Here is a 144,179-nt window from a genome sequence, read left to right on the forward strand (position 1 = left end):
TTATATATAGGAGCAATGTGGGGAGGTCTGTGGGAGGTCAAACACCCTCAATATTAAATTAAACCAGTAAGGAAGTCAACGCTGGAGAGACTTCTGGCATTTGTGCAGACTTTCATACCAGAATCAACCGTTGAGATTTTGGAAAAGAAAATTGGGATCTTGCGAAATATACATATAGGAGGGAGCATAACAAGATCCAGACTTCCCTGAGATCAGGAGCATCAGCAGATTATGTGTATGTACCCAGGCTGTGGTACTTCAATAAACTACATTTTCTTGATGTGTGATTTAAAAAGGTACCCCGCGCTGCCCAAACTGGTAGCAGCTAACACAACAAACAGATAATTTAGTTGAAATAACAGAAGTGTATTGCCCCGTACACACGGTCGGACATTGATCGGACATTCCGACAACAAAATCCATGGATTTTTTCCGACGGATGTTGGCCCAAACTTGTTTTGCGTACACACGGTCGCACAAAGTTGTCGGAATTTCCGATCGCCAAGAACGAGGTGACGTACACCACGTACGACGAGACTAGAAAAGGCCAGTTCAGAACCAAGCGCGGCACCCTTTGGGCTCTTTTTGCTAATCTCGTGTTAGTAAAAGTTTGGTGAGAGACGATTCACGCTTTTTCATACTCGTAGTTTTCAGATCGTTTTCTGCTGTTCAGTTTGTGCTTGTGGGTTAGTATCTGCTCTTCAGTGCGTGCAGTGAGTTACGCGTGACTCTTGTCATTGTGTTCTTGTTCGTTCGTTACTGTTTTTCAGGTCGCTCTTCACAGGCCTTGCTTTTCTTCAGTGCGTTCTGTTACTTCGCTCTGAGCAGCCGACCGTTTTCTAGCCATGTTGCATATACGTACTCTTCGTAGAGTTCATGCTGTGCGGGGGCTTGGTGTTGGGGTCCTTACCTTGACACAAGCCCAGTCCATGAACAGGGTGGGGAGGAGTTCATGGACCAAGAATTGGTTGCTCCAGCGTGACCAGTTCTGTCACATGCCTTTGCTCCGTGAGATCCGTGAGAATAATCCTGATGATTTCAGGAACTTTCTCCAGATGATGGACCCCGTATTTCACCGTTTGTTGGCTTTGCTGACCCCTTATATTAGCAGGCAGGATACCTGCATGAGGCAAGCCATCACTCCGGAGCAGAGGCTAGTCGCCACCCTGCGGTACTTGGCGACGGGGAGAAGCCTGCAGGACCTCAAGTTCTCGACAGGCATCTCCCCCCAGTCTCTGGGGATCATTATCCCAGAGACCTGTTCTGCCATCATTCAGGTCCTGCAGAAGGAGTATATTAAGGTAAGATTTGTATCCTTTAACATCACATTTTATTGTATTTAATGTTTGATAATATATTGTACTTCTTTCCTCATTCTCTAATTACCATGATTGTAATATGCTGTGAATGTCCCCTTTGTCCTCATGCATGCTGGATTTTTATGTAATTTTTTTTCTCCTTCATGCATATTTGCCTTCACTTACTTCACTGGGGAGCAGCATGGTCTCCTGGCCCTATAGTCACCTCATGTAGTCACTTAACAATGTATTTTATCAGCTCCATAGTGCTTTACCCCAAACACCCTCTAAAATAATCTTTTTTAAATGTAATTTGTGCTTTAAATTCAGGCAGAGTGCCAGATGCTTTTTTGGGGGTCCCCAAATCATTTGGAACCCTCCCTCCCACCAACTGCTAAGTCAGCTGATACCAATTCTCTATCTATCCTCAATCATCTATCTGCTGACTTTGCCAAACCCATACCCATTATACCCATCTCTTTAGTGGTCAGATGTATGGATGAATTCCCCAAAGCATGTAGTGCAAGGGCCTACCTGTATACATTCACATGGTACTGTTGCAAGTTTGTGTATACTGTTATTATCTTGATAAGTAATAGCAGAATTTCCAAATGTGCTCAAATGTGTACAGTGTGTAATTATACATTTGTATTATGACACTTCTTACCTGTCCAGTGGGCTGTCAATAGTGTAACTAAGGAGGGGCTGGCCAAAGTAATACTCATTATTTAGGCATTCATCTCTCAATGAAGTGGAGAGGGTTACCTGTCCAAGAGCCCGCCCCCAAAATCTTAGAAATGGCCCATGAGAGGGGGGGAGGGGGAATCTGATAGCTGTACCTTATACTTTGGTCTTTAAAAACTCCCTCAAATAAATGTTATCTTGATGTTGGCCAAGAATGTTTGTGTCTAATCTGCTTTCCCTGTTTATGTGCAAAATGACTAATTTTTGTTGTTGCTTGACTCCACAGTTTCCTTCCACGCCACAGGAATGGCAGACCGTGGCCTCCCACTTTGCCCAGCGGTGGGACTTTCCTAAATGCGGAGGGGTAATTGATGGGAAACACATCCACATCGTCCCACCACCCAACTCGGGGTCATACTATTTCAACTATAAGGGGTTCAATAGTATTGTGATGTTGGTGGTGGCTACTTACGAGTTCCTGTATGTGGACGTGGGGAAGAATGGCCGAATGTCCGATGGTGGAGTCATCGCCCAGATGGAGTTCTACAGGCGTCTCCAGAATGGCAGCTTGGACTTGCCACCTCCAGAAGACAATGTGGAAGGACTCCCATTCGTCTTCGTTGCAGATGAAGTGTTTGCGCTGGGGGACCATCTTATGCGGCCAATCCCGATGAGGACCCTCACCCCGGACCAGAGGGTTTTTAATTAGCGGCTGGCCAGAGCCAGAAGAGTGGTGGAGAACACGTTTGGAATCATGGCCAGCCGGTTCCGCCTATTTCTTACATCCATACACATGGCGGAGTATAAACTGAATCATATTATTCTGGCGTGCTGTGTTCTACACAACTTTTTACGGCAACATTCTGCCAACTATGCTGGCTCAGTTGGGTCTGAGGCGGGAATTTAAAATGAACCAACCCTGATGGTGCTTGAAAGTGGCCGTCCTGGCTTGCCCCCCCCAAGTGCCCATGATGTCCGTCTAAGATACCTTGAATACTTTGCGGGTAGGGGGGCTATCAATATGCCAGACAATGTCTGAAACCTTTTTTAAATAAAAAAAAATTAACTACTAAAATCTTTGGTGACATTTACTGCTTGTGTTTCTTTTAGCTGACCACAGAAATGTGGTGAGCCCTTAAAATGGCGTGATTGTATAACATTACAAAGCATTGTTGGGTGTTATTTACTAAAGGCTTGAAACTGCACTTGTAGTGCAAAGTGGATTTGCCCTTAGGAAATAACCCCCATTGTCACTGAAAACACCAATTAGAGCACAACAAAAGTTTTGGAGCGTTGAGACAATAATCCACACATTCTTGATTAACAATCTTTTTAATACCAGCACAATCACACGTGCATTTAGAAAAGGTTTTTAAAACAAACCAACATGTTTGTTTTATAACAATTTCTGGGATCACATTAGAAAAAGTAGAAATGTCCATTTAAGATAAAACAGGCATGTTTAAAACCAACAAGAAAGACACAAATCTTGAACTTACAAAGTTCACATTTGGTAGAACTTGAAGGCAATATCAGACATGAGTATTTACAAACTGTGTTTGATATTGCGTTCAGATGGGGTGAAGCCCTAGAAAAGCCACATTTTGAAGATGCACACCAATTGCCGAATGTCAACATGTGCTAGCTGCCATCACGGGGGATCAAGGAACGTGTTTTGTGGTAGCAACCCCTTTCTCACAGCTACTTTATTATTGAGGAAGGGGTTGCACCCCCAAAAGGCATACATTGATCTCCCGTGACGGCAAATAGCACATATTGACACACTGTGTGCCTCTTCAAAATTTGGCTTTTCGCAAATATGTTAAAAAATGGTAAAAATTTTTAGCTCACAAAAAGTGCAAAAAAAAAAAAAAAAAAAAAAAAAGTGGATTTTGAGGGGTTTTAAACTCTCCCTAAAACATTAATGATGTTCTTCATTTTTTTTGAACATCATTGATGCTTTTCTGGATGTTTTCCAAGTCCCTATTATACCCCATGATCTCCCCGATCAGGATCTGTGCACTTTCTGAGGTGAAATGCCCTGGTTCCACAACATCACGATCACCTAAAAAGATAGAAACAAAAACACACCATGTATTATAAATCTGCCGGCATCCATCTCTTACCTGAGCCTGTGGTCGCAGACACTCACCTGTTGTGGTGACTAGCTCCACCACATCTCCTTCCTCCTCCTCCTCCTGTTGGCTTTGGTGGGTCTCCACTTCTTCATGAGGTGGGGGGGTCTCTGGTCTCCTCGGATGAGGGATGTCCTCCGAGTCTTTTCTCCCCTATGTATAAAAAATAGGTATACTTAGCATACAGATATTTGATGGCAGAAATAGGAATATGAAACATTGCTTAGAAGTGAGTTCCAAGATGTAGAATTTTTAGTGTCCATTGTCAAGCTTCAAGACTTTACTTGTTTAGTACAAGCTTCACAAATGGAGACACCCCTATAGTATACACTGGAGCACCTGTGTGGGCCCCCTAATAAAAAGGGTGTTCTTGTGTCCCACACTAGTGCTCCTGCGTCCAGATGTTAAAACTGCTGAGTGTCCTCTCCTTACACAGAATCTAGTTTGCATTTCATTCTAGTTACAAACCCATCTACACAACCAAATTAGTTTCATACAAGTAGGCCATAAAAAATGTTGACAAATGCATATGGCCAAAACAATGGTGTTTTCTAGGCCGAACGAACAATGTTTTATACGAACGAATAATGTGCCCATGAACATGAAAGTTGCCATTTTAAACTGGATAACGGTTAAGAAAAGCACATGGAGCAGCACGAACGTAATACACATAAAGAATAGGAACACAGCACAACTACTTACTTTTTTGCAGCACTCTCCTGATCCTTCTGTACTGCTCATGCTCTCTTAATTTCAGGTCCGACCACCACTTCCTGAGCTGATCTTTCGATTGTCGTACCCTGAAATTCCGGTGCAGACTCTTGACTACTTTCGCCATGATCTTGGCCTTTCTGACATTGGGGTTGGGGTAAGGTCCATACTTCCCGTCATAGTCAGCCCTCTTCAGGATGTCGACCATCTCCAACATCTCCCCAAAGGACATATTTGATGCCTTAAATCGTCTCCTCCGGGATCGGGACGTTTCTGGCTCCGGGCTTTCCTCCTCCTCCTCGTTGCTGTAATTAGCGCGCACCTGCTGTGTCTCCGCCATGTGCTCTTCCCCCACTGCACCGAACGAGAAGGGGCGGGGAATAGAATAGAAAGAACGTCAGGGGCGGGCGGAGTTTCATGCATGCGCAGTGTCTATAAAGCGTAACACGCGTGCGTAGTACATATGATCTGTGAGCGGAGGAAGGAGTATCGGAGGCGCCGATCGTGATAACGAAGGTAAGATCTAAACTTGGGCCTATACTGCTTCTAGATTGAGGCCTATATTGTACCAAGATTAGGAGAGTTTTGCCTGACATTAGGGTTTGTGTCGTGTTGTGTCTTGCAGATAAAATGGATGGCTTCAATGACCACAACTTCCTCCCCCTGTTCATAAATAAGTACAGTGAGCTGCCCTGTCTGTGGCAGGTGAAACACCTGTATTATAATCATAAACAAAAGAGGCAGACAGCACTGGAGAAACTACTGGAGTTGGTGAAGCCGGTGGTCCCCACAGCAAACATCCCCTATTTAAAAGCCAAAATTGGTGGCCTGAGGAGCACTTATCTTAGGGAGCGCAAGAAGGTCACAGATTCCCAGAGATCCGGAGCTGCAGCAGATGACATTTATGTCCCCAGGCTGTGGTACTATGAGAGACTGCGATTTCTGTCAGACCAGGGGCGGATCCAGGGGGGGGCAACGGGGCAATTGCCACCCCCAAGAAATTTGTTGTGGGCCGGGCGGGTGAGAGAGCGGGCGGATGAGGGAGCGGGCAGATGAGGGGGCGGGCGGCTCCCCGAGCATATGACGGAGCGGGCGGATGAGGGAGGGGGCGGCTCCCCGAGCAGATGAGGGAGCGGGCGGATGAGGGAGCGGGCGGCTCCACGAGCAAATGAGGGAGCGGGCAGCTCCCCGAGCAGATGAGAGAGCGGGCGGCTCCGTGGCAGCACAGGGTGGTTTGGTTTGTGGGCAGGCGTTTGGCTCAGTGTGTGGGCCGGTGAGAGCAGGCTAGGTGTGAGTGGGGGTGGCTGGCCAATCAGCGAGCTGGCGTGCAGGGGAGCAGAGAGATGACATCATCTCTCACTGCCCCGCATCCCTGCAGTAACTTCTGCCCTCACTGTTCAGGCAGTGTGGGCAGCAGAGAGATTACATTATCTCTCTGCTGCCTGATCTGGGGCAAAGAAGCAAGAGGCAAGCAAAACACCACCTTAGCAGCTACGTGACAATCCGCAAGGTGTGTCAGGTGACATGGCAAGTGACAATCCTCAATGTGTGGCAAGTGACAATCCGCATCTGGTGGCAGGTGACGTGACAATCTGCAATGTGTGGCAGGTGACGTGGCAAGTGACAATGTGCAAGTTGTGGCAGGTGACGTGGCAAGTGACAATCCGCATCTGGTGGCAGGTGACGTGGCAAGTGACAATCCGCAACATGTGGCAGGTGACAATCTGCATCTGGTGGCAGGCAAGTGACAATCCGCAATGTGTGGCAGGTGACGTGGCAAGTGGCAATCCGCATCTGGTGGCAGGTGACGTGGCAAGTGACAATCCGCAATGTGTGGCCGGTGACGTGGCAAGTGACAATCTGCAATGTGTGGCCGGTAACGTGGCAAGTGACAATCTGCAACGTGTGGCAGGTGACGTGGCTAATGACAATCTGCAACGTGTGGCAGGTGACGTGGCAAGTGACAATCCGCAATGTGTGGCAGGCGACAGTGGCAAGTGACACGCTCAGGGCTCCCACTGATTCTGCATTATGGTGAGTTGAACCATTAAATTTTATATTACAATATATTAATAGAAATAACAACCATGGTGCTGGGATAATTGAAGTGCCAACACCAGACATTTCCTCGATAAATTGCCCACAAAAAAACGTATTTTCTGGCAGTGCCCCTCCCGAGACTAGACTCTGGATCCGCCCCTGTGTCAGACCAGACTGGAGTCAGGGAATCTCTCTCAACCCTTCCTTTCACCCCAGCTGAGGCTTCCGATGTCCAACCTGGGACTTCCAGCCAGGAAGAAGTGGAGGAGCCCAGCTTGAGCCAGGTATAGCATTCTTCTACGGATTTCTGGTCAATAAAGAAATGATGTTTACTAGATGTTATTATTGATCACTAATTGCTGATTTAATAAAGGCGTTTACATATCAATAGACAGTAGAGGGCAAAAATAATTGGGACAAGAATGAAAAATGCTGGGCTCAGAATGATAATCTTTTATATTTGTTAACATTCAATTTGCAACAGTCATGAGATGAAAATTGTGTGTAATTGATGAAGAAAAAACTAAAACTATGTCCCTTTTTCATACACAGGAAGACCTCAGCCAGGACGAGGCTGTGAAATGTGGCACACAGGAGGAGGCTGTGGAATGTGGCAGGCAGGAGGAGGCGGGGGTTAGTGGCAGCCAGGAGAAGACGGGGCTAAGTGGCAGCCAGGAGAAGCCTGGGCCCAGTAGGAGCCTGACAGAATCGCAGGTTCCTCCCCTCCGTCTTCCAACCAAAAGACCCAGGAAGGAGAGTCACGTGCAGGATTCAGTACTCAGGCTCATTCAGGAGGCTTCTGCGTTCCTCAGAGCCACCCCCACTCCTGAAGAGGCCTTTGCCTGCATGGCTACCACCAAACTGCAGGGCATGCAGGAGGGCCAACGCCTGCTGTGTGAGGACCTTCTTTATAAAGCCTTAACTAAGGGGGTGAGGGGCGAAATCACACCCAATACCCACGTGAGTGAGTTGGACCATCCTCCTCCTCCTCCTGCCACAACTACACCACCAGAGCCACAGCGTGGAAGGAAGCGTGGAAGGAAGACCAGGGAGTGAAGACCCTGGGTTCAGTCTGGTCTGGCAAAAGATGCAGTCTCTTGTATGATCACAGCCTAGGGACACAGATGTCATCTGCTGCTTTCATAATCTCTGGGACTTCTGGACCAGACTGCAATCCCTTAGATATGGACTCCTCAGGCATCCAATTTTGCTGTAAAATAATTGATGTGTTCCCTGGGGGTCAAAGGCTTCACCAATTTCTGCTGTTTCTCCAGCGTTGCCTCCCTCTTTGTTTGGTTCTGAGCCCTTAATAAAGGTTTTTTGGTTTAAATTATACTCGCCTATGTGTGTTTTCCATCAAAAAGGCAGTTTGTTTGTGAGGATTCAGGTACATTTCAAAAATACAATGTGAAATTAACAAGGGACACCAAGCAACCTCCTTGAGATTAAATAATACAAGATAATAATCATGTTGTGGTAACTTGACACACAAAACACACACAAAAATATTCTGGATATTAAATAACTAAAAAAGAAAAAAAAACAAGATCAGCCTTGAAAAAATACAAACCAAAAAATAAATAAATAAATAAAATCACAGGCTTGAAAACAAAAAAAAAAAAAAAAAATTATATAGATTTTTGGTCAGATGTGACAAATCATAATATATTGAGGGAATCACGATAAATAAGAAAGAAAGAAGTTTGTGAGAACTCTGTGTGAATATCAGCAGCAAAACGACTTTGTTCTTCCTGCATTATAAAGAAGAAGAGAGTGCGCTGTATAATTTTTTACATTGCAGCCTGACGAAAGTGCTCTATTTATTCCAAATGCTAATTTTACCAGACCGAGCTGTTCCGTCTCGGAATTTCTTCTGAGCATGCGTGGCACTTTGTGTGTCGGAATTGTCCACACACGGTCGGAATTGACGTGATCGGATTTTGTTGTCGGAAAATTTTGTAGCTTGCTCTCAAACTTTGTGTGTCGGAAAATCCGATGGAAAAAGTCCGATGGAGCCCACACACGGTCGGAATTTCCGACAACACGCTCCGATCGCACATTTTCCATCTGAAAATCCGACCGTGTGTACAGGGCATATAAGTGTAGCGCTTAGATATTTGGGTTGGTTAGCACCAACTATTAGCTATGGAAAGTATATTGCAAAATATCAGTGAGTCAAATAACGTATACAAACCATAATAACTATTAAAATAAACAGAAAATCACAAAAATGCCACATATAACACGTGCCTTGTGAATTGAAAAAATTTTAATGCAAAAAAAGTCATATATAAAAAAAGTCTGTGAAAAATTCTGTAAAGTCCACAGTGTGTAGTGAAGAAATTGAAGATCCTATTCACCACATTGACGTAAAATTAGAATGGATAAAAACTGAAAACACCAGTGCAATAAAGCTCCCACCAAGGCAGATGTAGGCTTACCAGATAGTTTGAACTCAAAAGAACATACGTTCTATGAGTCAAACAGGCTTATATCATAAACCGGAAACCAGGATGGGATCTTGGGGATCCTGTGCGGTTGAAACACAGAGCTTTACAGAAAGTTGATCTCCATACGGGGGTGGTTGCACATCAGGTATGTATGTTGGTTAAATAAAAAAGAAAGAAGGACGGCGCCCTCTAAGTGCAGCATGTATGTTTAAAAATATTTATTACAATAGATAAAAACACTCACATTTGAGTTGCTAAAAACCAGCAATTAAAGTAGTTTTTTCATCCGCGTGCTTTGGGGGGATGTGGGTGTCACAGGCCAGTGGGGGGGTTCCTGGGATGTGGGTCCTGTGACCTGGGTCCTGGTAGCAGATCCGGTGGTGCTGAGGATCCTCAGAGCCTCCGGGTGGCTAGGATGTAGGTCCTAGATCCTCGGTGGAGAGCCGTGCTGACGTGTGTCTTCACTTCCGGGAGCGGGGTGAGGCAGGCGGTGCTTCGCGTTCAGAGCATGCATGCTCCTTCATCAGGCTATGCTGGTGGTCATGTTCAGTGTGGGAACTTATACCATAGGCACGGGGATGGGTGGAGAGGTGATTGGGTGGAGGGCGGGACTGTGTATAATGACTGGGCGCATAGGTAACCATGGAGATGGGGTGTACACAATATGGAAGGAGAGTGAAGGGGGAGGATGGGGAAAGGGCGGGGCGGGGAGTGGGGGGGGGGGGGGGAGGAGATTTAGGTGGTAAAGAATGTGATGTAAATGGGTTTGTTATGGTAAAAAATATATATGTGTATGTGTATATAGATCGTGGGGTAAGGAGAGGGCGGTCTATATGAAGAGGAATGATGTATTGGTCATAGTGGACGGGAACAAAATTATATATATATATACACACACACATACACACACACACACACACACACACACACACACACACACACTTAAATATATATGAGAAAGGAATGCAAAAATGCACAAAGGGAGTATATAATTATAGGGAGAGATGGGTGGTATGTATGAGGAGAAATGACGCAATGATGCAAATGGAGGGAAACATGTAAAGATTTAATGTATATATGTGTAACTAAATGTGAACATAAAATCCTTTCACATATATACACATATAAAAAGACGCGTAAGATTGGGACAAAAAGGAGGGGGGAATGAGGGGATGTATGAGTCCAGATGGGTATTGGGAATAAGAGGAATGTTTTGGGGAATACTGGGAAAAAAGAGCAAAAATAAAAATAAAAACAATTATAAAAATAATTATAAAAATAAGCATAAATAATAAAAAAATAAAAGTAAAAATAAATAAAAATAAAAATAAAAATAATATGTATTATACACTAGGGCTATGTAGATTGGGGTAATGGGTGAGCGCAAGTATACACTCACACTAATATACAGGTATAGCTACGCACGTGTTCCACATAGACAGAGAAGTAGACCTTGTAGAGAAGGGCATTAATAAACATAGCGTACCGAGACATTTTAAAGAACATCATGGGCAAAAATCTTCAGGGCTACACGTGTGGGTTATTGAGTCTATTCCACCCACCCTCCCTACCGTTGAACGCTACAAAAGGTTGTGTGAAAGAGAAAACTACTGGATATACAAACTAGACACTTTATCGCCAGGAGGCCTCAATGAAGGCATCTAAATTAACATTCTGGTGTGACCCCAACCACATCCCTGCCCCATCACATCATGTCATCTCAATTCACCATGTACTGTTTCATCCACTGTCTTATCCGTTGTTTTATTCATTGTTCTATCCATCATTTAGTCACTGCCTCATTACTTACTGTCTATGTGGAACACGTACGTAGCTACACCTGTATATTAGTGTGAGTGTATACTTGCACTCACCCATTACCCCAATCTACATAGCCCTAGTGTATAACACATATTGTTTGTTAATTTATTTTTAGCCTTATTTTTTATTTTTATTTTATTATTTATGCTTATTTTTATAATTATTTTTATTTTTATTTTTACTCTTATTTCCCAGTATTCCCCAAAACATTCCTCTTATTCCCAATACCCTTCTGGACTCATACATCCCCTCATTCCCCCCTCCTTTTTGTCCCAATCTTACGCGTCTTTTTATATGTGTATATATGTGAAAGGATTTTATGTTCACATTTAGTTACACATATATACATTACATCTTTACATGTTTTCCTCCATTTCCATCATTGCGTCATTTCTCCTCATACATACCACCCATCTCTCCCTATAATTATATACTCCTTTTGTGCATTTTTGCATTCCTTTCTAATATATATTTATAATATATATATATATATATATATATATATATATATATATATATATATATATATATATATATATATATATATATATATATTTTTTTTTTTTTTTGTTCCCGTCCACGGTCCATGATCAATACATCATTCCTCTTCATATAGCCCGCCTTCTCCTTACCCCACGATCTATATACACATATACATATATATTTTTTACCATAACAAACCCATTTACATCACATTCTTTACCACCTAAATCTCCTTCCCCCCACCCCGCCCTTTCCCCGTCCTCCCCCTTCACTCTCCTTCCATATTGTGTACACCCCATCTCCATGGTTACCTATGCGCCCAGTCATTATACACAGTCCCGCCCTCCACTCAATCACCTCTCCACCCCTCCCCGTGCCTATGGTATAAGTTCCCACACTGAACATGACCACCAGCATAGCCTGATGAAGGAGCATGCATGCTCCGAACGCGAAGTACCGCCCGCCTCACCCTGATCCCGGAAGTGAAGACACACATCAGCACGGCGCTCCACGGCGGATCCAAGACCTACATCCTAGCTGCCTGGAGGCTCTGAGGACCCTCGGCACCACCGGAACAGCTACCAGGACCCAGGTCACAGGACCCACATCCCAGGAACCCCCCCCCAGGAGCACGCGGATGAAAAAACTACTTTATATGCTGGTTTTTAGCAACTCAAATGTGAGTATTTTTATCTATTGTAATAAATATTTTTAAACATACATGCTGCACTTAGAGGGCGCCGTCCTTTCTTTTTTATTGTTCCAGAGCTCTTCTAGCTTTTATAGACTGGCTGCCTTCCATGTACTCAGCATCATTTTATCCTTACATGGACTAATACCTGAACTTGTTGTGAAACCAAGTTCCCCCTCTCAGGAACCCCCCACCCACCCCTTCCCCCCCACCTTTTTGGTTATATGTACCTGGCTACATCCATTGTGCGCCATATTAACCCCTTGATCGCATATGTATGTTGGTTAATTGGATGAGGGGCATGAAAAAAAAGGGGAACATAGCATAAGTCCGTATAAATTTTGGGTGGTTAAATGTTGCTTAGGCCACTGCTGGTTCAGGATAGGCTATATGGGTAGAGATCAGTGTTTATAAACGTTTTTTTATATATGTACCATCATCCCTGAAGTAGTAAACCAAAAAATATGTAGAAAATGGGATTTTAAAGGTACCCCTGATATAGGAAAAGACATTATCTACTAAAAATATATTGAATATTTATTAAAGCAGTTTTACAAAAAAATATACGATAACATGTGAGAACAGTTTTACATTCACAGTCAAAGGTTTACATCCTCAACCTAATATTGACAATGAAAAAAACTGTGGTCACCAAGAGTTCAAAGCATAACCACGTCCACATAATTTCAACATGTTTCGCCCAGAAGGCTTCATCAGGAAAATGGACGAGGCTTTTCAATTATTCAACAACAATATTCACGATAAAAACAACCTTGGATGTTCAAAAGAGAAAGAGAAAAAAAAAAAAAAAGTTAAATACACAGAAAAAAAATACATAAAACATTCACATTTATGTAACTTGAAAGCTCTTTAGCTTGTGCAACCATAACTCCACCAAAACCACCCTCCAGAAACAAAAACAAAAACAGGAACAAAAACCATCCCACCCCCCCATCCCACTCCCCCCACTGCCCCCCCCCCCCCCAACAAACAAAAAAAAAAAAAAACCCAGCAACCCCCATCACACAGGCTCACACCCAACCCTCCCCTAATACTCCCACCCAACACAACCACCACGTCAACTCCATACCTCTGTAATAGGGTTCTGGGGAAGTCGCAGGAAACAAGGCATCAACTGAGAGAAGAGGGGAAGAGGGGTGCCCCCAGAAGTGACTCCCCCCTGTGTAGTCCAGATGGATGCCTGATCACCCGTAGGGAGGGATGTATATTCACATGGATGAAAATCATCAAAAGCAAAAAGGATGATTACGGTATCTGTAACAGATATCATAGATAATAAAATTTCACACATATTACGGGTGAAGAGAGAGGTAGACCACAAGACAAACTAGACAGTGGACACCACTCACCAACCCCCCGAAGAGTATTTGTATTGGGAGCTCATGAGGACTGAATGGCACAATATCAATTGTAAAAAAGCTCCTGTGTAGGTGAAGACAAAGCTGCTCCACGGGTTCTGAAAAAGTATATATAAAAAAAAAAAAAAAAAAATGCATGTAGCTATATTAAACTTCAATGCGACGAGGAACATATGTACGCTGCAGTTTTAAATCTTCAAGAGCACCTGCTCACCTTGAAAAGATATCACATCGTTATGTAAGAAGCTACGTCACATTTCTATTGGCACTGCTGAAGGGGCACCCTAAAGTAGTGGGCCACAAAAAATAGTCACTTCCTATGAAAAAAAAAAAAAAAAATAGATTTGTTTAAAAGGAAATAGAGCACCAAAAAGTGATGCTTTAGTTTACAATTAGACATATCACAGAGTGTTGAACCGATTAACGGTCAATGTTTAGTTTTACCTGGTGCCGGCGTCCATGTTTAGCATGAGCTCCCTGACTGCTAGCAAGCATCTAAATGTGTGGGGTTTAAATATCCCTCCCCATGGCCCCAGAATGCTGTGCGTGTCATCACACTGCACTGGAGCCAAGCGGACGCAAAGAAGAGGTTCCTGGTCCAAGGACTAATGACCCGGAACCGGAAACGACAGACAGGAAGTAAAACTACTTCCTGTGTGCCCAAAACAGCACTAAGACTCCCTTTGGAGACAGTGCTGAGCCAAGAAGAAAAACTTGGACAGTTGGAAAGATGGCTGTGGGATACGGTTATACCGGTATGCCAAGGACTATAAGGAGACCACAAGGCGGGCGCATACCGGGTTGGCAACCCCCAGGAAAGAAAAGCCCAAGGGGGATGTGTGTCCAACCTAGTATACACCCTTGGGCGTCCATACGGGGATCAAATGGCACTGAACTAGGGGGGGGTAAAAACAAGGGGAAATAGAGCCTGGGGAGGGGTAAAAAAAAAAAAGGGAAAGAGGGGTTCCCCAAGGTTTGGGTGTGGTCATGATTGCACATTACAATGATTTGTCTACAACATTGCACCACTAATTTACATCCACATATGAAAAGCTGTATCAATATGCATATCATTGCAGCTGACTCAATATATGTTAGTATCCCTTTTCCAAAAGATGTATTGTTTCTAATAGAGGCAATTCTGGCCTAGACAACTAATCCAGAATTAGTCGCGAAAGGAATAGTAAGCGTCTGGTGATCCCATGATATTCAAACGCAGTAAATGTTAACAAAACAAGGGAAGGGAAGACACTCAATGGAGCACATGCTCCCAAGGAGACAGAAGTGACCAGATCACAAAAGGGGGGATATTTATAGAAAAGGCTTATAGCTAATCCCCTCATTGAGGCCGGGGGACCGAGTAGCCTGTAAACAATAGATCCATCTCGTCTCCAATTGGAGAAGTTTATTATCTATATCACCTCCTCGTTCATGTTCTGGTATGTGTTCAAGGCTGAAAAAGCCGATAACTTTTAAATCGAAATTGTGGTATAGCCCCACATGGCGGCTAATAGGTGTTTCCATCCTATGTTTGGAGATAAGGGACGCATGGTCCCTGATTCTACAAAAAAGTGGGCGCTTAGTTTTTCCCACGTAAAATGCCCCACAATGACATTTCATTAGGTATACTGAACCAACCGATTGACAGTTTGTTCTATGTTTGGGGGTCCAGATGTTATTGTTGGGAAGGGTAACATTGTTCCCTTCTAAAATGAAGGGACAATAGTTGCATCTGCCACAAGGGTAGGTGCCTGGTGATTTAGACTTGAGTACAGTCTGATTGCGATAGTGGCTACTCACTAGACTATCCCTCAAGGAGCGAGAGCGTTTGAAGGTGATCTCTGGATAGGGTCTAACGAATTTGGAAATTTTTTGATCAGCTGCCAATAGGTACCAGAACTTTTTATAGATATGTCGCACCTTTGTGTGTTGTCTATTATATTTGGTAATCACTCTTGTTGATGTTGATACTTTATCTCGTCTGGGTTTGTATAGCAACAGTTGTCTATTCTCGTTTTTTACCCTGTTGAATGCTTTTTTCAGACATGTTTTACTATATCCTCTAGCTAGGAGGCGATCGGGTAGCAGGTTTGCCTCCTTTTGGAAGTCTGTATCCAATGTGCAATTGCGTTTCAGGCGCAAGAATTGACTGAAAGGGATGCTTTTGATTAGTTTTTCAGGGTGTGAACTGCTGGCATGCAGTAAGCTGTTGCCTGCTGACGGTTTGCGATATAGTGTGGAACAGAGCATTCCTGTTTCATTTATAAAGATCTCTACATCTAAGAAAGTAATTTTTGACTGGTCGAACGTGTAAGTAAACTTAAGATTGTATGTGTTCACCTGTAGACCCACCAGGAACTCTAGTAGTTGTTCTTTTGATCCTGCCCACACTATAAAAACATCATCTATGTATCGATGCCATGATACAATCTTACCTATAAACTCTGCTTTGGATTCATCAAAGAAAAGGTCTCGTTCCCAACCCCCCAGGTACAGGTTTGCGTAGGAGGGGGCACATTTTGCCCCCATTGCCACGCCCTGTACCTGGAGGTAGTGGGAACCCTTAAACACAAAAATATTGTGTGTAAGTATAAAATTAAGAATTTCAATCACAAATTCGTTATACTTCCACGAGTCAAGATCTCGTTCATTCAAGAATTCTCGCACAACCTCCACACCTCTGGTATGGGGTATGGAGTTGTACAAGGCCTCTATATCGATCGCAACTAGCCAACATCCCTGAGGTAGCTGTAATCCATCCAATGTTTTTAATAACTCAATGGTATCCTTAACAAAGGAAAAAAGTCCCTTTACGTGGGGGTATAAATACTCGTCCACTAGTTGGCTGGCCTTTTCTGTCAGGGATCCGCACCCCGAAATAATCGGTCGGCCTGGGGGATTCTGTAGGTTTTTGTGCACTTTAGGCAGTGCGTAGAATGTTGGAGTCACCGGATTGGTAGAGTCCAAGAATTTTAGTGTGTTAGAGTCAATGACCCCCCTGTAGTGCGCCTTAGCCAGAATGTCCTTATAAAGTTTCATGTAATAATTAACGTGAGATTTGGGTACTGGTCTGTACCAGTCAGTATTACGTATGATATCAAAACACATTTGCTCATATTGTTTTGTATCCATCAGAACGAGGTTGCCACCTTTGTCGGATGGTTTTATTACGATGTTTTTATTAGACCTCAAGTTCTGTAATGCCTTTTTTAAGTGTTTAGATAAATTGCCCAGAGGGCCAGTTAGCCAGTTGGTAGCTTCAATCTCTTTAGTGACCTGGATCACAAAGGCCCACAAGTTAGAATTTCCCTGTAGGACAGGGAAGGACTTGGATTTGGGTTTATATGTCTTTGGTGTCTCAAAGGTTATTCCAACAGAAGATATGGAAAAAGGATTATAGGGGTAAAGGGGGTTGTTGGATGGACCAGCCCCCTGATTTACAGGTTGTGAGGTCTCTGATCCAGGTGGGTTGAATATCCAACCCGCCTCCTCGGGATTGCTCTCCTCCCACAAATCCATCAAATCCTGAAGGGCTCATAGGTTTTCAAAAGTAACACCTTCTAAATTGGCATTATCTGAGTTCGTTATCTCAACGTCATTCGGATTTTTGTCATATAGGACTTTGTACATGAGGTGTCTGGCAAAGAGGTGCAGATCCTTGATCAGTTCAAATTTGTTTGCCTCCTCATCCGGACAGAAAGTGAGACCTAGCTCTAACAAAGTGGTCTCATCCTCTGTCAAGGGATGTGAGGACAAGTTGATAATGTCAAATTTGTCCCGGTTTCCATCCAAGATGGAACCGGGACCCTCTACTTTAACGGTTGACTCATTGTTCGTACGGGAGTAGGTGTGGGTAGGGAATTGCGCCTAAAGTCCAAGGTATTGGAACTAAAAATGGGTGCCATTCGAGAATCCGTAGGAAAGGCAGTTGTGGCTGGGTGTTGTTCCAACATTTGTTGGGACATGGGTCCCGCCGGGGTTGAGACCGGATTTAAATTTACTGTTGGAGTGGTTAACGTCACAAGTGAATGGTTTTGTTCAGGATGTTGACTGGAGCAGACTACAGCAAGGTGTCCCCTCCCACACTTCCGCTTCTTCACTACACACTGTGGACTTTACAGAATTTTTCACTGACTTTTTTTTATATATTACTTTTTTTTTGCATTTACATTTTTTCAATTCACAAGCCATGTGTTATATGTGGCATTTTTGTGATTTTCTGTTTATTTTAATAGTTATTATGGTTTGTATACTTTATTTGACTCACTGATATTATACTTACAATATACTTATACTTGCAATGCAATATACTTTCCATAGCTAATAGTTTTTGCTAACCAATCCAAATATCTAAGCGCTACACTTATACACTTACATTTTCTTGATGACCAGACTGAAGCCAGGGAATCACTTTCGACCCTTCCCTCCACCCTTCCCTCCACCCTTCCCTGCACCCTTCCCTCCACCCCAGCAAAGGCTGATGAGGACCAACCTGGGACTTCCATCCTGGAAGAACCGGATGCGACCATCTGGAGCCAATTATATTATTTTTAGACATATTTAGTGTCCTAATATTAATGATGTTAACTAGATGTTCTATTTGATTACCTATTAAGGATTTTATCCAAAAAATTATGTCTACATATCAATTGACAGTAGTGGCCAAAAATGTTTGTCACCGGCTTGAAAGAATGCTGGTGTCAGAATGATACTCTTTTATATGTATTAACACTGAATTTGAAAGTCATGAGCTGAAAATTGTGTGTGATTGATGAACCAAAGACTAAAACTATGTCCCTTTTTTATACACAGGATGAGCGCAGCCAGGAGGAAGGTTTGGAAAGTGGCAGGCAGGAGGAGGCTGGGCCCAGTGAGAGCCAGGAGGAGGCAGGGGTTAGTGTCAGCCAGGAGGTGGCTGGGCCCAGTAGGAGCCTCACACAATCTCAGGTGCCTCCCCTCCGCCTTCATACAAAAAGGCCCAGAAAGGTGACGGTGAGAGGAGGCATCACTGCGCCTCATGAGGGAAACAACTAATTTCCTCAAGAGCCCCCTGAAGCTGAAGAGGCCTATGGCTCCTATATAGCCAGTGGGTTGCTCGAAATGGAGAAGGGCAAACACCTCCTGTGTGAAAAATTTTTTTCTGATGTCCTTCACAAGGGGCTGAAGGATGAGTTAACTGTCAACACCCAAATAAATGAGCAAGCCGCTCCTCCTCCTTCTCCTGCGGGACCCAAAATGTTGTCATTCTTTAACACGGCCCAATGCTTTTTCAAGATTTTCTTTATCTCATAATGTTGTCGTGAGTAAGTGGTAAGTAGAGAAAACTCATGAGTGTTATTACCATTAGTAACTCTGTCTCTTCCTTTCAACATTATAGCCGATAGGGCTATGGATAGCATGGTGGCAAACTCTTCTATGGCTTTCTATGACTTTATCCAAATCAGCATTAGAGTACCCTTTTTCCAAAAATTTAATTTTGAGATCAGAGGCCTGCACAAAAAAATCTTCCTTAAAAGGTACAGTTACTGGTTTGTAGCAAGAGATATACAAATAAACCGCCCCTGAATCTCTCTTACTCCACTGCACCAAAGAAAAGTGCAAAGCTGTATAAAAGATGTGTATATGAATACAAAATGTGTGTACATACACAGTGTACAGTGAAAAAAGCTGCCACTTAAATAAATATGCAAATTGATCAGAATCCCAAAACTATACCTCTCACATGTAGATAGAGACAGTGGCACTAATATAAATTGTGTAAAATAATGAGTCAGAGCAGCATGATGCCTATGACCCTCTACTTATACATAAAAATAATAATAATAGTGTCATGAAAAAAAATATTTTTATCATGAAAATGTTTTTTTTAACACCCAGTGAAAAGTGTCACTATAGATAATAAATTACAAGAAATGATTGATCAAGCTCAACAGTTGTTTTTTAATCTTCTTGTGTGAAAAATCTTCTACTCTTCCACCACACCACCGTGATAGTGACACCACTCCCTCTGAAGAGCGCACTCACCAGATTGTATAGCCTCCCACTCTCGTGTTCGGTAAAACAGCAATTGAACCACACCTGGGTTGCATGTGATGAACCGTGACTCCAATCAAGCCAGCTCCATATGTGAAAAAATTAATAAAGTGCTCCACATAGCGTGATACCATTTTGACAGATTTATTAAAATCACTCCAAACACACTTCAATGGTTACACTCACTTTTCAACTGAAACATAAAAGCCTTTAAAAAAATCCACAGCAAGCACAGCAAGCAACAGGATCAGTGAGCCAACAGTGCACCGCGGTCACAACAGACTTGAAGTGTGATTTATTGTATCTCTCACCCAACCTTCTAAGGCCTAGCCATCCGATCGGTGTAGTCCTCCTCAGACAGCAGCGTCTAATGTCAGTGAGATGGAAAGCCGTGTAACCATGCCCAAGACATGTTTCGTCGAAAAGACTTCTTCAAATGGGATACAGTTACACCTTAACCGGGTAAACTGACTTTTATGAACCGCTTTCAGCCAGGACGGATGATGGCAATTCCCTTGTCCTATATAGCCATTTTGATCCGTCTCTTTAAAGAAAGTTGTAGTCTTAAACTTATTATTAAAAATCTGTATATTCAAATCCAGAAAATGAATGGCGACCCTACTCATTTCAAATTGTAGGGCTATGCCCAAGTTATTCTGATTTAATACCTGCATTAAATTAGTCAGTGATGTTTTATCGCCATCCCATAGGAGGAGGATGTCGTCTATATATCTACCCCAGTACACCAATTCTGGCCATCTGTCAGCATAGACGACATCCTCCTCCCACTTGGCCATGAACAAATTAGCCATACTGGGCGCAAATTTTGCGCCCATAGCTACCCCTCTGTTTTGGAGGTAAAACGAACCCCCAAACCAGAAATAATTGTGTGTCATGGCAAACCTGAGTAGGAGTAATATGAAATCCCTCTGTGAGGAGGCCAGCTGGTTATCTCTGGTAAGGAAAGAATCCACTGCATCCAGACCATCAGAATGGGATATAATGGTGTACAATGAGGACACATCGGCAGTGGCCATGATGTAACTCTCTTTCCGTTCCAAGGTCTCTAAAACCTGTAAATTGCATTCAACGTTCACAGAATTTGCAGCGCAAGGATTGTGCTAGCTACAATATGAACACTAGTTTTACCAGACCGAGTGCTTCCGTTTCGAACTTGCTTGCATTGTTTTTTTGTCCGTCGGACTAGCATACATACGAGCGGATTTCTCGATAGGAACTGGGTCCGGCGGAGTTCCTGCAGAAAGATTTGAAGCATGTTCCAAATCTAAAGTCCATCAGACTTTCGACAGAAAAGGTCAGCTGAAGGTCCGATGAAGCCCACACATGGTCGGATTGTCCACCGGATTTGGTCCGTCTGACCAGTCTGGTCGAAAAGTCCGCTCGTGTGTACGCGGCATTACTCAAATTACTCCTTATGCCTGTTAGCATGTGTGATTTGTACAGCTGATTTTCCTCTATAGCCTTGACTGCTAAGATCAAGCAAAGGCATAACAGTAGTTTACTCATCTTTGGAAATTAGCTGTACTTTCTTGCAATGGCTGGCATGTATCCACGTCACTTTACAGCTGTAGCAGTTGTCAGGAACACTTGGTAGGGTCCTTAAAACTTTGGTCCCAAAGATACTTTCACATGTTCTTTTACTAGGACCCAATCACCGGGCTGTAAATCATGTGTTCCAGTTACTTGATCTGGAATTGAATGATAACAAACTTGTGCATCGCAGTTAGTTACTTGTATTAGACAATTACATAACAAAACATAATCATTATACATTACAGCAGTCTGAACCAGAAGGAGAAGAAGATGGAGGAAGAAACCGAAGGAAGATAGAAGATAGAAGATAGAAGAAAGAAGAAGCATTTAAATAAAGGAATTGTCAAAAACTGTCTCTTGTCATTTTTGACAGTTTTTTGTGAAATGGTAGGGGTACTTTTATACCCCCTTACCATTTCACACAGGGGGGAGGGCCGGGATCTGGGGGTCCCCTTGTTAAAGGGGGCTTCCAGATTCCCATAAGCCCCCCACCCGCAGACCCCCACAACCACCGGGCAAGGGTTGTGGGGATGACGCCCTTGTCCTCATCAACATGGGGACAAGGTGTTTTGGGGGGCTACCCCAAAGCACCCTCCCAATGTTGAGGGCATGTGGCCTGGTACGGTTCAGGAGGGGGGGGCGCTCTCTCGTCCCCCCTCTTTTCCTGCGGCCTGCCAGGTTGTGTGCTCGGATAAGGGTCTGGTATGGATTTTGAGGGGGACCCCACGCCATTTTTTTTTTTTAATGTTGGCCGGGGCTCCCCTTAATATCCATACCAGACTTGAAGGGCCTGGTATGGAATTTAGGGGGACCCCCACGTCATTTTTTTTAAAATTTTGGTTTGGGGTTCCCCTGTGGGGAATTCCCATGCCGTTTTTATCAATGAACTTTTATGTGTATTGTCGGACCGGCGATTCATTATAGCCACGAGTAGTTTTAAATTACTTTTTTCCTTTGAAATGTCATTTTACTGTCAGACTGTTCTAAACACGGGAAACATGCGCCCCTTTACAGGCATACTATAGACACCCCCCAGGTACGAAATTTAAAGGAATATTACACTTTTATTGTTTCACTTTAAGCATTATTAAAATCACTGCTCCCAAAAAAACGGCCGTTTTTAAAACTTTTTTTGCATTGATACATGTCCCCTGGGGCAGGACCCAGGTCCCCAAACACTTTTTTATGACAATACCATGCATATAAGCCTTTAAAATTAGCACTTTTGATTTCTCCCATAGACTTTTAAAGGGTGTTCCGCGGCTTTCGAATTTGCCGCGAAAACCCCAAATTGTTCGCTGTTTGGCGAACTGGCGAACAGCCGATGTTCGAGTCGAACATGAGTTCGACTAGAATTTGAAGCTCATCCTTACTCTTCAGTGTTAGACTTTGATGCGATTATCCTTGTGAACCAAAAGGCCAGAAACTGTACCCGCTTCTTCCCAATGTTCCAGAGAGTTCAGCACCCATTCAGTCTTTGGAAGGCACAGTCATTATGCTAACCAGGCCGGAGATGTCTCGGTATCCCCACACGATGACCTGACATATGACCATGAATGGACTATTGCTTTTTACTCAATCCAGAATTACTAATACTGTGTTCCCCGGCCACAGCATTCTACACTGCTTTGACCAGCTTCTCTTCTGATGTTACACTGACCTTCTCCTCCAGAACAGTTCTGTGTCCCTGGTCACAGAATGCTGCTCTACTCTCCTCCTCTTGACTGCTACTTCTTCAGCTGGATTCTCTTTACATCCAAGTCCTGTGTTCCCCAGTCACAGCAGCTTGAGAGGTGAAGATCATTATCCTTAGTTCCTTCCCAGATGGTTTCTCCATCTCTCCTCCACGCATGGCGCACATGGGGAACAGCACCTGCTACTCCATGTTGTCTTTCTGTTCCTCTTGATACCTCCCTGGAAGCATGTGAGCCCAGCTTATATGAGGGGCCTGCCCCCTGCCAATGCAAGTTAATGATTGGTCAGGGCTCCTCACATGAGCTGCCTGCCACTCAGATCTCAAGTCCAACCTCTCTTCCAGAAATCTCCTTCTGAAAGCAGGGGAGGCATCTCTGAGTCAGAGTGTAGGTGGCCACACCCCCCACTACACTGATCACTCCCAGTCCCAAATCACAACAACCAGGCCCAGCCCAAAGTACAGGCCTGGCTAAATTTACCTACACTTGAGCCTTAAGCTAGAAAAATACTACTCTAGCACCTACCTTAGGTAGAGGGTGCTACACTCAGGGCTCAAGTTCTCTGACCTATAAGTAGGGCTAATTCTGATGTTGTAAAGAACCAGAGGCAACAGTCCTGGCCACTGTTTCTTTACTGACCCTTCCACCCATTCCTGCATTAATTTAGCTAGCCTTTCTTTAACCTTTTGACATCCGGCCATAGCCGAATGACGGCTACAGCGCGGATGTCAATTCCCGGGAGGCCGTCATATGATGGCCTCCCCTTTCCTCGCTCCCCGTGCGTGCTCACGAGCATGCATCGGGGAAATTCTGTGTTGTCCGTGTCCCTTGGACACAGCCAATCACAGATCGCTGTAAATGGCCAAGCACAGCGGCCATTTACAGCGCGATTGCGATGGCCAATGAGCAATGATCTCAAATGTAAAAATATGTGATCATCTCTCATTGCCGGCTCTCTCTCCTCACACAGAGACAGCGTGTGAGGAGAGAGAGAATCTGACAGTGATCTGTGAGTGTTACAAAAATGTTTTTACAGTGCCTACAGTGCCCCATCAGTACAGTGCCAATCAGTACAGTGCCCCATCAGTACAGTGCCCCATCAGTACAGTGCCCAATTGTGCAAATTGGTGCCCACCTGTGCCAATTGGTGCCCACCTGTGGCAATCGGTGCCTACCTGTCTGTCATCGGTGATCAGTGTCCATTTGCACATCTTCACAATCAGTGCCCACCTGTTCCACCTCATCAGTGCCCACCTGTGCCACCTCATCAGTGCCCACCTGTGCCACCTCATCAGTGCCCACCTGTGCCAATCAGTGCCCATCTGTGTTGCCTCAGTGCAGATCTCTGCAATCAATCAGTGCACATCTGTGCCGCCTCATCAGTGCCCATTTGTGCCACCCCATCAGTGCCCATCTTTGCTGCTCCATCTGTGCCACCCCATCTGTGCTGCCTCATCTGTGCCCAGCTGTGCCACCTCATCTGTGCCACCTCATCAGTGCACATCTGTGCCATCTCAGTGCACATCTGTTCCGCCTCAGTGCCCACCTGTGCCACCTCATCAGTGCCCACCTGTGCCACCTCATCAGTGAGCACCTGTGCCACCTCATCAGTGCCCACTTGTGCCAATCAGTGCCCATCTGTTCCGCCTCATCATTGCACATCTGTTCCACCTCATCCGTGCACATCTGTTCCACCTCATCAGTGCCCACCTGTGCCACCTCATCAGTGCCCACCTGTGCTAATCAGTGCCCACCTGTGCCAATCAGTGCCCATCTGTGCCGCCTCATCAGTGCACATCTGTACCACCTCATCAGTGCACATTTGTTCCACCTCATCAGTGCACATCTGTTCCACCTCATCAGTGCCCACCTGTGCCACCTCATCAGTGCCCACCTGTGCTAATCAGTGCCCACCTGTGCCAATCAGTGCCCATCTGTGCTGCCTCATCAGTGCACATCTGTTCCACCTTATCAGTGCACATCTGTTCCACCACATCAGTGCCCACCTGTTCCACCTCATCAGTGCCCACCTTTGCTGCCTCATCAGTGCCCACCTGTGCCGTCTCATCAGTGCCCACCTGTGCCGCCTCATCAGCACCCACCTGTGCCGCCTCATCAGTGCACATCTGTTCCACCTCATTAGTGCACATCTGTTCCACCTCATCAGTGCACATCTGTTCCACCTCATCAGTGCCCCTCTGTGCCACCTCAGTGCCCATCTGTGCTCATCAGTGCCGCCTCATCAGTGCCCATCAGTGCAGGCTTAGCACACACCTGTGTAGTCGCATCACCACCAGCAACCATGTCCAAAAGATGCTTTTCCGCCGAGAAGGCGTTCCAAATACTTTCCCAGGCCGACGAGAGCAACGTGGAGCTCTCTTTTTCAGATTCCCTTTCAGACTCCGATTCTGAGTCAGACATAAATTATGAGCCAGTCCTCAGTAGTGGAACACTGAGTGACTCAGAGGAGGAAGATATTCGGCCTGCCAAACGAAGGCGTTCTGGTGAGGAGGGAGTGCCATCCACCAGCACAGCAGTGCCATCCACCAGCACAGCAGTACCATCCACCAGCACCACAGTACCTCGGCAAGAAAGGCCAAGGACCCATGCCAGCCTTCCCTATACCCTGCAGAACCCCTTGTGGCTTCCTCCTAATTCAGGAGAAGCCAACATTCCCCTTTTCACTGCCCAGCCAGGAGTCCAGGTGGACACAGAGAATTTTTCCCCAATAATTTTTTTTTAATTAATTTTTACAGAGGACATGCTATCAAATATTGTGGCCCAGTGCAACCTTTATGCACAGCAATTTATTTTAAATAATCCAACGTCCTACTATTCCCGTCCCTACGAGTGGAGAGACCTAACGGTGGAGGAGCTAAAGGTTTTTTTAGGCCTCACATTTAATATGGGACACACCAAAAAAAACACTTTGATGTCCTATTGGTCAACCCACCCAATCCACCACATGCCAATATTCTCCAAGGCAATGCCCAGAAACAGATACCTCATGATAATGAGGTTCCTTCATTTCAATGATTCAATGACAATAAACAGTACCCTCCCTGAAATGACCCAAATTATGACAGGCTTTTCAAAATTCGGCTGCATCTAAATTATTTTTCTGAAGTATTCCCCTGGCAAAAAAATGTAAGGTGTGTACGAGAGCAGGATTCAGAAGAGACACATCTTTTTATTGTGCACAATGTCCTTCCGAACCAGGCCTCTGCATAGGTGAATGTTTTCGCCGTTACCATACTTCAGTACATTATTAGTGAAGTATGATAAACGTAAGCCTCAGTTCCTGCAATTTACCCTCACACCCCTTATGCCACTGCCTGCTCTGTAACTGACCCTGGCTTGTTATTCGACCACGCTTCTGTCTGCCAATTCTGTACATACCTCTGCCTGATCTGGAACTGACCCTGGACTGTTATTCGACCATGCTTCTGCCTAACGATTCTGTACATACCTCTGCCTGATCTGGAACTGACCCTGGACTGTTAATCGACCATGCTTCTGCCTAACGATTCTGTACATACCTTTGCCTGATCTGGAACTGACCTTGGACTGTTTGACCATGTTTTTTGCCTACCTCATGGACTAATCTTGTACCCTGCTACTGGACTAGTGGGATTCAACACAGGGGTCTCACATATGTGAGGGGCTCCAGAATTGTTTTTCTGGATGAAGAAAACACTTTTTTTTGTTTTCTCAATCTTAGATTAGGGTCTGGAGACTCGGAGGCTTCAAAGAGATTTGGGCGGGAGAAGCCTCTACCCCTGTCCCCATTCTGTCCTGAAGGAGGCCCTACTTCTGCCTGTCGGACTTACTGCCGTCATACCTCTGCCTGTCGCACTGACCACACCACATGGACTTGCCTACTACCAGGACCAATATTTTTGGCACTGCTGACAATATCTCTGCCTGCACTGACCCTGGACTTTATATGGACAGTAACCCTGCCTGCTGCCTAGACAATTGTGTTCGCCATTGCTGATCAATTCCCTGCCTGCTGCCTGGACCAGTGCTATCCTCCTGTATACTACTACTACAACCACAGGTAATCTTTTGTTTACGCTTTGCTCAGCATAATGTATTTTGAGGTGTAATTCTTGGTATGTGCATACTATGTGTCCCTGGAACACCTGACGGTGTTCCTTGCATGTTGGATCTCTGTATGTGGCCAGGCTGTGTAGAAGTATCATCATACTCAGGAGGAGTAGCAGAATGTATTTTGGGGTGTCATTTTTGCTATCTAAATGCTATGTGTTGGATATATCTTATAAACTGACAACTTTGTGTAAAAAAAATGCGTTTTCATTTTTTTTCCACATTTTCCAAAAACTTCTGGACAAAAATGAACAGTTCAAAAGACTCAATATGCCTCATAGATTATACGTTGGGGTGTTAGCTTTCCAAAATGGGGTCGTTTTGTGGGTGTTTCCATTATCCTGGTGCTCCAGGGCCTTCAAAAGTGTAATAGGTGGTTGAGAAATGTGATGTGTAATTTATGCTCCTAGAACACCTGATGGTGTTCCCTGCATGTTGGGCCTCTGTATGTGGCCAGGTAGTGAAAAAGTCACACACATGTGGTATCGTAATACTCAGGAGGAGTAGCAGAATGTATTTTGGGGTGTCATTTTTGCTATCTAAATGCTATGTGTTGGAAATATCTTATAAACAGACAACTTTGTGTAAAAAAAAAAATGCGTTTTCATTATTTTCCCATATTTTCCAAAAACTTCTGGAAAAAAATGAACAGTTCAAAAGACTCATTATGCCTCACAGATTATACGTTGGGGTGTTAGCTTTCCAAAATGGGGTCATTTTGTGGGTGTTTCCATTGACCTGGTGCTCCAGGGCCTTCAAAAGTGTAATAGGTGGTTGAGAAATGTGATGTGTCATTTATTCTCCTAGAACACCTGGTGGTGCTCCCTGCATGTTGGGCCTCTGTATGTGGCCAGGCAGTGAAAAAGTCCCACACATGTGGTATCGCTATACTCAGGAGTAGCAGAATGTATTTTGGGGTGTCATTTGTGGTATACACATGCCATGTGAGAGAAATAAGCTATTACAATGACAATTTTGTGGGGGAAAAAAAATCAATTTTGCAAAGAATTGTGGGAAAAAATTACCACTTCAAAAAACTCACCATGCCTCTAACTAAATACCTTGAAATGTCTACTTTCCAAAGAGGGGTTATTTGGGGGGCATTTGTACTTTCCTGGCTTGTTAGGGTCTCTAGAAATGAGATAGGCCACCAGTACATCAAATGTGATAATTTTTTTATGATTTGCACCATAGCTTGTAGACTCTAAAACTTTCACACAGACCAAATAATTTCCACTACTTTTTGGTTATTTTTACCAAAGATATGTAGGATTACAAATTGTGGCCAAAATTTATGAAGAAAAATTACTAATTTGCAAAATTTAATCACAGAAATTAAGAAAAATTTGTTTTGTTTTTTCAAAATTTTCAGTCTTTTTTCATTTATAGCGCAAAAAATAAAAAACCCAGAGGTGATCAAATACCACCAAAAGAAAGCTCTATTTGTATGAAAAAAGGGACAAAAAATCATTTGGGTACAGTGTTGCATGACTGAGTAATTGTCATTCAAAGTGTGAGAGCACTGAAAGCTGAAAATTGGTCTGGATAGGAGGGGGTTTAAGTGCCCAGTAAGCAAGTGGTTAATGATTCCACTATATTTTTCTACCTTCCCTGAACTCTGAGGATGATAGGGGCATGGAAAGCCTGCTCTATTGCCAAGTCCTTGCATATAATTTGCATGATCTGTCCAGTGAAATGTGTTTCTCTGTCACTCTCTATGGTTTCAGGGACTCCAAAGCGGCATATTACTTTGGAAAGGAGCTTCTTTGCTGTTGTCTTGGCATCTGCTTTAGCCACCAGGCAGGCTTCTATTCAGCTTGAAAACATGTCTCCACACAACAAAACATATTGATATTGGCCTTGTAATGGATGTGATTAAGAGTATTATGAAATGTCTATTCCAATATATATATATATATATATATATATATATATATATATATATATATATATATATGTACATATTTTATATAACTGACATATATATATCAGCTTCTATGCTTATCAGCCTTAAAACATATTCAGTAGATATCTAAGCTTACCCCTCTCTTACTGTGGAACTGCAAGAGAACTGCAAGAGTTAACAGAAGTTCGCACCTCTTCTAAGAATACACTCAAAAAAATAACAAGATAACACCAATGTTTTAAAAGAAGCAAGGACATTGCAAGAACATGGCTACTTCCTCATATGGACGTCCCAGCTAAAAGCCAAAACGTTGTCACATACTTTGTCATAATATATTTATATATTTGTGGCTGTTTTGTGGTTTGCATGCCCTGGCCTTATCTGACGTGTCTTAATCTTAACTAAATGGTATATAAGTCTTGCAAAGAGGAAATATTAAAACGCAGTTTTTATTCTGAACTGAGTGTCAGCATAATCACTTAAGAGTGTGCATGCTTTATATTCAACTTGATCAGGGGTAGATATAATAATATCGGACTTTTGTTCTGATCCAAAACAGCCTGATATGGGCAATTAGATGTAATCAATATGAAGTTTTTGGAAAAGGAAAAGTGGCTTGGCCAAATGTCTTTGTGTTACTCTGGTCTGTTTTCCTGGGTTATTTTTAGCACAGATTATGCATCCTTCAACAAAGTCTTGACATGAATTTCTGGAGTATCGAATAAACTATCCAGTCTTGCTTATGTTTCTCTCCACTGCCTTAGGGTCTACATGACTCAGGCCATGGGCTAGTTGCATATTCTCTGTTTGAGGTGGGACACATATTCAATTTTCCTTACACAAAAGTCCTTCTTGGTTCTTTTTTGCTCTGTCCCTTTCTATGATTTCATTCCATTCCAATCAACAGGTGCAGATTCTTTCTTAATCAGTTCTTTTACTTTGAGTATTTGTTCTCTTCTTTTTCTTCAATCTGTTACGGGCTTCTTATTACTTTGCAAAATCAATGATTAGGGTCATGATTGCTTCCATTGGTGTTTCAGCAGTCTTCCTGGCAGTATATGCCTTGACCTTCAGGATGGCTACTTCCATTGGGAGGGTGACTGCTTCAAAAAGTTCTTGAACAAATTGGTTCTCTTGCAGCAGTTGTGAATCTTCTGTTCTTCCTTATGGGTCCATAATCATGGACTACTTTGAGAGCATACTTGCTATCAGTGTAGATGTTGACTGGTTGATCCTTTGCGGCCTCACAGACTCTGGTGAGTGCTACCATTTTGGAAACCTGCGCTGAAAGTGATGAAGGGAGTAGTTGGGTCTCAATCACTTCCTCCAATGTTGTCACCACATATACCATTCTTGGGCACTCCATCTTTGTACAGGCGTGAACCCTCTGCAAACAGGATCAGATCAGAACTTTCAAGAGGAGTGTCCTTTACTGGGGAGATTTGCTACATTTCTTCTTCCATAAGACTTAAGCAGATGTGGTCACCCTCCTCTTCAAGGTCTTCTTCTCTCTCTAGGAAAAAGCTGGCAGGATTGATTGTAGTACATCTTTCACTTCTATTTTTCCTAATTCAAGCAGGATTGCTTCATACTTGCTCAGCCTTGCTGATGACAAATGTTTTTTCCTTTTTCAAGATTTAATTTGCATATTTCTTCAAAACATCCTATCTTCCCTTTTGTACAGCACCACTGGCACAGGTTGCAGCTGCAGTTTTCTTTTTGTGTTCTTGCCACAACATGGATCTTGGTGCATCCACCAACCGGATCTATTTCATACACGGTTTGAAAGGGTTTGCAGTCAACAGGGCAGGATATATAGAAAACGTGACAACATACTTCTGGAAAGCCAGCCTCCAGGGAAAGACTGTTCAGACAAATTGGACACCTCTCAGTTGAACTTAATGCTAAAGTACTGGCACCAGTCCCATCTTTGCCTTCGTCACCATCTTTTTCTTCATGTTGCTGGTTTCTAGCATCAGATGAGCATAAACATTTGCTCCTTCAAACCGGAAAGCAAAGAGTTCGTGGCTCTCTTCATCCAAGGCGACACTAAAGAAAGCATTTGCCAGTTCTATTACGGTGTAAACCCATGTTCCTGTAGGTATGTCATTGAGCAAAGTACTGGGATTTGGGACAGCAGGAGTGCCTTCCTCGATGATATGATTGATGGCCCTTAAATCATGTACAATTCGATATACTGGCTTTTCTCCCTTTTTGACCTTTTTCTTTACAGGAAACAATGGCGTCTGTGCTCTACTTTCTGTTTTCTTTATGACACCTGCTTCAAGTCATTCTTTTATTTGTACTCGTACACCAGCGAGTTGATCTGGTGACAGTGGATACTGTGGTATGTGTGGGATTTGAGCTCCTGCTGTTTCTACAAGTCCCTCCGGTATTAAAGCAGGAGCTCAAATCCCACGCATACCACAGTATCCACTGTCACCAGATCAACTACATCATATTTTTCCCTTGGCCCAGAGAATATCAGGTATTTGAGCAACAATTTCAGGTGGAATATTACCTTCAATCTCTTGCTCTAATTCAATTGCTGTAAATCCACATATTATTTCTTCATCTAATTCTCCAACATGTACTTCTACTCCGTTGGTTGTATATTGTACACAGGCTTGTAAGTAATACAGTAGGTCTCTTCCCAATAGGTTGCATGGTACAGTGACAGAGACAAGCAGCTTATGAAACATTTTGTGGCTTTCAATTCCAATTTGTATGGGGGTCGTTTCCTTGAGAGGGGGATGTCTTTTGTTAGACGGACTTTTGAATTATAGTCCCGGCAGAGCCAGAATCGACTAAGCATTTCCTGATCTGTTAGTTGTGAAAGCAAAATGTTACAAAAGCGTCTTTACCATCCGTCTCACAAATGCACAAATTAACTTCTGTGTGCTCAAAAAATTCATGCTGCTTTACAAACATATTCATCATCATCATTTCCCTCTTTCTTCTGCTTACATCTGTCAGGCAATCTGCATTTTCTGGCAAGATGGCTAGTCCTGCCACTATTATAGCATTTCCTGGTTTCTCTTTTTTTTTTTTTTTTTTTTGAGAAACAACTCCATAATTTTGGGCTATAAAAGCATAAATAAGAATTGGTAATAAATAGGGGGCGCTAGTGAATAAACTAATGAAAATAGCAATAATGAAAAAACTTCTAATAAGACAATTAACTAAGTGACATAATATAAAATATAAACTACAAAAATAGAAATACTAATTTCTTTTCAGACAGAATAGAAATTTGTATTTCTAGCTTCCCTGAAGATGTTAATATGAAACGTACGTCGGAGCGGTACCTGGTCACGTGATCCCATCCTACTTTCAGTTCTTTTGGTTGTTGTTATCGTCGGGTGGAACGCACGCCAACCACGGAGGTGGTGCACGGCATCTATGTACAGATCCACTACAGATGAGCAAGCAGCCCCAGTGCCGGGTAGGCACCAACACATGCAAGCGGCCATTCGGCTATACTATGCGCTTTGAATTATTTTAATAAACTGTATCACGCTATGGAAGCATCCATTGTTTTTTCTATGTCCCATGGTTAAACCATCTGGGGAGGAAGCTTTTTGCCCATTGATATCCGGTCTCCATATGTGAGCAGGCACAATCCTGCACAAGCGCTCATGACTTTCTTTTTAATTAAAGAGGTCAACTGTATCTGGTAAGCAGATTTTCTACTTAGCACTGTGAGGTGTCGTTTTCACTTCTTGGTGAAGAAATTCCCACTCTCTACACAGAAGATATTGTATACATCTAGAAGATCACTCTGTTTGCAATAGAATTGTGTTTTGTTGTGCAATTGGAACTTTACTATTACCACTGTTGTTCAACGTTGTGACTCACCACCAATGTTATACACATTATCATCTTTGTAAATTAGTATTTCTATTTTTGTAGTTTATATTTTATATAATTTCACTTAGTTAATTGTCTTATTAGCAGTTTTTTTCATTATTGCTATTTTCATTAGTTTATTCACTAGCGCCCTCTATTTATTACCAATTCTTATTGATCACTTTGTACAATCAGGGGAGCAGCTTCGACAATATTTTTCTTATCTGTGTTTTATACTATTTTTGGCGCGGAGTTTATTTTTACACTTTATAAAAGTATCAAGTCTATTGTATTCTCTTTTCTCTCCTCTCTCTGGGCTTTAATGCTACTGCACACTTCTCTTAGCAAAGCCCATTTAAATCCTTGTTTTCTTATGGCGGTAACGTCTCTGCCATGGTTTGGACATGTTTAAAATAATCAAAAACATCCTGAGCCTTTTCTTGTCTCACATCCATCAAGCCATTTGATAATAATTCTACAACATTCTTTCCACTTTCTTCTAGTGCAATTCACTTTCATATTTCCTATCTACTTCTTTAAACCATCAATAACCTTCTGATTTTTCGCTTTTGTTCTGTTCAATTCTCTCATTTACAATTTTCTACTGTACTTAGATTTAAAAAAAATCTCTGGCTTCAGACGGGCACAATCTTTTTAAGAAAATATCTGCAAACCGCCTGTTTCTCAACTTGCATAATTCCTTTAATATTCTGGCATGCTAAAATAATAAATCAACCAGGTCTTATCAGTACATGAAACCATTTTAGGAATCTAAAAGGGTCTCAGCCATAATCAGCTATTTTCTTTCTTTGTTTAAAATAATCCTAAAGTTATAAAGTAAACACTAACAATTTCAATTAGGATTATATTCCTACAACAACACCATAATTACTAATTTCTTAGATATTCAGAACTTTCCGGCTGCTTTACACAGGAATGTGAAGGGGAGGTGCACTTCACTCCTTTCTCTGAAACACAAAGGGGGGATGAGGAATCTACAAAAAACTAGCAGGCTTCTCATCTCCGTGTTTTTGAATCATCCATACGCAGCATTTCTTAATTTAGAGAACGCTTGCATTGTCTGGTCTAGTTCCTTTTTTTCTTTTGCTAGACTCATCTGCGATATGTATTATAAAAACTTTGACAGGTTCATAACTAGTTAAAGTTTCATCACATTTCATACTTTCAAAAATTCAATATTGTACACATTTAATCACCTTGTCCAATTCTGTCAATCTGCCATAAAATTTTACATACACAGAAACCCAAATTGATCATAACTCCTTCTGGTATTAGATCAGCTCTGTTTTGTCTTGGTGTCATTTCTTAACCACTGTCCATATCTTTCTGTCTGTCATGTCAGTCATAGGACTTACTTGTGCCACATCTACCTTTCCCGGCTTAAAAGGTCAATGGGAGTGCTGTACTCCCAATCTAGAGTCCTCACTCTCGAGTCTCTACTTACAAAATTTGTGGGTCGTCACCCAAAATTTCTCCTGGGCTACACACAGTAGCCGTCAAATGGCACTTTATTACACTTGGCCACACAGGCCTGTACACTTGCCACATAGGCATTACTCGCCACACAGGCTCACTACTACAGTCCTCTGGTCAGACCTTCTCACAAGTCTCATAAATCAATTGACACCCCAAGCATAGAAACAAAACATCAACATTGATAATTATTATGGGCTCTATTATTTCTGCAACAGGTAAAGTAAAGGAGTTATTTGGGTCAAACTGTGTAACATCAACATTACTCTAATTTACACTTAATTTTACCTTAATCTCACCATCTCATCAACAGCATAACACTCCTTCAACCAATGGACCCCCCCAGACACCGACTAATTACTCGCCACGGAGAGCAAAATAAGTAAGAATAACAGTTTCTTACCGTGGCCACTTGTCTGCTCAGCATGAGTTTCTGTATTGTTTTGCTACAAAAACTGAGGTACTCCCAGTAGTGGGAGGGGTTATATAGGGAGTGGACTTCCTGTCTTAGGGTGTGCCAGTGTCCATCACCTGAAGGTGGCCTATAACCAGCATAGTATTTACTATGGCTCTGTGTCCTGTGAGGTAGTTCAAAGAAAAGGATTTTACAGGTAAGCTGTTATAAAAATCCTATTTTCCATTAAGAAGAATCCTGGAACATCTTGCATCATTTTCCTGATGAAGGACCCGGTTTGATGATAGATTCTGTCCGTAACGTGGTGCCAAGGATTAACACCATCCACACGATCGTTGTGTCTTTGGTAGTCATCATCGTTTTTATCAATCAACAATCTGGTTGGGACTGTCAATCTTTTTCTATTTAAGAAAACAGATGGTATGAATACCTATTCTTAATATTTAATTGATATTTACATTTTCTAGCTATGCTATGTATATAATATATAGCGACTGGTTTATTATTTTTCAGATAGATTTATCAATGATCTATGATTTTGGTATTCTGCCCTGATTGGCAGGACCCAATCATAATGTTGGGGAGGGGACAGGACAGTTTGTGAGACAGTGGAGCATTCTCAGAGTGGGAGAGGATACACCAATACAGCGTCTTCATATTTGATTGGCTTGTTACAGAGTGGTGTGCTCATAGCACCTATTAAATGTGAGTACCCTAATATAGGGAATATTGTCATTTTAAATAAAACTTTTAAAACGGTAATACACTATCCAGTTTCCTCTGTTTTCCATATGAATTTTGTTGCAAGCAACCTTCCAATGATCTGAATGCTGACCATAAACTCAGAGGTGGTTTAAAAGCGCATTTTGACCAAGCTTAGGTGCAAGGTCACATGCTCTAGGGTGAGCGCATGCACCAAAGGGGAGCACAAGAGTGGACACGAGCACTTTACTGTTTTATCATCTGTTTTATCATCTGCAATGAGTACCAGAGGAATGGAATAGTTATAAATGGACTTTATGTTGCGATTTTGTGGACACAGATTAATGCATGGATTAGTTTGGCACAAGAGCACTTTAAACAGGGTTCACTTTATTTCTATTGATTATTGTATATTGATGCACTTTTATACAGATTTATGTAAATTACAGGTTGTCAGTGTCACTGCAATTATCACATTTATCGCAATTATCGCACAGGGTTGCATATTTCTCTGTTGCATATGAATGCAACATGTGTATATAGAGGTGTGTATGCTACACAGGTTGACATTGGGAGTATGGCATAGGATTGCAATTGTTAATTGTTTATGATCGCAATTTTAAGATTTCATTATTATGTTCACTAGATTTTTTTCATAATGTGGTGAGGCTCGAGATGTGAAGATCTGAAAGTTGAGAGAGAATTATCACAATGTCAAATCATTACATTCACATTCTCTTGAGATACTTCTTAAGTCTCTTCTTCTAAATTACCTTTCAGCATTCTCAGTTGGGACCTAGGATGACATGTGATTGATTGACATGAACCCATTTTTTCACAAAAACCATCATTTTTGACAATTCTCATTTTGTAAACCACATGTGAGATCTTGTCAATGATATTGTACGGACCTTTCCATGATGGAAGAAACTTCTTTTTTTTTACCTGGTTCTGAGCAAAATTGTACAGATACACTTTATCACCTGTTTCATACTCTTTCTTGGTGGTTTTGAGATCATAATAAGTTGTATTACTTACTCCTGCCTTCTCAAGATTCTTCTGTGCAAAAGCAAAAGTGTGTTGAAGATGCTGACAAAGGTTTTCCACGTACTGATGTGTCGTGGCTGCATTGATCACTAAGCAAATGCCTAATTTCTTGGATATGTTTTTTAAACAAGGTACTTTTTATCAAGATATCATCGACGTATGTCAAATTTCCTCTTTCAGTGGCATCAGGCATAGCTTTATGTAAAAACACGGCAAATTCATGACCTGAATTTATATAACCAAATGGCATTCTGTTCCAGGTGTACTGTTCCTTACCATACGTAAATGCCAGTTTATATTGGTCTTCAGGACTTACCTTAACAGTCCAATATCCTTGAGCACAATCCAGTGTGGTAAAAATGCTGACGCCTTGCATTTGGTCAATAAATGGTACGGGCCAGCCAGACATATATACTCATTTAATTAGCTGTTTGAGATCAGCACATAAACGTATAGGATTATTATAAGAACTGTGCACCAATCTTATAACATTCCTTTCCTTAAGACTCTTAATGATATCTGCTAGCGAATCGTAACAGGCTAGGTGAAGACGATACTTCCCCCTGAGGAAGATACATTATTTCCCGGTATTGACACATGTTGGGGAGGGGACAGGACAGTTTGTGAGACAGTGGAGCATTCTCAGAGTGGGAGAGGATACACCAATACAGCGTCTTCATATTTGATTGGCTTGTTACAGAGTGGTGTGCTCATAGCACCTATTAAATGTGAGTACCCTAATATAGGGAATATTGTCATTTTAAATAAAACTTTTAAAACGGTAATACACTATCCAGTTTCCTCTGTTTTCCATATGAATTTTGTTGCAAGCAACCTTCCAATGATCTGAATGCTGACCATAAACTCAGAGGTGGTTTAAAAGCACATTTTGACCAAGCTTAGGTGCAAGGTCACATGCTCTAGGGTGAGCGCATGCACCAAAGGGGAGCACAAGAGTGGACATGAGCACTTTACTGTTTTATCATCTGTTTTATCATCTGCAATGAGTACCAGAGGAATGGAATAGTTATAAATGGACTTTATGTTGCGATTTTGTGGACACAGATTAATGCATGGATTAGTTTGGCACAAGAGCACTTTAAACAGGGTTCACTTTATTTCTATTGATTATTGTATATTGATGCACTTTTATACAGATTTATGTAAATTACAGGTTGTCAGTGTCACTGCAATTATCACATTTATCGCAATTATCGCACAGGGTTGCATATTTCTCTGTTGCATATGAATGCAACATGTGTATATAGAGGTGTGTATGCTACACAGGTTGACATTGGGAGTATGGCATAGGATTGCAATTGTTAATTGTTTATGATCGCAATTTTAAGATTTCATTATTATGTTCACTAGATTTTTTACATAGGAATGGCTGCAGATGGAGGCTGCAGGTGGACACTGGTCAAGGCTGCAGGTGGACACTGGACAAGGCTGCAGGTGGACACTGGATAAGGCTGCAGATGGTCGCTGTACAAGGCTGCAGATGGACACTGCAAGGCTGCAGATGGTCGCTGTGCAAAGCTGCATTGATAGGCATTTAAAATTTAAGTTTTTTTTCCTTAAACTTCTCTCCTAAAAGTTTTTTTCCTTAAACTTTCCTCCTAAACTTGGGGTGCGTGTTATACGCCGGCGCGTGTTATACGCCGATAAATACGGTATTTCCTGTAAAGAGCAAAGAAATGTTGAATAAGATGTAAAACTAGCTTTTGGTTTTCTGTGTATCTCACCCAGCAAAGAAGATGGTCCCTCTTCCTTTTTTACACAGGCGACATTCCCGAGACTGCTTGTCAGGTTCTTCTTGGCTAAGGTTTCTGGCTTCAAGATAAAATCACAAACAAGTCCCCCCCCTTCTTGCCATTTGGCATTGGAGGGGTTAATTTCTTTTCAGGCATACAGACATTTGGATTAACTGGTTCACTTTTGTTTACTGGTAAATTACAGGCATTATCATGATCTAACATTTTAACATGCTCATTATTATTGGTTATTGAGCTGTGTTCTTGGCAGGAGTGGCCTCCTCTAAAAAAGTTTTTTTGGATTTAACAGTGAGGAAATTGGAAAGTTTTTCCATCTGTTTGGCTAACACCCCAAATTGATTCTGCATCAGATCCATACGATCATATAAAGTACTTATACTGTATTTTTCCAATGACCCCTTTGCAGGTGGATTTTGAAATTTAGAAGTTTGAAGTTAGAAATGATTCAGAATCATTTAGAACCTTTTTATTGTCAAATTGGTTATTCCTGTAATAAATTCCCATATTGATTGAACTGCCTTTTTTCAAACTGTTTCTTTTGATTTGTATTATTACAAACTGGTACCTTTTTATCAACTGGATTGGGTTTAGCTTTCCTCTGCTTGGGAGGACTAGAGCTTTTAACAACCTCAACATAACTCCTCTTTGGAGCCTCAAACTGTCCCTGATCTCTTTTAATATGAGTCTCAGCTATTTCCTGAGCGGACTTTTTAAATCTATCCTGAGACTCTTCGCTATTCTGTAAAACAACATAACGGGTGGTACTTTCTGTTAATAACCAATCCAGACTTTTTCTGGGATTGTACAGAAATCCCGGGCCAGAATAATTTTTATTCTATTTGGCAAAGCATCATAAAACAGTTGGATGAATTCATGGCTCTCAAAATCTGGATCTTTTTCAGCCAAGCTATAGGCATTTTTGAGAACTGACAAAAATTCCCTGGGACTTTGATTCAACCTGCATTTCAAAGTAAAAACGGCCCTTCTTGCCGCATTAGCTGACCTATAAGGACCAAATTCTGTTTTTATTTCTGAGATGACTTCATACCAGGTATCTTTACCATGTCTCGTAGTGAATTAAAGAAGCACTTGTACCTTGGTTCAAATATCCATGAAATAAAATCAGTTTTATGTTTGTCATGTTTTAATTGAACGGTCCTCATCACCTCCTCATAAGACTCTAAAGCCCCATACACACTATGAGATTTTCTGATGATTTTTGTCTTCAGATTTACCAAAACCATATAATATGAGGTCAAACCTTAGGAGTTTCAATTTGTATGCAATCAGGCAGGCCCTTGCACTACATGGTTTTGGTAAATCTGAAGAAAAAAGTCAGCAAAAAATCTGATAGTGTGTATGGGGCTTTAGTGATTAATAATAGAAGGCGATCCTTTCTTAGTGAATAGACCCACAGTTTCTTTTAAAAAAATTATCACTTTTGTGGTGTCTATCACAGGTTGATGGTCTCCCCTCTCACTTCTCTGGGGCATACTTTTGGAATACTTTGGAGGTGAGGCTAGCTTAAATTTATGAAGAGAACGATCCTTAGTGAACATATTCCTATAATCAAAAGAGAAAGGGCAAGCAGGACTTTAAAGGTACCAAGGTATAGAATGGACAATCAATTTGAAAAAGTAGAAATTTTATTTAAACAATTCTTAAAATCACAGCGGACATTTACAAAAGTCAAATAATAAATTTCTTTTCACATGTACAACCACTTCTTACTCTTACTTACTTCTAATACCCCGTACACACGGTCGGATTTTCCGATGGAAAATGTCCGATCGGAGCATGTTGTCGGAAATTCCGACCGTGTGTGGGCTCCATCGGACATTTTCCATCGGATTTTCCGACACACAAAGTTGGAGAGCAGGAGATAAAATTTTCCGTCAACAAAATCCGATCGCGTCAATTCCGACCGTGTGTGGGCTGTTCCGACGCACAAAGTGCCACGCATGCTCAGAAGAAATTCCAAGACAGAACAGCTCGTTCTGGTAAACTTAGCGTTCGCAATGGATACAGCACTTTCGTCACGCTGTAATGTTAAAAATGGTTTAATACAGCGCACTCTCTTCTTCTTTATAATGTGACAAGAATTAAGTAGTTTTGCTGCTCATATTCACACACACTTCTCACAAAGTTTTATTTTTGTTTTTTTACATCTGACAGTATTTTTTTTTTTTTTTATTTAATTTTTTTTTGGGATTTTAAGCCTTTTTTTTGGATTTAATGTTTGTACTTTTTCAAAGGCTGATCTTTGTTCAATGTTATTTTTATTTTTACTCCAGAATATTTGTGTGTGTGTTTTGTGTGTCAAGTTACCCCAACACCATTGATATCTTTTATTATTTAATCTCCAGGAGATTGTTTGTTGTTGGTGTCCCTTGTTCATTTCACATTGTATATTTGAAATGTACCTGAATCCTCACAAACCAACTGTCCTTTTTGAAGTAAAACACATAGGAGAGTATAATTCAAAACAAAAATCCTTTATTAAGGGCTCAGAACCAAACAAAGAGGAAGGCAACACTGGATCAACAAGAGAAATTAGCGAAGCCTGGGACCCCCACGGCAGACATCAATTCTTGAACATCAAAATTGGTGGCCTGAGGAGTCCATATGTAAGGGAGGGCAGTCTGGTCCAGAATTCGCAGAGATCCGGATAGCAGCAGATGACATGTGTGTCCCCAGGCTGTGGTACCACAAGAGGCTGCATTTTTTGGCCGACCAGACTGGATCCAGGGTCCTCACTTTCTGGTCTTCCTTTCACGCTTCATTCCTGGCTGTGGCTGTGCAGTTGGAGATGTGGCAGGAGGAGGAGTAGGACCTGGAGGAGGACTGGGAGGACCTGGAGGAGAGGGAGGATGAGGAGGAGGACCTGCAGGAGGAGGAGGAGGACCATCGCAAAGGTGTGTCTGAGCTGTCATTAGGCCCCTCATACCTTTGTTAAGAGCCTCCAATTTGAGCGCCTCACACAAGACTTGTTGGCCCTCCTCCATCCTCTGCATTTTATAGGCAATGGTGGCAGCAATGTCCTCCTCCATGGTGTGTGGTGCTCCCAGGACCTCTGTAGCCCTCCAAAAGAGTCCTCCGGTAGCCTCCTCTAGGGCACTTCTCCTCCTGCCATGTTCTCTTTCCAGGTGTAGGGGAGGGACCTGCAGATCAGCCAGCCGGCTCGGCCCGGCCACCTCCTGGCTGAGATTTCCCTGTGTATGAAAAAGGGACATGGTTGTAATGTTTTGCTTCATCAATCACAATCCTAAATTAGTACTCCCAACTAACATCTAGTTAACATCATTGATTGGACAAGCAGCAATATTTAGAGGAATGCTATACCTGGCTCAATCTGGGCTCCTCCACATGTTGTTGCCTGGAAGGCCCAGGTTGGGCGTCAGAAGCCTCAGCCGGGGGGGAAGGAAGCATGGAAGGAAGACTGGAGAGGGATGACCTGGGTTCAGTCTGGCCTGCCAGAAAATGCAGCCTGTCGTAGTACAACATCCTGGGGACATAGATGTCATCTGCTGCTCCGGATCTCTGTGAATCCAGGACTTTCTTGCGCTCCCTCAGATATGTGCTCCTCAGGCCACCAATTAATATCTTTAAATAGGTGATGTCTGCCGTGGGGATCACCTGCTTCACAATTTCACACAATTGCACCAGTGCTGCCTTCCTCTTTGTTTGGTTCTTGTAATGGGGGTGTTTAATCTCCCACAGACAGGGCAGCTCCCTTAAGATATCTATGAATACTGACATGAAGTCATTATCTTTCAGTAAGATATCCATGTTCACTGCAAGACACAACATAAGACAAAGCCTAATGTCAGACAAAACTCTCCTAATCTTGTTACAATATAGGCTTCAATGTAGAAGCAGTATAGGCACAAGTTTGTCTCTTACCTTCGTTCTTACGATCGGCGTGTCCAATGCTTCTTCCTCCGCTCACAAATCGTACGTAATACGCACGCGTGTTACGCTTTATACACACTGCGCATGCGTGTAACTCCTGCCGCTCTGACGTTCTTTCTAGTCTATTCCCCGCCCCTTTTCGTTCGGCGCAGTGGGTGAAGAGCACATGGCGGAGTTAGAGCAGGTGTGTGCTAATTATAGCAACGAGGAGGAGGAAAACCCGGATCCGGACACATCCCGATCCAGAAGGAGACGTTTTAAGGCCACAAATATGTCCTTTGGGGAGATGTTGGAGATGGTCGACATCATGAAGAAGTCCGACTATGACGGAAAGTATGGGTCTTACCCCAACCCCAACATCAGAAAGGCAAAGATCATGGCGAAAGTGGTCAAAAGCCTTCACAAGAATTTCGGGGTATGAAGATCGAAAGATCAGTTCAGGAAGCGGTGGTCGGACCTGAAGTTAAGAGAGCCAGAGCAGTACCGAAAGATCCGGAGAGTGCTGCAAAAAAGTAAGTAGTTGTGCTGTGTTCCTATTCTTTCTGTCTTTATTCCGTTCGTGCTGCTCCATATGCTTTTCTTAATTGTAACGTTTAAAAGGGCAACTTTAATGTTCATGGGCCCATTATTCGTTCGTATCAAACATTTTTCTTTCGGCCTCTAAAACACCATTGTTTAGGCCATATGCATTTTCCCACATTTTTTTTGGGCCTACTTGGATGCCAAATATTTGTTTGTGTAGATGGGTTTGTTACTAGAATGAAATGCCAACTAGATTGTGTGTAAGGAGAGGACACTGAGCAGCTGTTTTCACATCTGGACACTGGAGCACTAGTGTGGGTGCTCCAGTGTATACTATAGGGGGGTCTCCATCTGTGAAGCTTGTACTAAACAGGTAAAGTATTGCAGCTTGACAAAGGCCAATAAATATATTTCCTATTTCTAGTTCTGCCATCAAATATCTGTGTGCTAATTATACCATTTTTGTTTTACATAGGGGAGAAAAGACTCGGAGGACACCCCTCATCCGAGGAGACCAGAGACCCCCCACCTCTGGAAGAAGGTGAAATACCAACAACCCAAGCTGAGCAAGAGGAAGAAGAAGATGTGGTGGAGATTGGCACCACAACAGGTGAGTGTCTGCGACCACAGGCTCAGGTAAACGAGATGGATGGTGGCAGATTTTTGAGACCTGTTTTTGTTTTGTTTCTCTCTTTTTAGGTGATCGTGATGTTGTGGATCCAGAACGTTTCACATCAGAAAGTGCCCAGATCCTGATCAGGGAGATCATGGGGTGTAATGTCGAACTGCAAAACATACAGCAAAAAATCAATGATGTTATTAAAAAAAATAATAACATCATTGATGTTTTGGGGCGAATTTAAAACCCCACAAAATCACCTTTTTGAATTGTGGTCCAATCTTTTAACTTTTTTTGCAATGTTTAGAAAAGACAAATTTGGAGGATGCACACAGTGTGCCAACATGTGCTATCTGCCATCACGGGAGATCAGTGGACACGTTTTGGGGGTGCAACCCCTTCCTCAATTATAAAGTAGCGTTGAGGAAGGGCTTGCTCCCCAAAACACGTCCCTTGATCCCCCCTGATGGCAGCTAGCACATGTTGACATTCGTAAATTGGTGTGCATCTTCCAAATTTGGCTTTTCCAGGGGTGATTTCCCCCCATCTGAACGCTATATCAAACACAGTTCCTAAATACTGATGTCTGATATAGCCTTCAGGTTTTACCTAATGTGAACTTTGTAAGTTCAAGTTTTTTGGCTTTCTTGTTGGTTTTACACAGGCCTGTTTTATCTGAAATGGACATTTCGATTTTTGATAATGCTACTGCAAAAATTGTTATACAACAAACATGTTGGTTTGTTTTAAAAACCTTTGGTAAATGCACATGTGATTGTGCAGGTATAAAAAAGTTGCTTACTCAAGAATGTGTGGATTATTGTCTCAACACTACAATACAACACGTTTGGGGTGATGTAATTGCTGTTTTCTGCAAAAATGGGTGTTATTTCCTAAGGGCAAATCCTCTTGGCACTACAAGTGCAGTTTCAGTGCGGTTGCAAGTGCACTTGTAGTGAAATGTGTTTTTGCATTTAGGAAATAACAGCCAACAGTGCTTTATATAAGGTTACACAATCACGACATTTTCTGGACTCCACACATTTCTGTCAGGGTCAGCTAAAACAAACACAAGCAGTAAATGTCCACCAAGAATTTCTTTTTTTTAAATTATAAAAAAAAGGCTTCACAGATTTGCTGGCATATTGATAGCCCCCCTACCCGCAAAGAACTCCAGGTAGCGTAACCGGACATCATGGGCACTCAGGGATGGCAAGCCAGGACGGCCACTTTCAAGCGCCGTCAGTGTGGTTTGATGTAGGATTCCGGCCTCAGGCCCAACTGAGCCAGCATAGTTGGTCGAATGTTTCCTTAAAAAGTTATGGAGAACACAGCACGCCAGTATAATATGGTTCAGTTTATACTCCGCCAGATGGATGGGTGTCAGAAATAGTCGGAACCAGCTGGCCAGGAATCCAAATGTGTTCTCCACCACTCTTCGGGCTCTGGCCAGCCGGTAATTAAAAACCCTCTGTTCCGGGGTGAGGGTCCTCATTGGGAATGGCCGCATCAGGTGGTCCCCCAGCGCAAACGCTTCATCAGCAACGAACACAAATGGGAGTCCTTCCACATTGTCCTCTGGAGCTGGCAAGTCCAAGCTGCTATTCTGGAGACGCCTGTAGAACTCCGTCTGGGCGATGACTCCACCATCGGACATCCGGCCATTCTTCCCCACGTCCACATACAAGAAGTCGTAATTAGCCGACACCACCGCCAACATCACTATACTATTAAACCCCTTGTAATTATAATAGTACGACCCCAAGTTGGGTGGTGGGACGATGTGGACGTGTTTCCCATCAATTGCCCCTCCGCAGTTAGGAAAGTCCCACCGCTCGGCAAAGTGGGAGGCCACAGTCTGCCATTCCTGTGGCATGGAAGGAAACTGTTGATGAAAAAACAATAAACATTACTATTTTTACTCTGAAACATGGCAAGCAGATTATACACATACATTATGGGGCAACCTCCAGATAGCATTTATTAAGGGGAATTTAACAACGCCAAAGTATAAGGTACACCTATCATATTCCCCCTCCCCCCCTCTCATGGGCCATTTCTAACATTATAGGGGGTGTGTGTAAATCTTGGACAGGTAACCCTCTTCACTTCATTGAGAGCTGAATGCCTAAATAATGGGTATTACTTTGAACAGCCCCTCCTTAGTTACACTATTGGCAGACCACTGGACAGGTAAGAAGTGTCTGAATACAAAGATATAAATACACACTGTACACATTTGAGGACATTTGGACATTCTGCTATTACCTATCAAGATAATAATAGGATACAAAAACTTTAAACAGTACCATTGGAAAGTATACAGGCAGGCCCTTGCACTACATGCTTTGGGGAATTCATCCATACATCTGAGCACTAAAGAGATGGGTATAGTGTGTATGGGTTTGGCAAAGTCAGCAGATAGATGATTGAGGATAGATAGAGAATTGGGATCAGCTGACTTAGCAGTTGGGGGAGGGAGGGTTACTAAAAATTATTTGGGGACACCACAAAAAAAAGCCTCTGGCACTCTGCCTGAATTTAAATCAAAAATAACATTTCCAAACATTTTAGGGGGTGTTTGGGGTAAAGCACTACTATGGAGCAGAAAAAATACATTGTTAAGTGAAAACATGAGGTGAATATAGGGCAGGAGACACAGTGCTGGGGAGGTTAGTGAAGGGCAAATATGTATGAAGGACCTAAAATAATAATTACATAAAAATCCAGCATGCATGAGGACAAAGGGGACAATCACAGCATATTACAATCATGGTAATTAGGGAATGAGGAAAGAAATACAAGATATTAGCAAACATTCAATACAATAAAATGTGATATAAAAGGATAAAAATCTTACCTTCATATACTCCTTCTGCAGGACCTGTATGATGGCAGAACAGGTCTCTGGGATAATGATACCCAGAGCCTGGGGGGAGATGCCTGTCGAGAACTTCAAGTCCTGCAGACTTCTCCCTGTGGCCAAATACCACAGGGTAGCGACCAACCTCTGCTCCGGAGTGATGGCTTGCCTCATGCAGGTATCCTGCCTGCTAATATAAGGGGTCAACGAAGCCAACAGACGGTGAAACACGGGGTCCGTCATCCTGAGAAAGTTCCTGAAATCATCAGGATTATTCTCACGGATCTCACGGAGCAAAGGCATATGAGAGAACTGGTTACGCTGAAGCAACCAATTCTTGGTCCATGAACTCGTATGAACTCGTATGAGGAGTACGCATACGAAACATGGCTAAAAAACGGTCGGCTAATCAGAACGAAGTAACAGAACGCACTGAAGAACAGCAAGGCCTGTGAAGAGCGACCTGAAAAACAGTAACGAACGAACAAGAATACAATGACTACCTAAAGTCACGCGGAACTTGCTGCACGCACTGAAGAGCAGATACAAACCCACAAGCACAAACTGAACGTCAGAAAACGATCTGAAAGCCACGAGTCTGAAAAAGCGCGAATCGTCTCTCACCAAATTTTTACTAACACGAGATTAGCAAAAGGAGCCCAAAGGGTGCCGCGCTTGGTTCTGAACCGGCCTTTTCTAGTCTCGTCGCACGTGGTGTACGTGACCGCGTGGTTGGCGATCGGAAATTCCGACAACTTTGTGCGACCGTGTGTAGACAAAAAAAGTTTGAGCCAACATCCGTCAGAAAAAATCCTAGGATTTTGTTGTCGGAATGTCCGAACAAAGTCCGACCGTGTGTACGCCCTATTACTGTTTCGCTCAGAGGAGCTTCTTCAGGAGTTTTTTTAAAGTGTTGCATGAAAATATTATGTACTACAAAAGAAATAACAATTGTAAATGAATATGCTTCAAAAATTGCCACAGATAAAATCACAAGGCATGTCAATAGGGCGTGTAACAAGCCCCTTGCTCGCTCGGTTCCACTCTCCCGACACTCCTCTGCAGCTATTGAATCAGATTGCAACGTCTGATGGTTCGGTCATCCGATGCTCCGGGACTAGAACTACAGCTCTGTGCCGTTCTAGTCCAGTTGTGATAGCGCAGAACAAACACCAGGCAGGCTGTATGTAAGTGCAAAGAGGAATATCCTTTATTGCAAAATACAGGCTTTTATACACTCAAAGTGGAGGTGCAGACCTCCTGCTCATATTACTCTAACAATACAGCTGTAACCTAATTAACCTAATTAACATGAGCTAATTAACTAATCCCTTTAGACAGCCTAGATGACTCAGACATGACCGTTAGGCCAGACTGGCCGTCTTGTAGTTCAGAAAATCCAATCAACATTATCACAATGAACATAGACTCTTCTTCACACAATAGCAGAGTTAATTAACACAAACAACAATGGGGATTTAATGACTCTTAGATTCCATACTATAGACTTATTTACAATACACAACAGACAGACAGGTGCTGGAATTTACATCAGCATCTCCTAACAGTATCTGTCCCAGCATTATGAATCAGCCACTATTCCAATATGGCAAATCCAGTGTCCCCAGAGTCTGTGTGTCCTGGGGGACCAGGACCCGAATCCACAGTAATACCACCTCAAGGGTCCCCAGGCATACAGCTCACAAAGAGCCCTGTTCCCCCAAATGCAAGGGCCCCCGATCGATCGGCAAGAGGCTAGCATACAGCTCCCTCCAAAAGTCTCTCTCCCGGCTAGGTCTGTCACATTTCTCCCCTTTCGGCAGGAGACTAACACAGGAGGAGACCCCAGACGGGTTGACTCCAAAGTTAGTCAGTAGTTCCAGTCCTCTAATGCCTGTACCCACACAGTACCCCAAACAAATTGTTCCAAACAAAGTATCACCCAGCCAACCTCTGCCTCTCTCAGAGAACATATCTGCCGCTGGGGAGAGGCCTGGACTGGCCCTTCTCCCTGGAGTCCTTTCTGCCGCTGGAGAGAAGACAGGGTGTCTGGGCTCACTCCGTCATGCTGTTGGGGATCTGGGCCGACTGCCCAGCATCCCTGGGGTATACAGGTGGAGACTAAAGTCCCATCCACCTTCACAGGACATCCATCCTCTGTTAGTTGAGTCCAGCAGTACTCGGCCCTGTTGCCAGCCCTTCTGCTGGAAACCCCACACCATCTGCTCCGGCTAACTGTTGGGGAGGGACGACGAACTCCTCCTCTCCCTTCTCCCCCTGTATCCTGATCTGCTGCTGGGAAGTGACCACCTCCTTCTCACCCTGAGCCTCCGGAACCGCCGCAGGTGTAGGGCAGAGATCTTGGACCCTCTGTCCGGTTGCCAGCGCTTCAGCTGGGGAAGTTCCTTGTAACTTTACAGATACTTCTGTTGGTGCTGGGCAGAGCATAGTGAAGTTTGGCCCTAATAACAGCTCCTCTTCTGCTGGAGGCTCACCAGGTTGTTCTTCCTCAGCAAAAAAGTCTATCAAATCCCCTGTCTCTGCAACTGGTGTCTGGGGATAAAGGTTCACCATCTCCTGTCCCTGGAACCCAGAAGATGCTATCAGTGCTGGGCAGAGCACAGTGAAGTTTGGCCCTAATAACAGCTCTTCTTCTGCTGGAGGCTCACCAGGTTGTTCTTCCTCAGCAGAAAAGTCTATCAAATCCCCTGTCTCTGCAACTGGTGTCTGGGAATAAAGGTTCACCATCTCCTCTCTGTGGAACCCAGAAGATGCTATCAGTGCTGGGCAGAGGTTAGCAGTGCTCTGCCCTGTTGTCAGCACTTCAGGTTTGGGAACGGCAATCTTCAGATTTTCCACTGCCGATTCTCTAGCATTCTGCTGGACAGGCACATTCCTCCATCCAAGATCATCCAATGCAGAAACAGGTTCATCAAGGTCAGTCAGCACTTGTTGCATCCGCCATAAGACCTCCCCCTCCATAGCTGCGGGTGCAGGTTGGCAAAGCACACCGTTACTCTGCCACATTGTTAACTCTTCAGCCAGGATTTCAGAGTTGTCAACTGGTATTTCATGATAGTCCCAGGCAAAGGGAGCACCACCCTGCTGCTGAGCAGAGTCTAACAGCTGTTTGTAGGCGATCTCCAGCTCCCATTCCTGAACGGCCAGAAACTCCAAATCTTCCAGTGCCCAGTGCACTTCTGAGACATTCAGTCTCCGCTCTCTGTGCTCCATTATTTCCTCCAAACGCCACTCCCGATCACTTCCAAAGTCAGGGTCCCTGGACAGCCTCCAGTATAACAATCCCAGGCCATCGTAGTCAAAGCCTTCCGTGGGGCTGTCATCCGCTGTCCATGGGCACACTTGGGCTACATACCACTGGAGGGCTCTGTAGCTCTCATCCAACCGCATTTCTGCCCGGATCAGCCTGCTTAACACGGCTGTCCACTCCTGGTTCGGCTGTTCCCCCAAAAACAGCATTCACACTTCATACTGCGACCAGTACCTTACATGGATGGAGGGGAGAACTTTTCCCTGATGTCGCTGCTCACAGGCTAGCGCTTCCTTCCAGAGTTCACAGCGGATAGAATCAAACCATCCTAGCAGGACCTGCTCTGATACTGGTCCTCTGTGCTGTATTTCCTCTCGCAACCTCCTTCTGAATTCCTCATCCATGGTGGCTGGTATCTCTCCTCTCCTGCTATACTGCTACCTTGGATCCGGGTGATGGTTTGGATGTGTTCATGGCAAGGAAGCATGATCCCACATTCCCTCCACGGCTCTCAAGTAAGTCTTTCAGCGTGGCTCTCCTGCAGGCTGGTTTGGAGTGTCCCAGTAACTGGAGAGCAAATCCCACGGCTGCCAACCAATGTAACAAGCCCCTTTCTCGCTCGGTTCCACTCTCCCAACACTCCTCTGCAGCTATTGAATCAGATTGCAACGTCTGATGGTTCGGTCATCCGATGCTCCGGGACTAGAACTACAGCTCTGTGCCGTTCTAGTCCAGTTGTGATAGCTCAGAACAAACACCAGGCAGGCTGTATGTAAGTTCAAACAGGAATATCCTTTATTGCAAAATACAGGCTTTTATACACTCAAAGTGGAGGTGCAGACCTCCTGCTCATATTACTCTAACAATACAGCTGTAACCTAATTAACCTAATTAACATGAGCTAATTAACTAGACAGCTTAGATGACTCAGACATGACCGTTAGGTCAGACTGGCCGTCTTGTAGTTCAAAAAATCCAATCAACATTATCACAATCAACATAGACTCTTCTTCACACAATAGCAGAGTTAATTAACACAAACAACAATGGGGATCTAATGACTCTTAGATCCCATACTATAGACTTATTTACAATACACAACAGACAGACAGGTGCTGGAATTTACATCAGCATCTCCTAACAGTATCTGTCCCAGCATTATGAATCAGCCACTATTCCAATATGGCAAATCCAGTGTCCCCAGAGTCTGTGTGTCCTGGGGGACCAGGACCTGAATCCACAGTAATACCACCTCAAGGGTCCCCAGGCATACATCTAAAAAAGAGCATGGTTCCCCCAAATGCAAGGGCCCCCGATCGATCAGCAAGAGGCTAGCATACAGCCCCCTCCAGAAGTCTCTCTCCCGGCTAGGTCTGTCACAGGGCGTGCCTATTATATATATATATATATATATATATATATACATATATATATATATATATATATATATATATATATATATATATATATATATATATATATAATCATAAATTTGATATCATACATTTTATGCATAGTGATGATAAACTGAAGAGGATTGCCTACCAGATGCGTGTGTTCATAAAACAATATTCAATATGCCAAGGCTGAGATTTAGGAATAAATTAAACTAAATGTAAATAATATTAAATAGCCCTAAAAGGGATATAGTGGTGATTAAGGAACAACAATTACCTCAGTCTATAGACAAAAATAGAACCAATAGGGTCTGCTGTCCCAGCAGGGAAAGATGAACTTTTTCCACGGACCAAGAGTAGGGGGACTGGCAAAAGGGAATTCCACCCCCTGTTTAACCCCACAACACCCACAGGCACACCAAAAGGTTAGCCTGATGTGGGTGACACTGTTTAAAAGGAACAGCCTGCAGTGTTCCTAAAAAGATAGGGACAAATGGAGAAAATATGTATATAGGGTCAGTTTATATAATACTATTGTCTGTGTAGAGGGTTAAACATATTCCCAGCTTGACAACCCACTGTGGGTAATTAGCCAGGGGCTCAGCAAAGAGAAAGGGGTGAACTAGAATTCCCCAGAAACCCTGCACACATCACCTCCCTCTTTTGCCTGCAGAGCAGGTCACTGAACAAACAAGGCAAACCAACCCACCAGTAGGCTGAGCAGAACAGGGAACAATCCTAATCTCCTCTATAGGTACTTACTCAGCAACAAGTCCCAATAAGGCTGGACTGAGGGGGAAAGAGGAGAGAAAAAAAGCGCCAGTCTTCCTCTTACGGCTCACGTTGCCCTGTCAGTGTTGGGTGCTCGATTGGTTCATATTCCTATAATCACTTACAACCTCTAAAACTTTTTCTCTGATGTCTCGTTTTACAATAGCAGGTCCCCCGGACCACATATCTGGACGTAAGCTGCTAATAATTTCAGTAACATCTGTTCTATCCCAAATAGGTAGTGCAACCTTTACACTGCTGGCACGTTTTTCCTGCATAGACTGCAGATGTGCCGAACTTTGCTCATTCAACTCCTGCTGAAGTCTTGTACAGCCTGGTACAGCCTTTCATTGTTCCCCTCTAAAATCTCTTTTGACCTTTTACAATCTAACAGATCAGGCAGTTTCTCCATTGTTGAAAGGCAACATCATTTAATATCATATTTCTGGAGTTTAACTGCCTGGTTGATACAGCTAAGTTGAAATTTGTCATCCTGGAATGCCAGTACAGCAGGTTTACCCAACAGGGCTATGTAACAGAAGAATGCTTATCAGAACCTTCATCTGGAAGAAAGGAGTCACATATACCCCCTGGCGGGGGAGTATGGGATAGGAAAGCTTGGCTTCAAACCACCTGGTATAATGAGGATTGAAGTGCCTGCTTACCACAACTGCAAACAAAGTATCAAAGGCAGTAGAAGGATGACCTGGGTCAAATAGCGGTGATTCACGGATGAATGCTGTCCCTAGTGGACACTACAGCATGCTTCCTGAAGGATGGGCAGAGGAAGAGATTAGGAAGGACTGCCTCTTATGGGTTTTTAATTGAATAGATAGGCGGACAGTGGGTGTTTGTGTGGGTGGTGTCTGAGTGGGCTTTAAAAGTAATGATCAGCCTAAAGTTCTCTCTCTTGGCTCTTGCCCATTGAGCCCAGATGAGATACTGAACACAGAGGACACCCTTACATAAAGTATCATTTTGTCAAAATGTTTATACTGAAATATTAGGGTTGAAAATATTTTTATTGGTAGGATAAACAGAATATCCAAAAACACAATTGACATGTTGTTGACAGAAAAGCGGCAACGAGCGTGCCAAATGGCTATCGCCTACAGCAGTGCTTGCGCCTGAGATTTCGTGTATAGTCATACAATCACTTTATGTCAAGCAGTAAAAGAGTATGAAGAGGAAGGAAAGGAAGACAGAGAGAAAAGGATTAAGAGAGGAGAAGGGTGGGGAAGGGATCTGGGAGAGACCGGGAAAGAAGGACATTAACTCAACAGTTAAGGATCATCCTCTGGTTTTGGTTAGAGATCAGGGTAGAGGGGGAGCTGAGCTTGGGGAAACAGGAAGCATTTCAGCCAGGGTATCTGATGAGGAGAAGCACCGCCAGACAGACCACAAAACTGTATATTTCTCATAGGTGTTATTGTCTAGCACCAACATCTCCTCCATTCGCATGATGTCATTCATCGTGGAGACCCAGAGAGATAGCGGGGGGGTAGTGGTTGTTTTCCAAAAAAGTGAGATGAGTTGTTGGGTCACCGATAGAAAAAAGTGCAGTAGGCACCATTTTTGGGAGGTTATTGATCCTGGCAGTAAAGTGGAAAGTGGAAAGAAGGGCTATCTCAGGGGTCAATTGCAAAGATTCATCATATATCTTATCATATAAATCAAACATATACACATAGGATGTACATATATAAAAAACGTATGAGGCAAAGTCCCAAAGTCTCTTAATCCGAGGAGATAAATAACTGCCCACTTGTAGAAAGGGAATCCCTCAGTTGGTAGAAAAAGGTGCAGTGATAGAATGAATGTGTTCGTGTGTCACCACCACTGTGAACCTCCACCAGGGGTCTAGGCTATCCGTCTGAGATTCGCTGAGGAAGTCCACACGGACGATACGTGTGCGAGGGGCTTCGTGATGTCAGTATGACCACCCATCTGGTTCGTTTTTATGCTGTATACTCCTGCACTGGAAATCAGTGCTATTCTTGTGAGTAACATTTGTTTTATACAATAAATTTTATATTTTCGTATGGAGACCACTATGTCCTGTTATTTTTGTTGTAACATGACATATATCTACCGATGAGATTTATCTCGGGATACTGCAAGTGGACCTCCGTCTTCACGTTTTACCCTGTGGAAGGGAATGCATGAGTGACCTTGCTGTTAGTGCAGAAGGTCCACTCAATAAGGTGAGCAGCCTAGACCCCTGGTGGAGGTTCACAGTGGTGGTGACACACGAACACATTCATCCTATCACTGCACCTTTTTCTACCAACTGAGGGATTCCCTTTCTACAAGTGGACAGTTATTTATCTCCTCGGATTAAGAGACTTTGGGACTTTGCCTCATACGTTTTTTATATATGTACATCCTATGTGTATATGTTTGATTTATATTGAGCGCTGCACTGCTATATTTTGTGAATTTTCTCTTAGGTTTTGTATGTTGGCCTACAGTGTTCAGCTGCTGAGTTTATATCAATCAGGTTTTGCGCTGCCTGTTCTTTCTGCTTAATATCTTATCATATACCTGAAATACCTACTTCCAGAAGGGTCGAATCCAATTACACTCCCACCAGACATGAAGATATGTACCCGTGGCTACATTGCATCGCCAGCAGGTAGGTGAGGTAGATGGGAATATTTTTTGTAACGTAGCGGGGTCCCTGTACCATCTAGACATAATCTTGAAATTCTTCTCTTTTGAGTAGCAGGAGATGGAAGGCTTGTGTGCGAAGTGGAACGCAGTCTGCCAATCCGCTCTGGAGAGGGTCTTTCTCAAGTCTGCCGACCATATCCTGGTGTAAGTGGGTAGGTCATTTTGTGTGAGGGCCTGAATCAAGCTGTAAATGTGGGAGAGTAAGTGCCTGGGTATCTCCTGAAGGGAACTTAGATGTTTGAATTCAGAGAGTGGACAGTGGATCTGGGTTGAAAGAAATAAATGTTTGGTAAAGGTTGTTAGGTGTAAGGAAGTGAGTCAGATGCGTGTTCCCTCCGGGACGATCGGGGTTCCATTTCCCGAGTCTATGAGGGTGTGTGCCTGAGGCCAGGAGGAGCGGTGAAGTGAACCCAGTGTGTGAGCCCCTATGCCCTGTGGGAAGGCCGGGTTGTCAAATAGGGATGATAAGGGGGATGGATCCGAGGAAAGAATCTTGCATAGCCCTCTCCTATACCAGAGCACAAGGACAGCTATGGTTAGAGGTGAGGAGCATGATAAATCCGGGAAGCTGCCCTTGTAACCCCATAGGAGAGCCCGTAGATCGACAGGGGACAGGTCCTGCTCGACCATCACTGAGGCTTTTTGGAAGGGTCATGGGAACCATTCTAGGGTGCGGGCCATGAGAGTGGCTTTATAATAAACCTCATAAACCGGTAAGACTGTGCCACCCTGTAGTTTTGGGCGTGTGAGTAATTTGTATTTAACTCTGGAAAGTCCCTTATTCCATTTAAAACAGATAGAGAGGGAGCATAGGGCAGAAAAAAAAGGATTTGGGGATGGTGACTGGTATGGTTTGGTACAGGTATAATAATTTTGGTAGGGTGTCCATCTTGAGGGTGTTAATTTGACCAAATCAGGGTAAAGTTGTGCCCCCCAGGAAGCCAAATCCTTTCGGAGACGGGAAAGAAGAGGAATATAGTTTAGTGTAAAAAGATTAGAGAGGTTAACAAGGATTTTTCCGCCCAAGTAGGAGATGCCTTTGGTCTGCCATTGAAAGGAATAGTTGGAGCGAAGTGAAGACATGGTAGATGTGGATAAGGAGATTTTAAGGGCCTCTGTTTTGGAGATGTTGAGCTTAAAATTGCTTAGTAAACGAAGCGTTTGAATTTAGAGAAAAGGGAAGGGAGAGTTGTGTGGGGTTGTCAGGCATAAATTAATAAATCACCCACGAGAGATAATTTATGGTGTTCAGATGGTGTTTGTATACCTTGTATGGAGGCATTTTGGCAGATGGCACACGCCAAGTGCTCGATTAAAATAACAAACAAGAGTGGGGAAAGGGGGCATCCTTGACGGGTGCCGTTGGATATGTTGAACGCTTCTGATGATGTGCCATTCACTAAGATCGATGCAGAGGGGTATGAGTAAAGGGACATGATTTTGGAGATGAAGGTAGATCCTAGACCTATTTTTTCAAGGGAAAGCTGCAGAAAGCGCCAGTTGACCCAGTCAAATGCCTTTTCAGCATCAAAAGACAGAAGGCAAGCCTGTTGGCGGTGACGTTGGATATAGGAGATAAGATGTATGGTTTTGGTCGTGTTGTTTCGGGCCTCCCTGCCTGGGACAAAACCGACCTGGTCTCTATGGCTATTCCCTGGAAGTAGAGGGTAGAGGCAGTTGGCGAGAACCTTCGCAAACAGTTTTAGGTCTATATTTAATAAAGATGTGGGGCGATAGCTACTGCATTGAGAGGGATCTTTACCGGGTTTCAGAAGAATGTATACTGTGGCTGATTGGCCACACTTATTGGCTATGGAGTAGTGGTAATTGCGGGCGCTGTCCCTGGCTATTAGAGAGTGGGATCTAGTAGTTGGAGGAGGACATTTGAGAGGGTGACAAAGGTGCATGGGTCTAAGGTTTGTTTTTGAAGAAATTCCAAGTCCGAAATGGTGGTCAAAAGGCGCCAGATATCATCTGCTCTAATCTTCTTTAACCAAGAGCCGTTTTGTATGAGTACGCCTCGGACCACACACTTCAGGGTCTCCCATTGATTAAGTGGGGTGGTGGTGCCTGAGGAGTGGTCAGACCGAAAGTGTTGAATCACTTTGGTAACTTCAGCAATACACACTGAGTCCCATAATAGATTGTCATTGAGATGCCAGGATGTGAGGGGTGGGCAAATGATAGGTATACGGGGGAGTGGTCAGACCAGAAAGCATGTCCCAGGGAGGTTTGCAATGGGGTATCTAAGAGGGATTGCGAAATGAAGAAATAATCTAGTCTACTGTAGGAGTTGTGGGTTATGGAGAAATAACTGTAGTCTCTTTCTGTGGGGTGGTGTATACGCTATATGTCTACTAAGTGGTGGGAGTATAGAAGGGATTTGATGTGGGAGAGAGAGGTTGTGGATATAGATGACTTACTCGAGGACGGGTCGGCAGACGGGGACAGAGCGGCATTGAAATCACCTCCGCGAATGACACAGGAACCCCCGAAGGAGGATAGTCTGGTGAGAGTGGTAGAAAGTAAGCGAGCCTGGGCCACATTGGGAGCATAGATATTGGCCACAGTAAAGAGAAAATTATTGAGTTTCAATTTGAGAAATACAGTGCCTTGCAAAAGTATTCACCCCCATTGGCTTTTTACCTATTTTGTTACATTACAGCCTTTAGTTCAATGTTTTTTTTAAGCTGAATTATAAGTGATGGATCAGAACACAATAATCTAAGTTGGTGAAGTAAAATTAGAAAAATATATACATAAAACTATTTTTCAGGAATAAAAAACTGATAATTGCATGTGCATATGTATTCACCCCCTTTATTATGAAGCTCATAAAAAGCTCTGATGCAACCAATTACCTTCAGAAGTCACATAATTAGTGAAATGATGTCCGCCTGTGTGCAATCTAAGTGTCACATGATCTGTCATTACATATACACACCTTTTTGAAAGGCCCCAAAGGCTGCAACACCTAAGCAAGAGGCACCACTAACCAAACACTGCCATGAAGACCGAGGAACTCTCCAAACAAGTAAGGGACAATGTTGTTGAGAAGTACAAGTCAGGCTTAGGTTATAAAAAAATATCCAAATCTTTGATGATCCCTAGGAGAACCATCAAATCTATCATAACCAAATGGAAAGAACATGGCACAACAGTAAACCTGCCAAGAGCTAGCCGCACACCAAAACTCACGGAACGGGCAAGGAGGGCGTTAATCAGAGAGGCAGCACAGAGACCTAAGGTAACCCTGGAGGAGCTGTAGAGTTCCACAGCAGAGACTGGAGTATCTGTACATAGGACAACAATAAGCCATACACTGCATAGAGTTGGGCTTTATGGCAGAGTGGCCAGAAGAAACCTATTCAGCAAAAAACAAAATGGCACATTTTGAGTTTGTGAAAAGGCATGTGGGAGACTCCCAAAATGTATGGAGGAAGGTGCTCTGGTCTGATGAGACTAAAATTTTACTTTTTGGCCATCAAAGAAAATACTATGTCTGGTGCAAACCCAACACATCACATCACCCAAAGAACACCATCCCCAAGTGAAACATGGTGGTGGCAACATCATGCTGTGAGGATGTTTTTCAGCAGTCGGGACTAGGAAACTGGTCAGAGTTGAGGGAAAGATGGATGGTGCTAAATACAGTGATATTCTTGAGTAAAACCTGTACCACTCTGTGTGTGATTTGAGTCAAATCACACACAGAGTCAAAGCCCAGACCTCAATCCAATAGAAAATCTGTGGTCAGACTTAAAGATTGCTGTTCACAAACGCAAACCATCCAACTTGAAGGAGCTGGAGCAGTTTTGCAAGGAGGAATGGGCAAAAATCCCAGTGGTAAGATGTGGCAAGCTCATAGAGACTTATCCAAAGCAACTTGGAGCTGTGATAGCCGCAAAAGGTGGCTCTACAAAGTATTGACTTTAGGGGGGTGAATAGTTATGCACATTGACTTTTTCTGTTATTTTGTCCTATTTGTTGTTTGCTTCACGATAAAAAAAAAAAAAAATACATCTTCAAATTTGTCGGCATGTTCTGTAAATTAAATGATGCAAATCCCCAAACAATCCATGTTAATTCCAGGTTGTGAGGCAACAAAACACGAAAAATGCCAAGGGGGTGAATACTTTTGCAAGGCACTGTATAAAACATGCATTATCATCAATACAGGAATCAAATACCTCAGGGTGAAAACATCTGCGAAATGCAATGGAAACCCCTTTGGATTTAGATAGAGGATTAGTACTATGAAACCAGGTAGTGTAGTGGCGATTGCAAATCGTGGGTGTTGAGCCAGTACGGAAGCGTGTCTCCTGCAATAGCAGGATGTTAGCTCTTTGTTTGTGGAAATGGTAGAGAATCTGGCTGCACTTCTCCGGGGTGTTAAAGCGCCTGCAGTTGTAAGATGCTAGGTTAAGAGGTAGTGTGACTGCCATGATAGGGAGGGGGGATTAAGGGTAGTAAAAATAGTGTAATAAAAGTCCTTCGGAGACCAGTCTCAACCAGCAGGGGGGGGGTGGAGGGGAAGTGGGGGGATAGGGAACTATTAAAGAGAAATAGTTGGAGGAAAAGGTAGTGTAAAAGCATAGATAGGAAAAGAGAGTCCCAGGCTCCAGTGTTGGTAGAGCAGCAATACAGTATGTTGTGGTACATTTGAGCACAGGAGGCTGGGGCCCTGACAGTAGAGGGTGGATAAAGTTGCATGAATAGGCCACTAGGTGGCACCAATTGGTCATAAGTATGTAAATACAATATACATAAAAATGTTGTGAGGGACATTTCAAAACCAAGGTACGGTGCTAGAAACGTGCACCGAGTATGCCTGGGGGGGGTTAGTGGTAGGCATGGAAGGGCCCCTGGGGGTTCCGGACTCCACAGGGCAGGAAATAGGTATGAATAAAATAACCTGTCATGGGAGGAAAAAGTTATTAACAATAAAATGTAACATATGAACAGAACATAGGATAACAATACAGGAGAGTAAAGTGCTCTTGCCAGGAGAGCAGTTAAGCATTGTAATCAAGTGCATGCTTTCCTGGAAATCAAAAGTTACGGTCTAACATGCAAAACAGTAAGCAATAAGAGATGGATACTCATGGGAATGAACATCAGGACAAAAGGGGGGGAGCTGCAGGAGGCAAGACTGTTAAATTGGGCTAAGTTCTCTCCTGAGTATTGTGATTCAGTCGTTCCAGTCATGAACTGTAAAACCTGGTGTCTTCTGTAGATGAGTCCCAACGTGGGTATATGGTAAAGGACCTTCCGCATGAATTTAGCCGCTAACAGTAGCAACCTGTCAGAAGGTATTCAAAGGAGAGAAGAGCAACAGGTGAGTCTTGGAAAGGTTGTACTCAGAGGTTCTGAGTAAATGCAGGAGGTAATCCTGCTCACAAAAGAGGAGGAATAAACGACCAGCCGGCCTAGGGGACATCAATCATTGGGATCTTTGTGCAATGAGGATCCAGGACACCGTTTGCGGCTTTGTTTTTGCCATTAAGGCACATATGGCAGTCCTGGGGTGGTGGGAGTGAAGGGCCAATTCAGGATAGAGAAATGAGGCAAGTCCAGTGTGCTAAGGAATGTTGGGAGGTCACCGAGCGTGCAGAAAATGGCGATCTTACTGTCGTGATAAACCTGCAGCTGGAAAGGAAAGCGCCATTGGTATTTCAACTGGCGAGATTGTAGTAGTTGCGTGAGAGGCTTCAGAGCTTTCCGCATGGTTAAAGTTTGGCGTGAGAGGTCAGGTAGAAGCATCACTGGGGTAGTGTTAAAGAGAATAGAGTCCTGAGTGCTGGCAGCATGCATGATGGATTCTTTTATGTTATAGAAATGCACTCTGCATAGGGTGTCATGCACAAAGGAGGGGTCATGTTTCCTGGGGCCAGAGGTCCTGTGGACCCAGTCAAATTCAAAGGATTATCTTTGGTTAGTTGCAATAACTGATTGAAGAAGGCTGTCTTTGGGTTCCATGGATTCAGGGATTCCGCACATGCGGATATTATTGCGTCTGTTTCTATTCTCAATGTCATCTTGCTGGTAAGCTAGTTGTTGCAGCATGACTGTGTGAGCATTAAGTATTTCCTCATCTGACTGCACAATGGTGTGAAGGCCTTCAGTGGTGGTTTCTATGTCCTCAAAACGGACCCCAATGTCTTTTTTAAGTTCAGTGATCTCTTGCTTATAAGTTTTCTCAATGCACTTAACACATTGTTCAAAGTCAGCCTTTGTGGGGAGGGAGCGCAGTGTAGCTGTGCAGGGATCTCATTTGTGATTCTAATGTCCCATCCATCCGCTGATCCCAGGGACGTGTTAGAATGGCTCCTGGAGCATCTAGGGGGTGATCATGTGTCCCAGGAGTGGGGTGGCTATCAGGCTCCTACTTACCAGACCGGCGAGTCCTGTCGGGCAGAGGGTAGGCTCCCTTACCCTCCGACTATCGGCCCCCTGATAGAGTAAACAGGGGGTACAACAGTACGGAGTGGTATGAAGGCCTGTATGGCTGTTCAGGTATTGCTGTCCGGGTGTCACAGGGTTAACTGTAGCAAAGACTGAGTAGACTGGAGCACCTTCACTGAGTGGAGCAGGCTGGTGTGGACAACAGGCAGGAAGACTGCAGACAGGCTGACAGGATCCCAGGGAGCAGGCAGATGGATGGTCAGGAGACTGGCCGGGTTTGGCAACAGGCAGACGGCAGAGGTACAGTGGAACAGGCAAGCGGATGGTCAAACAAGCAAAGGTCGGTGCAGGCAGAGTTCAGAGAGTGGTCGGGGGACAAGGCCGGGTCAGTAGGTATAACAGGAACAAACAAGGTACACGGTCAGGCTCTGGAACTACTAGCTGTTGATTAGGCAGCACTGGTCACCAGAACTCACTGGCTTAAATAGGGCTTTTGGCGCCAAACGACGTGCACGCGCGCGCCCCGGCACACACAGGCACGCGCGCCCGCCAACGCCCGCGCGCGCGCCCCCGCACACCGGCGTGCACAGTGGAACGATCCCGGACACACACACCGGCGCCGCGAGGAGCCCGCACAGCGAGGTCCGCAGAAACGCGCGCGCCAACGCGCGCCGACGCACCCTGACGCACACCACCGCGGGCGCCCCGCCTGCCAAGGTAAGAACCCTGACAGTGCCCCCTCCTCAAGGGCAGCCTCCGGATGCCCAGCTGGGCCAGCCTGGGAGCATGGGAGTTCTTGAAGGTTTGTAGCAATTCGTTGGCATGCAGGTTACCTTCGGGTTCCCAGGAATTATCCTCGGGTCCATACCCCTTCCATTTGATGAGGTACTGGAGCTGATTCTGCCTTTTCCTACAGTCCAAGATTGCCTCGACTTCGAACTCCTCCTCATTGTTGACCAAAACAGCCTCCGGTGGCTTGGCCTTACGGTCAGGAAAAGGATCGTGGATAACTGGTTTCAGTAATGAAACGTGGAAGACCGGGTGGATTCTAAGGGACTCTGGCAGACTAAGTTCAAAAGCAACATCATTCACCTTTCTCTTCACCCGAAATGGGCCCAGAAACTTAGGTCCCAACTTTTTGGAGGGACAAGCCAACTTTAGATTAGTTGTAGAGAGCCATACTTGGTTGCCAGGTTCAAGGACGAGTTCTCCTCGCCTTTTCTTATCGAACATCCTCTTGAAGGAAGCCTGGGATTGGGCCATGGTTTCCTGCAAGATCTTACAGTTACTAGAAAAGAACTCCATTGTTTCCGTTACTGCGGGTAGAGAACATTCCGGGATAGAACTGGGAAGGAAAGAAGGATTGAATCCATAATTCGCAAAGAAAGGAGTCTGGTTGATGGCAGAGTGTAGGGAGTTGTTAAATGAGAATTCGGCGACTGGTAACAAGGACACCCAGTCGTCTTGAGTAAATACAGAAAAACAACGGAGGTATTGCTCCAGCGTCTGGTTAGTTCTTTCTGTCTGGCCGTTCGTCTGAGGGTGGTAGGCCGAGGAGAACGCCAATTCAATTTCCAAAGCGGCACACAGTGCTCTCCAAAACCGGGAGGTAAATTGAACACCTCGGTCGGATACGATATTCGCGGGCACCCCATGTAACCTTACTACTTCCTTGACGAATATCTTCGCCGTTTCTACGGCTGTGGGAGTACCCTTCATAGGGATGAAGTGTGCCATCTTGGATAGCCTATCAATCACCACAAAGATGGTTGAGAAACCTTCAGAGGGGGGTAACTCCACAATGAAATCCATTGATAGCATTCTCCAAGGCCTGTCAGGAATCGGTAAGGGTCTCAATAAACCCCAGGCCTTTGAGCGGTTGCATTTATTCCGGGCACAAGTGCGGCAAGAACCCACATACCTCTTACAGTCCTCCAGAAGACATGGCCACCAAAAGGTGCGTAGTACCAATTCTGAGGTTTTCCGGGCTCCGAAGTGACCCGCCAGCTTGTGGTCATGACATAGTTCCAGTACCAGTACCCTACATCTTTCAGGTACGAAAATCTTGCCTTCATGCCAGAGCAACCCATCATTTAAACTGGTTCCAGTAGGTAGAGGAATTTCAGAGGAGGCCTGTTTAATCCTGGAAATTAAATCTCCCTGGAGAAGTAAGAAACTACCTGCAGGCAGAATAGTATCAGGAGGAGTACTTTCCTTGGAGTCGTGGAACATCCGTGATAGAGCATCAGGTTTTCCATTCTTGGATCCGGGCCTGTACGTGATATGAAAGGAGAAGCGGGAAAAAAAAAGTGCCCATCTAGCCTGTCGTGGTCTGAGTCGCTTGGCTGCTCTTAAGTATTCCAAGTTCTTGTGGTCGGTAAAGATGAGAACCGGATGTACCGCACCCTCTAGTAGATAGCGCCATTCTTCCAAAGCCGCCTTGATGGCCAACAGTTCCCGGTCTCCGACATCATAATTTCTCTCAGATGATGAGAGTTTACGGGAAAAGAATGCTACAGGAAACAAGAGGGCCTTGGGCCCCTGACGTTGAGAAAGTACTGCCCCCACTGCGATCTCCGAAGCATCCACTTCCAGTACAAACGGTAACGCAGGATCCGGGTGCTTGAGAATAGAGGCAGAAGTAAACAGTCCCTTTAATTTCTCGAACGCTGCCTGTGCTTGGGATGACCAACAGAATCGTGCCCCCTGTTTAGTAAGTTCCGTTATTGGTGCAATGATCTTAGAAAAGTCTTTAATGAATTTCCTGTAAAAGTTGGAAAATCCTACGAAACGTTGGACTCCTTTCTTGTCTGTAGGAGCCGGCCAGTCCAGGATGGCCGATACTTTTTGTGGGTCCATCTTGATTCCTTCAACAGAAATAATGAGTCCCAAGAACTGAATACTCTGGCGTTCGAACTCACATTTATCTAGTTTAGCGTATAAGCCATGTTGCCTGAGCCGGACGAGAACATTCCTGACGTGCCTGCGATGATCCGCCAAAGAAGAGGAGAAGATGAGTATATCGTCCAGATAAACGATGACATAAAGGTCCAGGATATCTCTAAAGATGTCGTTCACAAAGTGCTGGAACGTAGCCGGGGCATTACAAAGACCAAAGGGCATGACCTGGTACTCAAAATGCCCGAAACGAGTGCGAAACGCAGTCTTCCACTCGTCACCCTCTCGGATGCGGATTAAGTTATAAGCACCCCGGAGATCCAGTTTAGTAAAGATTCTGGCAGTGCCCAGCCTTTGGAATAACTCAGGTACCAGAGGGAGCGGGTAGCGATTTTTAATCGTGATCTTGTTCAGTTCGCGGTAATCAATACATGGCCGCAGGGAATGATCCTTCTTTTCCACAAAAAATAAACCCGCACCGGCCGGAGAGGTGGACGGGCGGATAAATTTCTTTTTCAGATTTTCATCCAAGTACTGCTTCAGGGTGCCCAGTTCCTGCTCAGTCAAGGGGAAGATCCGGCCAAAAGGTACCTCGGTTCCAGGAAGCAATTCAATTGGGCAGTCGTAGGGCCTGTGTGGTGGTAGTAATTCTGCCCCCTTCTTGCTAAACACATCCGCAAAGTCTTGGTAAGGCTCAGGAATAGCTTGAAGCAGATCAACATCTGGATGTAGACAGAGGAGTTGGGCAACCTCACGGCCTGTCCCTTGCAAGCAGTGTTGAAGACAGTATCCAGAGAGGAACTCGACATTACCTGAAGCCCAGTTGATTTGGGGGTTGTGCGCTTGTAGCCAAGGTATTCCAAGAATAACTGGAAAGAGGGGGGACGAGATGGCATCCAGACAGAGATATTCATGGTGTTGCTGGCCCATGATGGCTTCTAAAGGGACAGTCTCCTGAGTAACTGGGCCGGAGCGGAGAGCAGAACCGTCAGCGAGATGAACAGCAAGGCTTTGAGTTTTGGTTTGGAGAGGAATGGCATGTTGAAAGGCAAAGGTCCGGTCAATAAAACAGCTGCAGGCTCCAGAATCAATGATAGCTGGGACTTGGATGGTCTTTCCGGGAAGCTGTAAAGTGACAGAAATGGTTAGGTGCGTGCCCAAAGAGGGTACAATAGTAGCACAGGTACGAACATCAGAACGACACTTACGCATCTTGTTGGGGCAACCGCTGGCGTAGTGCCCCGATTCCCCGCAGTAGAGGCAGAGGTTGTGTGCCCGCCTACGTGTCTTCTCCTCTGGGGTCAAAGAAGGACGGAACAGACCAAGCTGCATTGGTTCAGGTGCATCATAGGTTGAGGCAGGTGGTGGAGCAGGAGATCTACTGGGAGGACAGGGTACTTGTGGAATCATCCAGGTGGGACGAAAGGTACTGGTGGTTCTTTCGGTACGTCGTTCTCGCAGTCTACGGTCTATTTGGATAGACAGATTGATAAGGTCTTCCAGGGTCTGTGGTACCCCTACTCATGCCAACTCATCTTTGAGAGGTTCTGACAACCCCATCCTGAACTGATGGCGCAATGCAGCGTCATTCCAAGCCGTGTCAGAACTCCAGCGTCTGAACTCGACGGCATAGTCTTCAGCTGCTCGGCGGCCTTGACGAAGGGCCTGTAAGGAAGCTTCCGCGGTGGCAGTGAGCTGGGGGTCTTCGTATAGTTGGGACATGGCTCCAAAGAAGGCCTCCAGACTATCCAAGACGACAGATTTTTGCTCCAGGAGCCGGTGGGCCCATGTTTGTGGTTCACCAGACAGTAAGGAAATAACAAAGCCCACCTTAGTGGCTTCCAGGGAGAACGTGCGTGGCTGAAGGGCGAAGTACAGGTTGCAAGCATTCCGGAAGGCACGATACTTACTCCGGTCTCCGAGAAATCTTTCGGGTACTGGTACTTTGGGCTCAGGAGGTAACATGACCACAGAAGGTGTTGAGGTGGCTGCTGCGGACCCTGGTGGACCGGTAGGTGCGGACAGAGCCTGCACCCGTTCTTCCAAGCTGGAATATCCCTCTTGTAGGCTTTTCACTGCCTGGGTTAGACCCGCCAAATGTCGGCAAAGTTCATCCATGGGGGAGGCCCCCTGCCCGGACTCGGTCATGGCTGCCTAATACTATCAGGCTCCTACTTACCAGACCGGCGAGTCCTGTCGGGCAGAGGGTAGGCTCCCTTACCCTCCGACTATCGGCCCCCTGATAGAGTAAACAGGGGGTACAACAGTACGGAGTGGTATGAAGGCCTGTATGGCTGTTCAGGTATTGCTGTCCGGGTGTCACAGGGTTAACTGTAGCAAAGACTGAGTAGACTGGAGCACCTTCACTGAGTGGAGCAGGCTGGTGTGGACAACAGGCAGGAAGACTGCAGACAGGCTGACAGGATCCCAGGGAGCAGGCAGATGGATGGTCAGGAGACTGGCCGGGTTTGGCAACAGGCAGACGGCAGAGGTACAGTGGAACAGGCAAGCGGATGGTCAAACAAGCAAAGGTCGGTGCAGGCAGAGTTCAGAGAGTGGTCGGGGGACAAGGCCGGGTCAGTAGGTATAACAGGAACAAACAAGGTACACGGTCAGGCTCTGGAACTACTAGCTGTTGATTAGGCAGCACTGGTCACCAGAACTCACTGGCTTAAATAGGGCTTTTGGCGCCAAACGACGTGCACGCGCGCGCCCCGGCACACACAGGCACGCGCGCCCGCCAACGCCCGCGCGCGCGCCCCCGCACACCGGCGTGCACAGTGGAACGATCCCGGACACACACACCGGCGCCGCGAGGAGCCCGCACAGCGAGGTCCGCAGAAACGCGCGCGCCAACGCGCGCCGACGCACCCTGACGCACACCACCGCGGGCGCCCCGCCTGCCAAGGTAAGAACCCTGACAGTGGCATACCTGAGAGCCAGCTAGTGACTCCAAGGCTGACTCGGAGGGGGCGAGGAACGGAGGTGCTGGCACCATCTTGGATTCTGGCCGGCGCTGGGCCGCATCCAAAGAATGGGTGAAAAAATGCCCCAGATCTCCCCCAGGACGGGATCCCCCTGTCCCCCTCTGCTCCTTGTACTTATCCTTTCCCATTTGGTCTGTTTAGGCAGCGATCTGCGGTGTGGAGAAGCCCTGTGTGATCCGAGCTGAGGCACTACACGTCTGCCTGCTCCATGTGTCAGGCCACGCCCCTATACTGAAATATTAAACATTTTTATATTTATGAAAATAAGCAAAAATCTATGATTAAGGAGATTTCCACTTGTTCCACAAATCAACACGTGCATGCACGGGAGTGATGTCATCGTGGCTCCGGCTAATCACAGCGCCGGAGCCGCGATACCTGGAAGTAACTCAGGGGAAAAATGTCGCCGGCTGGTGCTGTGTACGGGCACCACAGCAGGGGCTTCAATCTCAGGTGAGTATTACATAATGAGCTAGTATGCTATGCTCATTATGCCTTTGTCTTGCAGGTCTTTTTTTTCATGTGGGTTTACAACCACTTTAAAACTTAGTAACACTTTGTAAATGGCTTATCTGTGGCTCAACAGAATGTAAAACAACAACCAGGTGTTGATTTGAACACGCGACCTCTCTCTCAGACAACAGACCTTGCAAGTTCAGATTACTCTTTGAAAACACATGTACAAAATGTTATACCATGTATTTACTTGGTGATTTAACCAAGACTTTATTTAAGGTAAAAATAATTTGCGCTGAATTATTTTATTTGAAACATACATCATCAATAAAATAGATATTCAATTATTCAATTAAGTAAGCATATAATCTCTCCAATATAATGTAATAATGATATAATAGAAATAATCATCATTTACTAAAACTTGAAATCAGGTTAAATGAGATGATACAAATAGGTGTATGCCTCTCTTTGATTTAAAAGGAAAACAATTGGTACTATAGTTGAAATTATATTTCAATTCAAATCTGTAGGCTATAAGGACTATTTTGTTTAGTTATATGTATAAACAACAGATAATTAGAAATGTATACTTTACCAGAAAACACAAAATCCTTTGATTTTTTCATTGTCCCCTCCTTCCCATGGGTATACAACCTTTATCCTCCCAGAAAGTGGGTGTGTATTTGCTTTTTATGTAATCAATATCATCAAATGACATTTTGTTTACTATGTACCCATGGCACCATTGCTTAGAGGGCATTATTGGACTTTAGACATAGCTACCAACAGGGGGCAATGTTGTATTATAAATGATTTTGGAATGTTACTTGAAATGTCAAAATATCTCTCCAAATCACCTTTGACTTAAGCTTTAAAGAAAACTATAAACTGTGATAAGATATCATTTATATGTCAGACTTTCCCAGACTTTAGTCTGATTCTCAGATATATAGTTTTGAGAAAGTCTAACCCACAATATTAACTTAACTCTCGCATACCTTGAGAGTTAGGTAATTTAGCACTCAAAAACCCAAGTATTATTTTACATAGGCAGGGTGCCTTTGGACAATTATGGCTCAGGGGGTTAAGTCCACGCCCCACACTATATAAGGCCGCTTGCACATCAGCCTTGTGTAGTGTGTTGCCGGCGGAGAGAGAGATAGAGAGAGAGTGTAATTTCATTTACTTTGAGCAGGCAGTTTATTCAGTTAGCTACATCTCACTGCAGACAATTCCTGCTGTACTGTTTCTAATCTACTTGAGGCAGGCAGTTGATTCAGTTAGCTGCAGTGTATTTTGTATATATATATATATATATATATATATATATATATATATATATATATATATATATATATATATATATATATATATATATATATATATACATCCCAGCTTTGTATATATATATATATATATATATATATATATATATATATATATATCCAGTTTAGCTAGATCTCACTGCAGACCGTACCTGCTGTACTGATGTGATCTGCAGTGCATAAAACATATATATATACTGTCTCCTACATATATATCCACTGCATTCTAGTCTAGCCAGGCCTATATCTGACTGCAGGCCATTGCTGGTGTTCATTTTCAAATACACTTTCAGGCAGGCAAGTGATTCAGTGATCTGCATATATATATATATATATATATATATATATATATATATATATATATATATATATGTATATATCCACTGCATTCTAGTCAAGCCAAGCCTATATCTGACTGAAGGTAGTTCCTGGTGTACGTTTTCAAATACACTTTCAGGCAGGCAAGCAGGTGATTCAGTGATCTGCAGTGCATAAAATATATATTCGGTCTCCTACATATATATATCCACTGCATTCTAGTCTAGCCAAGCCTATATCTTACTGCGGGTAGTTCCTGGTGTACGGTTTCAAATACACTTTCAGGCAGGCAGGCAGGCAGGTGATTCAGTGATCTGCAGTGCATAATATATATTTACGAACTCCTACATATATATCCACTGCATTCTAGTCTAGCTAAGCCTATACCTGACTACAGGCCATTCCTGGTGTATATTTTCAACTATACTTTCAGGCAAGCAGGCCAGGCAGGTGATTCAGTGATCTGCAGTGCATAAAGATATATATACAGTCTCCTACATATATATCCACTGCATTCTAGTCTAGCCAAGCCTATACCTGACTACAGGCCATTTCTGGGGTATGTTTTCCAACTACACTTTCAGGCAGGCCAAGCAGGTGATTCAGTGATCTGCAGTGCATAAAGATATATATACAGTCTCCTACATATATATCCACTGCATTCTAGTCTAGCCAAGCCTATACCTGAGTGCAGGCCATTCCTGGTGTAATTTTTCTAGTAAACTTCAGGCGGTGTTTTGCTAATACAAGTTTACAGCATGTCTGGAAGGCCACCAAGGAAAGGCAGACACTCACAGGCCACTAAAAGAGGGCAAGCAGGCTCTGTGTCTACAGCCAACAGTGGTCATGGACACGATGCATCCTCAGCACGTGGCCGTGGGGCACCTTTGTCCTTTTTTTCGGCAGCTGGCCGTGTTGAGCCACAACATGCAGAAGAGTTGGTAGATTGGATGACAAAGCCGTCCTCATCCTCCTCATCCTCTGTCACCCAGGCTAAGACAAGTTTGGCTGCCAGTGCAGCTGCCAAAGCAGCTTATTCCATCGGCTCAATGGCATCAGTCACTCCTTCCCTATCCCCACCATCATGTCCTGAGGAGTCCCCCAAACTGTTCGACCACAGTGTCGGGTACATGCTGCAGGAGGATGCGCAGCATGCTGAAGGCTCCGATGATGGTACCCAGGTTGAGAATGAAGGCAGTAACGTGAGCACAGAGAGAGGGGGTGCCCAAGAAGGACAAGAAACTGGCAGTCAGGTTCCCCCAGCTGCAGCATGCTGCCAGGTTTGCTCCAGTGGCGAGGAGGGAGGGGATGATGAGGTCACTGACCCTACGTGGGTGCCTGATGGAAGAGAGGAGGAGGCACATCTCCAATGAGGCAGGATGCCCTCCAGGGGCCAGCTTAAGGACAGCCAACTGACTGCATCACACCGCAGAGCTCCACATGTGCAGGGCACTGCTGACTCTGCGCATTTTTTCAAAATTTCTCTGGTGTGGGCCTTTTTTGAGACGTGTGCAAGCAGATCTCACCGTTGCTGTTAGCAACATATGTCTGAAGCTTATCAAGCGTGGCCAAAGCAGCTTGACCAGACATATAAAACAAAGGGTAGGTGAGTATCAGCGCTAAAGCGAATAAAACCTATAAAATGTGAAATAGTAGCCAGCACAGTTCATTGATCACCAAACAAGATAAAATATAGTCCAAAATGCAGCGCTTATTCAACCAGAGAGAGTTCGTTTATTGAAGATGAAGAAAACATGAAGAGCCCTTCACCGCTTCCAGTGTGTAAGGAAAAAGAGCGATAAACACCCGTGTGTGTCAAATCTGCTTACCAGACAATGATTTAAGATGAGCATCAAATCACTAATCACAGGCAATGTGGGTGTCACACTCCAACAGGAAAAAGGAAGCCTCTATAGGATCAGTCATCCAACAGGAGATAATCACCATTCATATAGTTTCCCAAGTCGGGGCAGGAGTCATAAAAGGAAAAAGCAAGGCAGCAAACAATAGTGAAGCCCGTAAGGCAAAAGGAAGCAACTTTATTAGTAGTTGACTTACAGTTATGCAGTAAAAAAGATCATGATACGTATAAAATCCATGGTTCTCAGAGTGCTCACATCAGCCAGCCTGACATGTTTCATCCAAAGGGGATATCATCAGAGGCATGGCTAAATGATGTAAACACGCTCTATATATAGTAATCCAAAATAAAATGGGCCAGGTGCCGTAGCTCATCAGAAGTACAAGCAACCACAAGTACAAGCGCATGCGCGATAGGGTAGCACGTCCTAAACTAAAACGAACCACTGACGTCATCCGGGAGTACCCTGGAAATGATAATGGCCGTCATGTAGATAATTCAAACAAATAGGCGGCTGCACATGTGCACACCGACCAAATATCCTGAACAAAAGTAACCAATGACCACATCCGGAAGGCTATCACGCCGACCGGAAGTGAGGTCATTGAGCCGCAAATCACAGCATCTGCGTTCCAACACGACGCATGCGCGTGTCAGCCGCACTTACTAATAAGAGAAAAACAGTGACAGCTTCCGGTAGGCTGACTCAAAGCTATCACTGACCGGAAGTGATGTCACTGAATCGCAAACAACGGCAACTGCGCTCCACCACCTATACCGCTCTAAATAAAAAGCAGGTCATAATGGAGTGGAAAAAACATAATTGGAAAATCTCACAGACATATGTGGGTCGCACTATACGGGTGATGAATGTCAGAGTTAATGAACATATCACCAATATAAAAAAGGGCTTTCCGAAACACAGTGTTTCTCAACACTATCTTGAGTGCCATAAGAAAAATCCGTTTGGAACTAGTTTTATCACTATAGACAGATTTAATCCTCATTGGCGAGGTCGTTCAGCAAAAAGGGAAATTTCTAGACTCGAAACTCGCTGAATTTACAATCTGAAAAGCTATACTCCATTCGGTATGAATGTGGATTGGGACATGAATTGTTATATTAACAACAGCTAGGAGAATTTTTTTGTTATAAAACTTTTTACCATTTGTTTTTCTTTATTTTTTGATATTTCATGTTTGGATTGCACTTCATTGGAATTTTATCATTTATTTTTATTGACGTAATAATCTGTATATTGTGTTTTTTATGTTCATCATTTTTGTTGGATAGGTAAAGCCTCCATGTAATTTAATTTACTTTTATGCCTTTCGACATATGATGATGGGTTTTAATCTTCTTTTTTTAAATTATGGTCTATTATTATTTTTAAACTAGTGGGTCATGCCATTACATTTGTGCTGACCTGTGAGATTTTCTGATTTAGTTTTCTTCACTGTTCCACTCCATTATGACCTGCTTTTTATTTAGAGTAGTCGGTATAGGTAGTGGAGCTCAGTTGCCGTTGTTTGCGATTCAGTGACATCACTTCCGGTCAGTTATAGCTTTGAGTCAGCCTCCCAGAAGCTGTCACTGTCTTTCTCTTATTAGTAAGTGCGGCTGACGTGCGCATGCGTAGAGTTGGAAAGCAGATGCCGTGATTTGCAGCTCAATGACCTCACTTCTGGTCAGTGTGATAGCCTCCCGCAGGTGGTCATTGGTTATTTTTGTTCAGGATGTTTGGTCGGTGTGCGCATGTGCAGCCGCCTGTTTGTTTTTATTATCTACATGACGGCCATTATTATTTCCGGGGTACTCCCAGATGATGTCAGTGGTTCGTTTTAGTTCAGTATTAGCCTTTATATTTCACACTTTTGATTTCTCGTGTTCGAGTCCCATAGACATTCGTGCAAACTTTCGGTCCATTCGCATGTTCTGGATGCGAACCAAACTGGGGGGTGTTCAGCTCATCCCTATTCACAAGCACAAACCATCCAACTTGAAGGAGCTGGAGCACTTTTGCAAGGAGGAATGGGCAAAAATCCCAATGATATGATGTGACAAGCTCATAGAGACTTAGCCAAAGCAACTTGGAGCTGTGATAACCGCAAAAGGTGGTTCTTCAAAGTATTGCCTTTAGGGGGGTTAATAGTTATGCAGATTGAATTGTGTTATTTTGTCCTATTTGTTGTTTGCTTCACAATAAAAAAAAAATAGGTGGCCTATCAGTGCCACCTATCAGTGCCCATCAGTGCCACCTATTAGTGCCCATCAGTGCCACCTATCAGTGCCATCTATCAGTGCTACCTATCAGTGACACCTATCAGTGCCGCCCATCAGTGCCGCCCATCAGTGCCGCCCATCAATTCCACCTATCAGGACCCATCAGTGCCACCTTATCAGTGCCGCCTTATCTGTGCATATCAGTGCAGCCTATCAGTGCCCATCAGTGCAGCCCATCAGTGTTGCCTATCAGTGCCCATCAGTGCAGCCTCATCAGCGCATATCACTGAAGGAGAAAAATTACCTGTTTGCAAAATTGTATAACAAACTATAAAAAAATGTTTTGTTTTGTTTTCAAAATTTTCCATCTTTTTTTGTTTATTTAGCAAAAAATAAAAACCCCAGTAGTGATTAAATACCACCAAAAGAATGCTCTATTTGTGTAAAAGAAAAATGATAAAAATGTAATTTGGGTACAATGTTGCATGACCGTGCAATTGTCATTCAAAGTGTGACAGTGCTGAAAGCTGAAAATTGGTCTAGGCAGGAGGCTTAAGTGCCCAGTAAGCAAGTGGTTAATGACCAGGCCATTTTTTGTGATATGACACTATCACTTTAACTGACAATTGCGCTGTCGTGCAGTGCTGTACCCAAACAAAATTGATGTCCTTTTTGTCCACAAATAGAGCTTTCTTTTGGTGGTATTTGATCACCTCTGTGAGATTTATTTTTTGCGCTATGAACAAACAAAGAGCAACAATGTTATTTGGTTATAAAAATCGAAATAGGCGTATATTGATTGGTTTACGCTAAAGTTGCATCTACAAACTATGGGATAGATTTATGGACTTTTTTATTGTCTTTACTGATTATGGTGGCGATCTGCGATTTTTAGAAGGACTGCGACATTGCGGCGGACAAATCTGACCCCAAATTCCACTTTTTGGGGACCAGTGATATTATTATAGTGATCAGTGCTAATAAAATGCACTGATCAATGTAAAAATTACACTGGCAGGGAAGGGGTTAACACTAGGGGGCGAACAAGGGATTAACTGTCTTCCCTAGGTGTGTTCTAACTGTAAGGGTCGATGTGCTGCCTGGGACATGACAGAGAACACTGTTCCCAATGACTGGGAACAGAAGATCTCTGTTATATCTCCTGTCAGAATGGGGACTTGCCATGTTTACAAACGCAGATCCCTATTCTGCCTTTTTACTAGGTGAACGCGGGTCGCCGGTGGACATCGAGTCTGCCCGACCCGGGGGCACGCTTATGCAGCGTGCAGCGGGCGTGAAAGCGCGCCGGCCCACAGCTGAGCGAGCCAACATATAATGATGCAGATTCACACAGGAGAGCCAACCTGCCGCAGTACAACTGCAGCGGGCGGTCATTGACTGGTTAAGCAAGCTTCAGTATGAACTTAACATATCAATGGAGGCAATTGGAATTTTTCTTAAAAAGTAGGGATGGGCCGAATGACCCCCTGTTCGGTTCTCACCAAAATGTTCGAACATCGGTAAAGTTCAGAACCGAATTACGAACTCCTTTGAAGTCTATGGGACCCGAATGTGAAAAATCAAAAGTGCCCATTTTGAAAGCTTATATGCAAGTACTTGGGCATACAATGGTCATGGGTGTCCGGGTACTGCCCTGGGAGACATGTATTAATGAAAAAAAGTTTGTAGAAAACTTCATCTTTAAATTAGCAGTGGTTTATTGATGTTTAAAGTGATAGTATATAAATGAAAAATCCCTTTCAATATAGTGCCTGGGGGGTCCCCTTAGTCCACCTGTAAAGTGGCACATCTGTACTGTGTATAGAAGCTGCTGCAGCAATAATTGCATTTATAAAGCCCAAAAACTGACATTTTCCCTGCAAGCTTTCTTTATTTTGTAAGCAATGGCTTGGAGAGCCAGTCTGTATGATGAGGCCACAATGTAGTGCACAGGGAACAAGATTAGAGATTTTTGGAATAAATTCTGGTGTCACTACCACAGACTTTGGATTTATATTTCTGTAACGGGTGCGGAGAAACTGTTCTTTGGGTGTCAGTGGCGCCTTCATACCATAACCCTATAGAGGTACTCTTGATGAAAGCAAGAATTGGCCTTGCTGTCAAAAATTGTAATATTATGCACCTGTCAAACAGGTGCGGAAAGATTGTTCTTTGGGTTTTGGTGGCGCCTTCACACTGTAACCCTATAAAAGGTACTCTTAATGAATGCAAGAATTGGCCTTGCTGTCAAAAATTGTAATGATATGCACCTGTCAAATAGGTACGGAAAAATTGTTCTTTGGGTATCGGTGGCACCTTCACACCATAAACCTATAAAGGTACTCTTGATGAAAGCAAAAATTGGCCTTACTGTCAAAAATTGTAATGATATGCACCTGTCAAGCAGTGAAAAATTATTCTTTGGGTATTAATTGTGCCCATGAAACCTACACCAAAAACGTTCTTCCAGATGAAATCAACACCCACAACACTAGGCAGCCTGGAAGTCCTAAAGAGATTCCTTAACCCAAGAAACACTTAATCGGCGACATCGGCATCAGGGGCTTCTTAGCTGCTGATATACCAGGACTGATTCATTTCCATAAAAGTCAGCCAGTCCACGCAGCGTGTGGACAAATGAGTTCTTTGATCAGCAACAAAACCTCCAGCAGCACTGAATGTCCATTCGTAAAGCATGCTGGATGCAGGTGCAGCCCAGCAGCTCAATAGCATACTGGGCAAGTTTTGGCCAGTAGTCTATTCTCATGACCCAGTAAGCCAGTGGATCGTCAACTGGAAAGCTCTACATTTCTGTTTTCGCCCCTAGATAATCATCCACCATATGATGCAGACACTTCCGATGGGATGTGGAAGCTGACAGCCCTGGGCGGCAAGGACTAAAAAAATGCAGCACTTCTCCATCACTCTTCTCTTGACCAACAGAAGCCTCAAAACTACCTTTTCCACAACACTGTAACCTACCAGAGTCGGGATAAGTGTTCGATAAACTTCTCTTTAAGGTGTCCTCAAGAGATTTCATCTTCTGCACTCTCTGTGGAGACAGGATGAGTTCTGAGACTTTCCCCTTATAATGGTGGTCAAGGAGCCAATAGCGATCCTTTTCCTTTAAACCACATATTCTTGGGTCCTTTTGCAGGCTTTGAAGCATGAGGGAGCCCATGCACCGCAAATTTGCAGAGGCAAGAAAAGCAGACTCCTCGGGGTCACTGAGGATTATAGTATCTGGAACTGCCTCCTCCCAGCCACGTACTACTCCCAAGGGTTCTGCGGATAGAAAATATTATCTTTTACTGTTTGACGTATGTCTTCCTCTGCTTCAATGTCTTCTGCTTCAATGTCTTCGAAACGGCCAGAATCTTCCTCCTCCTCTCTCTCCTCTTTTGTGTTCTGTGGAATAGGAACAATGGTGTCTGCATAAAGTGGGCCTTGAGAGGAAAGGAATTACTCCTTTTCGTCCTGCTGCTTTTCCTCGAGTGCCCTGTCCACAATTCCACGCAGTCTGCTCCAGCAGGAACACAACAGGGATTGTGTCACTGATGCATGCATTGTCACGGCTCACCGTCCTTGTGGCCTCCTCATACAGTGACAGTATAGTGCATGCATCCTTTATGAGCAACCATTGGCGTGGGGAAAAAAAGCTGAGCCGGCCTGAGCCTATCATTGTACCATACTCACACAGGTATTCGTTGATGGCCCTCTGCTGTATGTGCAGGCTCTGCAGCATTGCCAAAGTTGAGTTCCACCTGGTGGGCATGTCACAAATCAGGCGGGCAGGTGGAATTCCCCTTGAATTTTAGCCAACCAAGCACTGGCTGTGTATGACCGCCTAAAATGGCTACACACTCTTCTGGCCTGCTTTAGTAGATCTTCCAACCCTGGGTACCTATTTAGGAAATGCTGCACCACCAAATTGAGGACATGTGCCAAGCATGGCACATGTGTCAACTTTCCCTGTCTAAGGGCAGACAGGAGGCTTGTGCCATTTTCATGCACCACCATTCCTGGCTCCACAAAAGAAGGGGGAATGGGGTAAAGTTACCCCAGGGACTTTGAAGGTGCTCAAATACTAAAGTAAATGGAGTAAAGGAAAAGTGTATGCAAAGTCTAACCGTACAAAAAATCTTTTATTTAATCTGTTTAATACATATTATCAAACATTTTTAAAAACAAGTCTCTCAATATTAAGGTCCAATTTAACAAAGGCAATGAGAAAAAAACACTTAGTAGATACCACTCGACATGTTTCGCTCATTTGTGAGCTTCATCAGGAGTTCTGGTAAATATGTGGTATACTGGTGGTAAGAGAAACAGAGTAAATATCACATATTGTAAAAATAAAACAATTATAGATAAAAAGCACACGGATAGAACAATTATTGCATATATGAATGAAAGAATTCAATCAACAAGTCTTAAGCAAATATTGATATTTTAATCAATTGATCTATGTAAAAATGAATGAATGACAATAGATATAAATGAAAATCAACACAGCAAAGAAACACTGCTAAACTAATAAATAATCACAATAAAGACAGTCTTACCAAGCCAATTGGTAAATGAAGATAAGCAAACATTTGTTGTATAGAAAGAAAGGACTGTAGGCCTTAGGCCTAGGGACTTTAGAGGTGTTGATATCAGAAAATTTTTTATATATATATATACACTGGTTCACAACCATGTTAGGATAAAAAACAGATTTTTATTACAATTAATATAAAAAAGGCCTAACCACGGGCCAATACATATATAACAATTTCCAGAAAATGCATAAAGTGCTACTACATTTTATAAAACATTTTATTAATTATAAAACTGAAAATTACATAAACAAAGAAAAATCATCAATACAATTTTGTTATATTGTTTTGACTATGTAATCTGTTTAATATTTAATTATATATATTATTGTATTGATGATTTTTCTTTGTTTATGTAATTTTCAGTTTTATAATTAATACCACACAATCCCCTGAGGAAGCTCGATTTGAGCGAAACATGTCGGGAAGAAATTGGTATTTGCATCATAAAATGTAGTAGCACTTTATGCATTTTCTGGAAATTGTTATATATGTATTGGCCCGTGGTTAGGCCTTTTTTATATTAATTGTAATAAAAATCTGTTTTTTATCCTAACATGGTTGTGAACCAGTGTATATATATATAAAAAAAAATTTCTGATATCAACACCTCTAAAGTCCCTAGGCCTAAGGCCTACAGTCCTTTCTTTCTATATCTCTATATATGGGATGTGGTGTTTTATATTTTGGTCTTTCCTGTCTCTATTTTTCACTAAACATTTGTTGTAGATTAATGAACGCGATGAATAGCATTCACAGAATTGGATAGGTCTCCTTTGTCCAGATCTCCCACAAATATGGTCACAGAGAGGCTACATGTGAATATAGCCTGGCTGGGAATTAGATGGAGAAAAAAATATATGTAGCATAAAATAGGGGTAGTTTTTAAGACACTTGGAATAGAAAATCCAAGGGTCAAACAGTAGTTACCTTATGTTGAATCAAAAGTAGATTGTTGGGGGCTATTAAAGCCTTATTACAAAAATCAATGATGCAGCTACTTAAGAGTCTCCCTGAGGAGACACTCAGCACTGACCAGTGGTTGGCAATTCATAAGCAGGGGATCAAGGATGGTAAAATATGAGTATGCTGCAGAAAAAACAACAATGAAAGAGTATCAATAAACATGCCACCCACATATAGTGAGTTGATTTAATAATAGCCACAGTCAGTGCTTGGAGGCAGTTACCTGGATCAGCATGTGGAGGGGAGAGAGAGACACAGCCTCCCCTTTCCATAGAGAGGCCACACAGAAAAATAGCGGCTGATTGCCACAAACTTATAGTCCCATCCATCCCGGCGGCGTCTGACGTCACCTCCGGGATGCGGACGTGTGGTGAGGCATTCCACAGAGGCATGTAAGCAACAACAGGCTGATGATATGACGTGGGACACGTCAAAGCCTTAGTTTTGCCCAAGCGCCAAGGATCCAAGTGCCGACCGCACAAATGTCCATAGTGCGCATGCGCCGGGGCAGGAAACTGACACGAGAACATGTCAATCCAGCTAAGAGGCCCATAACGCCATCTTGGCGAAGGGAAAAATGAAAGTTCAAAAAATAAAAATAAATATAAAAGAGTATTCCTTTGGTTACTTTAGGGGGGAGAAACGGAAGTTCAAGGAGTAAAGGAGTATTCCCTTGGAGCCAGTTTCATCCTTTCGAAGGAAAAATAGGAGAGGATGGAATAAATGCTTTTCTCCTATAGGGATGGGAACTAAATTGCTATTATTAATATCAGTATCAATGTATAAAATACCATAGTGTAAATTCAATGAGAAATGGATAGGAGTGTAGCATGGATTTAGTTAGGATCCCCAAAAAGGAGGACAACAGATATACAGCTCTGTTGGTTGAAAGCATGCGCCCAGTGGAATTTAAGCCTCTAGGGCTCCCATGGGTGAGTGATTGATTACTCACACTTCTCATAAGTGCCCCTGGCGTCCGTGTGTACCAAAAACGGGAAACCCAGCAGGAGAGACATCCAAACCTGTTAATTAAAAGGTAGAAAACTTAATAATAAATAAATAATAAATGGGCTTGGGAAGAAAGTCTATTACACAATTAGGGAAACAAAACTATGTATATATATATGTTGACAACAATTGGTCACAAATCATCTGCGTATATATACAAAGTGTGTGTGTTTATTCGAAAGAAAAAGAATGGTTAAGGGATAAAAAAGAAAAAGAGAAAAAAAAGAGAGAAAATAAAAAGAATAAAAATGATGATACAGGCCTATGTGCCGGCTGATTGGGGTTTCCATTCTCTTCTTCTGGATCAGGGATACATGGTCCCTGATTCTGCAAAAGAAGGGACGTTTGGTTTTGCCAACATAGAACATCTGGCATTCACATATCATGATATAAACAATGCCAATGGATTGGCATGTGACAGAAAAGTTAGGTTTGAAAAAACGACCATTGGGAAGCGTAATGCCTCGTGCAGCATAGATGAATCTACAAAACTGGCATTTGTGACAAGGCCTACTACCCTTTCTGGATTCAGCAGGTGTTTCAGTTAAGGTATCGTGGTGACTGTGCACCAAGGTATCTTGAAGGGATCGGGAGCGCCTGAACGTAAATTCAGGGTAGGGCTTGAGATGTTTAGAGACTTTCTCATCACCCGTTAGAAGGTACCAATACTTTTGGATTATGTCTCGTATCCGTTGTTGTTGGCCTGAGAATCTGGTGATTATCCTAACGCCTGGATTTACTTCTTTGGACTTCACTTGGTGTATGAGTGAAGATCTATTTTGATTTTTGGCTTTCCAATATGCCATTTTCAAGCATTTGTTACTATAGCCTCGTTGGCGCAATCGAGACCTGAGCAATTTTGCTTCTTTCTCAAAGTCTGAATCTGCGCTACAGTTTCGTCTAATTCTCAGGTATTGTCCCTAAGGTACATTCATGATGAGAGGAACAGGATGAGAGCTGGTGGCGTGGAGTTAATGAATTGTCTGCAGATGGCTTACGGTATAAAGTGGTCCCAATGCTTCCATCCTCATTTACTATAATTTGAACATCTAGAAAGGTTAATTGATGTTGACTAAGCTCAAAAGTAAAATTTAAATGATATTTGTTGGTCTTGAGATTGTCCAGGAAGGAAAGGAGGGTATTCTTGCTGCCATGCCAAATGAAAAAGATATCGTCAATAAAATGTCTCCATACGGGAATTTGATCAAAATAAATTTGCATGTCATCCCTATAGAAAAGTTCACGCTCCCACCCCCCCAGATACAGGTTGGCATAAGAGGGGGCACACTTGGTCCCTATAGCCACCCCCTGTATCTGGAGGTAGTGGGAGCCACCAAACAGGAAAATGTTATTGGACAAAATAAAAAGAAGTAAATCCATAATGAATTTATTGTACTCAACGGAAACCTCAGGGTTTTCGGAAATGAAGCCCTCCACAACTTCCACCCTCAATTGATGGGGGGTGGAGTTGTAGAGGGCTTCTACGTCAAGGGCCACCAACCAAGAGCCAGGGGGAATGGAAATGCCATCAAGAATACAGAGAAGATCACCAGTATCCTGAAGGTAAGATGTGAGACCCTCTACGTGGGGTCTCAGAAAATCGTCCACCAATTGGCTGGCCGTTTCATTGAGCCATCCATTCCCAGATACTATTGGCCTGCCAGGGGGCTTCTTGGTGTCCTTATGAATCTTGGGAAGTGCGTATAGGGTAGGGGTTCGAGGTGAAGCAACATTAAGGAATTCCCAGGTGTTTTTGTTTATAAGGCCTTTATGGTATGCTGAGCCTATGAGATGTTTATATCTGGTAACCGTTAAAGTGAGATGGCTAGGGGAAACTTTACGATACCATTGGTGATTTTGGACAATAGCCAATACCATAGTTTCATATTGGCTTCTGTCCATGATGACCAAGTTGCCCCCCTTGTTGGAGGGCTTGATCACGATATCTTTATTGCATTGTAAAAGTTTAAGGGCCTCTGTTTGTGAAACAGTTAGATTTGATCAGGACAAATCCTTCCATTTAGTCTGAGTGATCTCGCTTGTTACTTGATTCGTGAAGGCCCATACATTGGGATTCCCTTGAAGAGTAGGAAACGTGCGGGATTTGGGTTTGTGTTCCCAGGTAGGGACATCGCCAAAGGAGGGAAGGAGGATGGGGGTGGGGGAGGAGGGGGGTCAACAGCTGAAAGGAGAGAATCTGCCTCAAGCAGATCAGCCTCCTCGAGACCACCCTCCTCCCACAGCTCCATCAACTCCTCCATGGCTTTGATGTCTGAGATGGTCATGCCTTCCCAAGCAGGGTTGGCCAAGGCTCGATCATTGATTGGTATATCGGATTTATCATAAAGAATTTTGAACATCAGTTTTCTAGAAAAAAGGTTTATGTCTTTAATTAACTCAAATTGATCCACCTTTTGAACCGGGCAAAAAGTCAAGCCCAGTTTTAGAATTGACAGTTGTTCGGCTGAAAGAGAGTAAGAGGACAGATTTATCACTTCAAACTGGTTCTCAGAATTTTGGGGTTCATCGAATCTATGCTCACTGTCTTTTTTGGATCCATAACTGGTTGGGAAAATATGGGTGCTGGACGAAAATCCGATAGTAAAGGCACAGGGTTAACATTGATTACCTGTGTATTGGGGGACAATGTTTGTGAGGTGTTGGTGAGAGAAGTGCTTGTATTTATGTCAGAGTGACCCGGTGCGTGAGCTGATGAGTTTTTAGCCATGCTTGCTCGAGTGACCATAGGTGCTTTAGTGCTCGGAGTGCGTCTTACGGTGCCCGTGGAGGCATTCTCCTTGGTATATTTAGCTGCTTCCTGTGTTCTAGTGCTTCTCATGTCTTGTGCCTGGAAAGAGGAAACAGGAGAGACAGATGAATCTGAATCATTAGGTTCACTGATGGGTTGCTTGGGGTTTCGTGTTTGATTGTTGCGTCTTTTTGCTTTATTGTTTTTCTGGTCCCAGTGGTAAGCTTGTTTATTGTCATAGGCTAATTTGTCCCTGACAAATTTCCTTTCCTTAGTCTTGAGAATCTCAGTGACATAACCCTCTAGGTTGGTTTTTAAGGCACTTTCTCGTGTAGAGAAAAGGCCATCCAGGGTAATTAATTGGTTGTCCTCATATAGTTTCTCAATTTCTTTATCCACTAAGGTAAGTTCATTTGTATATTGTTTGCAGAGGAGCTCCATCATTTTGAAGGAACAGGTCTGTAAGTTTTCCACTGTCAATTCTAAAACTGGGCTTGACTTTTTGCCCGGTTCAAAAGGTGGATCAATTTGAGTTAAAGGGGTTGTAAAGTTAAATTTTTTTTAAAAAAAAAATAACAAACATGTTATACTTACCTTCACTGTGCAGCTCGTTCTGCACAGAGTGGCCCCGAACCTGGTCTTCTGGGGTCCCTCGGCGGCTGTTTCAGCTCCTCCCCGCATGCATTCACCACCTTAATGCGAGCTCCCTCGCATGGTGGTGAGTGCTTGCGGGCGCGCTCCCGTGATACAGCCGGCGGCTATAGCCGCTCGCTGTATCACTCGGCCCCGCCCCCCGGCGCGCCGCGTCATCGGATGTGATTGACAGCAGCGCGAGCCAATGGCTGCGCTGCTTTCAATCCATCCACTGCAGCCAATCAGCGACCAGGCTGAGCTGCAATGAAGATGACGAGAACGAGCAGCGAAGATTCGAGGCGTCAGGTAAGTAAAACGGGGGGGCTGGGGGCGGCGGTATTGTCAAAAGTTTTTTCACCTTAATGCATAGAATGCATTAAGGTGAAAAAAATTTTACCTTTACAACCCCTTTAATTAAAGACATAAACCTTTTTTCTAGAAAACTGATGTTCAAAATTCTTTATGATAAACCCGATATACCAATCAATGATCGAGCCTTGGCCAACCCTGCTTGGGAAGGCATGACCATCACAGACATCAAAGCCATGGAGGAGTTGATGGAGCTGTGGGAGGAGGGTGGTCTTGAGGAGGCTGATCTGCTTGAGGCAGATTTTCTCCTATCAGCTGTTGACCCCCCTCCTCCCCCACCCCATCCTCCTTCCCTCCTTTGGCCATGTCCCTACCTAGGGAATACAAACCCAAATCCTGCATGTTTCCTACTCTTCAAGGGAATCCCAATGTATGGGCCTTCACGAAGCAAGTAACAAGAGAGATCACTCAGACTAAATGGAAGGATTTGTCCCGATCAAATTTCACAAACAGAGGCCCTTAAACTTTTACAATGCAATAAAGATATCGTGATCAAGCCCTCCGACAAGGGGGGCAACTTGGTCCTTATTGACAGAAGCCAATATGAAACTATGGTATTGGCTATTGTCCAAAATCACCAATGGTATCGTAAAGTTTCCCCTAGCCATCTCACTTTAACGGTTACCAGATATAAACATCTCATAGGCTCAGCATACCATAAAGGCCTTATAAACAAAAACACCTGGGAATTCCTTAATGTTGCTTCACCTCAAACACCTACCCTATACGCACTTCCCAAGATTCACAAGGACACCAAGAAGCCCCCTGGCAGGCCAATAGTATCTGGGAATGGATGCCTCACTGAAAAGGCCAGCCAATTGGTGGACGATTTTCTGAGACCCCACGTAGAGGGTCTCACATCTTACCTTCAGGATACTGGGGATCTTCTCCGTATTCTTGATGGCATTTCCATTCTCCCTGGCTCTTGGTTGGTGGCCCTTGACGTAGAAGTCCTCTACAACTCCATCCCCCATCAATTGGAGGTGGAAGTTGTGGAGGGCTTCATTTCCGAAAACCCTGAGGTTTCCGGTGAGTACAAAAAATTCATTCTGGATTTACTTCTCTTTATTTTGTCCAATAACATTTTCCTGTTTTGTGGCTTCCACTACCTCCAGATACAGGGGGATGGCTATGGGGACCAAGTGTGCCCCCCTTATGCCAACCTGTATCTGGGGGGGTGGGAGCGTGAACTTTTCTATAGGGACAACATGCAAATGTATTTTGATCAAATTCCCATATGGAGACATTTTATTGACGATATCTTTTTCATTTGGCATGGCAGCAAATAAATAAAAATAAATATCATTTAAATTTTACTTTTGAGCTTAGTCAACATCAATTAACCTTTCTAGATGTTCAAATTATAGTAAATGAGGATGGAAGCATTGGGACCACTTTATACCGTAAGCCATCTGCAGACAATTCATTAACTCCACGCCACCAACTCTCATCCTGTTCCTCTCATCATGAATGTACCTTATGGACAATACCTGAGAATTAGACAAAACTGTAGCGCAGATTCAGACTTTGAGATAGAAGCCAAATTGCTCAGGTCTCGATTGCGCCAATGAGGCTATAGCAACAAATGCTTGAAAAGGGCATATTGGAAAGCCAAAAATCAAAATAGATCTTCACTCATACACCAAGTGAAGTCCAAAGAAGTAAATCCAGGCGTTTGGATAATCACCAGATTCTCAGGCCAACAACAACGGATACGAGACATAATCCAAAAGTATTGGTACCTTCTAATGGGTGATGAGAAAGTCTCTAAACATCTCAAACCCTACCCCGAAATTACGTTCAGGCGCTCCCGATCCCTTTGAGATACCTTGGTGCACAGTCACCATGATGCCTTAACTGAAACACCTGCTGAATCCAGAAAGGGTAGTAGGCCTTGTCACAAATGCCAGTTTTGTAGATTCATCTATGCTGCATGAGGCATTACGCTTCCCAATGGTCTTTTTTTCAAACCTAACTTTTCTGTCACATGCCAATCCATTGGCATTGTTTATATCATGATATGTGAATGCCAGATGTTCTATGTTGGCAAAACCAAACGTCCCTTCTTTTGCAGAATCAGGGACCATGTATCCCTGATCCAGAAGAAGAGAATGGAAACCCCAATCAGCCGGAACATAGGCCTGTATCATAATTTTGATAGTAGCAAAATGCACTTTTTTGCTCTTGAGCACATTCCCCCTGGAGACAGAGGGGGGAACTATGACAAGCTACTTCTACAGCGAGAGGCTCGCTGGATACACGATTTATCGGCTTTAAAACATCCAGACCTCAATGATGCCTTTAGCTTTAAACCATTTTTGTAATTATACCAGATACAAATTTTGGACGAGATTTCCTTTTCCCTTTTTTTCTATTTTTTATTCTTTTTATTTTCTCTCCTTTTTCTCTCTTTTTTCTTTTTTTTATCCCTTAACCATTCTTTTTCTTTCAAATAAACACACACACTTCATATATATACGCAGATGATTTGTGACCTATTGTTGTCAACATATATATATACATAGTTTTGTTTCCCTAATTGTGTAATAGACTTTCTTCCCAAGCCCATTTATTATTTACTATTTATTTATTATTAAGTTTTCTACCTTTTAATTAACAGGTTTGGATGTCTCTCCTGCTGGGTTTCCCGTTTTTGGTACACACGGACGCCAGGGGCACTTATGGGAAGTGTGAGTAATCAATCACTCACCCATGGGAGCCCTAGAGGCTTAAATTCCACTGGGCGCATGCTTTCAACCAACAGAGCTGTATATCTGTTGTCCTCCTTTTTGGGGGTCCTAACTATATCCATGCTACACTCCTATCTATTTCTCATCGAATTGACACTATGGTATTTTATACATCGATACTGATATTAATAATAGCAATTTAGTTCCCATCCCTATAGGAGAAAAGCATTTATTCCATCCTCTCCTATTTTTCCTTTGAAAGGATGAAACTGGCTCCAAGGGAATACTCCTTTACTCCTTGAACTTCCGTTTCTCCCCCCTAAGATAACCAAAGGAATACTCTTTTATATTTATTTTTATTCTTTAAACTTTCGTTTTTCCCTTTGCCAAGATGGCGTTATGGGCCTCTTAGCTGGATTGACATGTACTCGTGTCAGTTTCCAGCCCCGGCGCATGCGCACTATCGACGTCCGCGCGGTCGACGCTTGGATCTTCGGCGCTTGCGCAATACTAAGGCTTTGACATGTCCCACGTCATATTATCAGCCTGTTGTTGCTTACATGCCTCTGTGGAATGCCTCACCACACGTCCGCATCCCGGCGGTGACGTCAGATGCCGCCGGGATGGATGGGACTATAAGTTTGCGGCAATCAGCCACTATTTTTCTGTCGGTGGCCTCTCTATGGAAAGGGGAGGCTGTGTCTCTCTCTCCCCTTCACTGTATGCTCGTCCACATGCTGATCCAGGTAACTGCCTCCACGCACTGACTGTGCCTATTATCAAAGCAACTCACTATATGTGGGTGGCATGTTTATTGATACTCTTTCATTGTTGTTTTTTCTGCAGCATACTCATATTTTACCATCCTTGATCCCCTGCTTATGAATTGCCAACCACTGGTCAGTGCTGACTGTCTCTTCAGGGAGACTCTTAAGTAGCTGCATCATTGATTTTTGTAATAAGGCTTTAATAGCCCCCAACAATCTACTTTTGATTCAACATAAGGTATCTACTGTTTGACCCTTGGATTTTCTATTTCAAGTGTCTTAAAAACTACCCCTATTTTATACTACATATATTTTTTTCTCCATCTAATTCCCAGCCAGGCTATATTCACATGTAGCCCCTCTGTGACCATATTTGTGGGAGATCTGGACAAAGGAGACCTATCCAATTCTGTGAATGCTATTCATCGCGTTCATTAATCTACAACAAATGTTTGCTTATCTTCATTTACCAATTGGCTTGGTAAGACTGTCCTTATTGTGATTATTTATTAGTTTAGCAGTGTTTCTTTGCTGTGTTGATTTTCATTTATATCTATTGTCATTCATTCATTTTCACATTGATCAGTTGATCACAATATCAATATTTGCTTAAGACTTGTTGATTGAATTCTTTCATTCATGTATGCAATAATTGTTCTATCCGTGTGCTTTTTATCTATAATTGTTTTATTTTTACAATATGTGATATTTACTCTGTTTCTCTTACCTCCAGTATACCACATATTTACCAGAACTCCTGATGAAGCTCACAAATGAGCGAAACATGTCGAGTGGTATCTACTAAGTGTTTTTTTCTCATTGCCTTTGTTAAATTGGACCTTAATATTGAGAGACTTGTTTTTAAAAATTTTTGATAATATGTATTAAACAGATTAAATAAAAGATTTTTTGTACGGTTAGACTTTGCATACACTTTTCTTTTACTCCATTTACTTTAGTATTTGAGCACCTTCAAAGTCCCTGGGTTAACTTTACCCCATTCCCCCTTCTTTTATGTATTTCTCTATGGGATGCGGTGCTAAGGGTTGACTGTCTCTGCCCTCTTCATATAAAGGTTATCATTCCTGGCTCCAGCTGGCGTGGCGTGAACCACCTCTGGGCCTGCCCGTACAGATCTGCAAAAATCTATGTTCCGATGCGGTTCCTGTCCCCTAGACACAAGAGCTGAAGCACTGCATGGCACCTTTTAGCCTGAGTCATTGAATAGTCTTTTAAACGCTTAGGGTTTACTTGAGGTTCATAGGACAATTCACCAGAGGAGGGCACAGAGGAGGAGGAGGGGGTAGAGCTGACAAATCTAACATCATCACCAGCTGTATGGAGACGTGGGGGCACAACAAGCTTCAGCACTGAGCCCTGTCCTGCATCCTTTCGAGTTGAAAGCAGAGTTACCCAGTGTGCTGTAAATGAAATATATCTTCCCTGGACATGCTTGCTGGACCACGTGTCAGCAGTAACGTGGACTTTGTGGCTGATTGCCTTGCCCAACGATGCCACAATATTGCCTTCCAGGTGATGGTAGAGAGATGGAATAGCCTTATGTGAAAAGAAATAGCGACTGGGAACCTGCCATTGTGGTACAGCACATTCTGCAAATTCACAGAAGGGGGCAGAATCCACCAGGCGGAAAAACAGAAGTTGTAGAGCCAGCAGCTTTGGGAAGCTTGTATTTATATGCTGGGCATGTGGGTGGCAGGGACTGTATTTTTTTCTGCTGCAGCAGATGGGGCAGAGCAATTTTCCGGCTATATATCTACGCTGGTGGTGTGCTGCTGCCAGATGTGCTGCAAGGTCCTGAGACACCCTGTGCTATACCATTATCCCTGTCAGTGGAGGCTGCTGAGAGGTCATGAGGTATAGCAGGGACAGACTGAGGTCAGTAAGGAGGAGGGACAGATGTGTGCCCCTTTTGTGTGGCTTTTAGGTGCTCTTGCCAATGGGCTGAATGGTGGGAGGTTAAATGCCTTGTCAAGGTGGTACCCAAATGGCTGGTGTTTTTGCCACACTTGATGCGCTTCGGACAAAGTTTGTAAATAGCAACAGTGCGGTCGGCTGCACATGTACTAAAAAAGGCCCAGACAGCTTAGCTGTGTGAAGTGGGCCCGGAGGATAACAGCTCCACAATGTGATGGAATAGGGTGGCTGCTCTCTACTCTTCCATGATGGCTGCCTCGTTGGGGTTGTGCATCACCCTCACTTCCCTCCTCTGCTCTATCCGGCACCCAAGTCGAGTCAGTGACCTGATTATCATCATCTCCACCATCCTCATTACTACTGGAGACAACTTGGCAATAAGCCGCGGCTGGGGAACATGACTGCCAATTTGTGTACCAGCGTTCTCCACTCTCTGTAGGCTCATGTTCCTGCCTTTCTCAACCCCAGAGTGTCAGAACCAACATCTGAATCAAGTAATCGCTGTGCATCGTCAAGGAGCAAGTGGCTGATGCTGTGTTCAAATGACTCTTCTGACTCCTCCATGATTAATACTGGAGCTATGGCAGGAATAGTTATGGGCAAGGAGGCAGGTTTTGCCACTCTGGCAGCTGCAGGGGACCGTGCACTAGTCTCTGCTTGGGTGAGGACGGTTTAGTAAGCCAGTCTACCACCTCCTCTGCATGCTGTGGCTGGATAGCACGGGCAACATTACAGTGCCATGGGAACGTCTGCCTCTCCTTGCTGTCCTCCCAGACATGATGAGGGGAGTGGGGGTGCTTATTAAAAGAATTTAATAAAGATGTGTAAATGTGTACATGGATGCACTTTAATCAATTAATCAATTGATTAACAATTAATAAGTCAGATAGAAAGTGTAAGCAAAAATATATTAGCGATAGCTGCAAAGGCAGATGCGAATGTTTGTGATCAGATTGAGCAATTGGTGACTGAGAAGTGTGTATTGGAAGATAAAATGGATGAATTGGAGGAAATGTGTAAACTAAGAGAAAGTTGTATTGCCTCTTTAAAACAGAGAGAGGTTGAGAATGAGCAAATTATAATACTGCTTAGGAAGGGGCTACATGAGACCCAGGCAGCCATAATAGAGTTATCCTCCAAACATGCAAAGGTTGAGCACTCTCAATGTTCAGCACAGATAGAAACTCTTGAACAACAGTTAGGGAAGCCTAATGCTCTTGTGGCTGCAAGTGGTGTTGCTTTCTTTGGCTTGAATCACTGTTGGTGATGTAGATGAGGAGTATTTAAACAAAAGTGCTGTAATTGCTCTTGAAACTGATTCAGGCGTTAAAATGGAAAATGCACCAGATCTTTTCGAGAACAGTAACACTGTGACAGTGCAGACTTCTGATGAATCCGTTGCTAGTGACTACTCCTCAGACAATGAAAGTGTAAGGTGTTGATTCCAATCATAGTAATGTTATGCAGCAATGTGAGTCTCCATCACCATATGCTTAGAGACAGGCCTATGCAGGGAGACCAGCTCTCAAATGTTTTGCCTGTAAAAAGTGGGATCACGTTGCCAGGTATTGTTTGTTTCTAATAATAATATGCAAAGAAAATCTCAGTACCCTAAAACTACACTGAGGCATTATGAAGTTTTTTCTGAGAGATGGGGTAGTAATCAAAGGAATAGAGGCCATACTAGTCAAACCCGTGTCCCCTTTAAAACCCAAATGCTGAGATTACAAACTAAAAATGGTCAGTTAAGGCAGGAAAGGCATCAGTATGTAGAACAACTATATAAACTCAAAATGGAGGTAGCCTAATTTTCATTACAGTACAATACTGGGGGGAAACACATTTTTTGGTAACAGCCCTTAATGAGTTGCATGGATGGTAAGAATTTTCTGGTTAATGTTTCTTTGCTATGGTTTAGGTGTGAGTCTTTTGATTTGGCCTCAGTTTTTGGAGGAATAGAAGGCTGATACATTATACTCACCTGCAACATTACTGCACAACCCTACACTCACTGAACTCGCATCAAATACAGTGGTACCTTGGTTTAAGAGTAACGCGGTTAACAAGCGTTTTGAAAGACAAGCAACTTTTTAAAAAAAATTCTGACTTCGTTTGCGAGTATTGTCTCACAAAATGAGCAGAATTCAAGCTAATGGGTGGTGCAGTACCGCATTTGGCCAGAGGTGCGGGGGTGCAGGGGACACTCAGAACGGTTCAAAGCCGTTCGGAGCTGTTCGGAAATACTCAGAATGACTCAGAAATACTCGGAAACACTTGGAAATACTCCAGTCCCAAGTGTTTCCAAGCTGTCCCTGAGTATTTCCGAGGCTCTCCGGCGCCCCCCACCTCTGGCCACATGCTATATTCAATGAAGTCAATGCGGAACGAATCATCTTCGTTTCCATTGACTTCTATGGGGAAACTCGCTTTGATATGCGAGTGCTTTGGATTACAAGCATTCTCCTGGAATGGATTATGCTCGTAATCCAAGGTTCCACTGTACGTTTCTTTTCAAATGCATATCCTCTATCAAATATTGTCATATTCTTATGTGCGGTGACTTCAATCTAACAGTGGACCCACTCCTAGACTCCACATCCAAAGCCTCTGACGGTACCACCTCTCTACGTAACCTACTACACATGGAAGATGTCTACTTTGTGTTGAGATGCCAGCACGCGTCTGAAAGAGATTATATGTATCTCTCTGCTAGGCACAGAACTTACTCGCGTATATGCCTCTTTATTATGGACAAATGGTTACTGCATTATGCCTCAAAAATCCATGACATCACGTGGTCTGACCATGCAGCTATGTCTATAATGATAGCCAGGGGCGTAACTAGAAATAGCAGGGCCCCATAGCAAAATGTTGTATGGGGCCCCCCTGCAAACAGCCCCCCACAGCTGCCCTGGTGTCAATGCAGAGTGACCTGTGCCACATATAGCGTGACCTGTGCACAATGCAGCGTGACCTGTGCCCAATGCAGCGTGACCTGTGCCCAATGCAGCGTGACCTGTGCACAATGCAGCGTGACCTGTGCCCCATACAGCATGACCTGTGCCCAATGCAGCGTGACCAGTGCCCCATACAGCGTGACCTGTGCCCAATGCAGCATGACCTGTGCCCCATACAGCGTGACCTGTGCCCAATGCAGCGTGACCTGTGCCCCATACAATGTGACCCATGCCCCATACAGCGTGACCTGTGCCCCATACAGCGTGACCTGTGCCCCATACAGCGTGACCTGTTCCCCATACAGCGTGACCTGTGCCCCATACAGCGTGACCTGTGCCCCATACAGCGTGACCTGTGCCCCATACAGTGTGACCTGTGCCCAATGCAGCATGAACTGTGCCCCATGCAGCGTTACCTGTGCCCAATGCAGCGTGACCTGTGCCCAATACAGCATTGCCTGTGCCCAATACAGCCTGGTCTGCCTGTGCCCCATACAGCCTCACCTGTGCAGAGGAAGAGGCAAGCCACCCGGATCAGCAGAGAGCGGGATTGCCCGCTGTAATAGCTTTCATTTGAATTTCCCATCTTCCTGGGGCTCATCGTCACATAGCCCCACCTCTTGGCCTGACGCTTTTGATGACGTCACACGTCCCGAATTTGATTGGCGTTCTGTCTGTCAAAGGCGCCGGGCCAAGAGGTGGAGCTATGTGATGTGAGCCCCGTGAACACTGGAAGTTCTAATGAAAGCTATTACATCGGGCAATTCAGCTCTCTGCTGATCCAGGTGGCTTGCCTCTTCCTCTGCACAGGTGAGGCTGTATGGGGCACAGGCAGACCAGGCTGTATTGGGGACAGGCAATGCTGTATAGGGCACAGGTCACGCTGCATTGGGCACAGGTCACAGCTTGCCTCTTCCTCTCCTCTCTCTTCCCCTGGCTGGGAGACTGTGCCGGCAGTGCGCTCATCCTCACTGGGCCCCACTTGGCTGCGGGCCCCATAGCGCCCGCATGGGTCGCTATGGTGGTAGTTATGCCCCTGATGATAGCTGAAAAGGGTGTCTCCCCTCCAGTCTCCATCTGGCAATTCAATGTCAATGTCTTGCTCTTGCAAGCTCAAAAAACGTAAAGAATAAGTTGTGAGAATTCTTTTAGAAGAATGCTCCCTCAGTAAACAATCACTTCACAGTTTGGAATGCCCATAAGGCATTCATTCGAGGCATTTTGAAACAACAAGGTGCGAGAGCGAAAAAACACTACAATTTCAAACTCAATACCCTCACCTCTAAAATCCTCAGGTTAGAATCCCAAAACAAACACAATACTACAAATACTATCACTAATACCCTTCATAAACTCAGAGAAGTATTAAGAACTCTCTTGTCACAATGTTATTTCTAAGACATTTAAAGGCACAATCATACGCCAACGCAAACAGAGCAGGCAAATATCAAGCCAACAGGGTTAAAGCAGTAAAAGCTAAATCAAGAATAGCTCATCTTGAGGGGCGTATCTGGGATGGCAGAGGGAGCAGCCGTGCTTGTCTGAGCTCCCTGGGACCGGTGCTAAAAATCCTGCTTTTACTGGGTGCAGAACCCAAAAAATAACCACTACAGAGCCCCTCCTAGCAGGGGGGCCACTCAGGAACATATGGGGGAAGAATTGGCCAGTTCAATTCTGAAAAGGGGTGCCGCAACCGGAAGCTGCGGACTAGGCCGAAGCCGCGGACTCGACTGGAAATTCCTGCCCGCGGCCTTGTGGGGCCGGCGTGGTACCCGTTCAGACGCCGAGCGGGGGGGGTCCAGCGGACTCTCTCTGTCCCTTTGCCCTCCTGATACCCTCCCCAGGGTATGCTAAGGAGGAAGAGTCAGCCCCGAACCCGGAAAAAGGCCTCCAGGCCCGACATTGCCTACAAGGCCGCAGCCGGGGCCTAGCCTAAGACTACTGCCCGGATGGAGGACCAAGCCGAAGTCCCTGACAAGATTCCTGCCACGGCAGCTGACTTCAAGGCAGTTTTACAAGCCATAACCACCCTGACCGGTGGGGTAGATCACATCCAAGCGAACTTGGAGTTCATTAGAATGGACTTCGATACCTTTTGTGGTAGAATGACTGAGGTGGAGCAAAGGGTTTTCCAAGCAGAGGATACGGTACGTGATCATGGGGGCCGACATCCATGCACTTAAAGCCAGGGTGAAGATGCTTGAGTCCCGCGCAGAAGATGCAGAGAATTGCAATAGGAGAAGTGGAAAGAGCCCATTGCATACCCACTACCAGGGGACCCCAAGGAGCACCGCCCCGAACCTTTATCTTCAAACTCCTTCATTTTCGGGACAGAGATATTGTGATGAGAGAGGCCAGAACCCAAGGCGAACTATGCTTCGAAAATGCTAAGCTCTTAATTTTTCCGGGTTACTCGCTGGAAACCCAGAAGCAACGGAAATCCTTTGATGCCGTCAGGGCGAGGCTTCGCTCTCATCATATCAAGTACAGCATGCTGTTCTCGGCCAGGTTGAGGGTAGAGGACGGGGAATCCGTTAAGTTCTTCACGTCCCCAGAGGAGGCCTCCGCCTGGATCGACACACTTCCGCCCAGATAAGTGACCCACTTGATTGCCCGATTGAACGGGCCGTTGTCATTCGCTGTTTTTGCCTGTAACGTGCCTTTTCCTACATATGAGCCTGGGTCTCCCTACTGGAACCTCATCCCCTCCACATGTTGTGGTTTTCCACTTCTCAGCCTCGGGGGTCACACGATTGGATCTCGGAAGACCCTCGAACCCCCACTGCTGCAGAGATGGTTCCAGGTCTGTATCCTGCCTCTCCCCTCCCTCCCCTCCTTTATGCACCCTGGACCCAGGCACCCCCTGGTGAATGAAACAGCGTACACTCAGGTACCACTATCCCTATGGTTGGGCATCCAACCCATATGTGCCAGAACCATCTGTGGCCTTAAGGACGTCCCTCTTTTATACATTGGCCTGAATGGGACCTCTCAACCCAGATCATTCACTGAGTGCCTCCACGTATCCATCCTTCTGGGTGTTGGGAGTATTGCGAGAAGATGCCCCTTTCCCCTTCTTGAATCTGACTGAAGCAATTTGGAGGGGGGTTATATGTGTCAGTTAACTCCTGGCACATCCTCTTTTCCCCTCATTTTTTGTCGCCCTGTTTTTTCTCCTTTGGTAATGACAGGAACGGTTTGATTAACTTTGCAACGTTAACATTTAAGTTTGTACCCCCGGCAGTTGTTGGGAGCCTGCACCCGCTTTTTTACTAATCCGATCTCCAGCATGAGACTCGATGTAACATCTCACTGCTGAACTGCGGTTGTCGTTTTGCACATGGTCCCCCATTATAGACGTATTTGCCTTGGTTCTAAATTGGGATCCTAAGCCTACCCAAAGTTGGGGCTGGGGTTGGCGGGGTGGGGGGGGTTGGTTGGGTTTGTTATGTTACAAATGTTTTTTCTGTTGTTTTCTCACAGGCGATGCTAACATGTTTGTCACTGAATGTTTGAGATGCCACGTCCTGACCCATACAGTGGTCCGGACCTTGCATCTAAATTTATGTGCAGGTCCGCAGCTTGAAAATGTACCATTAGATGATTATGGCTGATTGTACAATTGTTTCTTGGAACATTAGAGGTTTGAATTCTTCGGTGAAACAAATACAAATATGTATACTCCAGGAAACTCACTTGACAGGCAGTAAGCTCCTGAGCCTTAAACGGCCCTGGGTGGGACATCAATATCATTCCACATACACCAATTACTCTAGAGGGGTCAGTATTCTAGTTCATAAATCTCTGCCATTCAAACTGCTGGCGCTGGAACTAGGTTGGACCTAGTGGTGGTGGGACTATACCTGCCCCCCTGGCCTCCACGAGATTGCTTAACCAGCTTATTTCTAAGATTGCCACTTACGCTACAGATAATGTGGTGATGCTGGGGGATTTTAACTTGGCCCCGGACCCTGGGATGGACAGACTCTCTCCCGGAGCGGGCTCATCTTCGGAGCTGCTCTCCTAGGCAGAGGCCTCTAACCTGACTGATGTGTGGAGATGGCATAACCCCTCTCGAAGGGCTTACACATGCCACTCAGCCTCACACAAAACCCTATCATGCATAGATCTTGCTTATGCTGGGGGGTCTGTCCTTCCCAGGGTTAGGGATATCACCATCCTCCCCCCGTGGCATATCCGATCACGCCCCGCTTGCCTTGAAGTTGAGTGTGTCCAATGTACCGGGGGAGAGCCTCTGGAGATTGTCCAGGATTCTAGAATATATGAACCATATAGGTCTGAGGCGGTGCAGTATTGGCGGGATCTGGATCAATCAGTGCCTCTGACCACGTCTTGGGACGCATTTAAGGCCTTTACCAGGGGCAGTTTACAGTCGCATATCCGTAAGATCCGTAGGGATCTAAGGGAGGAGACCCGAAGGGCTGAGGAGAGGGTGACAGCACTTGGGGAGGTTACTCTGGGTCGGGGACTTATTCTGACTTCCAGGCAGCGCTAAGGGATGTTCTCCTTTTGAGAACGTCAGCCACCAAAACTAAATTCCTACATCAGTCCCAAAGAATCTTAGAAATGGGGAGAAGACCGGCAATATGCTGGCATGGCTGGCAAGGGAGAGCTCCTCCCCGGTGACTATCTCAACCATATGTGACCTGGACGGGACTAACGGATCCCTCGTCCATTAATGACAGATTTGCATCATTTTACCAGGAGCTTTATAGTTCTCGAATGGACTGTAAAGACGAAGAACTGGCGACGTACCTCAACGGGGTGGAGCTCCCTTGCCTGACATCCACATTTAGAGAAGCTTTAGATGGTCCTATCCTATTAGAGTTACAAAGGGCAGTGGCTTCCTTACAAAATGGTAAAACGCCAGGCCCGGATGGGATACCTGCCGAATTCTTTAAAACTTATGCAGAAGAACTACTACCGTCGTTCAGACTTATGCTGGAAAAAGGCCATGGAGGGAAACTCGCTAACCCCAACGATGGCTGAGGCAGTTATAGTAGTTATCCTTAAACCAGGTAAGCCCCCTGAACAGTGCTCTTCGTTTCACCCCATCTCCCTCCTTAATGTGGATGCCAAGTTATTGGCTAAGGTGCTGGCCGGTCGACTCAATGCCGTGATTACGGCATTGGTGCACGTGGACAAATCTGGATTTATGCCAGGCAGGGGGACTGACATAAACATCCGTCGTCTCCTTACACACCTCTCCAGGGCAAGCGGGGATGGCCCGGAGGTAGTCGCCTCCTTAGATGCCGAAAAGGCTTTTGATTCGGTTGAATGGCGCTACCTCTGGGCGGTCCTTCGCAAGTTTGGGTTTGGCCCTCGTTTTATTAGCTGGGTCCAGATGCTATGCCACAACCCCACAGCCCGCATACATACAAATAACTCTTTGTCCTCACCCTTTACCCTATCTAGGGGCACCAGACAGGGATGCCCACTGTCCCCTGGGTTATTCGCGCTAGCCATGGAACCCATGGCAGTTCGGATCAGATCCACCTCTTCAGTAAAGGGGATCCAAGTCGGTGTAATAACTGATAAAATATCATTATACACCGATTTTACTCTCCTTTTCCTTAAAGATATCACTTCCCTCCCACCAGCGCTACAAATAATAGATGAATTCGGATCATTCTCAGGCATTAAGGTTAACTGGGGGAAATCCCTCCTTTTTTCACTGAATGCGTCAGGTCATCACCCACCAACTGGTACCCCCCTAAACTGGACATCAGAGTTCAAATACCTGAGTGTAAGGGTTGGGACTTCGCTATCCTTATATTATTAACGGAACCTTCAACCATTACTAAAAAACTTCTCGCGGAAATGTATAGCTTGGAGGACCCTTCCCCTATCAACTGTGGGTAGGGTAAACTTAGTTAAAATGGTTTATCTTCCCAAATTCCTTTACCTTTTTAGAAATGCCCCTTTGATTCCACTGTCCTCATTCTCCGCAAAACTAAAAGGCATCATATCTTCCTTTGTTTGGAATGGTAGGACCCCACGACTGGCCATTACTACCCTTCAGCTACCAGTCACCCAGGGAGGCCTCTCCCTTCCAGACTTTCAGGTCTATTTCTGGGCGGCCGTCCTGGTGATGGTCAGATGGTGATTTTCTCAACAAAGGGACAACCCAGCAGGGACCTTGGAAGCAGCCATCATGGGCTCATACTCTTCCCTCAGTAACGTGGTATTTAGGGGGCGAGGTCTCACCCTGGCATCACGTAGCTGATGCGCACAACCATCACTGTATGGAATAGAGCCAGGGCCCGCTTTGCCTCCCCCGAGACATTTTCTCCACATATTCCTCTATGGGGCAATCGCAACCTATCACACATGAATACCGTTCCAGACCCCCAGGTTTGGGCAAGGAAGGGCATAGTTAAACTGAAGCATATAGTTGCGGGAGGTAAACTGAGATCCTTTCTTGATCTCAAAAGTACCTACTCACTACCGGGGTGGATGTTGTTTCAATACTACCAGCTTAGACATGCGTATAGGAAACAATTCCTAGCACAAATCACATTGGCATCAGACTCTGTGGAGGGACTACTTATGGCCAAGACCATAGCTAAACCCCTCTCCTCCCTATATTTCCACTTGTCTATAACTCCTTTGAAGAAATTTGAAAAATCCCTAGATAAGTGGAAATTGGACATTCCAGATTTGTCAGAGGAAGAGTGGGAGACATGTGTATCTTCCTTTGTCATTAATATGGTTTCGGCCGGAGACCGATTTATGCAGGTCAAGTTCCTCCACAGAGCCTACTACACTCCCAACAGGCTAACAATTATGAATCCTAACAACCCGGTGGCCTATCCTAGATGTGGTCAGAGCTCTGTCTCCTTCTTTCATATGATATGGTCCTGTCCCCGCCTCAGTGACTATTGGTCGGAGATAGCTGACACCCTTAGTCGGGTTACCTCTCTGGAACTGGAAACAGACCCCAAACCAATGTTGCTCAATGTTTTTGACTCTAGGACAAGGGGTAAATACAGCAGATTATTCCTGAATTATGCTACATTCTATGCTCGTAGAGAGATATTTCTTCACTGGAAGGATGCCACGCCTCCCAGGGTGTCCTCATGGTGCCTAACACTGAACTCAGTGATGCCATTATATAAGCTTACCTATGTCAACTGAAATTGCCCTAGCAAATTTGACAAAATATGGTCGGGATGGATAGATGCCTGGGGTACAGAAGTGGTCGATGATCACCAAGATATAGCTGCTGGGCCTGCCCTGCAATAGTACACTACTACTATGATTGTTTTAATGTATAGTCATTGTTTGAACTCTGTGAACGTGACAAAATGAAAGAGGTCCCTCCTTCAGTTCCCCCACCCCCTCTCCCCCCCCCTCTACCCCGGGACCTCCTTAAAGCGGAGTTTCACTAAAAAAAAAATTTAGATGTCAGCAGCTGCAAATACTGCAGCTGCTGACTTTTAAAATAAGGACACTTACCTGTCCCGGGGTCCAGCGATGTCGGCACCCGAGACCGAGCCGTCCCTCGATCCTCGGGTGCTGCCGCCGCCATTCTCACTGAGGGAATCAGGAAGTGAAGCGTTGCGGCTTCACTGCCCGGTTCCCTACTGCGCATGCGCGAGTCGCGCTGCGCGTCTACACTGGTCCCCGTTGTGTTGTGGGAACTGTGTATTTCCCACAACACAACGGGGGTGGGCGGGGAGTCTGCGGCTAGCTGCGGCTAGCTATACCCGGAAGTGGGTGCAGATACCTGTATTATACAGGTATCTGCACCCCCCTCCCCCCTGAAAGGTGCCAATTGTGACATCGGAGGGGGGGAGGAATCCGATGAGCGGAAGTTCCACTTTAGGGTGGAACTCCGCTTTAAATAGTATTGCTGAAATCTATTACCTCCGAACCCATATCCTAACTTGCTGTAACTTGACACTCTTGCATATCTCTCTCCTGTTCAATTGTGTAGCCCATCTGTTCTGTGACAATTCATGTAACAATACCTATGTGAACAATTGTGTATCTGCATCGCTTGTATTGTAAAAATTGAAATAAATATTTTCTTTCTTGTGAAAAAAAAAAAAAGAATAGCTCATCTTCTCCATCCTACTCTTAATCACAAAATTATCAATCCTCAGGAGATTGCAAACCAATTCGCTGAATATTATGGAGCCCTGTACAATCTCCAAATTTCCTCCCAGACCTCTCAACCCACTGAAGAGAGTATTCAGGAATTCCTTCACAAACTTCACTTACAGTACCATCCTTATCTGACTCTCAGCTACAAAATTTAAATGCCCTGATTACCCGAATCATAACCACCTTACCAAATCTATAATCACCCAGACCGGATAGCTTTTCCAACGAATACTATAAATTATTCAGCCCCATATTTTCCCCTTCATTTGAATAAGGTGTTTACTGAGGCAGCAACTTCCTCCTCTTTCCCCCCAGGAAATGCTCAAAACATATGTCATTACACTTCCTAAACCCGGGAAAGACCCTATCACACCAGCTAATTTCAGATCTATCTCATTAAGTTCCGACATGAAAATCTACGCAAAACCTCTAGCTAAACACCTTACTGACATTGTCCCGTCTTTATTACAAAAAGACCAGATGGGGTTCATCAAAGGGAGACAGACCTCTGACGCTACCAGGAGTATTGAACATTGTGCATTATGCAGAGAAATCTCGAACACCTTCTCTGCTGCTCTCGATTGACGTGGAGAAGGCGTTTGATAGACTCCATTGTAAATATACGGTGCCTTGAAAAAGTATTCATACCCCTTGAAATTTTCCAATTTATGCACTCCACAAATTTGGCCTTTATGAAAGAGTAGCAAGAAGAAAGCCATTGTTGAAAGAAAGCCATAAGAAGTCCAGTTTGCAGTTTGCGAGAAGCCATGTAGGGGAAACAGCAAACATGTGTAGGTGCTCTGGTCCAATGAGACCAAAATTTTACGTTTTAACATAAAAGAAAAACACTAGCAGGATAACAACCCTAAACATACAGCCAGAGCTACAATGAAATGGTTTAGATCAGAGCATCAATGTGTTAGAATGGCCCAGTCAAAGTCCAGACCTAAATCCAATTGAGAATCTGTGGCAAGACTGGAAAATTGCTTTTCACAGATGCTCTCCATCCAATCTGACAGAGCTTGAGCTATTTTGCAAAGAGGAATGGGCAAAAATGTCACTCTCTAGATGTGCAAAGCTGGTAAAAACATACCCAAAAACACTTGCAGCCATAATTGCAGCGAAAGGTGGTTCTACAAAGTATTGACTCCGGGTGGCTAAATACAAATGCCACACTTTTCAGATATTCATATGTAAACAATTTTGAAAACCATTTATCATTTTCCTTCCACTTCACAATTATGTGTGTTGGTCTATTACAAAAAATCCCAATAAAATACATTTAAGTTTTTGGTTGTAACATGACAAAATGTGGAAAATGTCAAGGGGTATGAATACTTTTTCAAGGCACTGTATGTCTATGGTGCTATCAAAGTTTGGGTTCACAGGATCCATTTTATCAGCAGTTCTAGAATTATACTCCCAACCCATGGCACAGGTATACTCATCAGGCCTCTTGTCTAAACCATTCACAATACAGAACTCGACAGGGTTGTCCCCCACCATATTTAACCTAATGATTGAACCTCTCACTGAAGCGATCAGAATTCACCCCCTTATAATGGGTTTTCAATTCAACTCACATCAACCTTTTTGGAGATGATATCATACTTACCCCGACTAACCCGCACAAGTCTCTATCCATAGCTTATCAAAATTTTGTGAAATCTCCTACTATAAAGTCAATTTTATCAAATCTTTAATTCTGGACCTTGGCCTAAATGATTAATCTAAACAAACTCTCAAGAGTGCTCTCCCTTTCAAATGGAGTTCCCAGGGCATTCCATATTTAGGTATCATCCTGACTAGTAAGTCATCTGAATTGCCCTCATTAATCCTCATCCCACTTATTCACAAAACCAAAGAGAAACTGAAACGATTCTCAACACAGGAACTTTCCTGGGTTGGGAGTCTTGCCTCCTTCAAAATGATGATACTACCCCAAATTCTCTACGTAGCACCCTCTACCTTAGGTAGGTAGATGCTAGAGTAGTGTTTTTGTTTTTACTGCCAGTGCAGGTAAATTTAAGCAGGCCCAGCTGTGAGGTAGGCCTGTTTGTTTTTGATCTGGGACTGGGAAGTGGTTTAGTGTAGCAGCAGGTGACTGATAGGTACTTTATCTCTCTGGTGTCTCCTTTGTTTCCAGAGGGTTCTGGAAAAGAGACAGGGCAGAAAGTGAGAGTAACTTGGAGTGTATCAGGGAGCCCTGACCAATCCCCAACTAGGATTGGCAGGGGGCAGGCCTCCTATATATACTCATGGTCAGCCTGCTGGGGGAGGAGTTATCGGGTGGAAGAACTGAATGATAGCATGTTTCTGGGGGGGGGTGAACTCAGGCCTGGAGCTCGGAAGCTCTCTCTACATGGTCATTGAGAGGTGTCCTGGAACAGGAGCAGGTGGAAGATAGCGGGGAGCTCGGCCAGGAAAGTCATTCAGGAGAGATCCATGCTGGGGTCGGTGAGTGAGAAGCACAATGTGAAGCTCTGGGAGAGACATGTCAGGATTGGATGTGGAGCCAGAGGGAGAGACTGTGGTGTTGTTGAAGTCGAGTCACTGCAGCCAGGAGGGTTGGCAGCATTTGCACCAGACTTGCTGGGATCAGTAGTCCACCAAGTATCAGTTAGCACAACTATCCTTTTCATCTAAAATGGTTGCTGCCACAGAGGGGACTGCAGACCCCCGACCACAAAAGGCTACTAGGAAAATGTTAGGACTTATTCAGAGTAAGGCCTAGCCAAGTGCTAATGGTGACAGGAATCTAGAATTGGACAGTAAGAGGAAAGCAAGTGATCTCAAGTAGTGTGCTGGAGGAGATGTGAAGTAGGAGAGACTGTCAATTTAGATTCAACTACCTTTATTCCAACTAAGAAAGATTCTTCATTTGGACATCCCATGTCCCTTTTCCCCATCCAAGTTTATTCGCCTAATAAAAACAACAAAAACAAGCAAGAGACTGTTCATTGACTGTAGAAAATGTGCCTGAAATGGATGTCTGACCAATCAGGGTGATGTATGGAGCTGAAACACGCAGCGACCACAAGGGGGCACTGCTACATCTATCTGTTCAGATCACTCCCCATCCTCATTCCAGATCACTACCTTAGGACCATGTCAAGCCTGCTCCGGAATTACGTATTGCAGGACAAGAGAGCCCAATGCCCCCAAGCTTACTTAGTTGCCCATAGGTTAGTAGGAGGAGCAGGATTGGTGGACATACTGGACTACTACCGGGCTGTCCACATGGACCAGCTCAAATTCTGGCTCCTTGACACAGATCTCCGTCTGTGGGCGGAAATTGAACTAGCTCTAGCTCCGCCCCCTAGTCTATTTTACCTCTTCATCTGTGATTCCTGGAACCCATGGGATATCTCCAAACTCCCCCTATCATTCCAAATGTCAATATTAGCATGGAGATCACTGAACAGCCTTCCCTCCAATAAAGTATACAAGGGACCATCGAACCTAGAAAGCATATTTCCATCACTCTCTACTAAATCTCTCTCCCACAAGGGTATGAACTCAGTGCAAGACTTCATGCAGGGTAAAAAAAAACAAATCGGTAAACACCCTCATGGCAGATTTCAAGCTCCCTAGGGAAGCCTACTTTACATGCATACGTATTGCACACTTTCTGACCAAATACCCCATTCCCACCGTCTGAGTACCCTCCAATCTATGGGACATTTACTTCTCACACAACAAGATGGCCAGGGGGATATCTCTTTTCTATAAAGCCCTGCAGAACAAAACTGTTTTCCAAAAAATGAATACCATGCTGAAATGGGAAGCAGACCTCCAAACCCACTTTACCCCACATCAATGTTGTACTGCACTAAACATGATATATAGGGCTTCGCACTGTGTAGCCCACTGGGAAATGATGATAAAATCACTCACAGGTGGTACTACACCCCATACAGACTAGCAAAATTCCCTCATCCACATCTCCTTACTGCTGGCATAACTGTAGTGAGGAGGTAGTGAGTTCAGTTTTTTTTTTTTTTTTCTCTTTGATCACTGAACTCACTACCTCCAACCACCATCTGCATGTTTAGGGGCCCCTCCTTTTTTGTCCATCCAGGTTGGGGAGGAGTATTTCCACAGGCTCCCAGGCCTCCTCTGTCCCACTGAGCCGGTGTTCTCCATGTGCGGTCCTTTTCGTTGATTTGAGGGGCATGTCATTAAAACTTTGCATTTTTCATTTTATTAGATTGCCACATAAATATGTAATTCTATCTACTTGATTTTCCATACTAAATTCACTATAGGCAAAACATGACTGTACACCAATGGGTATATATAGAAATTATCATTGTGTTTATATGTGCAATATTTTTTAATATATATTTTTTTTTATTACTATTCATTGCAATGTATATATTTCTTTATATGAATCAACACACATATGTTATTTGCATCATTATGTATTCATACTAATCATATGATGTATGGTTCTAATTAAGACTCTATTTGTAGAATTCATATGACGCTTTCATCTGTGCTATCCACAAGGCCCTGATGAAGTGGAATATCCGCGAAACGCGTAGGCCATTCCTTGTATAATTTGTTGGGAACCAGCACATCCCTGAACTCAAATTGAATTACCAAGATTGTAATTTATTTTAAACTTTGTTCTTTAAATAATAAAAATTTGATTACGCTTGTATAAATATATTGTATCTCATTTTGTTTATACTCCTCCGAGGCACAATTAGAGTCCCATTTTTCTCTACAAATTTTTGGACACATATTTCCATATCTTTCTGGGATGGTGCCTCTGTAGGAGTATTAGTGTTCCACGCTCACCCCACTCCTATACATATCTCTATATACATAAATATTATTTAAAAACCCAATAGGATGAATCATCTTGTTCAAAATAGACAACCCACTAATGGAAAGTCCACACGAAAAGTTAGGACAAACTCATGCATAGCATGAGTATTGGTAATCTATACTTACCACTTGGCCGACATGTGACCAAGGAACACAATTATAGGATGCCCAAAGTTAACTTTACCATTCTCGATAGACTATAGGAGACTCTGCATGTGTAACCTTTGGTTGGTTTGACTATTTCCATTTTTTTCCTGTGCTGTAGTTGTTAGAAATCTTACCGCCATGGTTGCTGGGCCCCCTCCTCTTCAGGTTTTCTGATCCTGTTGTGGAGTGTGGGGTGGGTGCAATGGATGTGTAGCTGTGTATGTGGATGTGGGTTACGTTTTTGCGCTCTCGTCCCCACGTGGTGTGGACCCAGAATGCCGGTGGTGGACTTTTTTGAGTCATACCAATCATGGCTGCTATCCTGGTCTACAGATGTTTGTTTTCCGGAGACGAGAAGTAATGCGGAGATGATGGAGGTGGAGTTGACGCGGTCATGTGGGGTTGACGCGTATTGCATCACTTCCTCTCACATACTTGCAGCCTAAACAGTGCGGGGGCGGAAGTGGCGGTGACGGGATTACGCGTGACAACGCGTATTACATCACTTCCCTTCGCACATACACAGTATAATAGGGTCGACACCAGCACCTCTCAGCACCATTATTCTTGCCATTCATCGATGTGGAGTCCTGTTGTTTCCCTTCCTCTTGTTGTCAGTCCTTAGGAACTTCGAGAAGAGCACACACCGCTCCAGGTAAATCATCAGGTGCAAATGGATGACAGGTGCAGACACCGGCTCACCACCGTCCAATGCGAATAAAATGAATAAATGGTCGCACTCTGAATTTCCAAAAAACCTGCTTGATGTACCTTTATTGTCACAAGTGTATCAGACAAACACAGGACAAGCGGTTGGCCTGTTTCACAAGCGATAGCTTGCTTGTTCACAACAAAAGTAGCATACACCAAGCAGGCTGTTTAAGGAGTAAACCCTAATCAGGCACACCCAAAACCACCTGCTTAGAACTACGCTAAATGCAAAAAACATTTCAGCTGACATGTTAAAAACATTACAACGTTTAAAATGTATGTATATACATGCAAACACTGACAGACCTCAAACAAGGGAGAAATTTATAAAAACAAAAATGTCCATAAACAAGATATTCATGTGACAAAATGTCATATTACCCGTAAATAAATCAAAACAACAGAAAGAAGAAAAACGAGCAAAACAAAGAAAAATGAATGTAGTTATGTCCAGCCTTCTAATGCCTGAAAAAGATGATTGTACACATACACATTCCGAAACCATTTATTGAGTCTAAATGCATATGTATACAAGATAAGTATATATTATAAGTGTAAACTTATTCAGAAGGGCATAAGAGGCGAGCTGCTGTAATGCTGTCCTACAAAAAATACATATGTATATGGGCTTGAGACAAAAACAAAATCAATCAAGCCCAAACACACATGTTCTTAAAAAATGGTACTCAAACAAAAAAATACAACAAGAAACAAAGTTGCGTTTGCATGATAATAAATTATCTATGAGTCCTAATGGGAACAGTGTATAAATGACAAATCAACATGTGCCAATAACTGAATATGTACAAGAGAATGAAAAAACTCAAAAGTGGCGAGAAAATGAACCAAAATCTGTGTCTATATATATGAATACAGATGTAAACACAAATGCATGCCCAAAATATATATATAACACAAATGATCCTGGTTAAATGGTTAATAATGAAAGTGTGAGATGTGCCACTTATGGTTCATTCCGAAAGGTTTTCTGGTATTAAAATGAAATATCCAAAAAACCTCCCTTTTACAAAGGATGTTAAAGACATCTCCTCCTCTTTTGGGTGTCTGGACTTTCTCCAAAATCTGTACCCCCACAGTGGCACTACTGCCACTGTGGTACTGGTTAAAGTGTCGGCCTATATTGGTCGGCAGATTTTTGTCAATACTATACAGATGTTCTTGGAACCTGTTGTGTGCCCAATAACCCCCTGAAGAAGTTACGTGATGTGACGCAATGCATAGGGAGTAACCGGACTGCACGAGAACCGGAAGTGACGCACAGAGGTACCTGTAAAGCTGCACAATTTACAGACTTGCTGTTTTTATTTTACACTGTTGTAAGTACCCACTTGGCTTTAAATAAATTTATTAGCTTATTCAGTATTACACTATGAGAGATTCTTCTTTATCCTTTGAATATATCTGCTGGAAATGAATACATCCTAAGCCACCATCCACCATACCACGGTTTAAGAGGGATATCCATTACAACACCCTGCATAGATCTCCAGCCACACCCATGTCCATTGCTGTTTACCATTTCCATGGAGGTAAGAGGCCAGTACACACTGAGTGTTACACACGAAGAGTGATACACCAGCAGCTGTTTTGAAGAGCACATTGGAGCACTAATTGCACTTTCGTTTATCATAGACTTTATCATTTTCAAAAAGTGAATTTTCGTATCTGTATTGCGGTAACTGTGTGAGATTGGGAATTGTCAGCACACAGTCACAGTTTTTAGCACAAGCATTGTTTTATTGGTATTATACATCATTATTAATTTATTTTACATATTTTGTGGTTAAGCTGGAATTAGGGCATTTATATCTAGGATCATTATTGCATTTGCACAGCGCTTAGCGCAAGCACTCTGATTGTTTTATTTGGCACTGCTTATTGTTGCTTTCAGTGATTTTACATAGCAGCATCATGCATTTTTGCACAGTTGCAACATAGTTATTCAATTTTTATGTACACTAAACATAGGGCTATTGGTTCGTTCAGCTCTGTTTATTGTTGTTTTCAGCGATTTTTACACAGCACTGTTATGCGTTTTTGCACAGTTACAACAAAAGGACTTTAGTATTCATCTACACTGAACATAGGGCAACTGTTGCTTCAGTTATTGTGCACAGCATCAATATTTATTTATTTACATAAACGCAATTAGCGATTTTGTACACCATTTATTGCTCATTGTTAAATATTCCATATATATCATCAAACTGCGCTGATTATCATTTACTTTATACCATTTAAGTGCATTTACACACTTTGGATCTAGCTGCAAATTATCTGATTAGCATATACTCAGCGATTTTACATAGCAGCATCATGCGTTTTTGCACAGTTGCAACATAGTCATTCTATGTTTATGTACACTGAACATAGGGCTATTGGCACCTTAATATATACTATGCATTTACATTAATATATTAATACCCAGAATCACTATTGCATTTGCACAACACTACGTGCACATACTCAGATTGTTCAGCACTGTTTATTGTTGTTTTTTAGCGATTTTTACACAGCATCATTATGTGGTTTTGCACAGTTACAACATAGGCACTTTAGTATTCATCTACACTGTACATAGGGCTACTGCTGCTTCAGTTATTTTGCACAGCATCATTAGCAATTTGCATAATCGCAATTAGCGATTTCGCACATCATTTATCGCTTATTGTTAATATTTCATATATATCATCAAGCTGTGCTGATCATTATTTACTTTATACTATTTAATGTATATGACGTACCACGTGTTACAATTGAAAAAAGATTTTATTTAATGTGTTTTTTCACTCAAAAAAGAGCATACTGTGTCTCCCTTAGGCCCCTTTCACACTGGAGTGGTTTTCAGGCGGTATTGCGCTAAAAATACCGCCTGAAAACCGCCCCTAAACAGCCTCCGCTGTTTGTTCAGTGTGAAAGCCCGAGGGCTTTCACACTGAAGCGGTGCGCAGGCAGGGCGGTGAAAAAAGTCCTGCAAACCGCTTTTTTGGAGCGGTGAAGGAGCGGTGTATTCACCGCTCCTTCACCGCTCCTGCCCATTGAAATCAATGGGACAGCGCGGCTATACCGCGGCAATACCGCGGCTATAGCCACGCTGTACGAGGGATTTTAACCCTTTTTCGGCCGCTAGCGGGGCGGTTACCCGCCCCGGTTACCCGTTACCCGCTGCAAGAACGACGGTACAGCAGCGCTAAAAATAGCGCTGTTGTACCGCCGACGCCCCCACCGCCCCAGTGTGAAAGGGGCCTAAATGATATGTTTGCAACACTGACATCCTGTAGCTCCACATCCATAGTTGCTCTTAAAATGTAACCACGTAGTGGACTAATTTGTGGCAGGATCAAAAAATCTGGGAGACAATCAATTTCCCAGAGTAGGTACATGCCTTGAAATGAAATTAATGCCATCCTTAAAAACCCTTTCATGACTAAGCCTATTTTTGAAATTTGGTGTTTACAAGTTAAAATCCATATTTTTTGCTAGAAAATTACTTAGAACCCCCAAACATTATATATATATTTTTTAGCAGAGAATCTAGAGAATAAAATGGAGATTGTTGCAATATTTTATATCACACGGTATTTGTGCAGCGGTGTTTTAAACGCAAATTTTTGGAAAAGGGACACCATGAATTTTAAAAAATCCAAACAGTAAAGTTACCCCAATTTTTTTGTATAATGTGAAAGATGATGTTACGCCGAGTAAATAGATACCAAACATGTCACACTTTATAATTGCACGCACTCGTGGAATGGTGACAAACTATGGTAGCTATGAATTTCCATAGGCGACGCTTTAAATTTTTTTTACGGTTACCAGGTTAGAGTTACAGAGGAGGTCTAGGGCTCGCGGGGACGGGGGCGCTTTAAAATTTTTTTTTTTTTAATTTATTTTATTTATTTTTAGATTTATAAATTGTGTTTTTAAAAAAAATGTTTTTTTTTTACTTTTATTGCTGTCACAAGGAATGTAAACATCCCTTGTGACAGTAATAAGTGGTGACAGGTACTCTTTATGGAGGGATCAGGGGTCTAAAAGACCTCCGATCCCTCCTCTGCACTTCAAAGTATTCAGATCGCCGAAAACGGCGATTCTGAATACTGTATATTTTTTTAAATTCGGCGCCATTGGCAGCTGAGTAAATGGGAAGTGACATCATGACGTCGCTTCCGCGTTTACATTGAGAAGGCTGGAACGAAGCTGCCCACGGCTTCGTTCCAGCCCGCCCACAGCCGGCAGAGACAGCCGATTGGACACCGGGCCTCCCGATCGCACGGGAGGCCCGGTAAGAGCGGCGGGAGGCGGCGGGAGGGGGGGATGTCCCCTCCCGCTCCTCCGGTATAACAGCCGAGCGGCTTTTAGCCGCATCGGTTGTTATATACGGGTAGCCGATCGCCCGCTCTAAACAACAGTACCGGGATGATGCCTGCAGCTGCGGGCATCATCCTGGTATAACCCCGGAATGCCGAGTACGCATATCTGCGAACGGTCGGCGGGAAGGGGTTAAGAAGATCTGTACAAACATTGTCCTCAAAAAGAATGGGCAAATATCGATGCACGATGTTCCTAATGTCTTGGAATTCTTTACTAAATGGTGTTCTAAAGGTGGGTCTTTGCTTATTGAAAAATTGTTTATTTTTATTTTTATCCCTGCCTTTATGTTCTGATTCACTTAGAAGATCTGATCTGTCTTTGGATGCAGAGATCGCACAGGCTCTATCGAGCATATAACCATTGTATCCCCTTTGAAGAAACTGGGAATAGAGCATTTTTGCTTCTCTATTATAGGATGATTGATCGCTACATATCCTGCGTAGCCTCAAAAACTGGCCAACAGGGATACCCCTAACTGTATGTCTGGGGTGCCCCGATTGAGCCATAAGTAAAGTATTCTCAGACATGGGTTTTCTAAACAAACTAATATGAATTCTGTTATCAAAGCCACACAGGTGTACATCCAAAAAATCGATCTCTTTTTGATCGCTCTGTCCTGTAAATTGTAGGTTTCTGTCATTCAAGTTTAAGAACAGCAAAAATTGTTCCAGGGAGCCAAGTTCTCTGTCCAAAATAAAGATCAGGTCATCTATATAGCGATAGAACATTTTAATCGATGACCTGAACCCATTATTGACACCATATATATGGTGGTGCTCCCCACCATCCCATATATAGATTGGCCAGTGATGGTGAGAACTTGGCTCCCATGGCTGCACCACACCTCTGAAGGAACCAATCTCCATCAAAGGTGAAAAAATTGTGTGTCAACAGATATCGTAAAACATCCAGAACAAACGATTTCTATTCAGCATTGTACAGGCTGCCCCACTCCAAGTAAAAAATCAATGACCTCAATAGCTTTCTCATGTGAAATAGAAGAGTATAGACTTGAGACATCACAGGTGATCCAAGACAGGTTGTCATCCCATGTCATGTCCTTTACAACGCTCAAAAGATGATTCGTATCTTTAAGAAAGCTGGGTAGGCTATACACTAAGGGCTGTAAAACACTGTCTAGTAATTCTCACAATTTCTCATTCAGGGAGCTAATACCTGCAATGATTGGCCTCCCATGTAATGGATTTAACCCTTTGTGGGTTTTTGGGAGATGATGAAAAATAGGGGACACTTTGAGTTCTGGAATCAAACTGGATGCCAATTTCTGGTCAAAAATGCCCAGGGACACTCCCTCATTAACAAATTGGTCAACAGCATTTTATATTTTTTGGTGGGATCTCCAGTAAGTCTAGAATATGTATCCTGATCATATAGTTGTCTTTCTGCCTCACACCTATACTGTTCAATACTCATTACCACCACCAAACCTTCCTTGTCGGAATTTTTTATGATTATTATTTTGTCATTTTCCAAAGTTTTAAGCGCCTTTCTTTCTTGATTAGAAAGATTGTCATGTCTCACCGAACTAGCAATGGAAGATTTCATGGTTAGTGCTGTGAGATCTCTCTCAAAGATTTTCTGAAATGTATCCATTTCAGGGCATCGTGCATTGATAGGATAAAAATCTGAGTGTTTATATATTCTACTGAAAGGAAGACTAGCGGTGCCACTAACTGGGCCACCCCCTCCCATTATAATTCCTCCAAATCTCCCAATGCACAATGTTCCATGAATGATAACAGAGACACCCCCCCTTATCACTTTCAAACAAAGGTGACATATAGAAAACATCCTGATCATCATTTGTATCACAAACTGATAAACACGTAGACAAATCTGTGGCTTCTCCATTACCCAACACACGATCATGATGATAATAATGTTTTTTGAGGGCCACATTTCTAATAAATTTATTGATATCAAGGATAGTTTCAGAAATATTAAAATGTCTCTCAGGGCAGAAATCCAAGCCTTTGGACAAAAGAGAAGTCTTTTCTGGAGAGAGAGTTTTATCAGAAATAGTCAGGACATTATTGATACCTGTTATGTCCTGCGGGAGGTCCATAGTGGATAACGATTGCCACCTTCTTCCTCACCCTGTTTTCTTATCATACATCATGGGACACAGAGCCATAGTAGTTACCTTCACCTTCAGGTAATGGACACTGGAACGCCCTAAGATAAAAAGTGCACTCCCTATATAACCCCTCCCACTACTGGGAGTATCTCAGTTTTTTCGCCAGTGTCTAAGGTGTTGGTCACGAGTGAAGATGTGCTGTGCTGAGCTCCTCTGAAGCAATCCTTGCTGGGGCTAGCCATGCAGCCGGATCTATTCAAAGTGTCTTTTAGGCCGAATTGAATGGTACATGGGCCTCATATCCAAAGAAACAAGGTTTTGCCTGTAACACTTCTCCTTTTAGAGAGCTGGACCCTGGGATCCAGTACTTTTGGTAGTAAGGCCATAAAGTTTTACTGGCAGTGGTGCTATTACAGGTCCAGGATTGTGGGTTTCCCGAGGATCCCCGGCTCCTGAAGGTTTAACAGAACCCACCATGAAGGGTGAAGATTGGGTCTGTTGGTTTTATTACAGAAAACCCTGCAGCGGTAAAGGTAAGTGGAGTTTTTTAAAGAAATTTTTAAATTTTCTTATGAATGTCTCCTTTAGATTAGTAAATGTTGTCATGCCTATGTGTCACCACTGGGGGCTGTATAGAGCACATACCTTCTCACGTTTCCTTCAGAGAGCTCACAATGTGTCCGGAGCAGCAGCAGCTTCCATTTCCTCCAGCAGCAGACCCCTGGTAAGTCTGGGGGGTTTTCCTCCCCAAAAGACGCCCCCACCTGTGCTATTTGCTACTCCTCTTCAAGAGGAAGAAACATTGAAAAAAAAAGACAAAAAAAAAAAAAATGAACGGCACGCCACACTACCCGGCGGCTTCCAGGCTCTCCGCGCCATTTTCTCCCCTCTCTGTAAGATCCCATAGGATCAGAGGCCCGCGCTCATGCAGGAAAACTCTTTGTTTGAAAGAGAGGAGGGGGGCCGTAGGCAACGGAGGGGGTGGGGCTTAGCGTGACGTTGGGTCCTTCAAAGACCAACGCAGGAAAGAGTGTTGTTAAAAGCACTAATGTTATTGCTGCAAGCTGTGGAGGGACACAAGAGTGAGGGGCATGAAAGAGGTTGGTGACACAAGCATTCTTTTGACACATTTAATATTGCATCAGGCTGAGCGTTAATAGCAGCGACAGTGGCTGACCATTGCTCAAGCAACGGATGCAATTTCTTATGGTGGTACCTCTGCTTAGCGCAGCTCCCTATGTTCCATTGTTTTGTTTGTGTTGTATATCACTTTGAGTTGCAACTTTAGCATTTTTTATTTATTAGCACAGTTTTTTCTTTTTACCTCTGCTTTGTGGGTCGGGCTATATTCAGAAGGGGGCTTGAAACACCCCCAAAAAAGCTAAACGGAGCTCAAGCTCTGGAAATCCTACTCTTCAAATGGCATCCTGCCCTGAGAGGGGATGGATGGTCAGAGTGAGCATTGGGGCCATAAAATGTTTGCAACTGTTTTCAACACTGCAGCCCCTGTTCATTTTACTCTTTTTCCTCAGCCATGGTAGGTTTTTAAAAGAAGTTTAGCGACTTTAATCGCATCCCTGAGTGGTTAATTGCATCCCAGTATGGTCAAGATGCGACAGGTTCTCTTCTTTTTTCCTAAGACCCTCAGACTGAGGAACTAGGGGCAGGAGAAGACAATTCCGTGGTGAGACTGATGACTCCTCTTCTGAGGTGTCAATTGCGGGAGAGTCAGCTTTCACAATCTGTAAGATTGATGGTACAATTCTTTGCTGAATGATCCGCTCCACATTTATGTGCCCTTAACAGAGTGTTTGGGTTCTCTAAAGCCTCCTCAAGCTGTGCTTGCTTTTTTCCTGTCCATTCTTGTTGGGAAAATTGTTTTGCTCCTGGAGGATCACCCAGATAAGCATTGTTTTCCATTCTAAAAGTTTTCACACTTTATTCTATGGTAGAGAAAATTCACTAAGCGGGGTATACCAGCAATTAACGCTACTATATCCTTTGTGGGTACGTTTGACTTGTCCGGCAGACATTACTCAAATACTTAGGGATCCGATGGATAAAAGGTTGGAATTCCTATTAAAAATTAAAAAAAACAAAAAAAAACAAAACACTTTTTTTCTCTGGCAGGTTGAGTGTCTCAGCCTGCGCTGACAGCAGTGTTCATTTTGGCAGCAAATTTTGATTTAGTTTTAGTCTTATGCCCTGTACACACAATCGGACATTGATCGGACATTCCGACAACAGAATCTGTGGATTTTTTCAGACGGATGTTGGCTCAAACTTGTCTTGCATACACACGGTCACACAAAGTTGTCGGAAAATCCGATCGTTCTAAACGCGGTGACGTAAAACACATACGTCGGGACTATAAACGGGGCAGTAGCCAATAGCTTTCGTCTCTAAATTTACTCTGAGCATGCATGGCACTTTGTGCATCGGATTTGTGTACACACGATCGGAATTTCCGACAACGGATTTTATTGTTGGAAAATTTTATAGCAAGCTCTCAAACTTTGTGTGTCGGAAATTCCGATGGAAAATGTGTGATGGAGCCCACACACAGTCGGAATTTCCGACAACAGGGTCCTATCACACAATTTCCGTCGGAAAATCCGACCATGTTTACAGGGCATTAGTCTTTTGACTAAAATGCCATTTTAGTTTTAGTCGTATTTTAGTAATTTCAGTTGTTTTAGTCGTATTTTAGTCGACTAAAATAATATTCATTTAGTTGACTAAAATGTTTTAGTCGCTTTAGTTGACAAAATTAGCACTGGCTGACAGTAATTGGTTAATTGTTGAGAAACCAGTTTTAACAGGTGTTTAAGGTTATCCTGCTCAGCAGGTTCAGGAGGTAGCTTCATGTTTGCAATAGTTGCTATGACAGATTGCGCCTTTGCTAAGCGTCATGCAAGAAGCTCCTGGCTAGTCTTCCCTTTTGCGGTAAGACAATTATCTGGGGATATTTTAGATATATCCAAAGAATTTCTAGCAAAAGAAAGATACCCCTTTTGCCTTTTAAGTGAAGGAGTTAAGGTGTTTTTTGTTTCAAAGCTCATTCTTCTGTGCCAGGGGCATCAGCCTCCAGGCAGTCATGACGGCCTCTGCCATCAGGTTCAAAGGGTAATCCTCAGGGTTAACGCCAGGAACAAAAGAGGTCTTGATGGGGGAAGCCTACAAGTTACTGTAGCCTCCTTATGAGGAGGTGCCCCCGCTTGCTCAATAAGGAGAATTCTTCTACAGTTCTCAGGGATCTGGCAGAAGGAATGTCAAGACGAATGAGGGACTTCCTCAATAGCTCCAAAGTACAAACTGGAGTTCCAAGAGTTTTCGTCTCCTCGTTTTATCAAAAGTATTCATGGTGGCTCCATGTAAGAGCAGAGATTGGGATTTGGTTAAATCCAAATGGATATTCTAGATCTCAAAAATCTAAAATTCAATTGCTGAATATAATCTCCCCCTTTTTGCATGAAGATGCATATCTCCATATGCCTATTTCCTCGCTCACTAGTAATATTTTCTTTCAAAGTGGAAAATCTTCTTTTTCAGTGTGTAGCTCTGCTTTCTGATCTAGCTGCTACACCTCGAGTAAAAGGTTCTGGCTCCTAGCCAGGCTCCTGGCTTCTAGCCAGATTGAGGGTCCAAGGTATAATGATTATGGTTTACCTAGTCGATCTGTTCTTGTTAGGCTAGTCGGTAGCCCACTTAGATCAAAAGTGTGGTCACCACATTCGACTACCTGGAATATCTAAGTTGGATTCTCAACCTACTAAAGATGCAAATACACAAAGTGCAGCGCTGAAAATATCTAGCATGTACTAGATATGCATGTGAAAAAATAATAAATAATAATAAAATAATAAATCATGTACTGAATACACGTGTGGGAAAGTGAATATGATAACATACAAATGTGAAAAACGGAAATAAAACCAGCAAAAAATAATCAAAGTGTCTGTAGTGAAATATGGAACAGCAAATAATGGAAGTCCATATGGTGAAAAGTAAAGGGGTGTCTTCTCCAATGGGAGGGTACCAGTAGACACCGGGAGGCGTGTGGATACCCAAATGGAAAGGCGACAGCAGATACCAAGGCACACAGATGTTCAATGGAAGTAAATGGGTACCCTTACCAGATCCGTAGGACGCACATACCGTATAGCAGTGCGTCAAATAGGCATGGGGGATGATCTCTTGTGATGTCCAGCCGGACGGTATCCTGTGGGCTGCGATCACCGGTGGAAGGTGGTAGTCACAGGTGGAAGTAGGACAACTGCCGCACACGTTCTCCAATTCCAGAGCGGAATGATCCAGAGGAAACGGTTCAGTATGGAGCCGTGGGAAAAGAAAAAAGGAAGCTCCAAGCCTCGTATGTGCCGAAGAGACAATCCAACGTGCATGTCAACGTCACCTCGGCACCAGAAGGAGACGGTGCATCATGGCCAATCAGTAGCTGGTGTTAGGTTGACTCCCACACATGAGGCTTGCGTTCCAAGCCTCGTGTGTGTGGAGGAGACAATCCAGCCCAGGCGCCCTCGTCATCTTACCAAGCGATTGGTCTCACCCTCCAGGCTGGGCAGCCAGACCACGCCCCACTACGTCCAGCGCCGATGTAAAAGCACAGCGCGGGACATCGAGAGCAATAGTACATCTGGCTGTCACACAAAATACCATCCTGGCATATGAAAACAAAATGCAACAACATAAATATAGAAATACCTAAGCATAGTAGCCTGGAATAAAGAATATCTGTGCCACAAAACCTTTATAGAAACAGCAGAGTAATATGCGCCCAAGCCTCCATGGTGAGTGCAAGGCAGCGCCACAGTGCTGTCCTGAAGGGGGAAGGCACAGAAAAACTAGGGTGTAGATAAAACTGGTGCTAAACTGCCAAAGGTGCAATGACATTCACACCGGATGGCCAGTGGGTGTAACCCCCTCATGTAAGGCCACCCACCCAAAGGGAGGGCACCAGAGATCCTGTCCCCCTCAAAAAACCTGTGATAAACTAGAACTCGACAACACCCAAAACCTCAAAAATTATGGGGTTAGGGTACAATCCCCCTCGTAAAAGAATAAAAAATAGAGAATAAAAATATGGTAAGTAATAGAACAATATAGACTAAGGAAGGTGTGTCACGGCAATCGATATCCCAATCTACATTCATGCCATACGGCGAGTAGCGCCTCAACTCGTAGATCCAATAAGTCTCGAGCCGCGACACATCCCTGAGGCGGGACTCGCCCCTCCAATGTGGAACAAACTTGTCAATAATCAAGAAAGAAGTGCCTGTAGGGTTCTTGTCATGACACTCCAGGTAGTGATGAGGAACGCTATGCTTAATACAGCCCTTTTTAATTTTCGCAATGTGTTCGTTCGCCCTAGTAGAGAAGGCTCTAGTTGTGCGTCCGACATATTGCCTCTTGCATTGGCAAGTAATGAGATAAACAACATGTCAGGTAGCGCACGTGGTGAAGTGTTTCATGTTATAGCACCTAGAGGTGACTGTAGAATTGGAGGGGTGAGTCCCGCCTCAGGGGTGTGTCGCGGCTCGAGACTTATTGGATCTACAAGTTGTGGTGCTACTTGCCATATGGCATGACTGTAGATTGGGATATCAATTGATTTATTAGCCGTGCGTGATGGGCACCTCTTCTTGTATGCTTGAGCCATGACACACCTTCCTTAGTATATATTGTTCTATTACTTACCATATTTTTATTCTCTATTTTTTATTCTTTTTACGAGGGGGATTGTACCCTAACCCCATAATTTTTTTGAGGTTTTGGTTGTTGTCGAGTTCTAGTTTACTACAGGCTTTTTGAGGGGGACAGGATCTCTGGTGGCCTTACATGAGGGGGTTACACACACTGGCCATCCGGTGTGAATGTCATTGCACCTTTGGCAGTTTAGCACCAGTTTTATCTACACCCTAGTTTTTCTGTGCCTTCCCCCTTCAGGACAGCACTGTGGCGCTGCCTTGCACCCACCATGGAGGCCTGGGCGCGTATTACTCTGCTGTTTCTATAAAGGTTTTGTGGCACAGATATTCTTTATTCCAGGCTACTATGCTTAGGTATTTCTATATTTATGTTGTTGCATTTTGTTTTCATATGCCAGGATGGTATTTTGTGTGACAGCCAGATGTACTATTGCCCTCGATGTCCCACGCTGTGCTTTTACATCGGCACTGGACATAGTGGGGCGTGGTCTGGCTGCCCAGCCTGGAGGGTGAGACCAATCACTAGGTGCTTGGTAAGATGACGAGGGCACCTGGGTTGGATTGTCTCCTCCACACACACGGGGCTTGGAACGCAAGCCTCGTGTGTCGGAGTCAACCTAACACCAGCCACTGATTGGCCATGACGCACGTCTCCTTCTGGTGCCGAGGTGACGTTGACATGCACGCTGGATTGTCTCTTCAGCACATACGAGGCTTGGAACGCAAGCCTCCTGTGACGAGCCGACGAGACACCAGCGGCTGATCGGTGATTTGCTGCCATCTCCTCCTGGTTGATTTTTTCAGATATACGAGGCTTGGAACGCAAGCCGCTCGGGAGACACACCAATTTTATAATTCCCTGAGGCTTCCAGCTGTGTCTTCTATTATGATATGATTGGTATTACTGTCTGTCACACTACCTCTAGCTCTCATGTTCGTGGGGTTATGATTGTATATGCTGGTTATAGGTGTTTATGTATTCACTGAGTTTTTATTTACGGTTCCGCCCTGACGGGGGCGGATCTGGTCAATTTTAAAGTTTTTGTACAGTCTATAAGTAAGAGCAATGTGGGGAGGCTGTTTTATGCCCCTGTTGAAGACTGTTCAGTCGAAACGCGTAGGGATAGCATTTCAGCTTCCCACATTGACATTTTTTTACCTGTTTGTGATCACTTTTATCGTGTATAGTTTTTATCCAATAAAACCCATTTTTGACCTGCACCATGTGGAGCCTCCTTTTTTCTTTTCCCACGGCTCCATACTAAACTGTTTCCTCTGGATCATTCCGCTCTGGAATTGGAGAACCTGTGCGGCAGTTGTCCTACTTCTGCCTGTGACTACCACCTTCCACCAGTGATCGCGGCCAACAGGATACCGTCTGGCTGGACATCACGGGAGATCATCCCCCATGCCTATTTGATGCACTGCTATACAGTATGTGCGTCCTACGGATCTGGTAAGGGTACCCATTTACTTCCATTGAACATCTATGTGCCTTGGTATCTGCTGTCGCCTTTCCATTTGAGTATCCACACGCCTCCCGGTGTCTACTGGTACCCTCCCATTGGAGAAGACACCCCTTTACTTTTCACCTTATGGACTTCCATTATTGCCGGTTTTTCACGTTTGTATGTTGTCATATTCACTTTCCCACACGTGTATTCAGTACATGATTTATTATTTTATTATTTATTATTTTTTCACATGTATATCTAGTACATGCTAGATATTTCCAGCGCTGCACTTTGTGTATTTGAATCTTTAGTGGACTTGGTTTGTTTGTGTGTCAGCTGCTTTTGTTGATATATATATATATATATATACCTTTTTTTGGGGGTTAGCGCAGCATTTTCCCTATTTTTCATATGGATTCTCAACCTAGGAGGAATCTTCTTTAAAACATGAAGAAAATACTGATTGTAGGTACACCCAGAAGAGGGTATTCGTACCTCAGGCTAAGATCCGTGCCATAAATGACTGATCTAGGTAGTCGAAGCAAGATGTTTTTCTCCAACTTTGCGTGAGGTTATCGGGAAAGATGGGGGCTTCATTTGAGGCCGTTCTTTATGCTCAATCTCATTCTAGACTGCTGCAAATCTAATTAACACAAGAACAACAAAAATGGACTTTGTAGGCACCAATTATAAAACAAACATAGATTTGTTTTTTATTAAACATTTAATTCAAAAATCGTTTTTTTAAAAACATTGCAATAAAAGTGCAAGCAGCTAGCTAGACCTTTCTAATGTGAGTTGAATACAATAAATGCATAACATTAGCGGAGATGAAATCCTGCAGTAAATTGAAATACTGAAGAACAAAATAAGCTCTACATGTTTCGCAATTTGATTGCTTCTTCAGGAGCTATAAAGTATTCTACAAAAGAGAGATAAAATTACAAGCAGTCAGTAACAATAGGCAAATAAAAGTTTATTTAAAAGGTAGAATGTCTCCAGTGGTTTGCAGGGAGTGTCAGGAGGTGGTCAGAGTTAGCTCCCAAAATTAGCGTGCATGCGGAGACACAGGGTATACGTGGGGGCGTGCCTGGTATAGAATATACAAAAATGTAAAAGTTGGTACTGGTGGTAAGGGGGACACAGTCAGCCACCAATTAAAATACAAGAAATTGTTATATCAACAAATAGGAGAGACAAAGGAGTAAATGCATGCAGGAAGACAAAAAGCAGTGTGAAAATACAACCACTCACACAGTCAATAAGCCTACCTTAGAAAAATTGATGGTAACCTGGATAAATCAATAATGCCTGCAAGGTATAGGCTTGACAAAATGATGATAAGACTGGGCAGCAGTCAACAGCTGTGCCTATAATATAGATTTGAAGATATATGTAAAAACAGCCATGAAAACAAAGTAATTGTAGTCATATGGAGGGAGTTTTTATTTTGAATAACCAAGAAAAGGGGAAAGGAAACACCTCACCTTGTAATCTTATTAAGAGATGGAGAAGGGGAAGCCCAATATGACAAGCAGAGGGCAAGCTGCAGTATCAACAAAATTGATAGTAAAAGGAACCAGGGTATATTGGAGACTGCTGGTCAGACAGCACATGCAGACAGTAATAACATCCAGGCTATCTACAAAGGGCAGAAAGCATAGAATTAGGATAAATATTATGAGTCTCCCACAAATCAAAAATATGCAGCAACAGCAGCAGGGTTTAAGCAGATGGGTAATAAATACCTTTGCTGAATAGATGGTAAGGGTCCAGGAACGGACCTCAGCCATAGAGGATAATAGTGGTATAGAGCTGAAGGTCAGCCCTATGTACACGCCCCAGTCAGGTGTGCAGAATCACCACAACACCTGACTCGGCCGGGGAGAGCTGTGCACGCACCCCTGCTGTGCCTGCACAGTGTGATGGAACAACCACGCCAGGCGTCACCGCGCGAGAGGGACGCAGTCCTCAAGTAGCAGGGCTGTGGGCTCCCCCTAGTGGCCACTGATAGGAATGACAGTAAGGGAATAAAATAGGCCTAGAGACATAGTGTGAAAAGAAAAGAAGAAAAGAGAAAAGAGAGAAAAGGAAAAGGAGAGAAGAAGGAGAAAGGAGGAGGAAGGGAAGAAGGTAGTGGTAGAACAAGGAGAAAAAAGGAAAGGCACAGTAGGAGGTCATAATGCAAAAAGGGAGAGAAAGGGGGAAAAAGAAAAGCCGGAGAAATAGTCCTGGATACAAAAGCCGCATAAAACAGTCCACTAAGGGACTGAAATGCGTCAACCCGTCCGCACGTATAGTTCTGCAGCAACAGCACACTAAAGGAGCCACAAAGATGGTGTCCAGGCGGTCTCCACTGCAGACTCCAGAGACAAAGAGCCAGAGTCAGGGATAGTTGAATTATATAAAAATCTAGGGAAGGAAAAAAAAACAAGATATATGATTAGATGTACACATCAAACTGTAATAGAGTATTAACCATGTGTTAACGATGATTCTACAAAGAACAGTGAGGAGTTGATGGCATGGAAACAAAAGACTTATCTTCAGAAGGTAAGCTTCAGGAGGCTAAAGGAGAGAAGCAGAGCCACAACAGCATGAGGCAGATAAGGATATATCACAACAAGTTAGTATAATAGGATGTCAAAGAGTAGCCAAACCAAATGGCGGGTTAAAGAAATGGCTTGTAGGTATGTACTTCATTAATGCCTGGCCAACGTGTGGCGTTGAGGCATTCAAGACTGCTGCAAAGCAGTATCCTATTGACTTGAAACAGAGAATTCAAGCTCTATATTCCCAATGTGCCTGACTCCAAAGCCTTCGGCCACATCATCCTGATAGCGCTCGATCTCTTGTTAAATATATTTATTGAGTTTTCACAGAAGAAGAAATAAAATGATACAATACATGGATACATATCAATCATAAGAAGATCTTTGCAGTATGATAAAAAAGATAAATAAATAAGTTAATAAAAAAAAATAAATTTAAGAGATATCTTACAACCATATTTACTATACACTAGTTGGGATTCTAGATGTAAGATTAGAGAAATAAATCAAGTTATTAGACTAAGTATCCATAGGAATATTTTAGGAAATAATAAAAGAAAAGGAGAGGGAGGAGAGATAAAGATGGAAAGAAGGAAAGAAGAGAAAAAAAAAAAAAGAGAGTTTCCCGGGATGATGATCCAGCTCTCATTAGGTATACAAATATAATATATATTTCAGTAATAATATGATATATATCTTAGTGTGGTAACAACAGAGATTGGTCAAAATCTATAGGGAGGTAGTTTTTAACCCATGGTTGCCAAATTTTGCAAAATGTATTTATTTTATTTTCTTCAATAGCTGTCATCCTGGCGTATAAAAGTGCTCTGTTCATTCTGTGTTTAGCTTCAGCAAGAATTAGATTTTGGGACTTCCACGCCTTGGCAATCGTTTGTTTAGCTGCAGTGCTAAGTTGGATAAACAATTGGAATTGAGTATGGGTGAGTATTGTGGGTTTAAGGTTTAGGAGTGCCGTTGCAGGATCTGGAGGAATCGTGATTTCCAGGGCTTTAGAAGCCATAAGAAATATATTCTTCCAGAATTCTTCAACTACGGGGCATTGCCACCATATGTGAAAATGTGTTCCTGCTGTGTCACATCCTCTAAAGCAATTAAGTGAATATGTGGGGACAAATTTAGCTATTCTAGCTGGTACAAGGTACCAGCGTGCTAGAACCTTGTAATTAGTTTCTACAGCAAAACAATTTGGAGAGGAAGTTTTGGTGGCTGACCATATATTCAACCAATCTTGTTTATTAAACACTCGATTCATATCTTGTGCCCATTTAGTTGTGTATGAGGGTAGAAACTCACTAGATATCATATTAAGTTGGAAATATAATATTGAGATAAGTCCTCTAATGTGTGGATCACTTATACAAATCCGCTCAAATTGAGTCATTTGATTAAGAGTTGAGCCTGTACTAAGAAGTGGTTCATAAAAATGTTTAATTTGTAAATATCGAAATATTTCAGTTTTAGGTAACCCAAAGGTTTCACATAGTACAGGAAATGTATAAATAGCTTTAGTCGAGGAAAGATTGTATAAACGAGTCAGGTTCATAGAGGTCCATGCAGAGAATGATTTTGGGAATTTCCAGGCAGGATAAAAGGCTGGATTATTAAGAAATGAAAGCAAGGGATTATGTGTTGATTGAAGATTATGTGCAAATTTACATTTATCCCATACTGCTAGGGTCTGTTTCATGATAGGATTAGAAAGATGTATTCTATCAGCAGGACAGAGTCAAAACATATTTGCCACTGAGATAGGGTCACTTTCCACTGATTCAATAGCTACCCATAGGGGAGCTTCTACAGAAGTATGATACTTGGGTATAAGTGCTAGCTGTGCAGCATAGAAATAGGAGGAAAAGTTGGGCAATCCCAAACCACCACTCAATTTATTAAGGTAAAGCGTAGATTTAGGTATACGAGGTTTGGTGGTACCCCAAATGAAGGACATAACTCTACGTTGAGTAAGTCTAAGAAAGTAAGATGGTAAAGAAATAGGGAGGACCCTAAATAAATATAAGAATTTCGGCAGGATTGACATCTTTACCGCATTAATCCTTCTCAACCATGACAATGATAGAAGAGCCCATTGTTTCAGGAAGCCGGAAGTTTGTTTAAGGAGGGGTAAGTAATTTGCTGCAAAAAAGGTCTTTAAGAGAGATTGTGAGTTTTATTCCTAGGTATGGAAGCAGCTTTGGAACCCAAGTAAAGGGTAAGGAAGTTTGTGCCTGCTGAAGTTCTAATTGAGATAAGGAAATATTTAATGCATTTGATTTTGTTGGATTAACATGTAGTCCTGATATTTGGGCAAAATTATCTAGTGTTTTTAGTAGATTAGGGGTGGATATATGGGGATGAGACAAAAATATGAGAATGTCATCCGCAAAGAGACATAGTTTATGGTGATAACCACCTAGTTCGATACCTTTTAATGTCAGAATTGGTTCTAATAAGGTGTGCCAGGGGTTCTATTATTAGGGCAAAAAGTAGAGGGGAAAGAGGGCATCCTTGTCTAGTGCCTCTTTTGATATCAATAATTGTTGACTTATAGCCTGCATATTTGATATATGCTCTAGGATTATTGTATAAGGATGAGACCCAGGTTAAAAAATTGTTTCCAAATCCCCATTTACCAAGGACATTCCATATAAGGCCACGTAACCGAATCGAATGCTTTCCTTATGTCTAAGGATACAAGGCAAGCTGGGATTCGTCTAGTTTTAGCCGCATTAATAAGTAAGAGTGCTCTCCTGATATTATCTCCAGCTTGGCGTTTAGGCATAAAGCCTGTTTGGTCTTTATGGATTAGTAGGCCAATAATATTATTCAGTCTAGTGGCCAAAATTTTAGCAATTAATTTTATATCGAGATTTAGGAGGGATATAGGACGATAATTAGTCCAGGAGGTGGAGTCAGAATGTGGTTTGGGGATCATTGCTATTATAGAGGTGAGAGTCTCTGTTCTAAATGAGTTACCTTTAAGGATCGAATTGAAGGCTTTAGTTAAGACAGGTGTTAAGATTGATGCAAATTGTCTATAATATGTTGCCTAAAATCCATCTGGGCCTGGTCTTTTACGTAATTTTAAAGATTTTATTGCGTTAAGGACTTCAGTATCTGTAATTGGACATTCAAGAAGATCTTTCTGTTGTTGATCAAGGTTAGGAAGCGTGATATTGGAGAACAGTGTGTCTGCTTTAGCTTTATCAAAATTTGAGGCAGAAGAATATAGTTTAGATAACTTAGAGCGAAAAATTTCAAGTATTTTCACTGGGTTACTAGTGTAAGATTCCCGGGATACTTCCAATCTGATAGGCGTATGTATATGTTGTGAATTTTTTAAAATTCTGGCCATAGGTGTATCAGGTTTATTTGCCCTGCGATATTGAACATGCTGGCGTTTACTTATAAGTTTATCTGCGGTATCAGTAAGAAAAAGATCTAGATCCAGGCGGGCTTTTTCTAGTTTGGTACTGTTGGTAGCATTCGGGGAGGTTTGAAAAGTTTGATGACAGTCATTAAAGGTAGATTCAAGTTTTGCAAACAACAGTTTGCGTTCTCTTTTAAGGTTAGTTGCTTGTTGTATCAGTCTACCCCTAATGACTACCTTGTGTGCCTCCCATAATGTAATAGCAGAGACATCGTCTGTATCATTGGATTTTAGGTAATCAGAAAGTGCTTTTTCAATCTCAACACGATGAGAAGGTTGGGTCAGGATTGAATCGTTTATACACCAAATGGTATCGTGTGATCTAGGAATTGTGGAAGCAATGGTAATGAATACTGCGCAGTGGTCTGTCCATGGAAAAGGAATGATTTTGGATGATATGATTTCTGGTAGCATACTTGACGGGATTAGAATATGATCTATTCGTGAAAAAGAGTTATGCGGATAAGAATAATGAGTGAAGCGCCTACAAATAGGGTTCATCTCTCGCCAAGTATCTACCAGGCTATGAGTGGTGAGTAGATGTTGAAAAGTTAGGTTTATTGAGTTTGTGGTAGGTCCAGGGGGAGATTTATCTAAGAACGGGAAAATAGTAGCATTAGAATCCCCACAAATAACAAAAGTACCAAACTTATGTACTTCTATAAGTTGAAAAAGGTGGGATAAGAAAGCAGTTGGGCGTTTGTTAAGGGCATAATAAGACACAATAGTAATAGGATTATCAGAAATAAATCCTGTTAGGAGAACATATTGTCCTTCAGGGTCTGTTATTTTGGATACAAGGTTAAACGGAGTGGAACGGTGAAAACCAATGAGAGTTCCGCACTGTTTAACCGTAGCTGAAGCAGTATAGAATTGTGGATATGATGATGAAAGAAATTTGATAGCGCTCGATCTCATCCGATCTTGAAGGCTAAGCAGGGTCGGGCCTGGTTAGTGTCCAGATGAAAAACCACCTGGAAATACCAGATGCTTTAGGCTGAGTGCACCTGAGCCTCAGGTTATGGTTAACATCCAAAAACCTGCGAAGGGGAAAATCCTTCTTTCAGTTACCTGGGAAATAGTATCAACATATGCCAACCTTTTTTTGTTTAGGTTGGGGGACAGTCCTGAAAGAGGCAGCTGTCCAGGAGAAGTGGCCTTGATCAGAAATGGCCTTGCCCCATTAACATTTCAAAAATGCAGGCAGAACATTTGGTTCTGAAGGCCTGAATGTTCAGTTTAAGGTATTGTCCTACTAGAAGTCAATCCATTTAATTTATGCCAAGAAGGGTATTGTATTGAAATGGAATTCTCATAGCTCTCCTACGGTAAAGGCGTGGGAAAATGCAGTTAATGCTGTCCTACCTTTGTACAAATTGACCTATATAAACAGAGGATGCCCTCAGAAGTTTACGAGAGTGTGGCGTCCTTGGACGGACCCTGGATGAGGTCTTGATTACATAGGTGTTGCCATTTCTTTGCTACAAGTAGTATGGTGTTATTGCTGGTCTCCCCTCTCTCTCCCCCCCTCCCCCCTCTCCGGTTTCCTTCTTCCCATTCCCCCCCCCCACCTTCCCTCCCCTCCCCCTTCTCCCCTCCCCCCTCCCCATTTTTTGTTTTTTTATTTTTCTTATCATCACTGATACGAACCAGTTAAATTGCTTATGATGCGAACCTTATGTAATCGTTCTTCTGTAAGCCATGTGTGTATTATTTTGTGGCCACTCACTGTTCTGATCTACTCTATATTGTATACCATTTCTTTTTCAATAAAGGCCAACCTTGTTGTTAAAAAAGAAGTCAATCCGTTTATGCCACAGCAATGGCCTATATTAATCACCAAGGGGGCACAAGAAGTTGTGCGGCCCAGAAGAAGGTGAATCTTATTCTATCTTGGGAAGAAAACAATGTATTTTGCCTACCGGCAGTTTTTCATTCTAGAAATAGAAAATTGGCAGGCCAACAGTTTTTCCTTGGAGAATGGTTCCTTCACCCCGATATTTTCCTGTCAATATGTCAAGGATGAGGGATCCCAGACATAGATCTGGTTGCGTCCAGGATCAACAAAAAAGATTGACAACTTTGTGTCAAGAACAAAGGATCCGCTAGCATGTGGAACGGATGCCTTGCTATTCCCGTGGAATCGGTTCTCATTGATTTGTGCATTCCCTCCCATTCTGCCTGCATCCACAACTTCTTCACAGGCTCAAGCAGGAAGGGAAGTCGTTTAATCTTGTGACCCGCAATGGGGCCCAGGAAATGTTGGTATGAAGAGATCGTAGAGATGGCAGTAGGGAACCCATGGACCCTACCTTTATGGCCAGACCTTTTCTCGCAAGGTCCAAAGTTCCATCCTACTTCACAAATGATGAATTTAATGGTTTGGCTATTGAGGCCCACACTCTGAAGAAGCATGGACTGTCAGGTTCGGTAATTTTCTACCTTGGTTTATGCAGAGCCAGCCTCCATGGTTATATATAATATAGTCTGGGAAACATATGTCTCCTAGTGTGAGACCAGGAGCTGCACCCCAGGAAATAAGTCCAGGTAGAGTCCTTCATAACTTTCTGCAGATGGGGTGAGAAATAAACCTGGCCTTGAGTGCTTTCTAAGGACAGGTCTCGGCCTTATCGTTATTATTTCAATGACCACTTGCTTGGCATTCTTTGGTCCATAACTTTATTCAGGGGGTAACTCGGCTTAACCTCCGGTTAAGTAAACCCTGGCATGTTGGGACTTGAATTTAGTTTTGTCGGCATTACAAAACAGACTTTTTTGGGCCGATACGACATATTCCCTTGGTCCTTTTTTGAAAGGAAACTATTTTTTCTGGTAACCATATCTGCTGCAAAAAGGGTATCGGTATTGGTTGCTCTTTCTTGTAAAGAGCCATATGTTTGTTGTTCATAAAGATGAGGTAGTATTGCGTCCTCATCCTAACTTTTTACCATAGGTAGTATCAGGTTTTTATCTAAACCAGGATATTGTTCTACCATCTTTTTTCCAGAACCCTGTTCTTTGGAAGAAAAATCACTACATTTTTTTTTTTTTGATGTGGTGAGAGCAGTCAATGTCTGCTTAAAAGCAATTGCTCAGATTCGGAAAACAGATGTTTTTTATTCATGTTGCCTGAAAGTCCTAAAGGAGGACAGGCAGCATCAAAATCTACTATTCTAAATAGATTCAACAAGTAATCGTTTAAGCTCATGGTTAAAGAGGTGGCTTCCACCCTCTCAAATCAAAACGCACTCCTCTAGGGCTGTTAGTGCTTCCTGGACAGTGTATCACCAGGCCTCCATGGCTCAGACCTGTAGGACCATACTTGGTCTTCAGTCTATACATTTACCAGATTCTATCAAATAGATGTAAAAGGTCATGAAGATATCGCCTTTGGGCGCAGGGTACTGCAGGCTGCAGTGTTAGTCCTCTAGTCTCTTATTGCCCTACTTTTTGTTGTCTCCCTTCCTTCAGTTAGCATTGCTATGGGACCTCCCACATAGTAACTACTATGGCTCTGTGTCCTGTGATGTACGATAAGCAAATAAGATTTTCTTTTCTTTGTACATCATGGGACACAGAGGTCCCTCCCTTCTTTGGTATACACGTGTATTGCTTTGCTACAAAACTAAGATACTCCCAGTAGTGGGAGGGGTTACATAGGGAGTGCACTTTTTATCTTAGGGCGTGCCAGTGTCCATCACCTGAAGGTGGCCTATAACCCACATAATAACTACTATGGCTCTGTGTCCCGTGATGTACTTCAAAGAAAAGGATTTTACAGGTAATCTGTTTTAACAATCCTATTTTTCGCCCTCTTCTTGTTTTTTGGTGCCTTAGTTGTATTTTTTCTTTTAGGTTTTCCGTTTCTGTACCTTGTTTTTTGACGGTTTGGGTGTATTAGAACTCCCTGCTCGTCCAGCACCAAAAGTCTGTGTGGTAGAGTGGTCCGAATCGGAAATGACATAATCCGCTTCAGCCTCAGAAAAACTGACATGTTTACCTGCAGTTTGTTCCCTAATTCCTTATCTTGTATACATATGCATTTAGACTCAATAGATGGTTTGAGAATGTGTATGTGTACAATCTTTTTCGGGCATTAGAAGGCTGGACATAAATACATTGATTTTTGTTTTGTTTTGTGTGTTTTGTTTCTTTTTTCTGTTGCTTTGATTTATGTATGGGTAATATGACATTTTGTCACATGGATATCTTGTTTATGGACATTTTTGTTTTTATCAATTTCTCCCTTTTTTGAGGTCTGTCAGTGTTTGCATGTATATACATACATTCTAAACATTGTAATGTTTTTAACATGCCAGCTGAAATGTTTTTTGCATTTAGTGTAGTCCTAAGCAGGGGGTTTTGGGTGTGTCTGATTAGGGTTTACTCCTTAAACAGCTTGGTGTATGCTATTTTTGTTGTGAACAAGCAAACTATCGATTGTGAAACATGTCAACCAACTGCTTGTCCTGTGTTTGTCTGATACACTTGTGTTATTAAAGGTACATCAAGCAAGTTTTTTGGAAATTCAGAGTGTGACCATTTCTTCATTTTATTCCCTTGGGAACTTCGCCCTATGCCACAATTGGTGTTTAGAAACGTGATTCTCTGGACCAACGCACGCTTGGCTCAAGGGGGATTTTCAAGTAAGTAACAGTACAGCCTTTCGGGGAGCAACACTCAAGCTGACCCAGTATCCCCTGGAATTGATACTAATTATCTTTCCGGGGATTTACCACCATTTTTTGTTCCCCCCCCCCCTTATCCCAGAGTTCAAGCCTTTCATCGTGTTTTGGGGCAGCCCACATTAGGCAACCAATGGATGCTGATAATTTGGTGACTCTTTGGCAGAGGTCTTCAATGGCCGATGTATGGTATCCTTGCCATCTGGAGGAGTGCTTCTGCTAAACATATTTTTACATTGTAAGTGCATGTGGATGATGTATTTTTTTCATATAATTATGGTTCACTAATTTACGTGACCCCCGCCCCCTCTGACGTCACGGGGAATTCCACAGGGAAGTCCCCGTCAAGTCCCCGTGCGTCGGAGGGGGGCGGGGTCACCGAGTGGCCCTGCCCTCCGTTATTTAAGAACCGTCAGAGGAGAAGCGTCACACAGCAGGAGCCTCCCATCATGGTGGATGCGGAGCGGGCCGAGAAGACGAAGGGAAGAAGACGCCACGGAGAAAGATGCCGGACGAGAACACCAGAGGAAGAACCAGAAGAACCAGAAGAAGAAGAAGATGGAGGAAGAAACCGAAGGAAGATAGAAGATAGAAGAAGCATTTAAATAAAGGAATTGTCAAAAACTGTCTTGTCATTTTTTTACATTTTTGACAGTTTTTTTGTGAAATGGTAGGGGTACTTTTGTACCCCCTTAACATTTCACACAGGGGGGAGGGCCAGGATCTGGGGGTCCCCTTGTTAAAGGGGGCTTCCAGATTCCGATAAGCCCCCACCTGCTGACCCCCACAACCACCGGGCAAGGGTTGTGGGGATGAGACCCTTGTCCCCATCAACATGGGGACAAGGTGTTTTGGGGGCTACCCCAAAGCACCCTCCCAATGTTGAGGGCATGTGGCCTGGTACGGTTCAGGAGCAGTCTCTAGTCCCCCCTCTTTTCCTGCGGCCTGCCAGGTTGCGTGCTCAGATAAGGGCCTGGTATGGATTTTTTGGGGGACCCCACGCCATTTTTTTTTAAATTTTGGCACGGGGTTCCCCTTAAAATCCATACCAGACCCTTCAGGTCGAGGGGAACCCCACGCCATTTTTAAAAAAAATTTTGGCCGGGGTTCCCCTTAATACCCATACCAGACCTGAAGGGCCTGGTATGGAATTTAGGGGGACCCCCCACATCATTTTTTTTTTTTTTATTTTGGTTCAGGGTTCCCCTGCGGGGAATTCCCATGCCATTTTTATCAATGAACTTTTATGTGTATTGTCGGACCGGCAATTCATTAATAGCCACGAGTAGTTTTAAATGACTTTTTTTTCCTTTGAAATGTCATTTTGCTGTCAGACTGTTCTAAACACGGGAAACATGCGCCCCTTTACAGGCATACTATAGACACAACCCAGGTACGAAATTTAAAGGAATGTTACACTTTTATTGTTTCACTTTAAGCATTATTAAAATCACTGCTCCCGAAAAAACATCAGTTTTTAAAACTTTTTTGCATTGATCCATATCCCCTGGGGCAGGACCCAGGTCCCCAAACACTTTTTATGACAATACTATGCATACAAGCCTTTAAAATTAGCACTTTTGATTATTCATGTTCTTGTCCCATAGACTTTAACGGTGTTCGAACAAATTTTTTGCCTGTTCGCATGCTCTGATGCAAACCGAACAGGGGGGGGGGGGTGTTCGGCTCATCCCTGGTTAACAATAAAACAAATTAACATTACAGTGTAACAGTAAGACATACTATACCTGCAAAGCAAATACAATAAAACATATAAAAATAAAACATTACAGTTCTAAAATTTAGTAACAACAGAGAGAGAGAACAATAGATATAGAACAATAGTGAGTGAACAATAGAGTGGACAGAAGAGAGCGAACATAAGCGAAAGAACAATAGAGAGAGAGAAGAAAAATAAAACCAGAACTATTTTTGGCTTTTTTTATTTTATATTTTTTTTGTGTTTTTGTGTGTGTTTTTGTTTTTTTTTGCATTTTTATAAAAACTATAAACTGTGAACGTTCCAGATTAGGGTCTCTCAATGTGATGGCCAACTCATCTTTTGAGACCCTGTGTTAGTGTGCCCTAGGACTGTGCAGTGCTGTACACCACGTTAATACTCCACTAGTGTGTGGTAGCATTTGAAACAGTCACCAATGCAGAGACCAGGTTGGTCAGGACAGGAGGGACAATAAAAGCGGGTGTCACGCCTAAATTTGCGTCTTCTGCCTACACGACATATTCTTTGGGGTGTTCTTTGGGCAGGGGTACCAGGGAGGACATACGGAAAATGCCTCTCATGCAGCTGGCTCACTGCATTTGCGTTGGGAAGGTGGGGCATAGCACCATCTGGAAACAGAAGGGCTGTGACGATCTCTTCCTGGAATTTTAGGAAGGATCCAGTTTGTCCTGAAGCTTTGTATAGCACAAAAGCATTCAGCTGAGCCAATTGAAATAAGTATACAGGCACTTTTTTGTACCAGCGTCTGGCCTTGCAGGCAATTGGGTACGGTGCCAACAACTGGTCGTTGAGGTCCACCCCTCCCATGTTAAGATTGTATTCGTGGACACAGAGGGGTTTCACCACCAACAGTCGCCATAGGAATTTGGACTGTCAAATCTGCGTGAAGGGAGGACAGAACGAAAACATTCCGTGAATCCCTCCACTTCACTGCTAACAAATTATTACACTTCAAGCAGGCTCTCTCCCCCCATATAAGTCGGGATTCTACAAGCCGTTGGGGGAAGCCCCTGCGATTATTTCGCATGGTGCCACATGCGCCAATTCCACAATCAAATAGTTGATTAAAAAGTGGCAGGCGCGTGTAATAATTGTCCACGTACAAGTGGTACCCCTTTCCGAATAAGGCTGGCCAGCGCTCCCTATGTAGTCTGGGCAGTTCACCGGCTCTACATCACTATCTTTTCCCTCATAAACCATAAAAATATATGTATAGCCTGTTGCCCGTTCACAGAGCCCATATCTGGCATGCTAGACAAGTGGCCAGAAAACGTAATCAGGGACTCATCAGTGCAGACAACTTGATCGGGAGTAAACAAGGCTGCAAACTGCTGGTTGAAGTGATTTACGAGGGGACGAATTTTGTAGAGCCTATTAAATCCAGGGTCACCCCGAGGACGACAGAGTTCATTATCATTGAAGTGCATGAACCACAAGATCTGCTTGTATCAGGTCCTGGTCATGGAGGCAGAGAACACGGGTATATGGTGAATTGGGTCAGTGGACCAATATAACCGCAACTCACTCTTTTTAGTTATGCCCATGAGGAGGGATAGGCCCAGGAAGGTCTTAAATTTGGAAACCATAATAGGTTTCCAATCTCTTGCAAGGGTCAACTGGGGATTAGCGCCGATGAATTGACCAGCATACAAATTGTTTAGTCCACAATAGATCTATAGAGATCTTCCATGAAAAACAGCGAATAAAAATCAAGTGATATAAAATCAGCTGTTTCCAACTGAATTCCAGGTTGGCCAGTGAATGGGGAAAGTACGGGTGCTGCAGAAGTGGTGGGCTCCCAATTCGGATTGGCAAATGCAGCAGGAAGGGCACTAAGGGCTTGACGGGCCTGTGTTTGTCTTCTTGGTGGCTGCGGGACACTACTCGTGCTAGCCACCTCACCAGCTTGAACTGCACTTTTGGGACTCGCCAGGTCACCAAGTGTTACTGCAGTGCTGGATGTACGACCAGGATGTACTAGTCTGCTGGTGCTTGCCAGTTCACCAGAAGGATGAGCGGCACTAATACTGGCTCTCTGCTCCATACGAGAGCCCTGCGGTTCTTGCACCTCAACGACAGCAGAAGAACGGGGTCTGGTACGCCTGACCTTGGCAGGGACCACTACTCCATCGTCAGAGCTATCTGTCAGGGTGCCGCTGCTGTCTACTGGTTCGTATTCTGAGCCTGAATCTGACAGATGGGTGACTACCTCTTTGCTATCTGTCATGCTCAGAAATGTGTAGGCCTCTTCACTACTGTACCTTCGATTTGACATTTTGGTCTCTAAATTTACTGGTACTCTAGTGAGACTCACAGGAAAAAGAGCTCCTGACTGTCAGCGACTGTTTCAAACGCTACAAAAAAAAACTGTTAGCGTTCGCAGGGATCAGGCCTGACTCTGTGAATGCTGCAGTTATGTGTTTAGTGTTTTTTTAAGTGACAGTGATCGATTGATACTGCACTTGGGTGGGCTGGGCTGGCCGGAGGGGCTAAATGCAGGTGCTAGTAGGTATCTGGGCTGATCCCGCTAACACTGGGTTTTTGGGAACCCTACACTGCTGGGGACGCCAGTATAGATCTGGTCAGATATCGATCCGTTCAGACACTATTACTACTAAGGGAGGTGTATGGTGCATGTGTGGGTGTTAGCGCTACTGGCACTAATCTGATGCTGCCTGGGGTGACGCAGACCCTATCTGACAAAACCTAACTGATATCATCCGCCGGGTGATCAGGGAGTTAAACCTTTATTTAGGTGCCCTGACGCTATAAAAAAATAACTAGCTAACCAGCATCACCCGTAACACTAATACAGTAACACAATACCCCAGAGTTCAACTGTATGATGCTTGTGAAGAAGTAGATTCACCTCCGTGCAACTACAAGTCTCACCAGCAGTCTGTAAAATAACTCACTCAGCAAACTGTGCACTTTACTGGAATGGGCAGGTGCCCTCTCACCACAATAGACTCAGAGGCTGTGAGGCTCCGTCCAGACTCCCCTCCTGATGTCTCCATCTGGCGAAAGATGATGCAGCTGAGCTGTACCACAACAATGTCTGAAGTGCAGGAAGCTTCCAGATGTTCTGGTGCTGCAAACCGGTCCGCTTGCTAGGCTGGCAAGGCTGTATTCTGAAGTACCTCAGAGGCGGGCAATCTGGCTCTGCAGTCTCTCACTCCTGGTCACACACGCAGACCTCCTGCTGGCAGGTATTGAATGGCGTCCAGAGAGGCTGAAATATAGCTGTGCTGGTCCTTTTATTACTGCTCCCAGCATGCAGTGCTGCACGCTTTGCATTGTCTGTATTGTTATTGTAGTTCAGGGCTGATCCTGCTAACAGAGTCACTTCCTCCTCCAAACTACATCTCCCATTGGCTTTGCTGCGTTACTTCTCAGGAATTAGAAGAAAATCCTAACAGCATTAAGAAGACACTAGAGGGAGCCAAACTCATTTGAAATAATAACCGCTGTAATAGCTATAGTAGCAAACCCTTGGCTACACACTCCCCCCAATTAAACTCTTTGGTCCCCAAAACATGTAGATCACCCACTTCAACTTGCTGAAAAAGAGTAAATTATTAAAGGTTTTCTTTTTAATCACAATCCAAGTTTAGCAAATACTGACACACAACAGGTTTCTTTGAAACCATTTATACACATTATCAGTTAGCTTGAAATCAGTTTCTGAACAGGCCAGGTCAATTACCATGTCCCACCCATTGGTGTCAGAGGTTAGAGCAGAGTCGCTCCCTACCCAATTAACAGTGGGAGGTGTAGCTTCAGGAGCAGACCTGCGAATGGTATGAATAAGCTCTTCAGAACTTTCTCCCATTGTGTCATAAGTGAGTCTCTTGGGAGGGTGCACATTCCGCCTCAACCGCATGGGTGAATATGTTCCAACGATCTGTGTTGAATCTTTGGTTGTTTCCTTGACATCGGTCTGAACACTCAATTCCGTGGAAGGGTCTTCATTTGCAGTTTCAGGAACTAATAATGGCTCACCAACATCAGGGATTGGTAACAATTCACTGGAAAAGTCTATCAAATCTCTAGTCTCTTGTTCAGGAACAACTTTTACAACCCTGGTTCTTTCTGCTTCCTGCAGAGGTGACAATGTCTGAAACTCTGGCCCAAGGGACCTACGGACCGTCTTATGTCCCACCCATTGGTGTCAGAGGTTAGAGCAGAGTCGCTCCCTACCCAATTAACAGTGGGAGGTGTAGCTTCAGGAGCAGACCTGCGAATGGTATGAATAAGCTCTTCAGAACTTTCTCCCATTGTGTCATAAGTGAGTCTCTTGGGAGGGTGCACATTCCGCCTCAACCGCATGGGTGAATATGTTCCAACGATCTGTGTTGAATCTTTGGTTGTTTCCTTGACATCGGTCTGAACACTCAATTCCGTGGAAGGGTCTTCATTTGCAGTTTCAGGAACTAATAATGGCTCACCAACATCAGGGATTGGTAACAATTCACTGGAAAAGTCTATCAAATCTCTAGTCTCTTGTTCAGGAACAACTTTTACAACCCTGGTTCTTTCTGCTTCCTGCAGAGGTGACAATGTCTGAAACTCTGGCCCAAGGGACCTACGGACCGTCTTATGTGTCTCCATTGGCTGTTGAGGTACCATCCTGACTGTTTCTTTTGGCTGTTGGGGTACCACCCTAGCTGTCTCCTTTGACCGTGGTGGCAATGCTCTAATAGTTTCCATCTCTTTTATTCTCTCCCGTATTCTCCTCAAAGGACTGGCTATTGAACTATCTTCGATAGGCCAAAACCAAGCAGGCACATCCACTATCTCATCCTCCTCAATCCTACTTCTTCTTGGAGAGGACACAGGACTGGAAACTCGAGAATACACATAATCTTCTCCAAATTTCTCATCTTCTTCATCAACCCTCTTTTCTCCTGGTGAGAACACTGGACTAAAAACTCAGTTGTACACATAATCTTGTCCAAATTCCTCATCTTCTTCATCCGTTACATCTGCTACAGTCGACATTCCCTTTCGTGAGCGTGAGGTGGAGTTGGCTTTGGGGAAGGCAGTAGGGGTGCTTGAGGCACCCTTACTGTGTCTGATAGTGGTAACAAGTGATTCCTCTGCTACATCTTCAATGGTCCCTTCTCTCCATCAGGTCTGATCTGATACACGGGTAGACCAGGGAGTTGTTTACACACAGCATAGGGCTGTGGCCTCCAATGATCCGCTTATGATTTTCTGGTACTCCTAGATTCTTCAGTAACACTCGGTCATCCATTTGCAAATCCTGTATCTTTACTTTCAAGTCAATGTTCCGTTTATTTCGAGATTCTCTGGTAGAAGCATGTTCCATGGCTTTCTCATAGGCTTGTCGTAAGTTCTTCCTCAATCTATTCACATAGTCCTTATGTGATGTTAAAGGGAGGTGCCAAAAGCCAGGTCAGCAGGAAGACAAGTTTCTCTCCCAAACATAAGGCGGTAAGGGGAGTAACCGGTAGCCTCACTCTCGGTGCTGTTGTAGGCATGCACTAATGCTGCAATGTGATTTCCCCAATGTTGTTTCTTGTCTGGGGTTCCCAACATGTTTAACAGAGTCCAATTGAATCGTTCAGGTTGAGGATCACCTTTAGGGTGATACGGTGTAGTACGAGACTTCTTGATACCCAATAGGGCACACAGCTGGTGAACTAGTCGACTTTCAAAGTCTCTTCCTTGGTCTGAATGAATTTGCACAGGTAGTCCATAGTGCACAAAAAACTTCTCCACAAGCACCTTGGCCACAGTGCTAGCCTTCTGATCCTTAGTAGGGTAGGCCTGTGCATAGCGGGTGAAGTGATCAGTCACGACCAAGATGCTATTTCTTCCACCTGTATCGGGTTCCAGGCACAGAAAGTCAATGCAAACCAAATCTAACGGCTCCTGACTTTGTAAGTGGCCCATTTGGGCGGCCTTAACTGGCAGAGTTTTCTGCTGGATGCAAGTCAGACAAGAGTGACAATAACTCTCTAAATTTTCTGTCGGTTCCCAAATGGCCATGCCTATCATGTAACGACACTAGGACAGTAGAGCAATGTTTTTCCGGGAGGAAGAGCTACCACCTCTCCTCCTTGTCTCCAGACGGGCAAAGCCTATACAACACTCCATCTCTGATTTGCAACCGGTCCCACTCTCGATGCATAGTCTTGGCTCCCTTTATGTGGCTCTTCAGCAACAGTCCAGGATCCTGCTTGTTCAAGGTCTGTAGCACCAACTGGCCCAATGAGTCCTTCTCTTGGTTCCTCTTTAAATCTCATTTTGACAGTTGGTGTAGGCCTTCTCCTCTCACTTGTGTCAATCAACAGTAATGTCTTGGTATCCCAGATGGGTGGACTCCAATGAATTTGGTAGCTACTCCTCCTTTCATCTTCTGGTCCAGGCCCCGACACAAGGCTCAGACTCCTTCTTCCGTCATATACGCCCATCCCTTTCTATGAGACCCGTGGGACAATGCATCTGCATCTCGGGTTCCCAACTCTGGGCCGGTACTTCAGACTAAACCGAATCCTGCCAAAGCTGCTAACCACCTGTGTCCTGTGGCATCTAGTTTTGCCGAGGTTAGTATGAAAGTTAAGGGTTAGTTGTCCGTCTTGACAATGAACTCAGCTCCATACAAATAGTCTATCAACTTGTCCACCACGGTCCATTTGAGTGCCATAAATTCCAATTTGTGGACAGGGGAATTTTTCTCCGATGGGGTAAGGCTCCTACTCACATAAGCCACTGGTCTCAATCCTCCTTTTTGTTCCTGATACAGCACTCCTCCCAATCCTTCTCTACTAGCGTCCACATGTAGCTCATAAGGCAGGTCAGGATCAGCGTAGGCCAAAACTGGAGCCTCTGTGAGACTTTTCTTCAACTGCCAAAACGCTTTTTCACATAGAGAAGTCCATTAGCTTTGGACGGATTCTCCTCTTGTGAACGACACTCTTCTTGGGGTTTCACTCCTTCTTCTCCTTCTCCCGTGACCGCATGCAACAACTCATTAAGAGGCCTGGAAATCTTAGCGAAGTTGGCCACAAATCGTCGGTAATAGGAGAAGAAACCCAGGAAAGATCTCAACTCGGTTTCAGTTCTTGGTCTGGGTCAGGTAGTGACAGCCTCCAACTTCTGAGGATCTGTGGTGACTGCTCCTGATGAAACAACATGACCCAAGTAGGTGACAGAAGTTCTATAAAACTGGCATTTCTCCAGTGACAACTTCAGTCCTTCCTCATGAAGACGAGAGAATACCTTTTCTAGTTGAGTTTCATGCTCTTCCAGGGTCTTCCCAAACACAATGATGTCATCCAAGTACACCAGAACGTCTACAAGATTCATGTCTCCTACTGTCCTTTCCATCAAACTTTGAAAGATTGCAGGAGCCCCCCAAGAGGCCCTGAGGCATCTGACTAAACTCATAGAATCCTAACGGGCAGATGAATGCCGTCTTCTCCTGATCTTCTGGATGCATGGGAATCTGGCAATACCCGCTCTTCAAGTCAAGTACACTAAACCACTTGTTCCTGAAGGCGAATTCTGTGTTTGGCACTTCTTGCACACCCCACATCAAAATTGTCTTTGGAAAACAACTTCTCCCATCTTATCAGTTGGGTCTTCACTCTGTTTTGCCTCCCAGGAGGTTGACACCTTTTTTTAAGATGATCTGGTGCAGGATTTGATCCACTCGGATGATATATTCAGACAACTTCTCTCCTCTCCACTGGTGGCTATGCTCAAACTTGTACATCAGATCAGGTAGCTTCTCCACCCTTCCATAAACTGCGTAAAGAGCCTCGATATAGTCCATGGCCTCACAATCCGGCTTTCCCCTCTTTAAGCTCCTGATGACATCCACTGCTGGACTGCGGAGGCTCTCACTGATGCGCTGTCTTTCCACTGTTCCTAACACATTCCATTTCTCTATGGCTTGCATGGCCTGATCCATCCAGCTATCAAATTCTTCTTCCCCATCTGGTCTGGGAACATGACCTGAGAAGGTCGGTAGTCTCCGATATCCCTCATTGGCAGACCTTTTATGACTCTGTATCAGGCTATCAACTATGAGACTCATGTCTAGATAGAACGATGAGGGAGGCATCCCTGCCATTGGGCTTCCCACTACTGTACTGGTTGCATCTGGGTTACCGACAGTTGGACTGCCTGCAACAGGGCTCCCCGGTGGTGACCCAGGGGACTTCTCCAGTAACTGTACTGGGATCACATGGCCATCCAGGCCCTCTGCTAGACTCACCACCCTCTTCTGGAACTCCGCCAGAACACTTTCTTTTCATTCTAAAGGACAAAAGGACAATCTTCCTCCAAGTCATGTTTCAGGTCCAAAAGGTAGGACCCCTGTTCTTGGACAGCCTTTCTCATCAACTGCCGTACCTCTTTATCAAACCACTGGACTCCTGGCAGCCTCAGAACTATAGTTTGCTCCAACCGGCTCCCATACTCCTGGCTCCACTCGGTGGCAGTAGCTGAGTCCATGACTTCTTCCACTCTGGACCCATCAACTGATCTGCTCGGGTACCCCAGATGGGATATCTTGGCGGGACCTCCAAATGTAGTGGTACCCCTGTGAGGGCTGCTGATTAATTCTATACTTCACTGGCTACCCCTGCAGATCCTCTCTTACCTCTGACACCTTGGGTTCCATTCTGCAATAGGATGTTATCAATGAGAAACTCACACAATGTCACTGAACTACTCAGAAAGTTTACTAGAATGAAAGATAGAGCACAATGAACAATGTGAATAAACACAAACAGTAAAAGACAGTTGGTATAACTCAATTTAGATAGGCAAACCGTTGACTGCATAATCACTGCTGGGAGTATATGTAAACAAGTGTACAGTGGAATAAGTGTTCAATATCCTTCAATACCTGTATTAAACACCTTCCCACTGAGGCCCCAATGCACACACCAATTGCAGCACAATATTTCTTACATTCAATAACACAGTGCAATGTCTAACATGTACTCAGTGGCTCCCCCTAGGTCAGTGCTGGCGAACCTTGGCACCCCAGATGTTTTGGAACTACATTTCCCATGATGCTCATCTACACTGCAGAGTGCATGAGCATCATGGGAAATGTAGTTCCAAAACATCTGGGGTGGCAAGGTTCGCCAGCACTGCCCTAGGTGGTAATTCAAAGTTCAAACCACAAATAGAGTAACAGTGCTTGGTAGAAAGGATGGTGAAAGTTATTTGACTCCAAATATCTTCAGCTAGCCTGTAGTTTAAGCTGCATTATTTGTAATCCACAAAGAAAGGGAGAAGAAATCACTGTATAATGAATGGTATGTTGATAAATGCTTAACTGAAGAAATAAGGCACTTGTAGATTCCTCCTGATTCACCTCTGTAGAACTACAAGTCTCCCCAGCAGTCTGTACAATAACTCACTCAGCAAAACTGTGTACTTTACTGGAATGGGCAGGTGCCCTCTCACCACAATAGACTGAGAGACTGTGAGGCTCCGTCCGGACTCCCCTCCTGATGTCTCTGGTGAAAAGATGGCGCCGCCGCGCTGTACCACAACTCCAGATGGCTGAAGTGCAGGACGCTTCCAGATGTTCTGGTGCTGCAAACCGGTCCGCTTGCTGGGCTAGCAAGGCTGTATTCTGAAGTACCTCAGAGGCGGGTGATCCGGCTCCGCACTGTATAGGCCGCAGTTTCTCACTCCTGGTCACACACGCAGACCTCCTGCTGGCAGGTATTGAATGGCGTCCAGAGAGGCTGAAAGATGGTCCTTTTATTACTGCTCCCAGCATGCAGTGCTGCACGCTTTGCATTGTTTGTATTGTAGTTCAGGGCTGATCCAGCTAACAGAGTCACTTCCTCCTCCAAACTACATCTCCCACAATACTTTGCTGCGTTACTTCTCAGGAATTAGAAGAAAATCCTAATAGCATTAAGAGGACACTAGAGGGAGCCAAACTCATTTGAAATAATAACCACTGTAATAACTATAGTAGCAAACCCTTGGCTACACGTGTCTGCCTCAGCACTTTGCTGAATCTGCTTAGGCACATGCATAGATCACATCTCAATTTTAGACATCAACCCAAGTAAGGATTTGACATTACCCCTTGCTTTCCCATTGCCCTGGGCTCTACACGTTTGTAAGTCTTTCTCAAAGGCACATTTAGTGGGCTTCCCAACAGGGGTCATTCCCACATCATAATGGACAGTCTCATAACCAGTCCTTTTCAACATGAGATTAGAAGTTACAGCCATCATTTCATTCAAGAAAGCCTTACTCACAGCGATAGTAGGTGTCGCCATCTTCATTTGAATGCGTCGTCTAATGAACCACTTTCCCCATGCAGTCACAGGGTGAAATGACAGCCGCCCTCTCAGGTGGGATGGACTCCAAATGAAACATATTCCCCTTTTGTTTTGATCCAGAGACACACAAGTCTCTCCTTTTGGCACCTCTGAGTCAGCTCTAACTTAAAGGGGTCCAGTTCTGTCTGACCTTACTTCTCTTTTTTCCATAATGTGGAACCTGCCAGGGACGTGCTGGCCATAGTGCAAGTGAAGCTCCAAGGCACACACCTGTAGATGCTTGTCTTGAGGTGCACGGGTGCACACATATGTGCATGTGCATGCATACACACATTCACCAATGATACTGGTACCAAGTGTAGCAGCTGCACTAGTTAGTTGCTCTCTGATCTGCAGCTCTTCATATGTTCCTGTGCCCGTTCCTGTACTTGATATCTGTGATTAACCCGGCTTTTCCTGACTGCGCTTGAATGCTAAGTGGTCTTAGGATTCTGCTTGCCTTTTGTTCATCTGCTTGCTTCAGTGTTGCTGACCTCTGCCTGTATCCTGACCATTCTCTTGCCTGCTGTCCATGCCTGTACCTGACCGTCTGTTGATGACCTGGCTGGTCTGACTATACATCCTGTTACCTGCCTGCTCAGCTCCATGCACTACTTACCTGGTCCTTGCTGGTCATCAGCCTGGCACGTGTTAGTTGTCTACCTTGCACCTGTGACCAGTCACCTGCCAGCCAAGCAACAGCCAGCCTGCTGTCTGCCAAGGCACGGGTCAGCTGCTCCTGCTGCCATCCACTGTGCTCACCATCAGGGCCGTTCCTGGTGAAGCACCTGATTTTCATCTGTGTGGTCTGTTGGACACACTATAGGCACTCACCGTGCTCTTGTGGTCACTGCCTCATTACCAGTGGTCTTTGAGCCAGAGCTGTAAGAGAGGCCTTCCTCTGCATGTCAAGGTCTTTAACTAGGTATGTGACAGGAACTCTACCCACTACTTCTATTGTTGTGTCTTTCTGGTTCCCACTTTCACTCGGCTACAGGCTCTAATGAGACCTTCCCAACTATTTTTCCGGGTGTACATTCATAAGCACCTCTTCTGATATTTTAACAGGGTCCCCCTGGTCTTTCTACCAACCACCAAGGAAACTAAAAAACAGTTTTTAAACAAGCATCCTGGAGCTTGTCAACCTGCCTAGTTGAGAATCCTGGGTGACATAAACAATGACAGGGAATCACACCACATTGTTTTACTGGACTGAATATTCCTGCACAAATTAGTTAAAAAACCTGCTCATTGACTAAATATCCTGTTACAATTTGCCCTCCTGTTTTGAATAAGTTTCTACACTCTATCCAAATTATGCTTTTATCCGTAGCATGGCTAATTATGGAGCAACGGGCTGTGCTTTCTTGCCTAATGCACTTTACATTCGCCTTTTTTTTCCCCTTTTATTTCCCATCCTCTAGTCTCCACTAGAAATTGTCTTCACTATCTAGTTGAGCCACCCACAAGGGGCATATTATCTTACCACTAGGTATTACGTTATGCTATTCCTATGCTTCGGTCTATTGAAGCTATTATGTAGGAAGTTGAGATTTGCAGTATGATGTGGGGGATCCTGGACTTCCACCTCACCTGTCTGACACTTATCCAAACAATTTTTTTGTGTCCAAGCTCTCTTTCATTCAATCCATCAAAATTGATGGTTGTTTCTGTACTTCCTTTTTAAATGCTGACCTGCTGTAGCTTATTACTGGAAGTGTCCAATGTGCTTTCTCTATTTTCCCTGCAATGTTTTTGTTTTTGTAATCAAAAATACTATAAATAAAGAATGCAAAAAAATAATATCTACTCAGACTGCTTTGACTTGCAAAACAGGACAAGACAGGGCTGTGCTTTATCCTCTCTCATCTTTATTATTACTCTGGAGCCGTTATTGTGCCATATCAGCGCTAACCCCAACATTGCTGGCATCTCCTCGTGATTTCATGAGCAAAAAGTAGTTGGATATGCCAATGACTTATTGTTTTGCGTTATCGCCCATATGATTGTCCCATTGAGCTGCTCCCAGGGCAGAAATACGCTTCAGCCGCCTTTATAATCTGCCAGAACCTGAAACAAAGTTGCTCAGGGAGTGGCTTGATAATAATTTAGATAAGGGCTTTATCAGACATTCCACATCTCCTGCAGAAGCTGCCCCGTTCTTTGTTGAAAAGAAAGACTCCACCTTGCATCCATGCATTGATTACAGGGACTTCAATAAGGTCACTATTAAAAACCGTTATCCACTCTTCTTGATCTCGGAAATGTTAGAAAGACTCTGATCTGCTAATATCTTTACAAAACTAGACTTACAGGGTGCATATAACCTTGTCCGCATTTGCTGCATGCCTTCTGACTTTTGCAATGCCCCCGCAACACTTCATCAATTACAGTGCCTTGCAAAAGTATTCACCCCCCTTGGCATATTTCATGTTTTGTTGCCTCACAATCTGGAATTAACATGGATTGTTTGAGGAT

The 144,179-nt window shown here is 43.8% G+C and overlaps 1 protein-coding gene across 1 annotated transcript; it reads right to left on the reverse strand.

Moving 5' to 3' along the window:
• Window positions 1-17,226: 17,226 nt before the first annotated feature.
• LOC141148051 (uncharacterized) lies at window positions 17,227-82,543 on the reverse strand. Its single transcript, XM_073635206.1, has 6 exons — window positions 82,048-82,543; window positions 81,578-81,814; window positions 62,673-64,471; window positions 38,837-39,010; window positions 36,395-36,508; window positions 17,227-17,559 (listed from the first exon to the last, which is right to left on the reverse strand). The coding sequence occupies exons 1-6, from the start codon at window positions 82,541-82,543 to the stop codon at window positions 17,227-17,229; spliced, it is 3,153 nt and encodes a 1,050-aa protein (XP_073491307.1).
• Between the last annotated feature and the right edge of the window lie 61,636 nt (window positions 82,544-144,179).

The sequence above is a fragment of the Aquarana catesbeiana genome, linkage group LG06 (assembly GCF_042186555.1).
Source record: "Aquarana catesbeiana isolate 2022-GZ linkage group LG06, ASM4218655v1, whole genome shotgun sequence".
NCBI lineage: Eukaryota > Metazoa > Chordata > Amphibia > Anura > Ranidae > Aquarana > Aquarana catesbeiana.

Coding starts and splice junctions, on each gene's coding strand:
- LOC141148051 (XM_073635206.1), bottom strand. CDS start 82,543: ATGATGGAGCTCCTCTGCAAACAATATACAAATGAACTTACCTTAGTG. Junction 81,815..82,047: donor CTCATCAGCTCACGCACCGG/GTCACTCTGACA, acceptor ACTCTCTTTCAG/CCGAACAACTGTCAATTCTA. Junction 64,472..81,577: donor GGAGCTGTGGGAGGAGGGTG/GTCTCGAGGAGG, acceptor CCCTCTTTCCAG/TTATTCTTGGAATACCTTGG.